We start from the raw sequence: 144,179 nt of genomic DNA on the forward strand, positions 1-144,179 counted from the left end.
GACTTAAACTTGAATTATTTAAATAAAATAATTCTGTACATTTACATAAATTATGTGAATTTTAAATAAAATGCTACAACGTAGGTAGATTTTTGCAAATAACATTTAAATGCCCATTCCGAATAAAACAAAATGCTAGGCGAAAATACAACTTTAACGCCTCTTCAAAAAAGTCTAATACAACTTTTGCACAAAATAATCTGGGGATATAACAATATTTGATCTTTTCAAAATTCAGTGTTCCGACGCACCACACGGTATAAATAGTGGTTAGTGCGGGAACAGGTAGTAATTTCTTCCCTTCTCTCTAAGAAAATAAGCATACGCATTATTGAGTCTATTAGAATGTAATTTCACGCATGTAGCTAAAAGTTTAGGGATCACCCTATATAATAAGAGTATATAACAAATTTTTACCGCTATTGCCATCATAATTTGAGGAATATTTTCTATATGCGTGTCCCGACCAATAAACGAAATTTATCTTTGTCATCCGATCAAATTGTTCTGTACAAGTCGGTGCCGCCACGATGAATAGCAAAACGACGTTAAAAATACGAATAAAACAGGTATTGGGGCAAAGTAGTAGATGAAAAAAATGTACCTGTGACATGACATGCATCACGAAAAGGACAAAGATCACGATATGTGATTCGAGCGTTAATATAAATATGCATATATATTACAGAATTTTAAAACATGCATAACTAGGACACGGTAGAATAACGCAAGCGTTTTTATTTTTCTATACATTGTATGTCGATATTGACATACGTCAGTGGTTTATAAGTTTGTGTTGTAGAGTAGTAGATTGTATGGGAGGGGTGAAGTTCATCACCGCGATCTTATGTATTATAAGATTGTGTCCCCCTTTCTTGAGTTATAACTTCTAATACAGTCTCAAGGCTTTGACAAAAGCCAGTATCTGAGACGGTTTTACATGGTTCCCCATCTCCGATATCAGTCGTACCAAAGTTTATGGCACGAATGGTTGTCGTCGCGGCGCACTCAGTGATGAGATGTTTGGTTTGGTTTTCCCCCCACAGTGTTTCCCCTAAATCTGCTTTCGCCATTGTTTCTTAGCTTCAATCTACTTCAAACTACTTCGATCTACAATCTATAGGTGTTTATTGAGGGGACAGTGTCCTGTTAAAGACCCCGTAACAAGCCGAAGATTGTTTTTACCTAGAGCAAGGAAATTCTTTGATTTTTCTCGGTCGTAAGTCCTGAAACATTTCTTCGAGTGTCTTACACCGTTGGGGGAACGCCATCGCTGACGCCTTTTTTTTCTATGATATTATATTATTTGCAAATATAATTTTTCGAACATTGATGCTTGCAAAATATACATATAAATTTTGTGAATGCAAATAATAATATATTACTATTAGTAGATATTGAATGTTTTTTGTTAAATTAGATCGATTTTCAAACCCCAAAATTTAAAATATATTTTACATTTTACCCATTATCTTATGTACCTATTCATTATTTGTATGTTGTAAAACATTTGCTGAATTTGCATGGTTCTTAGTTTATTTGCCAATTTATTACTATAAATAGGTATAATATATTGTATTTAATAACTGTATATTATATATATTTCATGTAAGCTATATCATTTTTAAAATAGAAACCAAAAATACGAGGAATAATTGTTTTCCATGTATTCTACAACATATTTATTAATCCGTGGTATCTAACTAGCGTGACGTCATAAATCTCGCTCCAAGGCTGTTCTATTAGGGACGGCATTGGTCTGATATTTAGAAATGTCAAAGGCTGATGACATTTTCCTTTTGTCAATTATGACATTTGATTTTTGTCAGAAGAGGAAGAACTGTCACTTGTTTTATTATATTTTCCTTTTCTATTTCACGAAAGTAAAATGAGTTACCTATCTGATTCGTTCAGGCACTCATTTTAAAGAATATCAGTAACTTTTTGGACAGAGGAATTTTATATTTACCATGTTGGTAAAAAATAACGGTCAAAATTCAAAGTTATTCATTTTATAGACTATATCTCTTATTTTCCATCCAGTCGTTCCAGAAACGATTTCCACGCAAAAATCACAGCATCAGATTTTTAGCGATTTGATCCTAAGGAAAAAGACGTCCAACGTTACCAACGCTGGTTCCAACGTTGAAACCAACCTTTGGTACAAATCTCGATAATATTGCAATTGACAAGTGTGTCTCCTACACGATGTGGTAAATGTTCATGTGTCCAACGTTGGAAGGTGTTTGCCACATCGTGCTAAACGGACTTAAAATACAAAACAGAATAGATTTGCGCTTTAACTAATAACGTATCTGAAAACTTCTTACATTTTTCGATTTAAATATTAATTATTGTCAATTACATTTTGTGCTACAATTCATTTTGTAAATTCAATTTGAGATACCTATTTATTTTATAATATGAAAAGATTGATTGAGGGAATATAATTATTTAAAACCTATTAAACTTATCCAAGACTGTGTTTTAAAATTTTAAAATAAAAATATATAATTACATTTATGTATAATTAACACACCCATAGCACAAGCGACTGTTTTCCGTTTTTGGTACGACCATTGTTTTAAAAGGTATTGTACTTGTGCAGAAACCTAACAAGCATTTGCGAAATATGAATTAAACGTGGAGGATATGATTTGAGGTCATACCAAAATTATATTTCCATTATGTGCGACCTTTTATAATTAGAGACCTTATTATACAGTGTTCAGCAATAGTGCGTCGGGCATCTATCATCTATACACCTATAATAAAATCTTAGAAATTTTGTTTTAACTGTGAATGGATCGCGATAATTTTTTTGAAATGGAACACCCTGTATATTATTGCATTTTAGCTCCCTTTTTGATCACTTTACATAATCCTAACATATTATTAAATATGTTCTGATAGTTTTAGAGATAATATGTATTAATAAATAAAATTACAAATTATTTTAAAAAAATTACTAAAAATACCAGAAATATCCTGAAATCAAAACTATACTAGGTATTTACCAAAGATAATAATAATAATAGCTCGCGTATATAGCGTTTAACGCCTTGGGAGTAGCAAGGTACAGCTTGCTATACTGGAGCCGTTCGGTTTACCAAAGATATTCTTTGGTATTTACTATAGTTGGTCTGTACTTACTTTGCTAAAAATATCGTAATCTTAAACCATACATGGTGTCCAAAATTCTATGCCAAACATTCTAAAATAAAAAATATTTTTTCTTCGTTTTTTAAATGGAACACCCTGTATATTATTTCTTTGTTAGATGGAGAATTAAAAAATATACATATTAAAGTATTTCAAATTTTTTTGGCGGATATTCGTAATGTTATATTACATATGGGTTTTTCAACAATAATTTTTCATCAAAGCAACCTAATGATTTTTGTCTGGTATTTTACGTTTGAAAGAGCCATATGCAATATAACGCGAATATTTGCGAAATCGCTAAAAAATTAAAATACTTTAGATACAAAAAAAGGAATAATATATATAACAGGGTGTTATTAAATTATTTTATATTTTAGAATTTGCCATAGAATTTTGAGCACCCTGTACGGTTTAAGATTACGATATTTACAGAAAAGTAAGCACAGACCAAATATAGTAAATATTTAGTATAGTTTTGATTTCAGGACATTTCGTGTATTTTTAATATTTTTTTAAAAGGGTAAAATAATATTTTTTTTATTTACCTATTAATCTTTCGGAAACTATCAAAACATATTTGATATTTTAAAAATTATATAAAGTGATCAGAAAGGAAGCCAAATATGCAATAATATACAGGGATTTAAAAAAAATCATCCCAATCCACTCACTTTTTTGAGCCATCCTGTAGAAGTTAAACTATTTCCTAAAATACATCCTAATACCAAGCTAATACATACTTCAGATTTGCACAAAATTTCTATGTTTTTCATTGTGTGTGCTACAGTTGCCCGAGGCACTATTCCCGGACCCTGTATAAAATGTATTCACATTATTAAATAATAATATACTGTGTGATAAAATATGGTAGTAAAATGCTCTAGAAGACATTATTTAGAACAAAAATTGAAAAAAATTGAGAAAAAAATAGGTATTTAGAATACGTTATCCTAATCCAAAAAAAACGTCTAAATAATATGTTATTTTCTTTGTTTATGCCACTTTATCAAAATTACCTTAGTGAACTTAGTTTATTAAACCATTTTTACTCATATGTTTCCGGATTCACTCCTTAATAAGAAATTTGCACTAACCTAAAGAAAACAAAAGAGATACTATTAAATAATATTCAATTTTGAATTAAACAAAATATATAAAATTTTCTATAATTAATTAAGTTTTACTGTTACTCAAAATGCAAAATATAGTACCGTATGATCGAAAAAAAACGGCGTATAGCGATGTCATTTTATATGTAAAATTATATGGGGATAATGTCATCGATGTTCTTTTTTAAGCCAACTGGACGCCGTTTTTTTTCGACTATACAGTATATTGTTTTATTAGGAGTAAAAATGATAACACCGAAATTATATACAGGCGAGGCACAAAAAGTCATTTTACTCCGAATAGAACATGCTGATTGTTTTTTCAAATGTGACAAATAATTTCAATTCAATCACGTCGCAAAAATTAATACTTTTGTGACGTTTGAAAAAAAAAACATTATTTATTACCTTATATTATCTAGAAGAAATGCTCCATCCTGTAGCTTAGATACCATTCTTCTCATGTATAACCCCATATACAAATAACTCCCCCTACAAGGCAAAATATAAAATAAATTAACATGGAGATTACATCAAAAGTAGAAATTTTAGTCATCGATAATTTTTGGCGGGGATTAAAAAAAATCGAGTAGTTTAAATTCAATCAAACGAGATTGCGTAAGCGGCATCGGCATTCCGTTCCCGCCGCATCGATATTTTCGATCGATGCTGTCCGCTGCGCGCAGAAATTCTATCGCATTGCCATGAAAAACAAATACAACGCGTCGCCGTAAATGCCAAAAAATCAACAAGAGAATATAATCAAAATAACGTAATTAAATAAATATTTTGATAAACTTACCCGTTTAATAGACATTATAGGAAGATAATTTTATATGAAAAGTCACTACCTACAAGTTATTTCCGCAAGAATATCGAGAAAAAAGTCGAAATATTTTTTGACAGGACTCTTGCCTGGCTGCTTGTTCTCCACTGGCGAAATGGTTGCTAAATTGTAGTGTGCTGCGATTGATGACAACCAATTAATGGGGAATACGGGGAAATATACCGAACTTATGATCTTAGAACAGACACATGTTACTGACAATTTCTATTATTGAAAGATATTTTAAAGAAAGTGGTATTATCATATAAATAAATAAATAAATATATGATCATTGAGTATTAGTATCGTAAATAAATGTTTTAAAATAGAAAATAAAGTTTATAAGATATAAAATTAATATCAATTAGTTGACGTTTGGTAGTATTTGTCAAGATAATATTATTCTGGGAATGAGAATTACTGTTAAAACATTTATATAAGAATTTCAAAATTCGATCGTAGAAAAAATGTTGTGTGCAACATGTGCAAAAAGCATATTTGTTTCACTCAGCATGATTGCAGATCGAGACTTCGTCTCAAGCTGCTCAAACTCATGCGTCGTAGAACAAATATGTCCTTTTTGCACTAGTTTCACAAATAACCAGTTTTGCTTAAATTTTTGCACTGGATCTTTTCTGGGTTTGCTTTCTTGTAAATTTAATATACTTTCTATGTTGCCATATTATCCAAAAATTATCTTTTTAATGATTAGGTTAATTTTGCACAATTTTGCCTCACCTATTTTATATCAAGCACAACTTTAGGGGACAACAAAAAATTGGATAAAGAACGCAGTAATAAGCTCTTAAGGCGGAACTTTATTACAAATAGAGTAGTGTAGTAATAGTAAGTGTCAATATGTTTAAGAATAGACTTGATGTGGAAATGAAGAGCTAGAACAACCTTTTTATTCACTACATCTGATCGTAAACTGTGATGTTAATTTTGAATTGTATTTTTTTTATTTGAATGTAGGCAGTGCAATATTTATTTTTTTTTTCAACTGTGATAGATAAATGTGATTATGCGATTTGCGATTCAATAGTCTTATCGGGTATTACCCGCCTACTGTTGATTTTTGTAATAACGTTACTACAATTTTTGTAGTAACGTCAATATTTGGATGGAAATTGGTGTCTGGAAGTTTTTTGACATGAAAAATTTTATTTTGATGTCAATATGACTCCTACTAGTAGAGGGCGCCACCTACATATTTTTTAACTGGTTTGAAGAGTAATAACTTTTCGTCCGTATCTGTATAAAACTACTGAGTAAAAAAATATACATTTACGACGTTTTCTACGTGAAAAAGGTCTCTTGGTAAAAATCGCTACGAGTAATGGTTTTCGAGATATTTGGAATCGAAATTATCAATACCTATCTTCATTAACATAAATTAAACATGTTGACTAAATAGTTATTAGACTGAAATCATAAATTTGAAATGTTTTGTGCGAAAAAGTTCAAAAGAAGCTGTTTTATCGTCATTTTTTGCAGAAAAATTTATGATTAATATAAAAAAATAAAAATTTCCCAAATTTATTATTTCAGTGAAATAACTATCTACTCAACGTGTTTATTTTTCGTCAATAATGACATATATTGACTATTTACATTCTAAATATCTTGAGAACGATTGCTCGCAGCGATTTTTACCAAGAGACATTTTCTACGTAAAAAGTCAAGGAAATGTAGATTTATTTTTTAACTGAGTAGCTCTATACAGGTATGGACGAAAAGTTATTACTCTTCAAAACACTTAAAAGATATGTAGGTGGCGCCCCCTACAAATGGGAGTCATATTGACATCAAAATCAAATTTCTCATGGCAAAAAACTTCCAGACACCAATTTTCATCCAAATATTCACGTTACTTCAGAAATTATTTGGAAAAAATCTAAATAAAAATGAAACTTCTACACCCTGTATCTCCGAAACTAAGCCATTTTGGGACATACCTTTATACGAACTTTTTTACTTATTTTTATCTGCAGAATATGCTGCCGAAATTTCCGGAATACAGTTCGGACCATCCTGTATACTACTACCTGTGCTACTAGTGGGTAAATTGAGTAAATGAATTTGTAAATATAGTTTGATTTTTTCTGTTTCGAAGATATAAAATTAATCGGACCTGTTTAAAAAAAAATTATTAAGAAACTATTTCAGAGGGGTTACTAAAAATGTTTTTTATACCTACTACTGGGTAAATTAATTTGTTGATATAGTTTGACTTTAGTTTCGGAGATGTAGAATTAATCGGACTTTTTAAAAAAAAATAATTTTTATTAAGAAACTATTTGAGACACGGGTTACTAAAAATGTTTTGTATACCTACTACTGGGTAAATGGAAAACTGGAAAAATTAAAAAAAAAAATGATTTTTTGCCTAAATTTTTAGAACCCCTAGATCTCCTGTAAAGTTAATCTGCCTCCTGTGTGCCATATTAAGAATTAATAATTAAATAAAATTAAAAAATTTCCAAAAAAATCAAATTTTGTTTCGCGTAAAAAACCTCACATAGTACGTGTTTCTTGAGCCGAAATATACTACCCCTAAAAATATTTGAACTTATTTAAGACTCACTCTGGATAATGCTGTAAATAAATAAATATACAGGGTGGCGCACACCTCATTCGCCTCGGTTGATTATACAGAAACGGAAAGATGTAGAAACAAAATATGTTATGGGTATATGTGGGAAGGCAATGTGCATAATTTAAAATTATTTTGAAATGTACAGGGTGTGTCGGAACTAAGATCCATACCAAAGTTATATTTTTTCTTACGAAACACCCGGTATTTTATTTCATTTTTGGATTCTTGGACATAAAATAAGGTATTTATTATAAGGGTTTAATATGTTTAAAAGTTTTGGTTTTTGAGATATTTAAAGATATTTAAATATACATGCTATAATAAAAAAGTTTGTCAACACCTTGTACATTACTTTTCAGAATTAATTCTTGCGCCTGACTTTCAAGCCAGAGAAATAAACTTTACTAAAAAATTTGATTATTTCCCTAAATGTATACAGGGGTACCAACAATTGCTGGTCTATTTTAAATATTTATTTTACATAAAAACTTTGTTATTTCAAACGCAACACTATGTATTTTTTTAAATAAGTTGAAGCAAATTTCAATGCTCTTTCAAACTATATTAGGGTTTTCTATACCTATCTGGCTCAGATTTTAAATAAAAAGCGATTTTTCAATAAAATTGTAATCAAGATGGCTGGTGTCGCCATGGCAATTTTCTAGTGACACTTAGTAGTTATTTTCAAATCGACATTAGTTTATGGGCTTTATTTAAATTTATAACAGGTTGTTTTTATTTAATTTACCTACAATAAGGTTAAAAAGTAAGTATTATATATTATTTTATCAAGAAAAATATGAATTAGTATCTGCTGGCGGAAGGAATGGATATGTTACTAGTGATTTTATTCTGTGAGGATAATTGCTTGTTGGCCTGAAGAGTTTATGCTCAGATATTCAAATAAGAATTTTCTCGACAAGCGTTCCTTTGAAAAACTACTTTTCGTATTTCGCAGAGCTGATGGTGGTATATGAAAAATATATTAGGCAGAAACCTGTCATTGGAAGTGAATAAAATGAATTTGCCTTAATTGGTTCTTAGATATAGAAAATCCAATATATCTCAGTCATCGTAATATAAATCAAAAAGAACTACTTCTTTATTTTCGTTGATAAAATAATAAATATAGTAAACGCCACGAATGTTTGGGAGTGATTCATCGGTCGCTACCGTGTGAACTAATCTGTTCAAGGTCACATAAAACTTAATTCCAGTGCCGTGGTGTTTCAAGTTATATAATAATCAATATATAATCTGTTGTAATTTGTTGTTTTAACTGTCAAAGTCTTGTCAAAACATATATTTGGTTATAAATATAAAATGGAATGCCCCATTGATCGCACTGCAAGCACACCAATGAACTGACTGCCCAAAAACGAATCAATCAAAGAAACGCGATATAGTGTCGTCTTTGCCAATCACGCTAACATTTAAGAATAAGTAGGAGGAGCGCAGGCAGATGATTAGACCGGGCCTTTCAAACCTACGTCTGCGGTAAAAATTTACGTTTTTAATGTAAAAATGATAGCGCGCGTGTCGATTCTAACTTCATCAAGCGATGAATCACTCCCAAACATTCGTGGCGTTTACTATACTTACTTATTAAACTATTGTAGGTAAATTAAATAAAAGTAAACTGTTATAAATTTAAATAAAATACATAAACTAATGTCGATTTTGAAAATAGCTACTGTCACTAGCAAATTGCCATGGCGACACCAGCCATCTTGATCTTGATTGCCATTTTATTGAAAAATCGCTTTTTATTCAAAATCTGAGCCAGATAGGTATAGGAAACCCTAATATAGTTTGAAAGAGCATTTAAATCTGCTTCGCCTTATTTTAAAAAATACATAGTGTTGTATTTGAAATAAAGAAGTTTTTATGTAAAATACATATTTAAAATAGACCAGCAATTTTTGATACCCCTGTATACATTTAAAGAAGCAATAACTTTTTTTTGTAAAGTTTATTTCTCTGTCTTCAAAGTCAGCACACGAATTAATTCTGAAAAGCAATGTACAGGGTGTTTGGTTTGGTTGTGACAATATTTTTTATTATAGCATGCATATTTAAATATCTTTAAATATCTCAAAAACCAAAGGATTTAAACATATTAAACCCTTATGCTAAATGCCTTATTTTATGCCCAAGAATCCAAAAACGAAATAAAATACCGGGTGTGTTCCATAAGAAAAAATATATAACTGTGGTATGGATCTTAGTTCTGACACACCCTGTACATTTGAAAATAATTTTAAATTATGCACATTGCCTTTCTACATAGACCCTTAAAAACTTTTGTTTCTACATCTTTCCGTTTTCGTATAATCGACCGAGGTGAATGTGGTGCGCCACCCTGTATATAAGATAATGCTGTAAATAAATAAACATGCTGTATAGAAATATTAGCATACTTTATATTTTATTTGTTCGAACAAATATTGCCAAGCAATATCTTGATATCAATATGAATAATGAAACCGTATTAATATTTATTTACAGAAAGGGTGAATTTTTGATGATCCAACATAACCATCTATAACCACGGGAAATTACAATGCCTGAGTAATAATATAACATTATATCATATTGATTTAACTCCCTAACTCCCTTTGAAGGCATGGTAACGTTTACTTACAACAAACATCGAACCGCTAGTCATTCGATATTTAGCTAGTTTTTTTCCACATGAAAATTACATATTTTCTTGAATAATGTATAAATTGAAGAATAATCAATTTTTATTAATACTAATAATGTAATATAATAATTGCTATTAACAAAAATTGCTAAACGTTAGAGGAACAGCGTGCCGGAATTATTGTTCAAGTATTTAAATATTTCTCTCATAAAAATTAATGGCAATGTTTGAATACTGAAGTTGTAGAGAACTCAATTTTTGAAGACTTCTGTATAAGCAAACAGCGGCGAACTTCAATTGATGCGGGTGATATGCGTCGCATCCCCTCAAAATTTTGTAATACGTTTTTATTTAAAAAAAAAGTCACTGATATCTTCTATAATAAATTAAAATTTTGAGTAAATTTATTCAAATAATTAAATTCAATTTCAATTATTTAATGTGTATATTGGTCAAGATTTATAGATAAGACTAAAACCTATACGCTAACCGCTAAAAGCGGAAATATCTCGACAGAGCGATGATGCGACTGTCCTCTATTACATCTTGAACATAGCCGAACGCCACATAGTAACCACCGTAAAATTACAAGGCCGGACAGCTGTGACGTAAAAATCTTGTGACGTCATCAACTGGAGGCGTGACTCTATTTAGCAGCGTTGATAATTACTCGATAAAAGGTCAAATTGTGGATTTTTTTTTCACTCAGTAGATATATTTGGAAGTTTTAAAATGCAATGAAAATAATAAATTTATAACTTTTATCTGTGTTCAATATTAAAGTTATTAACTTAGCTGGAAGTCAGTACAATATTTGTGTTCGACATTTATATGAAGGCATAAAGAAACTTAGGATTCAGTCATTAATGTCCTTAAAATCTACTTGTTTTGGTTTTATAAAAATCGATACTTCTTATGATTTTATGATGACAATACCTTGTCTAAAGAAATACCACGCGATACAAGTACCATCGAATCAGATTGGTTTAACATCGACATGACTATTTCTGAACAAGATATCGAAAGTGTGAAAGAAGAAAGGCCTGTTATTGCTTATTTAGGAGGATATTGCTGTTATATTGTCTTAAAGGAAATTAAATGCGATACATGTAAGAATAATTTAACATTTTCAGACAACACTGATATTAAAAAAAAATACACTTATAAAAAACCTTACTAAAGGCAGTCTTGGGTTTCCAAAAGATGAAATAACTAATATAGTTTTATTTGAATATATAATTTTTAACAAAGTTTTGCAAAGCCATGAGGAGTTTCTCAAAATTCACATTAAAAAAATATTTTTATCAAAAATACCTTTGCATTACATTAAAAATAATAACACCATTATTAAAGTTTCCGCAATGTACTATTTATAATGCTAAGTTATTGTAAAAATTGTCATAAATTCTATTAGAAATACACGTCTGAAAAACTACTGTTGTAAAAAAAATTATAGACTTGGAAAAGGAAATAAAAGAAACTTAGACACACTTACAGCATAAATAAATACAATGACGATGGATAATGTGAGATGGGATATCAATCTAATGTTTTTTAAATTTTATGTTTAATTATTATTTATTAAAAATTCGGTGCAATTAAAGTTTATATCCATTATATACTATAAAGTGTATCAAATGCAATCAAAGTTTAGGCCTCCAGTTGATGACGTCACGAATAAGCTGTCCGGCCTTGTTATTACGGTGGTTACGCTTTCGGTCACTATTTTAGTCAGTGGGTAATGCGGTCTTTTAAACACATCTCGTTCGCAGTATAAACTAAAAAACATAGTCTCGCGTCGCCATGACCGATTCTAAGTGCGGCTGTAAAATAGAAAAATAACTTTGCAATAATCCTTCAGTTCTATGGTGTATTCAGAAAAATTAAAAACTATTGTAGAAAGACCTCCAAAGCATATTTTGAATATTAATACTAAATTAAAATCGTGTATTTTTCATTTTAGTGAAAATGTGTATAAAAGTAAAAAAGAACCCTTGTCAAAGAATGTGGTTGTAAAAGGCACTCTTTCGTTGGTCTTGTCTAATATTTTATCCAACAGATAACGTTTACACCTTGGTTTTTTTTGCCTGAATTTAGTTCTTTTTTAAATTGATTTACATACCCCTCCCATACCCCCTTACCAACCCCCCACCCCCACCAAAAACTAATGGCCAGATTCTCGGGTGCCACAGTATTTTTGTGCCAAATTTGGTCAAAATCGGATCAGTGGTTTCTGTTACAACAAGTTATCGTGTTACAGACGGACAGACAAACTCCATGAAAATATTTTGTAGGTATATATGTGTAGTATTTTAGGTCATTTATGACCCAAATAACTCATTTTGAGTGAAATTAAAAAAACTTTTTTTTGCCGATCTTAATAGCCTACCATACCTATTACATACGTATAGCCGCCCATAATAAAATATGTTAATAAAAAGTTGGTAGGCAGTTCTTTTAGTTTCAAAGTAAAGGAATCTTTCCAATTTTGGTCCGCGGTTATTTCCCCCATCCGCCACCTGGGGTCGCGTCCGATGGGAGTTTGGAGTTCTCCACAACGATTTTCTCAAAAACGGACTACGGAAACACGGAATATCTCAAAAACTGCGACTTTGACTGATTTTGATGTTATTACAAATTTTGTTGGAAATATTATTCCTAATCTTAAATTGAAAACCGCGTTTCGCTAGCTACTGTAATTTAGGAGATACGATTTTTTTAAATTTTTAACCCCCTCCCATACCCCCTTACCAACCCCCCACCCCCACCAAAAACTAATGGCCAGATTCTCGGGTGCCACAGTATTTTTGTGCCAAATTTGGTTAAAATCGGTTTAGCGGTTTTTGAGTTATCGTGTTACAGACGGACAGACAGACAGACAGACACCATGAAAATATTTTGTATTTAGGTCATTCATGACCCAAATAACTCATTTTGAGTGAAATTAAAAAAAAAATTTGCCGATCTTAATAGCCTGCCATACCTGTTGGTATGGTCGGCTAAAAATATTGTGTTGGTAAAATGTTAATTGCAATTACTTATTACATCCCCTTGACACCACACTATGCCGCTGTAACTAAGTTTTTCGTACGAGAAAAAAAAATCAGTGTCAGAGTTAGCTTGAAAATAAAGGTTGCTGTTATGTGGTGATGCCGAGAAGCTGAAAGTAGTCTGCTGAAAGCATATAGTTTTATATATTATACCACAGTATACTAGTTGAAGCCTGGCGCATCCGCCACGTACGACATCAAGAAAAAAAAATACTTTTTTTTTAATTAAATGAAAAACAAAAAATCCGGCGACGACAGTTTTTAGAAGAGCCAATTAGCATCTTTTAGTAAAAAAAGCAAGTTTCTAGAGCAAATCGGTACATCAGTAGAGACGACACAGATAAACATTAGCATTTTAATATATAGATAAAAGCCTTGTATATATAAGAATATATAAACAGGGATAAAAGTAACATAGAAATAAATGTACGATTGACGAAATCTATCAGCGTACTGTTTCGGACCAGTCGACGAACCGCATGAACGCGAAGTACAAAAACATTATATTTAAACTTAAATATTAATTTAACTACATATGATAATAAAAATAAATAGTAGAGTGTGATGTGAGAATCATAAAACGTTTCTATTTATATCCTATTTCATAACAACGACAAGATATTATTTGCATTATTTGTTTAATACATATTTTAATAAATAAAAACACAATTTTAAAAGATTCAGAAATGAATAAAGAGCTATTCAAAATTGTTTCAAAAAGGCGCTAGAAAAATGTCAAATATGTAGTTGGATCATATATAAACTATCTAAGTATATGATTATTACAATACAACTGAGATCTTTATACATAGATCAAACAGTCCTAGCAGCTTACGCCGGTTAAATGATAAAAAAGAAGAAGATATTTAACCCTGTGATTTAACCTAACCCCCCTATTTTTAACCTCTTATTTTTACTTTTTACATATTTTTTTTACCGATTATAACAATAATGTTTAATTCTAAAACAATTAAAACGGATGTAACATCACTACACATATACAACAATTTATTATTATCAGGTAAATAATAAATTACGAATACCCTCGAAGAGTTTAGAAATCCAACTTTTTACTGTTAAACGAATGTTCTTTTAGGAATTGGCGGATTTTTACATATATTTGAATTGAATACACATAATTTACTATGCAGAAGAAATATATTTGAAGGTCATAAAATTTATGGTATAATTACTTCTGCAAACAGGCGGGAAAGCATAATATATGGAGGAAAGAATATAGCAATCATATCAAATCTAGAAAACCTTAAAGAGTTAATAATAAAGCAGTCACACTTATTATCAGATTGGATTTTAGATGCAAAATGGATTGATAATGATAGAAATATTGCTACTATTTTTATGCATAATAAAGTTACAGTTTGGTCAGAAAACTTTGTTAAATTGTGGACAGCAAAATGTGAAGAAAAGTGTATATTGTACAGCGCAAAGATATGTCATGATTATACAGAGAACATGTTAATTCTTTCTGGAACAGTGTTCAGTGACATCTTGCTTTGGAAACCACATGTTTTAAATTCAAATGGAGAATCTCCAGTATTAACTCGACTGAAACATCATAATGTAAGCTTTAATATTTTTTATGTGGTCTTTATTATCCAAATGCACATTTTTAGGGTGTAATATTTAATATAGACTACAACCAGAAGACCGGTTGTATTTGTTCTGCTTCAGATGACAGGTCAGCTATATTATGGAAAATATTGAATAAAGAGTGTTTGGAAGAAATAAATCAGCATAACTCGGAAAATCTAAGAATTAACATTTCATGTCAAGTTTATGGGCACTTATCCAGGGTATTTCGATGTTGTATTCTTGAAGATGGCTTTGTCACAGCTGGTGAGGATTCTTCACTAATAATATGGGATTTTAAAGGTGGTTTATTAAGGAAAATTGATAATCATCAGGGAAGTGTATGGTCATTGGCATATAATCACAGCAAAAATATATTATGCTCTGGTGGTAATAATGGTGCAATTTCAAAATTCAATATATCAGCCACACAAAAAACAACAGTTATATCTTTACTACAGAATGAAAACCCTAAACATGTTGGTTTGTTATTTAGTCAAAATATTATTAGTATAACAGAGAAAGCAGTATTTAACGTCTATAATAAGAAACTTGAAAAAATTAATGAAATTGCTATACATAAAGACCTTCAGAATTACAACATTATGGCTGTATCAAGCTGTCGAAAAATGGTTGCTTTAGCAGGATTTTCTGGCCAAATTTATATATATCAAGAAATAAACAATGTACTTAAAGAGCTCACTAAATGTATTCTAAAAAATTGTGAAAGAATCTATTCATTTCATTGGCTCAACTGCAGAACTTTTTTAATTTGCCAAAATGAAGGAAAAATGTCTCTATGTGTTATTTATAAGAAGAGAGTATGTATCATACAAAGATTTGTTTTGCCTTATAGCAAAGAAAGATGGTCAACATGTGCGATATCTTTTAATGAGCATATTGTAATTGGCGATAGAAAAGGGAATATTTATAACTATGTTGTTGGACAGGAAACTCCATTAAATTCATGTAAAAAAGCACACAGTAATTTAGGTGTATCATATTTATGTTCACGTAATAATAATATACTATCATTAGGAAAAGATGGTGTTTTAAAAAAATACATATTTTACAATGGTCTCCTTACTTGTATAGAATCAACCAAAACAAAGCTATCTTGGTTGGCATATTTAGAAGAAAATTATTTAATTGCATTCTCTGCCAATAACTTTATTATTTCCGATTATCAGTTTCAAAGAGTATTGTTTGAATACTTTTGTGGAGGTGGTCATAGGTCTTGGAGTTTCCTTAATTCCCAAGGAAATTTTATGTTTGCTTTCATAAAGCAAAAATCACTAAATTTAATTGAAGCAAATCTAGATGATTACACACCGAAAGATATTATTCAGGGGTATCACGTAAAAGAGATTAATTCTATACAAAGCATTGTGATTTCAAAGCAACTTTTTCTTATTTCTGGAGGAGAAGACACAGTTCTTCGTATCAGTGTTTTAGATAATAACTCAAATATAAAATTATTGTATAATTCAAAAGTGCATTTATCAAGTATTCGTGTTATTAGTGTATGTAACCTGATAAATAAAATCAATGAATATATGATATTTTCTGCCGGTGGTAGGGCTCAGATAATCTCTTGGCATCTTTCTATAGAATTTAATGACCATAACTTCCCTATAGTAACATGCTCAGAAAAAGGTAATTTTTATGAGCCACTGAGAGAAGATGAAGCTGAAAACAGAATAATGGACTTGGCTATTATTATAATTAATAATGAAATATTCTTGTTTTCTGGTTGTTCGGATGGTTATATTAAAATATATTTAGTTGATGATAATCTTACTATGACTTACAAAACAACTCTGACTTACAAACATACTTGTATAACAAAACTTCTAAATGTTTCTATAAATAAATTAAATGTTCTAGTAAGTATGGCTACTGATGGACATGTAGTATTTTGGAATACATTTGAAATAATTAATGAAAAAAAAATAAACCCAATTTCAGGGTTTAAAATTCATCAATCAGGAATTAGTAGTACCAGTTATAGAATTATAAATAATAACAAGCTGTTACTAATGACATGCGGTGATGATAATTCGGTAGTTTTTACTTTATTTGAGATCATTCCAATTAATAACAAACTGGAAATAAAATTACTGGACAATTTTGTTGAAGACGGTATTCACTGTGCTCAAATAACAGGAGCATATATAAATAATAACATATTTTTGACTAGTTCAATAGATCAAAGGGTAGTTTTAGGTACTTTGTGTGTATCGAATAATAAAATTACTGTTAAACACCTTAACAAATACAATTCTGCAATAGCTGATCAACAAGGTTTAGATTGTTTAGAGGATGAAAATAGTTTAAATATATTTGTATATGGGAATGGAGTGGAATATATGAAAGTAAATCTAGAAAATTTGTGAGGAGCTTTAACTGTTGTATAGGAAAGAACTGTGATATTTTTATATTCAGAGATAAATAAAATATTTGCAAAGAATTTTAAATATTATTTATTAATCCTAAAATATCTATAACTAAATATACATGTACTCTTAAAAATAAATAAACATATTAGTAAAATGCTTTTCAATTATAAAATGGATTATATGTTATCCAATGAGCTCTATCTTGTTCCTTTTCTGACTTATGTGTAGTGAATAAGGACTTGTAGACATCTGTAGCTTTCTTATCATTTGCTATGCTATAACTAGAAGCCATCTTCTTTATTTCTTCAGGTTTTATTGCTTTCCCTGATGCTATGACATTACCAATTTTGGATAACGACATAGAATTAGAAGGTCCTGTTTTTAGCCTCTTAGAAAGATCATCAGCCTTCGACATAAATGATCTCTTTGTTCCTTTTATGGTCTTATCTTCACATTCTACTAAGCCTGAAGTACCTGGTTCGACTTTAATTTTTTTCTTTTCTTTATTTTTCTTGTTTTTTGCTTGTCTAACTTCCATTCTTTGTTTCATTAAAATCATGTCTTCATCTGTTGTCCCGTTCATAATAACAATATCATCATCTTCAAAAGGTTTATTACACTTGTGGCAATTTTTTGTTCCTATTTCCTTATAAGCTCTTTCAGAAAACACACATCCGCAGCCCCACACCGCAACAAATCGAAATTTTCCATTCATTTCCAAGCCCAAAACGGGACAGATGTATGGCGAAGCACGATGATCAACCGAACCTTCTTTTTTGTCATCTTCATTTTTATATTCGGGATTTTTTGTAAGGTTTGCATCTTGAACGTCTTTCAAAGTTTTGATATGCCTGAATTCCTCTGGCAAACTTCTTCTATCCAGTAGAGCTTCAATTAAGGCCATTTTACTGTACAGTTTTCCCAGATGACACACAACAATTGGTTCCTGTAGAACTTGCTGAGTTATTGCGCAACACTTCCATAAAGCTGTTAATTCGGCGTCTTTATCTTTTTGTTCGGGCTTCTTTTTAACTTTCACCAATTCATCTCGTCGTGGTATGGTTCCACCGTCACAACCCATTACAGAATTTTATAAAAGTGGTATGTTTTTGTATTACAGAAGAAGGAAGATTGTGAACTGAGTATAATGATTTACTGAATCAAAAACAGTAACGCGTAATCGCGAGCTAATCAACACTGAACAATGTTAAAAATATTAAAAATCAACAATTTCAGAAATATACGACTGACAACTGACGTTTGACAGATGGTCGACTACCGACTACGACAAACAGGGAGAATGGGAAGTGGGAGAAGCTCTCGGCATTTAAAGGGCTTGCGAACAATATCACTAGGCGTGGCTTAAGCCGGCACCAATATGGCGGCTTTAGCAGGACCGGATTACAGAAACTTCGTTGGAAAATTTAATTTTATACAATATAATGATCTCAACTTTTTTAGATAAAAAATTAATTAACCAAGTTAACTACAAAACCTACATTTTTTTTTCATTTCGACACATAGAAATATTCGGGAAAATGAAAATGCTGTGTAAAATGAGTGGAACTATATAGGATTGAAAATATTTTGGTAAAAATGAATTTTTAGTTGAAAGTTGTTTAAAGATGTTTCAACAAAACTAAAATTAAAACTTTCTTTACTATGGTGTATCTAACACTAATAACCTTAATATTTTTTAATTAAAAAAAACGGAAAATAAACATATACATATATATATATATATATATATATATAGTTTGAAAAATTGCTGGCTAGTTTTAAAACTAGCCAAGTATCCATTTTAGCCGTAACATATATACCAATTTGGTCATTGAAATTTGGTCATTAAAATTGAAAATAAAATTCTTTGATGTATTTTATTTACAAAATTTTTATCAAATAAAAACTACGGTATTATCGAGAAAAAAACGGTGTCAGCGATGGCTACGAGATGAAGATCGCTATGATTTTATGTGTAAAATTATATGGGGAATTATGTCGCATCGATGTTCATTTCCAAGCCAACTGGATGCTGTTTTTTTTTCGATCATACGGTATATTAAATATCTGATTTTTATGGTCCCCAAAAATCTCATCCGTCGAGAAGTTTGGGTGTTTGTGAACAGGAGAAACTGGCAAGCTACATCTGGCAGTGTTGATATGCTCGAAACACTTTTCTGATAGCTGTTTTGATAGAACTTTCTCTATATGTTGTCAGACTAAAGTCCGATGCTATTCCCACACTTAATAATAATATAAATAAAAAATAATGTATTTTTTTATTATATAGTTTACATCTTTTATTTCACATTATTCATTATAACAATAAGTAATAAAATATTTATTGCCAACCATCATATAATAATTAACATAAACGACGCCAGATTACTTTTTTTGGTGTAATCTATTATTATTTGTACTTAGCTACATAATAGGCAGCTAAGTAGTTTACTACTTAATAAAATTTGTTTTTATATAGGTATGTATGTATATATTGATATCAAACCAATAACATTTTACAACTTGCAATTTAAACTTCCTTTGTATTGTCTTTTTGTAGTCAAATTATTTTTTTAAACTTCGATCCTTCTTAGTTCAGGATTATTTAATTTTCTTTTGTCTTTTTTTATTTTTTTATAACTGTATAATGTTTTTCTTTAAGTTTTACCTGTCTATTTACCTTATTACAGGTATTATATTATACAAATTTCGTATTTTTTTATAATTTTCAGGGGAATTTCAAATTGCCCATACAAATTGCTTTTGTAAGAAAAGGCGACTTTTATTTACCTGTTTGTATACATATCCCAGGTTTTATTCTCTATTTATATTTCTAAAGAACTAAAGTATTTGTTAATTTATCTAGAAATTATGTTGTTAATTTTAATTTTCGAATAACATGATAAAAATAAGGTTTTCTGTTATTACAGGATAACGCTTAATCCAAAAGTTGATGTATCAAGTTCATAGTCATTTCATCCTCTCATTACGGAAGCTGTACCGAATACCTCGGAGGAAGAAGGTCTTTTAATCTTAGCTTTTAATACATGTTTACCTCACACGAGGACAATAAGACGTTGGCACCAAACCGTAAATGGATTGCCCCGATTTACTAGCGACACATTTGAAGCATTAAAATTAAAATCTACTGCTTCAGAGAGCGAAATAATGTGTGGTCTGGTCATGGATGAAATGGCCATAAGACATGTGAAGAATGGGTTCCTAGTCAGGGAAAATACTATGGCTATGTAGATATGGGTACTGGTTAGGTAGAGACCACAATAACCAGTAATGCATTAGTTTTTCTTCTCGACTGTATTAATGGAAGTTGGAAAATTCCAGTAGAATATATAACCCAGTGGAATTTTCCACACTATTTTAAGCTTGTTTCATGTAGACGCGAATCGCGAATTACGGAAAGCGATTCGCCAAAAGATATTCGTAAAATTTGGACCTATTTCACACAGTCGCGAATTTTTAGGGACATTTCATTTTTGTTCCACTGAAAGTTAATAAAATGACATATAAACCCGTTCTCGTCTACGTTTTAATAAGTAAATGGCAATTTTGCGCCTTCTGTTCCAATCCCACAATCGTAATCGATATTCATAATCATTAAACAAATTTAAACTCGTACTGTATGCTATAAAATATAAAATAAAGATGGTAAACACGAATAAAAAACAAATTAAGTTATCTCAGGTTAAGATTTTTTTTGATAACTTTCAAAAAAGTAATCTGGCGTCGTTTATGTTAATTATTATATGATGGTTGGCAATAAATATTTTATTACTTATTGTTATAATGAATAATGTGAAATAAAAGATGTAAACTATATAATAAAAAAATACATTATTTTTTATTTATATTATTATTAAGTGTGGGAATAGCATCGGACTTTAGTCTGACAACATATAGAGAAAGTTCTATCAAAACAGCTATCAGAAAAGTGTTTCGAGCATATCAACACTGCCAGATGTAGCTTGCCAGTTTCTCCTCTTCACAAACACCCAAACTTCTCGACGGATGGGATTTTTGGGGACCATAAAAATCAGATATTTAATATACCGTATGATCGAAAAAAAAAACAGCATCCAGTTGGCTTGGAAATGAACATCGATGCGACATAATTCCCCATATAATTTTACACATAAAATCATAGCGATCTTCATCTCGTAGCCATCGCTGACACCGTTTTTTTCTCGATAATACCGTAGTTTTTATTTGATAAAAATTTTGTAGATTAAATACATCAAAGAATTTTATTTTCAATTTTAACTACCAAATTTCAATGACCAAATTGGTATATATGTTACGGCTAAAATGGATACTTGGCTAATTTTAAAACTAGCCAGCTATTTTGCAAACTAACTAAAAGCGCTGTTATTTTGAAGGAATCCGGCGCCTATTCTTGCAAAATAGCAGACAACCGCAGCTAGTTTATATTTTATCTGGTTAGTATGCAAACTATTTACAAAATCTGGTTAGGATGGGGATTTTACCTCAGTTTACTAAAATAGCTGCTAGTTTACATACTTACTAGATAGTTTACAAAATTTATTTTAATTGTTTTTGTTTGTTAATGTACAGTGTTAGGATGTATAGGAAAATATGATGATAAAATAATAAATTTAATTTTTATTTAAAAAATTTAACAAATTTTAAACACAAACTGTATAGTACATAACGAAATATATATACCGCAAAGCCGTATAGTACATAACTACTGAAAAGGTAGGTTCAAACAGTCAAAGAAATTAAATAAGATAAAATGAGAATAGTTGAAAATAATATAAGAGATAAGTTGGTTGTATCGAACATGGTAGTTGCGTTTAACCAATACGTCGAATATATAGTTTTAAAACTAACCAGCTAGTTTGTAAAATAGCCCTTGGCTGCCTGCTATTTTGCAAGAATAGGCGGATTCCTTCAAAATAACAGCGCTTTTAGTTAGTTTGAAAAATTGCTGGCTAGTTTTAAAACTAGCCAAGTATCCATTTTGGCCGTAACATATATACTAGGTATATATACATACTAAATTTAAAATGCTCTGATATAAAATTTTATTAAAATAATAAATGTTTTTCAATAAATACAGGTAGTTAAAATTTTATAGGTAGTAAATTTACTTTGTTGATTTTGTAAATTTATATATTTAAGAATTAAAGCACTAACTTTATATACTAAGGGTCGGCTTTTCTGGTCTTGGGTGCCGGTTTTCATGTGTACGAAGAGTACGGCCAACACGCTTAGTAAAATAAGATGTACTGAATAAAGACAGAAGGCGAGTATTTTCCCAAGCATGGAATCTAGCGTCAGATTAAGTAGTAATGTAATAAATACTTCGTATTTTTGCTTACTCCGACTTACTAGATTGCCATAACGATTCACTACTCCCACACTACTCCTATACATGTAAACGCCGACCCAAAGGTTCGCTTGCCAGCGGGGTATATTTATATATTTATATATATATATATATATATATATATATATATATATATATATATATATATATATATATATATATATATATATATATATGTAGCATACACCATAATTGGAAATGGTTGAAAAATCTAAGGTGGACAGACGCTAAAAAAGAATGTAAATAAATATTTAAATACGAAATCTTAGTAGGTATACAGGTAGAAAAATAAACCGTAGTTAAAACAAAAACTTTTAACTAACAAAATAGCCTTATTCCTGTAAAATAAGTACCATATACAACCGAGAAAAAAAACGGCCTCAGTTGTGGCTATGAAAGGTGGATCACTCCATTTTATACGAAAAATTATATGGGGTTTGGTTTGGTTTGAAAATGACGATCGATGATATTGATCGTCGTTTTCAAGCCAACTGGACGCCGTTTTTTTTATCCTTCGGTATATGTAGTTGAATATAATAGAGACTGATTAAAGAAAGATTTTTTTACAAAAATAGAAATCGAGACATGTTTTAATTATTTAATTGCCTCTAACAAAGTATTAAATAACTAAGCAATTATATATTATACCAATTACAATATACAGAGAAATGCTTAACATTTAATTACTAAACGCACAACTACTTATATGAAAAATACGAAAATAATTTAATCAGGTCCTGTATAATAAAACCGTTTCTCGATAGCTTATGTCGCCTCTATGGAGTTGGTTCCTCTCCTTCTAACCTCAACTGTCAACTACTGGCAGCGCTACTATCTTCTTCCTTTTTGGATCTCTATGGTCGCGAGTTATTAAATTATAAGCCAGTTTTTGTATTCCTCTTATCATATATAATTGAATATTATATATGATAAGATGATATATAATATGTTAGCGAAGTTAAAGCCCCGTTCTCAGAACTGCGACTGTCGCCAGCGACACGACAAAAGAACCAATCAGATTTGTACAAAATTCAAACAGCTGTCAATTTTAAATTTAGTACAGCTCCCATTGGTCGTTTGAAGTGTCAATCAGTGTCGCTGTCGACACGACGCAGTTCTGAGAACGGGGCTTAAGCCCCGTTCTCAGAACAGCGACACGTCAAGATAACCAATGAGATTTGTACAAAATTCAAACAGCTGTCAATTTTAAATTTAGTACAGCTCCCATTGGTTGTTTGAAATGTCAAACTGTGTCGCCCGCGACACGACGTTGTTCTGAGAACGGGGCTTTAAGCGACATAAGGCGATACTAGTGAATGCACGGATAACCGTCTGAGAACTCTGTCGTGCTGTTGTTCCATAACACTGCTCGGTATACCCACTGCTCATTCACGGCGGTTACAAGCCGGATGAGATTGGATCTGGGATCATATGTCCGGGATATCCCGTGAGTAAGAGTTAATGGGCGCGTTCAAGGACGGTCAGCGGCTGAGTGGCTGAGTAAGCGGTTTCCCTAAACGGTCTCTTTTTACACGCAAAAACAGTCAGCCGCTGAGTAAAATACTCAGCGGTCGGTCAGCCGCTGTGTTCCCTGAACGCGCACAATATTAGACATTTGCCAAGTCGATAAGTAATTGACCATGATGTGGCCGAGGACTGCAGTTCGGATTCCACGTAAACAAAGTAGGCTACGTCCGGAATAGCCCTGGAAGCAAAAAGGTGACCCATAATCAAAATAGAAGAAATTGAAACAATAGAAGGCAACCTAAAAAATATTTTAAATATCTCAAATAAAAATATTTGAAAATACACATTAATTTAATAATGGGAAGCGAACATTCGCAAATACCCGGAATAGATATTGAAGAGAAAGTTATTGAAGTTTCTGATTTTTGGTCTCAGTATTGTGCATGTATAGATAATAATGTGAACATAACATTATTTATCGGGGACTTATTTGCTAATGAACCTTTTTGGAGTGCTAATTCTGCTCTAGAAAAATTTAGCAAAGTAATTAACTTTTTTTATATAGTTTATCCTTAGATTAAGAATAATTTATCCGAGTGTAATAGATTTACATAATTGCTGTCCTCCATTCGCGAATTTCAAGTTCCAGAGCTTACGGCCTGGGCTACTTGAGAACGGTTCTGAAAGGAGCTGTGCGTGATAGCCTGGTGCCTCCATATGGCGCGGAACAGTTCTGTACTTTATGACTTAATTGAATGGAGTGAGAGTATCACGTTCTTGAACAGTTCAGAGCTGCACAACTGCGTGAATAGAGGACAGTAAATGTAATCTTTGTTTTTAGAACTTAATGCTATATCGCCATCCTTGCATAATCAAATACATTTCATCATGGCACAAAGGTACAAAATATTATTTAGCTGTAGAAGAGGTACGGCCATTATCCCACGTTATATCAAAAATGAATACCATGGAAATATGTCTTGGATTACATTCAGTACTTAAGGCGTTATGTTTTCTTCACGAAAAAGCTATGGTGTCTCATAACAATATATGTTACACTTCAATTTTTATCAATAGAGAAGGCGGATGGAAACTAGGAGGAATGGAGTATCTCTGTCGATACAAGGATTTATCTGCAGAGTTTTTAATTAAATCTAGAAGTTATAGATATAGTAAAGCGATAGATACTAATGAAGACAAGCACATTAAACATTCCAAAACCCCTAAGGATTTTTTAGATGTATATGCATTTTGTATTCTAGTGAGGGATGTATTTAAAAATAGAGAGGAAGACAAATTAGGTGGATAAAATACAAAAAAAGTGTATGCTTTTTAATTTAGATAATTATTTTAGGTGATATATACAATGTTACAGTATTCAAAGAATTCTGCAAAAATATAGTACAAAATTCTGATATATCCCAAAGACCATCCTTAAAAAATTTATTAGAACATGAGTTTTTCAAACAGAAATTTATAAATATTCATTCATATTTGATTGAACTGCCGTTAAAATCTGAACAGGAGAAAACTGAATTTTTTACCACTTTAAAACAGGAATTAGAGACATTTGATGAAAATGTCATAGCATGCCAGCTAGGAGATCTATTGGTATCTAGAATGGTACTTATTAATGAGACTGCAAGAAAACATTTTTTACCATTTTTATTAGTTCCTAGAAAAGGTAACCAGTAAGACCATCATGTTATGTAACAATGTACCTATGTAGTATCTACTTAACCATTTTTTTTTTATTTCAGAAAATTCTGATGCATTGTTTTCTGAGGATACATTTCGACAACATATTTCACCTAAATTATTAAAAATATTTTCAGTTAGAGATGCCCAAATACGTTTAACCCTCTTAGAATATCTGCCACATTTCTTCAACTGCTTTTCTAAACATGATTTGCAAATGTATATTCTACCAGAGGTAAGCTGTTCCATTAATTTTAAGTAAGTGGATTTTATGTACTTTTATAACTTTTCAGTTGTTACTTGGAATAAAAGATACAAATGATGATCTTGTCTCCAGAACGCTACATATTTTAGCAGATCTTGTTCCCATTCTGGGTGCTGAAACAGTTATAGGTGGTAAGAGGGCAAACCTGTTTAAAGACAATCGTCCTAAGACTCATGAACTTCCAACTTTAAGAAAAAATTCAAGAAACTTTAAACAAGAAAATATTGTATCTGAAATTATAAACTCTAATGTTGATCAACTTAGTTTAACTAGTTCTATGGTTGAGTTGATGCAAAGCCAAAATGAATTGCCAGAAAGACCACGACCTGATGGTGAAGAGGGGGAATCATCAGCTGAAGATATTGAACAATCTATAGAGGAAGAGAATGATAATTGGGAAGATTGGGATAATCCAGAAGAAGTTAATGAGACTAATTCTGATAAAGGAAACGCAGATAGTGATATTTCTGGAACTGAAATTAACTTGGAACCAATGGATAGTCATCTACCTTTGAGAGTGTCCAAACCAAAGAAACTACTAGATATAAATGAATTAGATATAAAAAATCAAACTACCAAGTCTGAAGAACAAAATGACATGGACTTTTTCCAAGATATGGAACCTGTAATCCAAACAAATAATAAATATTTATTGGAAGATATAGAAGAGAAAGATTTATCTGTTGATAGTAAATTGTGTGCAAATGATAATGGAAATGAAGATGGTTGGGGAGATGGTTGGGAATAGTGCTATATTTAGTCTTAATTATTATATTCAAAATGTACCTTTTTAATATATTTTATTCATAAATTTTAAACATAAACTTAACTTTATTTCAAACACTTTTTCATTCTATCTGTTTTATTTCCTATTCTACACATTCCTAGGATATTATAGGATCCATGCTGTCCGCTCCATCTGAAAGCGTTGTAGAGGTGCGTTCACACCGGCTGCGCCACGCCGCGCCGCGGAAGACATTCGCAAAACATTTTTTAACACGTATTTTTGAACTGTATTTTTTAAGCACGCACAAAAGTATATGTTAAAAAAATGATTTGAGGGGAGCGGCGCAGCCGGTGTGAACGCACCTTAAGACATTCTAGAGCTATCCCGCACATTCATATGATTGCAAAAAAACGGCGTCAGCAAAGGCCTTCAAATGGATATTGCTGTAGAGTAATATGTAAAATTATATGGGGAATGTCATCGATTGTTATTTCCAAGCCAATGGACGCTTATTTATACAAGGTCGCTGATATGTATGGAAACGGTCGATTATTGAGTAAAATACTCGAGGTACCACAAAAAGTTAAATATAAAAGTTATACGGTTTTTAAATGTCTATTGGCGAGTAATAAATTTAAGTATACAAGGTCGGTCATAAAGTCGTTGCACATCAAAGTTTCATTTTTTTGAAATGGAACCCCCTCTATATTATCACAAATTTCAATTCTTCCTTCAATTCTTAGCAAAAACAGAAATACACACAATGTGCCTTAAACCAACCTTTTACGAGTTATTGACTTTTGAATTTGATTTAATTAATTTCGATGTGTTCGGTTTCATTTAACGATGCCATTCTGCGGAAACTGTGATACTTAGTAATATTTGATATTAGTTTTCAAGTTAGCATTTATAGATGTATAAAATTAAATTATATCAAGTCTGGAAATTACAAAATTTTCGTTTAACATTTCAAAACTAAAAATCGATATCTGGAAATCTCGGAAACGGTTGGATTTATTGAACGAAGAATTAAAATACCCAATAATAAATAGGAGGTTCCGTTTAAAAAATTAATCTTTGAGGTGCCACGATTTTATGGCCGATCCTGTACACTTAAGTTTATTACAAGATGTTAGGCATTTAAAAACCCTATAACTTTGGTATTTCATTTTTTGCGGGACCTCGTATACTTTGCCCAATAATCGACCGTTTCCATACATATCAGCGACCCTGTATATTTATATGTACTAAGAATTTTTTTTTTCAATTTAATTTAATAAATATTAATTATATAATGTAAAAAATATATTCTAAATACAATCAAATATTTTTTAACTTCCTCCAGATCCATAAGTTTGATCCCACTTAACATATTGTAATAAATCATTTGGCGAGACACTAGGTTTAACTCTATTGAGAGATTTCTCAAAATCAGACATTGTTAAAGCTCTGACTTCTGAAGCCTCAATATTTTGTATATCATTAAAATCTATAGACCTTATAGGCTCCAAAGATGCTTCAGAACAAAGGTTTTTTATATCTGCCCCAGAGTAACCTTCAGAAAGTTGAGCAATTTTCTCAAAATCCTCTTTAATTAATAAATGTTTTTCATTTGAAAATAACTTTAAGAGGAGTTCATGTCGTGCCTACAATTATAAAATAGTAGGTAAATAATATTGTAGTGTTTTTACCCTTACCGTATAATCTGGAAGAGGTATGTACAGTCTTTTCACGAAACGTCTTCTAGCAGCTTCATCTAATTCTTGTGGCCTATTTGTGGCACCAATTATCAACAACCTTTCATCGGCATCAATGCTGGCACCATCTAATTGGACCAAAAATTCAGTTTTGATCCTTCTTGAACTCTCATGTTCAGTTTCATTTCTTTGTGTAAGTAGGGAATCTACTTCATCAATAAAAACAACCTACAATTAAAAAAAAATGAAATTTTATATTGAGCAAAATTTTACACTGTATTCCGGAAACTTCGGGAGCATATTCTATAGATAAAATTAAGTAAAAAAGTTCCTATAAATGTATGCCCTAAAATGCTTAGTTTTAGAGATATAAATAAATAAATAAATAAAATAAAAACTCCTTTATTTTTAACTCGGCGAAATTCAGCAGTTAGCTATGTAGTTATATAGGGTGTAGAAGTTTCATTTTTATTATGATTTTTTTCCAAATAACTTCTGAAGTAACCTCAATATTTGGATGAAAATTGGAGTCTGGGAGTTTTTTGGCATGAGAAATTTGATTTTGATGTCAATATGGCTCCCATTTGTAGGGGGCGCCACCTACATATCTTTTAACTGTTTTTAACTGTAAATTGTTTAACGACCGTACCTGTATAAAACTACTGAATGAAAAAATATACATACCCTTGATTTTTTACATAAAAAATGTCTTAGTAAAAACCGCGACGGGCAAACGTTCTCAAGATATTTAGAATGGAAATAGTCAATACATGTTATTATTGACAAAAAATAAACATGTTGAGTAGATAGTTATTTGACTGAAAGGATAAATTTGGGAACTTTTTATTTTTTTAATCATAAATTTTTCTTCGAAAAACTTATAATAAGACGGTTTCTGTTGAACTTTTTTGTTGAAAACTGTTTAAATTTATGATTTCAGTTTAATAACTAATTAGTCGTTGGTAGGTATTGACATAATGTTTAATTTATGTCTTGTTGGTAGGTATTCATAATTTCGATTTTAAATTTTAAAATTTAGCAAGAGACCTTTATTACATAATACACGTCGTAAATATATATTTTCTTACTCGGTAATTTTATACAGGTATGTACGAAAAGTTATTATTCTTCAAACCAGTTAAAAAATATGTAGGTGGCGCGTTAAAAAATACGTAGGTGGAACACCCTGTATATTTAATGAAAACATTTACTCACTGAGGGTTGATGAACTCTAGCAACAGCAAACAAGGCTCTAACCATTTTCTCTCCATCCCCTATCCATTTTGATGTTAAAGAGGAAGCACTAATACTAAAAAATGTTGATTTACTTTGAGAGGCAACACATTTGCCTAAAAATTAATAATATTTACTCTCAAACCTGGATTTGCAGGAAAAAATAACACACCTATCAAAGTTTTGCCTGTTCCCGGTGGCCCAAACAATAAAATGCCTTTAGGTGGTCTCCTCAAACCAGTAAATATATCAGGTCTTAGCATAGGCCAAACAACTGCTTCCTTAATTGCTGTTTTTGCAAATTCCAATCCAGCAATGTCATTCCAAGATATATTAGGACTTTGATCCATAATTTCAGACATGATAAGCTCAACCATCTTAGGATCAATATTTTTTAATTTTTCGTGAACTACTGGAACATCTTCATTCTTTTGATCAAACTCTTCATTACTGAAATATAATTGGTAATTTTTTCAAGTGTATTGAGCATCTAATATCTATATGTATATACTTAATGCTTAAATTAATGTTTTCAACAATTTTTTATATACTTACCTATTGCTTCTAGACAGTAATGGAGAAATAAATCTATCTCTTACACTTCTTCTCATACCAAGTTTCCTTTTCTGCCCACCAACTAAGTTCTCATCTGAAACATTAGTACTTCCACCAAATCCCACCTTAGAGTGTTGAATATCAAGTTCCTCCCTTGCAGATTTAAATGAATTTAATACATCTCTCTTCTTTTCAATATGTTCTTGTTTTACAGTATAACTACTCGATGTTTTTCCAACTTGCTTATCTATTTTACTTGATAAAATATGTATATTAGCTTGTTTATCCTGATTTGTACTAAACAACTTTCCAAATTGCTGTAATTGCTGTTTACTAATCTTCTCTGATTCACTACAATACACTTTTCCACTATCTGAACATTTCAAATCTTCTAAATATGTATCTAAGTTAATTTTGGGTAACTCCCTTGTAATTTTGAATTGACGTTTTATATTAATATTAGGGTATGATTTCTTCATTAAATTATTATATAAATTTTCATTTTCCTGGTATACACAATCTGTGTATTTCCTGACCTTGTGGTCATATAATTCACAAAAAATATTATTCTCTAAACTAAAACATGTAATATTATAATCGGTCATATTTTTGTAACAATTACTTTGAAAATGGTTTCAAATGCAAAGTTTATATTCAAATTTGTTATGATCTACAACAGTTAGGTAGTAATTGAGACGAATTATAATTCAATTACCGGCTACTACGTTCTTGTTTTAATAGATCAAAATTCAACAAATATAATTAGAAATTATTTTAATTGTGAGAGGCTCCCTTGTGGGACGCCTATGTACGATGACGGCGGAAACAATACCTACCTGTGAAAAGACAAATTCGGGTAATTTGAACTTATTTTTCCACACATTTGACACTGTCCTACCATATTGAAAATTCGCAGATTCAAAAGTACGTTAAACAAAAACAAAAACTACTGAAAAACACTGAAAAGTTCACTTCGGACTTGATTCCGACTTCAAACACATCGTAAGCTAAACGTAGTACGCTATAACGGACCAAGGGCCGTCGCGAGGGGTGGTGGGACGGACGGCTCATTTCATTCTGGAAGATTAGCAGCGACGTTGCCAATAGTTCTAGACGTTTCAGCACATTAAACAGTAAACATGTCGTTTAATAGTAACGCATATATCCTCTGGTTAATAATAAATTATTACGCATGCTTCTTTAAATATAAACTATTAATTTAATTAAGAAATTGAGATTTACTGATATCCGGTGAAGGTTTTAAAGTCACCTTTTCTGCAAATCAAACTAAGTAGATAGGCGCAAATTTGAGATGTGGCAATGTCGCCTTCTCTGTCTCAGTTGGTTTTTACAGTACGTAGTCAACCTCCGATTGTTTGATCGGGTTAAAATGCACAATGTGATATCTATGGGGACAAGGCTCTCGTCTAGCAACACGAAGGTAGCTGGTTCGAGTCGTGCCGCCGACACGACTTTTTTATTTAATAAATAATTATTTTGACCTTGAAGCCCTGAGCCGCACTCGGCCCGCTATAGATGGCAGCAAAAATTTTGTTCGCTTTTTTATTACATTGACTGATCGTTCTGTAGTTATTCTGTGGTGGCTCATCAACATCTTTGAAAACAAAAAATAAATATGATTGTTCCATAATGCATAGCAAGAGGGTCGAAGTTCCATAGTCGAAGCCGTGGTCGAAGTTTAGGGCTGGGCTGAAAGGGCAATTGGCCATATCTGCATTGAATCTGTATTTGGGTGTTCTCAGAAACAAAGAACTTTTCCATAGAAGAATAGTGTAAATTCAAAGTAGAAATTTTGGGCTGTACTGATCATTCTGATCCGGAGGAAATCGGATATCGCGTAAGTCCAAAGATAGGCCACTACGTGGCTGAAGACCGCGGTTCAGATTCCTCGTAAAAAAAGTATGATTGAACTTAAAATTTTAAAATAGGCGCTGACTCAGCTGACTGGATAGCCTACAAGGAAAATACCTAAAAATAATAAAAGTAATAAAACAAGATTTAATAATAAATTATCCATTATAAGTGGCGAGTTTATGAACTGTATACTGGCTATAATAGCTTAGCGTAAAAATACTAGAAATTAATTAAATTTATAAATTTATACTTATAACTTATAATTATTAGTAACAAGATAACACACTGTATACAATTTATTTTAATATACAATATTTAAATAAATTAACAACATATATAAAATTAATTATATAAGCTATGATGACTTCACTGCATCCTTTAATTTCTTTTCTATATACTTAACTCGGTTAACAATTTTATCTCCAACTTTAAATTCCGTATACGGTATAATAATAACTTTGTATCCCATCACATTTAATAACCTTTGTGAAAATACATTTATGCCTGTAGGTTCAACTTTTCCTTTAGTCATATCGTGGTAATCATAAGCTAAAACTGCAATCCTAAAAGCAACAATAAAATGCATCAAAATTAAAAAAAAGATTGGCACAAAATTTTGTATAACCCAGGCGCGTGGCAAACGCCCCCGCAGACTCCGCGTGGCGGGGGGGCCCGGGTAAATTGGGGGCCCCCACACCTCATCCTTCAAAAACAATTATGAAACAAACCGAAAACTGAAATTACATTTAGCCACACTATCCACTCAGCAATAATTAGACTGATATAAAACAATTATTTTACACTACATTATTCTCTACAGGTATAATAATAATAATTATTGTACGGGATAATTTGGAATTTCGTTTAGTTGTAAATATGTTTAGGCGACACAACACACAGCGATTATCATGTTTTCACGGAGTTTATGATTAAAAGTATCATATCGGTAGATTTTTTCCATAAGCACACTTATTTTAAATGACTCTGTGAGCAATATTAGCGAGATAAGAAATTTTTTTGGCACGGTTCAGAATCTTTATATACTTTTCAGTGAAAGTCTACCCCGTTGGCAAAGCCTAAACTGCGAAATAAAAAATAGTAAAACAGTTGGTTTAATTTTAAAAAAATTATGTCCAAATAGATGGTCGTCAAGAGCCAAAAGCATACTATCGATAAAAACTAATTTGTTGTCCGTCGTCAAGCGTCTATCGAATTTAACATTAATGCTGAAAAAACGTACTGATAGAGATGAGGCCAAGATATTACAAGATAAAATAGAAAATTCCGAATTTATTTTCTTACTAATTTCCAAGGTACAATATTGGAAAATACTAACTTGCTTTCAAAATGCTTACAAAAAAATGATATTGACATAGGACTGGCCACAGATCTAATCAGGAGTTCTTGTTAAAATAGAAAATCTTAGGGACACTTTTGAAAGTGTGTATGAGCAGGGCCGTTCCTGGCGAGCATGCAGTGCGTGCACGCACGTAGGCGCAACATTTTGGGGGCGCAAAATCAAAGGGTCAATCAGTACTTTGTAACAAAAAACCGATACGCTTTCTTGCCAATAAACAAATACTTAAACCATTAATATGGTTTAAGTATAAAAAAGTAAAGTAAAATTAAGTAAAAAAAGTATGCTTTACGTCTTTTTTGCGTTGCCCGCACCGAATAAACAAGTCTAGGGCAATCTGTCGGCAACACATTGATCTCGCATCTATTTATTTTTCATTTTATTCGTTTTATGGAAAGCACTGTTCATTAAAATGTTGTATCCTATCTTATAGGGCTTGTCTCTCTCTACAATTTCCTTTCTCACAATGTACCGTTTGTGTCGGGGAAGGGATTATATTTTCATAGTTGTCGATTTTCGAAAGAAATCAGTACATGTATATTATTTCGTATATATTTTTCATTTTATTGATTTTATGGAAAGCACTGAAAGCACAAAATGTTGTATCCTATGTTATAGGGCTTGCTTCTCTCTACAATTTCCTGTCTCACAATGTACCGTTTGTGTCCGGGAAGGGTTCATAGTTTCATAGTTGTCGATTTTCGAAAGAAATCAGTACACTGTATATTATTTCGTATATTTTTTATTTTATTGATTTTATGGAAAGCACTGTTCATTAAAATGTTGTATCCTATGTTATAGGGCTTGTTTCTCTCTACAATTTCCTGTCTCACAATGTATTGTTTGTGTCGGGGAAGGGATAATAGTTTCATAGTTGTCGATTTTCGAAAGAAATCAGTACACATATATTATTTCGTATATTTTTCATTTTATTGATACTATATGGAAAGCACTGTTTATTAAAATGTTGTATCCTATGTTATAGGGCTTGTTTCTCTCTACAATTTCCTGTCTCACAATGTACCGTTTGTGTCCGGGAAGGGATCATAGTTTCATAGTTGTCGATTTTCGAAAGAAATCGGTACATGTATATTATTTCGTATATTTTTCATTTTATTGATTTTATGCAAAGCACTGTTCATTAAAATGTTGTATCCTATATTATAAGGCTTGTTTCTCTCTACAATTTCCTGTCTCACAATGTACCGTTTGTGTCCGGGAAGGGTTCATAGTTTCATAGTTGCCGATTTTCGAATGAAATCAGTACATGTGTATTAGTTCCGAATTTTAGTTTAATGTTTTTATGTATTTCATATTAAATGGGTCAGTTTTTCTTTAGGGTACTATTTTTGTTACTAAGTATTTGTTGTTTTGTTTGTTTTATTTATTTAATAAATGTTTTTATACTTTAATTAGAATAGTTTTTTTTACATTTCCAATTACATATTGCTCGTTTGTCGTAGAATATAAATTCTTTAAAATTTTGAGATTAAGATTAAAATATATAATTGATTTAAATATAAAAAGGGCGCAGCAAAGAATGCTGCACGTACGCGCCAGATACCCCAGGAACGGGCCTGTGTATGAGCTATCAATTTCAATTGAAATCTTGGAATATTGAGCCTCAGTTAAAAAACAAAAGAGTTCGTAGAATCAAACCTATTTCTGATGAAATAGTAGCTGATGAGCCCATTGAAAATCCTAAAAGTCGTTTAAAAGTCACAATTTTTTATGCTTGTTTGGATATAATAATAACTCAGTATAGAATCAGGTATGACGCATTTCAAAATATTTATTCTAAATTTGAAATTTTAAACGCACAAACATTGTTAAAATCCCAGGAATCTGATATCTTAGCTAATGCCAAAGTATTAGTAGACAAATATCCTAACGACCTAACACAAAATCTAGCATCGGAGCTAATTCAAGCAAAAAATTTACTTTATGAAAAAATCAAAAATTTTCAGTCAGAGAGTTTTCTGATTTTATTTTTGAAAAAACCTAATTACTAATTAGCAGTATACCTGAGATTTGCACTGTATTCCAGTTGTTTCTGGTTCTCCCTATAATATCCGCTGAACCAGAAAAAACTTTTTCTAAGCTGAAAATAATAAAAAGTTTTGCGAGGTCTATAGCAAAAGAGGTAGATTTGGACAGCCTCGTAAACAAGTTATTTTTGTTAAGGTCGAGGAAAAAGGAATAGACTTTCTAATATACCATAGGGTACTTCATAAATATTTAAAATTTCTTTTTCACATTTGCGTTCTAGTTATTAGCAGTTAAATGTTGAGTTTTTTTTTTAATAAAACTTTGATTAATTAGAAACATAAATGTTTGTTTTCTAGTTTAAGTATTTTAAGAGTACTATAATAATAAATAAATAAATGTTGAAACAATTATCAAAATATAAAAAAATATCACATTGTGGCTCTTGTTAAAAATATGTTTCAAGCAGATATCACGATAATGATGTATTTGAAGGAATTTTTGAGTATACTTAGGGGGGCCCCTAACAAAGATTGCAGGGGGGCCCGCGAGAATTTGCCACGCTACTGGTAAAACATACTTGGAGAATTCCGAAATAGGGTTTGATGTTAATGGTTGTGGATTACATGTACTATCTAATAAACATTCTGCATCTAAAAATTATGACAATTTACTTTTTGATAATCCACGATATAACTATTTTTCTTATTTCTTACCTATATAGAATCCCAAACCTGTGTTAACTCTGCTTCTTAGGTTGTTTTCTGAAATTAAATTTTTCAATGTTTCCACAACTGAATTGATCATATTAGATTTTTCCTTGGATGACACCAATGTTGTACTTCGAATTTCATGTTTTGGAGGAATTTTTGGACCATTATAATTATCTACTAGATAATGCGCTGCTCCGTCTATATTTAACAACTTTAATTTTACAGAAGTGGATAATTCTCCTGAAATTTTATCACAAAAAATACACTTAAAAAAATGAGAATTTTATACTGATTAAAAATATTTTAATTTTACAATTTTGTCTTATAAAAAAAACCCAGGTGTCCTATTTAGAATAATATAGAGAAACATAGACAACCTATAACATTTTTTGAACTTTAAATGTGGGAATACTGGGCCACACTGTAGTGTAATAATATCGTCAGTGAAACGTGATAACCTGTTAACTCCATTTTTTACGTTAATAAGTTTTTTTATACCATTAGAAAGAGAAAACAATAGTCTATAAGTAGGGAAAGCAAATACATTTTTTCCCATTAAAGAAAATTTGCTATTTTAACTCAATAATATCTGCTAACTCCCAGTGATCCTAAATAGCCACCGAAATACTGTTATCTCCGTAATTTCCGTTAGGATCACGCTAAAGCAAACACACGGATTCTTACTCGTATGTTTCTTTAGTACAGTACGGCAATGTAAGGAGGGGCCCGTGTGGATTTTTTTTGCGTATATTTTCGCCTGACGTTTTGGTCAATTTTTCCCTATTATATACAGGATGAGTCTTAAATAAGTGCAAATATTTTTAGGGGTAGTATATTTCGACCCAAGAAACACGATTATGAGGTTCTTTTCGCAATTTTTTTGGGGGGAATTTGGAATTTTTTTAAAAAAAAATTTGGAAATTTTTTTAATTTTTAGTTTAAAAACATATTTTGTTTGTAATATGGCAACATAGGTAGTAGATTAAATTTACAAGAAAGAAAATCCAATGATTCTCAAAATTATAGCCAAAAATTGGAAATTTTAAAAGTGAAATAACTGGGTTGTTTCGGATTTATTTGAAAAAAAAACGGTGAAGAGAAAATATTATGTTTCTTTTATCGAGATTTACCAGCCCTGAAAATATTTGCACTTATTTAAGACTCACCCTGTATAGAAATCAGGGAACTACCCTAATGCAAGGTAAACCAAAGCAATGCAAATGCCATAATGCAGTGTAAAAGCAAATATTGTTAAGAATAAATAATAAACTATAAAGGGAGCCCGCGAAGGCTGGGGCCCCCCTAACGAACGCATGCACTTATAGGGTTTTCTGCCGACTCGTCCCGTCGCGTCGTTTATCGACGAGCGGGCCGAGGTTGCCATATTTCAACAGTAAAGCTCTTGCTGCGAGTAATAAACAAATTAACAACCTGTATATATAATATGGCCAGTTCGATCCTGCGTCGATCCGTTCAGTAAATACGAGGTATCCGTAAAGGGTAAGGGGAAAAACGAAATTCTCTATATACGAGCAATTCATCATCGGCGTATATAAATAGCATCGTGCTATAAATAGTTTAAATAACCATTACTTACTTGTACAAGAATTTCCATAATACCTAATCAGTTTTATTTTTTTCAACGTTTTTTCACGTAAATGATAATAATTTTTATAAAAATTAAAAAAATAAGGAGAAAAGTAATAAAAATTTAATAAAATCACACACTATTTTCAAGCTCGTTGTATAAAAATTAAGATAAGCATGGAAGGATTCTACCATATCTTCTAAGAATTATTATAAGTTTAATTTTTAAATTATTTTCATATTCATTAAGTCCAAAATGCTGCTACTTCAGTTCTTTAAAAATGCATTAAAAATTTATTCGTTTGTGGACTTGTATGTTTTGCTTCTAGACCGACAATATTATAAATATATGGTTATGAATATCATATTTTTTTTATTTAATTGATTATCTGTTTGGGTAATATTCAATTCCATTTTCAAAATTTCAAACAATAAAGGTTGCTATCTCCAGAAGTATATTTTTATTTCTTAATTCTGCAAGACGAATATCTGCTATCTCCCTATTATGTCTGAAAAAATGATGTAAAACGAAATATTGAGTTTTATTGTTCCCCAGCAAATAAAATTCTTATCTCTTTTGATAATGAGTAATATGATTATTTACGCATGAAAATACTTCCTACATAATATGTACATATTTTTTTGTACCGTTTTTTTGCTCTCCTGTAAAATTAGGAATAATGGAGTTTAAATTATTCCTTACCAAGTTTACTTATAAATTCTTCACTTAACACAGATTGGAAATGTTCCTTATTAGCTTTGTTTAAAAGAACCAAGGACCAAACAATGTCCAACCAAATCAATGGTTTACCAGCTTCTTCTTGGGTAAGTTGTGGAATAAGGAGCTACAAGAAAAAACATATCTAAATGTCTTTCCTTACACACACATTCTTAAAGTGATTTTGTTAATGGTAAAATCATTAATATCAGCATCAACACTGAATTTTTAGTTTTATATACCTATTTAATGTACCTTAAATAAAGCTTCATGATTAGAAGGAGTGTAATTCAGAACACCTAAGGTCATAAACAAACTAAACATATCCTGTGGCCTGCAGGAACTTTGGTTATTTACCACCCATTCACTGATTGCATCAAGTAAGGCTAAAAAACCTTGTCATAAAGATATATTCTTATAATAAGTGCAATGATCTCACCTGGCGATTTATATTTCAACAAACCAATACTGGTTAGAATTGAACCAACCACTGCACTTTTACTAATTTGTTCTTGAAGGGCTGTGATTATATTAGAGCCAACTCTTTCAAATAAGTTTTCATCATAATAATTTAAAACTGATATGCTATAAAATAAATCGGCACATTGTTTGATATTAAGAATATCCTGGCTTGCCGTAACATTATAAGCAATAGTTCTAAGTAACAATGGCGATCTACGTCTCCTGGCAGACAGAGTTGATAAAACCTATAATAAAATAACTAAACTACCTTTGAACTAATATCTCTAACGTCAACTTATTAAGATGGCTCAGTATTAATAAATCCTGTGCAAATATAAACTAACCTTTATCATTTGGGGTATTGTTATGCTGGCCACAATTTTAGCAGCCTCTTCATCTGCCGTAATATTTAAAATTGTTGACAAATCTTCACTTGCATCAGTATCTAAATTTTTAGTACTTCTACTTATTATAGAATTCTTTGTTAATATTTTACATAATCTTAGAAACCTGGGGTCTGTCTCAAAATCTCGCAATTGAATTTGACCAGTTGACGTCCAATTTGATAAAACAGACACAACCTATATCAATTTAAAAAATAAGAACAATTTTAATTTCAAGAACGAGCAATCCAAGGTAGATACAATTGCTTACCTTGAGGGCATGATGTCTTGACACACCTGTTCCTTGGGAGAGTGAAAGAAGTTCATCAACTGAAGTAGCTGATTTTATTTTTTTATCTATAATGGGAGTGTCAATTCCAATACTGGTGTTTGCAAGGTTTATCGAGGCAAATGCAACTTTTACTATGTTATTACGATTCTTCGGGGTACTCCGCTGAGTAACGGCAGAACTATTTTCTTTTTCCGGAAAATTTTCAGAGTTGGAATTTTTAACTTCGGCAACAGTTGACGATGCGAATGTATTATGTCTGGTAAGGCAAGATATTCTAGCAATTCCATTATTCGGCTGTATTAATATTCGTTGATATAATTTCAACATTTTTTTTCTCAAAAATTAGATTATTAGATAAATAACCTAAAACTCGAACATCATTTTTATTCTACTTTTATTATTTATTGGCTAAAGCTGCTTACGCTACTTTAAAGTTTAATGTCTCTTTTTTGCTGCTAGGGCTAATCTGGACAGGGTCTACTTTATTTATGTGGAATCCGAACCGCGGTCCTTAGGCAGTAATTTAATAGTTTCCTCGCCTTTGTTTACTGCATATATAATATGGTGTACCGACTATGGCTACCGACGTATTTGTCAACCATAGACATATAAAAGAAAACATAGCGGGTATTTTTTATATATATAGGTAGACAACTCTTAATCGGGCAAAGGAAATAAATAAATCATTGAAGGGTAAAGGTGTGGATCCGGTGGCTGACCTTGAAGCCTATATTTGCTGTATTTGATCAACAATATTACGCAAGCGCACATCGTCGATGTTGCCAAGTTGCAGTTTATTTTCGAATTATTTGCAGTTGAAATTTTTTTTTAGTGTTAATCAATAATAATAGAAATTCTATAATTAATTTTATAATTTCAGATTTATCTTGATATCCAAAATTAAGGTAAGCAAGATAATGAAGATTGTGAACTTTGATTATTAATTTACTTTGATTGTTTGTATCATAATTTCTTAAAAATATCAAGTTAGTGGATTAATAGCAATTTTAGACATATATTTTATCGAAAAGTGTGTTGATAAGACTAAAATATAAGCTTTATGTTTTATCTTTTTCTCTTTAGAAAGGAGATGGTTTGTGTCGTAGAATACATTACAGTATTTGGTAATTACCCAGTATTTTAATATCGTGTACTTTGATATTCTTTTCTTAATTTACTGCAATTTCTTGTTCCCTATAATGCCAAATCTTGACAATATGGTCAAGGTTGAGTTATGATCTTATTAGTTTTATACCTGTGTTTATACAAGACCAAATTGAGACTTAGTTAGTTTGTGATTTATATTAAGATCTGTCTCATTTTCTTATAATACTTGTTATGTCTTAATCTTAATATTATATTATACTTTTTCTGGAAAATAAATGTTAAAATATCATAATTTTGCATATCCTATTCCATCCTTCCATTAGGAAAAATATGGTTTATAAATCATATATGCTAAGAAAATCACATAAATTAGGTGTAAGAATAGAGAAATCTTAAGGTAGCAGAAAAATTAATGCAATATATGTATAAGCAGAATTAAACAAGAGGTCTAACTGTTAATGTTGCTGAAGCTGATTCTACAATTTTAATTACGGAGGCTAAAAGGCCTTTTAAGGCGTCCGTAGTTTTGATGGAATGTTAAAAAAAAACTATTATGAACATGACATGGAGCTACAACATTTAAAAATTAAAAAAAAAAGAAAAAACTTGGACACATTCTTTTTAATTTCACGAATTTTTAATAAAGCCCTTTTTAAACGTAGTATAATAATCTAGAGCAATTAGATTAATTATAGGAATCTAGAGTTTTATTTCTATTTAATTTTATTGACTATAAAAATACATAATAAGAGTTCACGTGTTGTGCGAAATATTAAAATAATAATATAATATATCGAGTACTATGATGGAAAAAAGCGTCAGCGATGACTATGAAATGAAGATCGCTGTCATTTTACCTGGGAAATGTCCTCAATCGTCATTTCCCAGCCAACTGGACGCCGTTTTTTCGATCACACGGTATATATTGACAAAAAAAAACAGAAAAGTACATATTTGTTTTCTACTAAAAATAATTCCAAAATAACTTGTAAACTGGCAACATCGAACATGTGCGCATGCGTAGTGTCAGTGACTATATGCAGCAAAAACTCGTTTCAAGGTCAGCCACCGGATCCACACCATTACCCATTAAAGTGCTGGCTAAAGCCTTTAAAGAGAAGTGGCCATATTTTAAAATAAGAAGATCATATATATTTTATATATGGTTACTTAACTATCATATATGAAGCATATGCTCATCGTATGTATGTATATCATATACATATGTAAATTCATAGAATAGATAACTTGAATTAATATTATAGAACCAGTTATACACGGGCCATTATAAAATTCGAGTATTGTACGTAATGGAATTTGGAACTGGAACTCGTTTTAAATTAAATATATTCTTCAGATATTCATTCCGTATTCTTATTGGTTTCGTATAATATACATAAATCACATTATTGACTAAAAATATATTATGATGATGATTAGTAGTGATATTGCGTAGATAAGCTATTTATTTACTAGGCCTACACCTAAGATACAGAGTATTTTCTGGTATTTTGTGTTAATAAAGTATGTCTGATTGTTAATATTGGTAATTATCTACAATAGTAACTTATTAGTCGATATGGGTGATATTTTTATTACTTTATTAGACGAAACATGCACTATTTTGGAATCTTATAAAGGAAGAGATAAGGTAAGGCAAAATTAAACAAAATGTAATCTACTATTAAGATTTCTAATGTATAAAATGTGTTGTAGGTGTTAAGAGTACTATGTTATTTAGCAAAATTATTAGGAGAACTTCAAAGCGATCCTGTATTAGCAAAGAAGTTCTCTATATTTGGTTCACAAATGTCTGCTACCAGAGCGACTTTGCGTTTACTTAGCGACCTTCCTGCATTACAAAATAATTTACAGTATGGATTTGGTAGAGATGTATGGTAGCAAATATCAAAACCAATATTTTTCGTTATGAAAAAACATATTTTAGGAACCTGATAAGTACATGGCCAACTTAGGAGTAGTATCAAATTTAATTGATCAACTCTTTTTGCCTATGGAAAAGATGTCGTGGCTCTCTAAACATAAGCTTTTAACAGGTATCGATACAAATAAATGGGATAATGCTAGTTCCCTATGTTGGGCTTTATCAACATATTTAACTATTTTGAAGTAAGTACCGTTTTATTCTGTTCCTACTAACAATTGTTGGAAAAAATTATTTACTGGATCTGATCAACTTAAATCAATTGATTTGGTTTGGTTTAAACTTAAGTGAATTGAATTGTTTTATTTTTATAATTTATATTGCCTTGGTATTTTATCTTGAATATTTCCTATGTAAGATATAAAAAGGTATTTGTTTGAGTGGTTTAAATTTCTAAGAATATAGGGCAATCCAGTATCAGTGTTCCAAAAAAGCTCCATATCTGATTTTCATCATGAGTTTTTCACTCTATTCTTTTCTACAAATTACCTGGGTAAAAAAATATTTTTAATGGATATACAGGGTCTACAACAGTTTTGTATGTTATCTGTGTACAGGGTGATACAAGTATATTATTGCATTAACGTTGTAGTTTTTAACTAGAAGAACCTTCATCAATAGCACTCCTACTTATTATAGAATAGGACACAATCGATACCGGGTGCGTCTCAAAGGTGGCTCACCCCTATAACTTTTTATTTTTTCAGATAAAATAACGACACTTGGTACCTTAGTATATGACATAAATCAGCATTAATTGACATGTTCAATTGTTTTTAGTCACTTCCTGTTTCACCGGAAATGACTAAAACTTTTGATTTTTAAATGGCACTTTCGGTATTTTTTTAATTATTTGATACAAAACGACATTCTGAATAGAATGACATATTATATGTGAACTTTTGACATTCTCGCTTAATAAAAAATTGTATTTTAAATTTCAATCTAGAGTTATGTTAAAAACACTAATTCTTAATCAAGGATAGCCTTGGAAAAATAGATTGGATCGTTTAATGTTTTTAGTGTCTTGTGTCCTGGCCAGTATTTTTAATCATATGTCAACTTTTTCAAATGGAACGAGGGTGGCTCATCAGTATATTTGCAAAAAGAATTTTTTTACGAATAATTTGATACCTACCGCACACTTGGTATATTTCGAGTAAAATTTTCGTTACGAACCGCAAGTTATAATTTCAAATAAACCCTTTGAATAAGAAGACTAAGGAAGGAGCATAATGCTATCCATGTATTAATGCATGGTGTACGGAAAAAGCACTCTAGGGTGGGGATCCTTGACAGTTCTGTTTGACGATTCATTTGACACATTTAAATTTGATTTGAAATTTTGTGGATTTGTCAGTCTTTACGGAGCTTATTTTATGTTATTTATTATTTATTCTACTACTGATAGTTGTATAAAGGTAATAAATCTAGATGGAAATTGTGGCAGAACTTAAATTAACAGTGACACTATCGCGATTTATCGAAAAAGACACTTATCGAAAAATAGTTGGTTGTGTAGCGTGCGGTAGATCTCAGCAAAAATCGAGTGAAATAATGGAACAACTTTTCGCTAGTAAGTGACTATATAATATACATACGTGTAGTAAACCGATTATTTATGAAATTCACTTAAATTAACTAATTATATATTTTTTCTTGCATTTTTGCTTTTATTTACTACTTGTCAAAGATTAGATGTCAAAAAATTTAGATACGTCAATTTGACTTACCTGCTTCAGTAGCGTATCGGATGTTTATGGTTATAAATAATTATTATAACTTATCTATTTTTATTTGAATTTTATATTTTTATAACAATTTTAATAACTACCAACATTTATTCACAACGTAAAATAAAAAAAAATATTGGGTCTACCCCACGTCTACCCTATATCATAGTTTTACATTTTTTAAATAAAATTAGAACGGCACTAATAAACCGGAATTTAAGTCGGCCATTTTTGAGGCCCATCGCGGTGGACCTAAGATTTTTGATATGCTCCTTCCTTAGTCTTCTTATTCAAAGAATAAACCATATGCGAAAAAGTCATAAGTTGACATATGATATGTCATTCTATTCAGAGTGTTATTTTCTATAGAACAAATTAAAAAAATACCGAGGGTGCCATTTAAAAATCAAAAGTTATAGTAATTTCCGATGAAACAGGAAGTGACCAAAAACAGTTGAATACGTTAATCAATCCTAATTTATGTCATATACTAACATACCAAATCTCGTTTTTTAACTGAAAAAATAAAAAAGTTATTGGGGGAGCCACATTTGAGACGCACCCGGTATATAAGGTCGCGGTGATTAACCCCCCTCCCATACATTCTACATGCTATTATAGAATATTTCATGTAATCTTAGAAATCTGCAGTGGGATTCTGTAAGCTCCGTGCAAGAAATTTCTTGTCTAGCCTATGCTATTTGTATAGGATTGATGAGTCACTAGACAGGAAATATGTTTACAGAATCGGGCCTCTGGTCTGTCCCGAAATTTTGAATTTGGCCACTTGACGTCCAATTTGACAAAACATACACAACCATGAACACAATCTATATCAATTTAAAAAATAAGATCGATTTTAATTCCAAAACCCCCTTGTATTGACGTTACGCTACGCCGCTGCAAACTTCCTATCTAAGAATTTTACAGTTTCAATAAAATCAATAACTGCACTAGTAAAAACTAAAATACTTAAAATATATGACAAAGCCAAAATTTTAATATTATTTCAATGCGATCAACATGAACCGTAACCGGGACTGCGTGAAAGGGTAGGCTCGTCAGGGTCGGCAAGGTAGGCGGCGACCAAGGATACTATAGACACAAGAATAGAGGATACATTAAAATACGCAACCAACCGTCCAATCAGATGAAAGAGGTACGTACCCTATCGTTGGGTATTGTGCAATCACGTGATGCTCATGTCGTATGACGGTTAAATCTTTGGTTAGAATTTTTGTTGTTGTTTTTACCTGTTTTTACTTTATTTTTCTATTCACATCAGATTTATATTTTGTAATTGCCTATCAGACAATACGTATTTAGAAAAATAATAAGAATTAGGATCGTGTTTTTTTTAAATCCTGGATATTAATTGGAACCCTTGATAACATTACTGCTTTTGATATAAAAAGTGCATTTTTGATTATTTACTTGGGCTAGAATATTAAAATATCGGTTGGATTGTACGACATAAAGAGATGTAGGTATGATTATTTATATATATGTATGTATTTATAAAGCTTACTATCTGTTTTATGCATTTTCAGTTTTTTTGATCAGACATTTCATTTTATTTGTGAAATGCCCACATAAAAAGCTTCCCATGATTCAACATTAGTGTGTTTGCTGCATAATGGATCATTCCTGCTGAATTTTTAGATCATTTGAAGACTACATGGAAAAAACCAGATAATATGTTACATTTTCATAGAAATTGATAGCGAGACAATTTTATAGGCAAGTGTTAGCATTATTCGAGGCACCATCAAAGAAAGCAATAATAATATGCTTAGTCCCAGAGATATTACAGCTTAGTTATTTTGCCCTACAGGAGAAAAACCAGAGTAGTTCACTCGTAATTGCATTTTCTCGGCTCCAGTTAAAATGAACAAAGCTGGTTTTTCCTGTGGTCTTCATTTGAAATAACGTAAATAAATGTTTATACATATGTATGTGATGATTAAATTGGTGTTAAGGAAATAAAAATATTTTTTGATATTAATATATACCTATATATGTATATTTATTTTGAAATAAATTACACTTTTAACAGTTTAATGGAATTTTTTAAAGCCAGTTATAATATTTATATTTTAAAAACTTGAAATCATGTGGATGTAATCACGCATTAAACCACAGACTAACTTATATAAGTCAAAAAGTAGATTTTAGTGTTAACTTTATATAACTTGTAAGTAAAATAATAAATAAAACAAATATGAAAAAACCAACAATTCTAATGTATATATTACACAATACAATAGGTATCTGATACCCTCACTTAACGTAGAATAATATTCTACCCAACTCAATACTATGTCCAACATGAGTTTCAAATATATCGGGCCCTAATCGTTCCTGAAAATAATATTTTTTTACATTGTTATACCATATTCTAAACTATTTAATATTTCAGTCACTTAAAAAGTTAATTTGTATTGAATAATTGTCTACCATTAAAGCAAATTTATTTATTTATTTATTTATTATTTATTTATTAATACCAGTTAATTTACAATGTAGAAATACATGATAAACCGCAGAGAGACAGAGCTCTGTACGCGGACCGGTTTAACTTAAAAAATTAACAACTAAAAACTAAAAAACTAAAAAACAAAAATAAATATAAATACAAACAAAAATAAAGATCAATTACTTATAACTTAAGCTACAGGCGATCAGTATTCCGCTTTAGCCAAAACCTGATAGTTCTCTTCAAATTTTTCTTTTCCACTGTTAAATTTTTCAATTCAGTTGGTAAGAGATTGAAAATTTTTATCGCTTTAATGTAACTGTCTTTATCACTTATTCTTTTGCTATTTTTTGGTATAATTATGTTTTTGTTTCTTGTAATACTTTTGGAGTTTATATATTTGTTTTTTAAGATCTCATAGTGAAAAGTTATTGCTTCTAAGTTATAAATTTGTTCAATACTTAATGGATTTTTGTCTATTACAAAAGAGTTGTTGTTGATTACTTTCAGTATTCTTCTCTGTAATGTATTTAATAGCGTAAAATAGTTATCATAAGCACCACCCCATGCTATAATACCATAACTAATAACACTTTGAAAGAAGGCATAATAAATTGTTCTAAGCATTTCAACATCCATGTATTTTCTTAGTTTATAGAAAACAAAAATTAAATATTTAGTCTTGCTAATCAGATATTCAATTTGTTTATCCCATTTTACATTAGAGTCAAAAATAATACCCAAATATTTACAACAATCAACTCTTTTTACATATATGTCTTTAATTTTTATTTCAACTAATTTAGGAACACTATCTGAGTAATTTCCAAAAGTCATGAAAACAGTCTTATCAATATTTAAAGACAGTTTATTAAGTGCAAGCCAATTTGCAACCTTATCTAGTAGTTCATTCATTTTTTTAATACTTTGCTCCCAAGTGTCCTCAGTAGCAATGATTGCAGTATCATCTGCATACGATATTATACAACCATCCTGTATGCCAATTAATAAATCATTTACATATAAAATAAACATCAATGGCCCAAGGATAGTTCCTTGAGGCACTCCAATAGTTACATCTTTATTCTCGCTTATATAATCATTAATTTTAACTCTCTGCTTTCTATGCTCAAGATAACTTTTCATTAGTTCATTGGCCTTGCCTCTAATTCCCATACATGAAAGCTTATCCAATAATATACCATGATCTACCGTGTCAAAGGCTTTTGCCAGATCTAAAAAAGTTATTAATACTGGTTTGCTTTTGTCTAATTTGTTATAAATGATGTTAGTTATATGATTTAAAGCGTCTGCAGTTCCTATTCTTTTAATAAAACCAAATTGTTTTTTAGATAAAATATTACAATTTATAATAAATTTATAAATTCTTGAATGAACAATTTTTTCAAAAATTTTTGCAATATTCGAGATTAAAGAGATAGGTCTGTAGTTAGATACCATAGATTTACTTGAACTTTTATGTATGGGAACTATATCAGCTAATTTAAGTGCTACCGGCCAAGTCGATTTCTCGATGCATAAGTTGAATATGTAACTTAGTGGCTCTACTATAAAATCAGCAATGGTTTTTAATACTTTAGTATTGATCATATCGACTCCACCATTTTTGAATTCAAATTTAGTAATTATATTATAAATCTCTATAGGACTGGTAGGTTCTATGAATATAGTTTTCTTATTTAATTTTGGCATTCTCAATGACTGATCCAGTGGCTTTACTATTTTATTACTCAATTTTCTTCCAACTGAGCTAAAATAATTATTAATTGTATTTACTATCTGTAAGTTGTCAGTAAGTTTTTGGTTGTTCTCGTTTATTAAATAGTCAATCTTTGTTTCTTTTTTGGTTTTCTTTGATATTTTAGCATTTACAAAATCCCACAGTTTTCTTGTGTTATTAGCGTTGTTTCTAATTTGATTCTTATCAAAATTTATTTTAGCATGTTTAATAATTATACTTAGCCTATTCGTAAATTGTTTGTACTTTAATTTTAATTCATCATTGCTTCTATCTTTAATCCACTCATGGTACAGTTTATCTTTCTTATTACATAATTGTATAATATCATTAGTAATCCAGTTCTTTCTATGTCTCGTTTTCTTATTGTTCACAATCATTGAATTACTAATACAATTTTTAATGCTCGAGATTAGAAAATTAATAGCAACATCTGGATCATTCATATTGTACACTTCATTCCAGTTAGTGTTACATGCATTGTTCAATAATATGTTGTAGTTTATATTAAAATTTTTAGTTTGTTTTATTTCTTGAAATAGTTTATTCTTTTTTATTTTAACAAGTAGAGTATAGTGATCCGTTATAGTATTTTTAATTGTATAAGTTTTTACATTTAAGTTATCAATTTTATAAAAAATATTATCAATGCAAGTCCCACTAATATTTTCTGTATTCGATGGTCTAGTGGTGTTCTGGAAACCTGGTACAAACCCCATTTCAAGAAAATTATTTAAAAATTCTTGCGAGTAAATATCACATTTTAGCAAATCAATGTTGAAATCACGAACCACAAAGTGATTTCTATATTTTTTAACTTCATTTAAATATGATTTTAAATTATAAATAAATTCAGCTTTGGTTATACTATGAGATCTATATAAAGCCGATATTTCAATGTTGTTACCATTATTCATTTTGATAGAAGTGTTTATTATATTTAATTTATTAACCTCGATAATTTCAGTTTCCTCTATGATATCACTTTTATATAGATAACAACACCGTCAGCCCTATTCAACTTACTTTCATTGTAATACATTCTATAGCCTGCCAAATTATAAAAATTATTATTTACAATGTTCCAAGATTCAGTACAACAAAATATAAAAAGGTTTGATATACAAGCTTGCAACAAAAATTTCTAGGCTTTCAAAATTAGCATCTATGCTCCTAATATTTATATTTAGTACTATATTATCATTACTATTTACATTTCTATTGAAAGCTTCCACATCATTACAGCTTTCTTCACTATGTATCAAATCTTTCTGTATGTCATCAAGAAAATCCAAATTAAGAGCCATTATTATTTCTTGCAATATTTGTTGCCTTCTTACTTATGATAGTACTTGTGTTGTTGAGTGGATTATATGGATAGTCTGTTTTAGCGATGCATTTACCAAGAAGTGCTTTGTAAGATGGGCAGATATTCCTATTTCCAGCTGCATGGTTGATCGGCCCATTTTGATTATATCTATTATTAAAGTCTATACAATTAGAACATTTAGTGTCGTCCTTTTGTTGACAGTTTTTGCTCGAATGATTCTGAGCACAATAACCACATATTTCATTATTTCTACATTTCTTACTACTATGACCATACTTTGAACACTTGTAACATATGTTTAAGTTGAAATCATCAAACACAGGACATCTATTCGTTCCAACATAAAGTTTCTTAGTATCCATGATTTTAGCATAAGAATATGAACTTACTTCAACTATAATAGTCCATATTTTATTGTCTTCATTTAAGTATTTATACACAATGTCAAATTTATCAGCTTCATCTTTCAGATCATTACGTATTAAGATATCTTCCTTTATATTTTCTATGTTTTCATTTCCCAAATCATAATCAATATTTATCACTTTGATCATCCGAGATGGCGGACGAGGATGACGTATCTCATCCCGTCCCGCCTAATATTAAGTTAAAAAGTTATAGCTATCAGTGTTGTGCTAAAAAAGCTTGTAGCTCCATTAATTGCATATTGTGTGGAAAGGTCTATCATGTTAGTTGTCTTTTGAGAGACTATGATAAATTTAAAATAATAGATAAAAGCACTATTATATGTTGTGGTAATGATGACATAACCTCAAATACCAATATAGATTTAGACTCCGAATGTGATATGGGTTTGCTAAAACTGCTTCTCAAAAAAGTAATACAAAACAAGAATAAACTAGCTTTAGAAAATGAAAATCTCAGAAGAATGATACTAAAAGGTAATAATAATCCTTCTAATGATCTAACTAGTCATGTCACCAATGAAGTTTCTGTTACTAAAAGTGACTCAATTATCAATTTGCTCAAAGACAAAATTAATGATAAAGATCAACTAATAGAAGAAATTACAGATAAAAATAATGTCTTAAAACAAAACATAATTTTGCAAAATGAAAACCTAACTTTGATTAAAGAGAAACTAGTTAATTTAGAAAAACAAAAAATCAAATTGAGATGAAATCATTTGCACAAGCTACGAAAGTAACCTATAACAAATTTGAAAATATCGAGATTGTACCAGCTATTATCGTCCAGTGTAACAAAAAGAACAAATAAACAATGTGCACAATAAAACTAAACAGTTATTAACAACAAACAAAAATATCCAATATAATAAAATAACAAGAACTAAGGATAAAATTATCATCAAATGTAATAGATCTATGGATATTACTGAAACTAAAGAACTACTAGGGTCAATTTCTAATGATGAAATTTCTGTCGAGGTTGAAAAAAAGAATAACCCAAGAATCAACCCAATCATTTGGACTAGTATTTTTAATGGGCATATTCTGTGTATGGATATAGGTACTTCCTCCAGATTTTGGGTTCAACCAATTTATTCTTAAAACCTGAAACATCTACGTATAAAAAATAGACAGGTTACTAATTATAATAAAATTTACCCTTAGAATTATACTTCTTTAACAAATAATTTCCATTGGTATACTTTTCCATGACAAGTAATCAACTTCCTAACATTTTTTAATTGATGTAATACTTCCTCACGATGCGAAAAGAAAATCTTTTCTTTAGCACACAAAGGACAAACGATATGTTGGCTTACTTTCAGATTAGTTACTTTTCCATAGATATCCTCATGTCAATTCAAAGACGATGCATGAAAATGATCATCACATGAAACATCACAAACTAAAAACCTAATAAACAAGTTTATATCGAATATAGAAATAAGTTTAGTGTTCTTACCTATTGTCGTCCAAATCCACGTTAATAGATAATTAATTTTTTGGATTTTTATCTTTTATTTTTAAATATATCTTTCGAACTACTGGTTTTAGTAATTATTAAATTAAACGAACTAAAAAGTCAAAAATAATAAAACAATTCTCTTGTCAATTGTCAATTTTCTCCAGGCACCGAACATTATCGATAAGGCACGATCTACGACGATTACTCCTTTGATCTGATTGGACGGTTCAATGACGGTTGGTTGCGTATTTTAATGTATCCTCAAGAATAGATATCAATTCTGTGCTATGAATTGATATCTATTCTGTGCTATAGAGATAAGGATAGTTCGATTCCTATCTTCCTGCACTGTCAGTTTTTTACGTCATCTACTGACCGAGTTGAAGTTGGCGCTAAAGATTTTAGACAGCGACAGTTATTTTTGCATTTGACAGACGAGCGCACAGTGCGTTGGAAGATAAATTTAGCGGGACAAAAGTATTTGGTTAGAAATAGCCAAAAAATGTGTACCGATAAGAATAAATAGTAGACATTCCAAATGATACAAAAATGCATGAATATTCTTTGTATTTCGATACATTTTTATCAACCAAATTTGGTAGTTTTCTGCTCAGCAAGGCAGAGATCATACGAAAACAAAATATTTACAAGTGCTTATACATTTAATTAGAAAGCCAAATTATGTTGAAGATTGCCAAAGGTATGTACTTTTCTACTGTACGTATATTATTTGTTAAAATCCTTCGTACTTTTGTTCTGCAGATATCAAACTTTCTCTTTTTTTTCAAATATCGATATTGTCAAGGTGTATTACTGGTTGCATAACTGCATACTGCTAAAAAATCGCAACATGCATTGAGGAACCTGGCGCATTCGCCCAGAAAGTAAAGAAAATTATAGAATTCTTTAGAAAAATCTAGAAACAACCGCCAGGGGGTATATAAGGCCTGCGCTTTGACAGTTGGACAAGTTTGAAGTTTGCAGTCTGAAGAAAGTCTGAAATTTGAAAATGCCGCGAAATACCGTTAGAGTAATAGTAGTTGCATAAGTTGTGTTGTAAATAGTATAAGTTGTGTGTACAGAGTGAAACAAATAAATTCGTTAAGTATTTTATCGTGAGTTCAAATAGTGGACCCACGGAATCCGTAACAATTGGTGTCGGAAATGCGATTCAAGAGGATTTTAAGAAGAAATTAAGTGGATTGGGGTATATAAGGCCTGCGCTTTGACAGTTGGACAAGTTTGAAGTTTGCAGTCTGAAGAAAGTCTGAAATTTGAAAATACCGCGAAATACCGTTAGAGTAATAGTAGTTGCATAAGTTGTGTTGTAAATAGTATAAGTTGTGTGTACAGAGTGAAACAAATAAATTCGTTAAGTATTTATCGTGAGTTTAAATAGTGGACCCACGGAATCCGTAACAATATATAAAAACAAAACAACTCCATCAAAAGGCACTGAGTTTAAAAAATTGACTTAGATACTTACTATATATGAATTTACAATTACAGAGTGTTAAAATTAAAATTAAAATATCTATCTTATTTATTATTTTCAAAATAAAATATATTTTTTTAAATTAAATTATAAAGGGTGTCACAAGATTACAAATTAATTTAAAAAAAACTGCTAAATAGTTTTTTGATATCATAATTTTATGTATTTAGCAATAGTTTACAGTACCGGTTTTTGTGTGTCGATGTACGAATAATATCATAGTTTTATTATCTTTTATTTATTTATTAATAAATTAAGTTGTTAATAAATAAATAAATTTAACCATATAGTTGCTATATATTAGACCATTTGCTACGTTCTTAGATTTTAAGTCCCAAATATTGCTCTTGAGATTTTGACCCGCTAGAATAACCATCCGCCGCACTGTGGAGCGGTGGTCAGCGCGTGACGTAGCATTCCACGGCGACTCGACAGCGGCGATTTGACGCGATCGAACAGTCCTTTAGAATATATACAGTCCTTGGGCGGCGACTACCCTAAAATTTTGGGAGAATTTAAGCGGTTTATTACATTACATTATTTACTATTAATGTTGCCAATACATAAAATACTGTTAATACACCGTAGTGTGTTGTAATAATCAATATTAATTTAATATTTGTTTAGTCTTGTATATTAAAATAATCACTACCGCTGGCGTACAAAAACAAAATAATTTTGACCGTTATAGCATATACATATATGCACACGCCCTTGTTCGGCGATTTCTATATCGCCTGTTATCAGAGTCGATGCACGACGTACGGCAGTCTTCTGTCCCTGTCTAATTCATCGTGCCGTAGCGACGCGACGTTAGTCGGAGGGTATATTATATCGTATTAAGGCGGGGCATAGGCGAAATCTCCGGTCGGTTTCGCATGAAGTCGTGGACAGGATCGGTAGGCTCGGAAGTTAAGGGGATATTCTGGATATTTCATAAGGGGATATATCACATTTCGTTAAGGGGATATTTCATGATTTATTATACGTAACATTTAAAACTTTTATATGAAAATTAAAAAAAAAACGTTTAAAACAAATTGGAAATCTTATTCAAAATGATATAAGCGGTTGTATTTCAGAACACGCCACAAAAATAAAAGAATCCGAAATAAAAGAGCGCGTTATTTTATTCAGTGCAAGACGATACAACAGATATTACAGAAAAGTCTCAGTGTGCTAATTCAATTCGATATGTTAATAAATGTTATTTTATGAAATATTAGATAACATTGTTATACATTTAGAAATAAGGTTTGCAGATAGGTATTCGTATGTCTCAATTATTTTTATTTACCCTAATAAATCCGAAATTTAAAGAATCCTATAAACATTTTCCAACGCATTTAATATCTGATTTAACAAACTTGTTATATTGATACATTTCCAACGCATTTAATATTGATTTAACAAACAGAAATGTTATTGAACAATATAAATTAATGAATAAATTGCAGGTATTAATAATAATAGATATGATAATTTCGATTATAAAATAATTTGAGGAGAATAATCCTGGAAATATATTTCCAGAGGCTTTCAAATTGTTTGTTTTGATTGTTACTACACCATTTACAAGTACTTGGGTTTAGAGACATTTTTCATGTTTGAAATACATTAAAATTTATAGTAGAGATTCCATGAAAAATGAACGTTTATCACCACATGCCTTACTTTCAATCTAAAAAGATCTTTTCACAGCTCTTCAACAATCTGATGAATTTACTGATATAATATTAAATAACTTTTCTTTATCAAAAGACCGACTCATTAATTTAATATATAAAACATAGTTATTCTTTCTCTCAATACTACCAATTTTTAAGTTTACGTAAATAAATAAAAATAAAATCAAATTCTATGATGTACCCCATAGCTTTGCCCATAGTAACTCCATAGTAATAGATAAAAAAAACATATACTTGTACATTATGTCATTACGTTGAATGTTGTCATTTTTGCTTTAGTTTTGTCCTAAATATTCTTGAGCTATGTTTTCAACCCAGAGATAATATACAAATATTTACGAACTGGGTTAGGGTATTGTTGTAGGGAGGGGGGCAAATAGAACGCAACTAAAATTTTGTCGCCTACCCAGTCATACGGATCACGAGCCGCCACTGGTGAAATACAGCCCAAGCAGCATTTGGACGTCGGGACAACGTTGTGTCACGCGACCAAACGTCGGTGCGCAACGTCGGCACAACCTCGTGCCAACCCTAGTCTGCACTAAGTCTGCACTAGTTTGGAGAATAATTTTTGGGTCGAAACGACGTTGGATACCTACGTTGGCTAGCAGCCTAATTTAGTACAAACTGCAACGTTGTTTAAAATCCTAATTCACAGAAATACAAAACTATAATAATATGGCGTCTAAGTCGCGTTTTATCCTAAATTGGGATAATTATAGTAAAAATATTATTTTTATGATTTAGTTAGAGACATATGCCAGATGGCAGTAAAGGAAAACAAAACAAAAGGATTTAAGTGTGGAGGATGTTTGAAGATCATAATTATTGAAACACTTTAACCGACTCTGTAACTCGTTACCCAAGGCAAAAAAGTTAAACCCAAACAACTTTATTGATAAATGCATTGTTTCTACTTTGAAAAATACTAATGGGCATTAAAATTAAAGAAGTTTTAAAAAATTTCTTGAAATTTTTTTTAGTAAAATGAGAATAATTTATTCGCAGTCGAAAAAAAAATTGTTTCCGCGCGTTGTTTAGGGTCAAATATTTAAAGTTAATGTATTCAAAAAGCAGGAAGATGGACTAGTTCGAGTAGTCGCATACCTGGACTAATAAAGTCGCAGTTCAGTCTTAACAGGTTGTATACTAGTCGCAAGATTGCCTAATTTCATATCCTAATTTAGTCATCCTAGAGTCTAGCTTGTGCCGCCCTCTATATTCTAAATAAACGAGGGAGTTGATAAAGTATCGGTAATATGTCGATGTATATTTAAATTTAGATTTACATGTGCCTTTCTTACGTCCCATTTTAATTAAGTTTTTTTATAAAAACAAAAACAGCACTGAACTGTCTGACTGAACAGAACAGTGAAGTGAAATTTTAAGATTTAAGGTTATGGTTCAATACAGTTGCAAAAAGGTAGTGGCTCGACGTCCTACCATCGTAAGAATAAGGAAATCTAAACAACGTTGGAATTAGTAAAACAGACGACGTTTACATAAGGTTGGAATAAGTAGACAACGTTTATTCGACGTCGCAAAAGCTTTTACTTTGTTGTAGTACTAGTTCAACGTCGGCACAACGTTACAACAACGTTTACATTTATTTTAATACCCAAGGTACGGAGCTAACTATTTTTTGTAACTAATCCAACGTTGTGTTTAGTAAACATGTGGTCGCAAGTCGTGAAAATGCTACTTGGGAGAGCCGAAAAGTTCTGACTTCTGTCGCACCGAGCGTTGCTGTCAAAATTTAAAAAATCGACTGAATATTAAAAAAAATCAAATTTAAAGGAAAATAAATTTCTTTTTAGCCTCCTATATCTGTGAGAATCTCTTTATAATGTAACTACTGTTAATGTTAATAGGGAACCTGATGTGGATTTTTCAAAAATCACCCTCCACCCTCTGTTATAGTCATTAGTTACATTTTCAATAATTTCCTTTTTTTTAGGACCATGAGGTATTTATTCTTACTGGAGATGCACAAAGACTGTTTTTCAAAAGAAAAAAAGTAGGGTTTGGTATATTTTTTCTCCATTTAAGGTTATAATAAATCGCATTTTTAGTATATCAGGAGAACAACTACGAAACATTAAGAAATATCATTTGTGGAACTTAATACGGTTGTGTATGGATTTTGTACACGCTGTAAATACTCTACCGCCAGGATTTCTTTGGTCGTCTAGATTAAAACCTTGGCATATTGGTATTATAGGTACAAGTTCTTCTGTTTTGGGTATATATTTAATGATTTACAAAAGGTGGTTGAAATAATTTGTAAATATTTTATACTTTGTTAATGTATGTACATCTGTTTTATTGAATAAACTATTTTTCTACATTATGTTAAAATAGTGTTTTTTTATGGTTAATTTCCATTTATTGTTAGTTTCCAATTGCCAAAGAAATACGATGTTTTTATGATTGGATTATCAAAAAAATTATGTGAAATTTCTTCAGAAAAAAGTTGTTTAGAATTGTTTGTTTATCATACACAACATTTTTTTTAATTACTGTGAAAATCGTTCACGATGATGAAAATACCTACATATTCTTATTGAACGTTCTTTGAAAGTTGTTGACGGTTAAAGTTCAACTTCAAATCCTATATGATAACTTCCAGAATTTTTTATATTTTATCACGACACAATGCAAAAACGTAAAATTAATTTTAGTAAAGGTTTTTTAAAAATAGTTTGTTTCCTATATTTAATCTCAAGTGACACTCGAAATTTTTTGTCACCTGAGTAATCACTAACACAATCATCTTTTTAACATAATTTTTATCTTACATATATTTCTACCATAACCTAATAAGAATTTTACAACGTTAATTAGAATCAAAGATTACAATAATTAGGAATCATCCTCATTCTATATAGTTACCTATTTATTTTTAAACACGCCTTTTTTGTATTTCGCCTGACGCCCAATACTTATAGTTTTAGTGTAGGGTTTCCATAAAGGCTTTTGGAAATTCCGGACAAGTGAACTCACAATCACTTTAAGTAAATTAAATAAATCAATATGATTTTTTTATAATTCTTAAGTTAACAATCTTGTATAGTATTTCCGAAGTCAATTGGAAGTAGTGAGGCCCTTAAAGCGCTTTCACACACCGGCAAAATCGAAATCGGTACTGGAGTCGGTGCTGAAATCGATTGCAAAAAAATTGGGACACCCTTCACATACAGGGTGTCTCAGAAATAAGTGCAAGTATTTTAAGGGGCGGTAGATCTCGATAAAAGAAACATATTTTCTCTTTATCGTTTTTCAAATAAGTCCAAAATAACGGAGTTATTTTACTTTGAAAATTTCAAAAAAAAAAGAACTGCTGGATCTTTTCTGGATTTTCTTTCTTGTAAATTTAATCTACTACTTACTTTGCTATATTATCAAGAAATTATGTTTTTTAACTAAAAACTAAAAAAAAATTCAAAAAATTCCGAATTTTGAAAAAAAAATTTCGAGAAAAAAACCTCATAGGCGTGTTTCTGGGGTTCAACTATATTACCAGTTAAAATACTTGCACTTGTTTCTGGGACACCCTGTATACTCCGATTCGGTAAAATAGTCGTAGACCGGGAAATTTAATACAATTAAATGCAACTGTCGGAAGGTGTGCAAAGCTGGCGCCGGCTCCGATTTTGCCGGTGTGTGTGCAAGCGCTCTTAAGCTTCTTGTCTAGCCGACGCGTCTTCTGTGCCGAAATTAAGAGTGCCTATCTATTCCAATTGACTTCAGACAAACTATAATTGTATCAATTAAAGTTATATTAATAATTGTAAGTGATCGTAACTAAAGGAGTCAGAGGAGGGTCATCAATATTTTACCGGTGAACGCCTTCTCGTTGTTAAGACGGTGCCGCGAATGATTCGAAATATTATTTTATAGCATCAGAATAAAAATATCCAAGCTTGCGCACGTCCAACGCACGGACCAACGAAATTGGATATCGCCTCACTTAACAATTGGACACTACTCAACTTCACAATAAATCTATTTGCAATCATGACTAGAATTTCGCTTCATATAGGTATATACTGGTTGCGTCTCAAAAGTGGCTCACCCTATAGCTTTTTTATTTTTTCATATAAAAAAACGAGATTTTGTGTATGTTAGTATATGACATAAATTAGGATTAATTAACGTATTCAATTGTTTTTGGTCACTTCCTGTTTCACTGGAAACGACTACAACTTTTGATTCTTAAATGGGCTCCTCGGTATTTTTTTTTACTTTATTCAATAGAAAATGACATTCTGAATAGAGTGACATATCGTATGTCAACTTTTGTGTAATTTAAAATTCAATCTAGAGTGTGATGGCTATGTTAAAAACACTAATTTTTAATCAAGGAGCCTTGGAAAAATAGATTTGGCCGTCTAATGTTTTTATTGTCTTGTCCTGACCACTGGCCAGTTAGAAAATGCTCAAATCGTATTTTTAATATCTCAATTTTTTCAAATAGAACGAGGGTGGCTCATTAGCATACTTGGAAAAAGCGTTTTTTACGAATAATTTGATACCACACACTTGGTATTTCGAGTTAAATTTTCGTTGCGAACCGCAAGTTATGATTTCAAATAAATCATATATGAAAATGTCAAAAGTTGACATGTAATATGTCATTCTATTCAGAGTGCTATTTTCTATCGAATAAAGTAAAAAATAGCGACGGTGCCATTTAAAAATGAAAAGTTGTAGTCATTTCCGGTGAAACACGAAGTTACCGAAAACAATTGAATACGTCAATCAATTCTAATTTATGTCCTATACTAACAAACCAAATCTCGTTTTTTTAACTAAAAAAATAAAAAAATTATAGGGGTGAGCCACTTTTGAGACGCACCCGGTATAGCTCCTATTTTACCAAAAAGTAATAAAAATCAGACCTTGCGCGCTCGCATTATCGTAAATTATTATTATAGCGAGAAAAAAAACCAAAGATTATATCCTAAAAAGTGACTTAACAAAAAAATTTGGCCTGTTGTGTGATTTGCTCATCCAACTCGGACAACGGCACTCTCTGTAATAGATACTACATGAAGACAAAATTGTATGTAATAAATAAAAACAGATCATATTTTGCTAACCTTTTTTTTATTAAGCGAATATTATTTTTAAAATGGGCATAATGTTAAAATTCGAATAAAATAGTGGATCTTAAAAGACGTGAAATGAGAAATGATTTTGCATGGTGATTTAAAAAATCAGTATATATAAAACTCACATATCAATAAAAAACATTTGAGATATGTCACAATGTATAAAACATCCGAATAGCAAGACAGATAAAATAGTATAATAGACTTTAAAAATGTAGAATAGTATGACATACTGAATGAAAAAAAAATATATAAAGAGATGTTAGTTTGTATGTTCAAATTTAGGGACAATCATGTCAAAACTTTAATAAGTAAAATAAAATTTTGTATTCATATACAGGGTTGTTCACCACATATGACACGGAGTATTGTAGCTAAACGATTATATTTTTACAAATTTCAAGATATGGGTTCGATGAAGGACTATTAGGGGTACAATTTAAAAATAATTTTACAAGATACAGAGTGTCCCAAATAAGTAAAAAATATCAAAGTTGTATTTTTTTAAATGGAACACCCTGTATATTATTACATTTTTAGTTTCTACGATTAAAATAAAGGTAAATTTGATTAAGGTTTATTATACTTAAACCTTACCGTTTTTGAAATAGTTTCAATTTTGTGAAATTGCAGTAAAAATTTTAAGGCTTCATTTCTCCAAGGGTATCAATGTTTTTAATACTAAATATTTACTGAAGTTTATTTATTGATCAGTTATTGTGTTGAAATAATAAAAATAATACTACCTTATACAGAGTGTCTTAAAATTTATTTTAAATAATTATTAGCTTCAAACGGCAATAACTTCTTTAATTTAAATGGAACGCCCTGTATATTTTAGGAGAATCAGATGCACAATTTAATTGTCTATCAAATTGTATTATACCGTTTTTTACCTATCCCTCCAAGTTTTCGTAGAAAATGCATTTTCTTATAATTTAGACCTCATTTATCAATATACCCATGAAATATTGACATTTTAGATTGTTTTTAAAGCAACAAATGTACAAAATGTACAGGCTAGTAATATTATCGTTTTGCTAAAAACCATTTGTATGCAAGCCCATTTGTATGCAAAAAGAAAACTATTTAAATCTTTATTAAAGAGTATACCATTAATTAAATATAACACCATTATTTCCGCCTATATACTAATTAAACATACTTAATTGTGTTCGTTAATAAATTATTATAAATAAATGTGGATTTGAGTCAGAAATCAATATAATAATAAGTTATCAAAATTAAAGTCTCTGTTATAAATAAGCATTTATTAAAAAATGAAATATCATTTTTAAGGTGTTACTTTTTATCACACTGTCTAATACCCATACAAAATTCAGTTTTTTAGTATTTGGAGCAATTATTATTAATCAACGCAAACAGTCGGTTAATGTAGTTTGAATACTGGAATCATATTAATTGGTCCTCTTTAACAAATATTTAAACAGTTTTTTTTAATTTTTTAATGAAATAAACGAATTATATCGACAATATTAGTATCTGTACTCTTTAAAAATTTGGTACATCTTTAAAAATAATCTAAAATGTCAATATTCCATGGGTATATTGATAAATAAGTTCTAAATTACAAGAAAATGCATTTTCTACGGAAACTTAAAGAGATAGGTAAAAATGGTATAATATAATTTGATAGACAATTAAATTGTGCATCTGATTCTCGTAAAATATACAGGGTGTTCCATTTAAATTAAACAAGTTATTGCCGTTTGAAGCTAATAATTATTTAAAATAAATTTTTAGACACTCTGTATAAGGTAGTATTATTTTTATTATTTCAACACAATAACTGATCAATAAATAAACTTCAGTAAATATTTAGTATTAAAAACTTTGATACCCTTGGAGAAATGAAGCCTTAAAAATTTTTACTGCAATTTCACAAAATTGAAAATATTTCAAAAACGGTAAGGTTTAAGTATAATAAACCTTAATCAAATTTACCTTTATTTTAATCGTAGAAACTAAAAATGTAATAATATACAGGGTGTTCAATTTAAAAAAATACAACTTTGATATTTTTTACTTATTTGGGACACTCTGTATCTTGTAAAATTATTTTTAAATTGTACCTCTAATAGTCCTTCATCGAACCCAAAACTTACAATTTGTAAAAATCTCATCGTTTAGCTACAATACTCCGTGTCGTATGTGGTGAACAACCTTGTATAGAGTTAGTATTCATATTTATACAGGGTGTCCCACAATTAGTGCGACAAACTGTAAGGGGTTGTAGAGGGCATCAAAACAAGTAATTTGAGTATAGGAACCCATGTCCGGAAATATGCCGTTTTGGCAGGAGGTGGAGTGAAACACAATTGTGGGACACCCTGTATAGGTCAATGACTAAAGAATAGAAGGACGAATAACACCCGCAACCAAATTGTTACCGTACCACCAAACAGTGCCACGGCACATATTTTTCTTAACATAGCCGCTTGAAGAGACACAAACTATTAAAAATCGCTAAAGTTGTCGCTGATGACTCATTCGTTACAACCAAAAAAATGGCGTCTTAACATCACAAATTCTGCTGCAGCCTGTATATGGGCATGTTCTCGTATTCTTTACTCACTGATATAGAGATTTGGACATACACAAGATATAGAAAATACTACATACACAAAAAACTACATAAATATAAAACCAGTTAAAACATGCACAAACTATTTGTTAGTAAAACAGTAAAAACTGTCCATGCTGGAATAAAACTTTAGAAATATTTAAAGATAGAAAATTTAATGAATCTAAATAGAATACAATTCATTGAGATTATATAAATACTTGTTATCAAATGAATAATATAATTTAAACAATTATCAAAAAAAAGATAAAAGAGGTTTTAATATCCGAAATATTAATTTTTGGAAAATACATTAAAGAAATATAATATATATATATATATGAAATTTCTTTTGATAATATCAAAAAATAACAGCCCACCTTGTGAGTGTTTCCTTCTTAAGTAAAAAACAGGATTAATAAACAAATAACATTATATACAGGATATCAAAAAAACTGGTGGTAAATAGTGTCAGATATAAGGGCCCAATTTTACTATTTTTCTTTTGGTAAAAATATAATCCACTGCGAATAAGAAAGTAAAACTGTTTTGACTTGGCTATATTATGTTCAAGCAACAAATAAAATCAAATTTGATGGGATTTTTTGACTCACAGTGTACTAGGAACACCACACACTATTGCAATAAAAAATCATACTAACTTTCTAAGTTAGTATTCTTCTGATAATCTTTGTTTTTTTAAGATACCCTGTATATGCGTAAACTTAGCTACAAAAGGTAACAATAAACGAGTTATAAAAAATTCACTTAAATCTTAGATCTCCTCTTGAAAACGCCATTGATAAATATAATAAAAATAATAAATATCAAACGACTTAAAAACTACAAAACAGGTTATCTTAGTGAAAGAACAACTTACACTAAAAATAGTTTTTTTCTCTCTTTAAAACCAGTAAAACTGGAAATGTGCATACGATCGAAATGATTTATTGTCTGACATATTTTCGTATTTTTTTTTTGGTGTCGAGAAGTATATACCTTCAAAGGTATTTATGTAAAATTTTAAAAATGCACAATGTATATGTATCATATAACCAGAATTATGTATATAGACTATAAAGAAAAAAACTCTTACCATATAAAAATATTAACGAAACTTATATCTATGTTTTTAAGCCTTTCCCCAACTTCCTAAAATAATTACATACGTTAAAATGTGAAAAAAATCTGTTAAAATAGATGACACGGTACTACAAGATTTTTTAAAATATAAAAAATGTACAATCTTTAAAAAAAACTGTAAACCTTGGATGTAAATCAATAAAAATATATAACATCTAAGTCAAAAGCAAAAAGAAAAATAAAGACCAGTTATGAACAAGGGAAAAAAATAAATGTGTAAAATAAATTCTCCCTAAAAATATATTCCTATAAAAAATCAGTGAAAAAACATATTTTTGATCAGTGAGCTTTTCAAACAAGACACTTTAGTATAATTTGGTTCTTTTAGGTACTTTATTTTGATCATTTTATCAACATCAATTACAAAATATTGAATGGTAAAAATAAAAGACCACGCCTGATTCCGCTGTAACATGAAGTTAATGAATATAGAAATGTTTTACAATATGATATTCCATGTTATAGCTCTAATATTGCTACTTTGATGAAATTTACTAAGCACTTTGATGAAATACAGCTCTGTCTTGACGAAGCCTGAGTCTCACTGCTAGTAGTCGACAAAGTCAGGAAAACAAAAACCCTACAGTATGGTTGTGTATTTGGTTGTCTCACAACCAAATACACACAACATTTTCGTTCGAACCTTACTATGTTTATATCTAGCATAATAATGGAGAAAATTATTTGAAATTCGTTAAAACCATAATATAAACAGCTTCCAAACAAAAAACGAGTATTTAAGAAAATATTTCTTTTAATATTTGACGATGTTAATTAACTTATAAACAGGGGTTACTGTCAAGAATTTCTGAGATAGAGGAAGTTTCGAACTGTTACTTCTAACAATTTTGTGTTGTCGACTTCATGTTAGAGCGGCAGCAGGAATGGCGTGGTTAAAAGTACTATTCGTCAATGAATTATTTACACTCCACAAAAAATCCGAAGTTGGAGATCGACTTAAAACTACGCGCGTAGCTTATTAAAAATTCCCGAATATTACCAACTTGAAAAAAACTATAATACCATCAAATTATTTCGTTCAAACATCAAGGAATTTAAGTCCGCTACAGCAAAACAAAATTTTCTATTGTAACGAGGAAGAAAGTTAAGACTAACAAGATTTATTTATATAAATCTTTGGCCAACTTTTGTACTACTTAATACAAGAAAAATGGAAAAATACTAATACCCCTAAAGGGAACAACAAAGCCAAATAACTTTAACAATCCCTCTGCTTACAGCCGATTAAACATTATACTAATTATTATTTCTTATTTAAAAAGGAATTAAGAACATTCGTTGTCTCTCTACAGAGTACAAAAATTATTACACAAAAGCTGTGAATACTTTTTTTAAGAACTTCTTCTGATGAAAAACTGAAGAACTGAAAATCTTCTGATGAAAATGACGTAAGGGATTTTTATGAATTAACAATAAAAAGTATATTTAATTTCAAAAATAAAAATATCGCGGGAACACAACACGATATTTATAAAATGGTCTAATATTTATTTATATCAAATAACAAAAAAGAAAATATGAAGAATTTTAGAAATTTTCAGACGTTAGAGTGTTATATCTATTATGGTTACAGTACTTTGAGATTTTAAGTACCTTTTGCCAAAAATAGACATCATTTATCAAGAATAAACGCTGATAATGCCCAACAAATCATAATATAATAACAACATATAAGAACCATTTTATAGTATTTTAAAATGTACTCGTTTTTTGAAACTTTGTATTTAGGATATTTATATTTTATTTGAAAACATTTTTGTGTAATAATTTTTTGTTAACAACGAAAGTTCTATACCCTTATTACTTAAGAAAAGAACGAATAACAATGGCATTGGAAAATTGCACTTGTGAATATCTTGCGATTCAAAAAGGAGTTAAAAACTTACGTTAGGCGTGGTGGATCCCAGACCCATAACCTGATTATTCTTGGAATTGCGGCTCATCGGGTTGTGATGACGTAGTTCCGAGCCGTGCTGGAACGACCAGCAAGAGTGACAGAAGTACCGGAAACAGGTAAATTCGCGGCAAAAGTAGGGACCCTGCTGAACGCCGCAGAACGTGCAAAGGGAATCTTCCAAGTATGGGTCTACTTGCACCTAGGATAAAATAAAATTTTGCTTGTACTAGAAAAGGGTTGATAATTAAATCAATTATGATTCTAATTCGTTTTCTCTAAATTAGCAATTTTCCTTAAGCTGAAATAGTATTTCTATGTTATTGTTAAATACCATTTTAGTATTGTTGTTTAGGAATAACAGTTGAGAGCAGTTATTCTCACATCCAATAAATAACAGGTATGAAAATAACAGCGAACTGACTATAATGACACGCGAAGGGGTTTTGGAATCGCCCTATACCGGGTGCGTCTCAAAAGTGGTTCGCCCTTATAACTTTTTTATTTTTTCAGATAAAAAAACGAGATTTTGTATGTTAGTATATGACATAAATTAGGATTGACTGGCGTATTCACACACAATTTTTAAGTGGCACTCTCCTTATTTTGTTACTTTATTCGATAGAAAATGACACTCTGAATAGAATAACATCATATATCAACTTTTGACATTTTCGCTTAAAACAAAATCGTATTTTAAATTTCAATCTAGAGTGTCAGAGCTGTGTTAAAAACACTAAGTTTTAATCAAGGAGCCTTGGAAAAATAAGTTTGATCGTCTAATGTTTTTAGTGTCTTGAATTGGCCAGTTAAAGGTGCCCAAATCGCATTTTTAATCATATCTTCATTTTTCAAACGGAACGAGGGTGACTCATTAGCCATATTTGTAAAAAGCATTTTTTACGAATAATGTACCACACTCTTGGTATTTAGAGTCAAATTGTCGTTATGAATCGCATGTTGCAATTTCAAATAAACCATATTCGAAAATGTTAAGAGTTGACATATGATAATATGTTATTCTATTCAGAGTGTCATTTTCTATTGAACAAAGTAACAAAATATGGAGGGTGCCATTTAAAAATCAAAAGACGTACTCATTTCCGGTGAAACAGCAAGTGACCAAAAACAATTGAATACGTCAATCAATCCTAATTTATGTCATATACTAACATACGGGCCATACCAAATCTCGATTTTTTATCTGAAAAAATAAAAAAGTTATAGGGGTGCGTCACTTATGAGACGCACCTGGTATTTTTTATCGATGTTTTAAGTGATCTTAAGTAAGCGCGGTGATATTATTTTTTGTCTTCTAGTGTAGCAACAAATTAAAAAAAAAAAGATATTTTAAGAACCGTTAATTCGATTTGAGATTCGGAATGTCTACTTTTAATATTCGACTTTGACAAAACACATAAGGGAAAAATAACTACCCTCACCCCTACATCAATACTCGCAGACATGCTTTACAAATTACAAATTCAACGATAATTGATTTTTTTTCCTAAAAAAGGGTCTAGAATTTAGCACATTTTTTGGATCTTGTAAAAAAATGCACCTCAATTTTTTTAATGAGAAATGTGATGAGTGGTAAATTAATATTTAATTATACAAAATAACAAATACAATAGTACCGGGTGGCCAACTAAGAATGGACACATTGGCTGTATCTCAGAAACTACTTATCGTATAACTTTGGGTAAAAAATGATAATCAGTAAATCGACCAAGAGAAATCGCTGGAAATTATCTTCAATTTCGAAATATGTCCGCTAGGGGGCTAGGGAACCCTGTTTACTGATAGCCAATCAGAAAACAGGATTTTTTCTCAAAAATATGCAGGTGAACAGGATTTTAAATATAATTGTAATCATCCAGAAATTTGTCATTTTTTTATATAGAGGATTTTGCTCTATATCAAAAAAATGTCATAAAATAAAATGGTGGGGGAAGATTAAACTTGCTATTATTAAAATAAGGATAACTGGGTTAGCCGATTTAAACAAACTAGGGCATGTTTAAAAGAGATTTTCTTGCTTAATGATCTTCAGTATAAATTTTGTTTCCATACATTTTTTCGTGGTAGGTAGAGGGCGCTGTTTGACATCATAACAGATATTGCGCTTTTGCATAAAAACTTTAAATATGAGGCTATATTTCTCTTTGCACAGTTAGTAGTAGCGCAAACCACAACTTTCTATCTTCTCTCTAACGGGAGATATTAAGAAAATAAATCACATTAGGCTGTCGCCGAGGATTATAAGGTCTAAAAATTATAGTAGTAGGCTAGGAAACAAAAAGAGGTAAATTAGTAACGTCAAAATATCAAAACATATATTTTAATTTCATTTTAATACCATTTAATTGTTATTTATCCATGTTCGTTGTTGATTTGACCCCATAAATTAAGACGATAATGTTACATAAACACGTTTAAAAATTTATGACGTCATTTTTTTTAAGAAAACGCCCGAAATTCAGATGCATGAAAACTGAACTTAAACGTTTTGATATTTTGACGCAACCAATTTACATCTTTTTGTTTCCTAGCCTACTACTATAATTTTTAGACCATATAATCCTAAGCGGCAGCCTAACATGATTTGTTTAGGTTGTATCTCCGGTTAGAGAGAAGATAGAAAGTTGCGGTTTGCGCTGATATTTTGGAAATTTTGTGCTCTATTTAACTGTGCAAAGAGAAATGTAGCCTCCTATTTAATTTTTTTTATGCAAAAGCGCCCTCTAGCTACAACAAAGAAAATTATTTAAACAAAATTTACACTGAAGATCATTAAGGAAGAAAAGCTCTTTTAAACGAGCCCTAGTTTGTTTAAATCGGCTAACCTAAACCAGAGTTATCCTTATTTTAATAAAAGCAAGTTTAATCTTCCCCACCACTTTATTTTACGAGATAGAGCAAAATACTCTATATCAGAAAAATTACAAATTTCTCGATGATTACAATAGTAATTTTTAAAATACCTGTTCACCTGCATATTTTTGAGACGAACCCTGTTTTCTGATTGTCTATCCCAGAAATGCCCCCTAGCGGACATTTTTCGAACTTGAAAATAACTTCCAGCAATTTCTCTTGGTCGATTTAATTATTAGAGTTTTTTTCCCAAAGTTATACGATAAGTAGTTTCTGAGATACAGCCGGCGTCCATTTTTAGTTGGCCACCTGGTACAAAGTTTTAAATTTATTTGATAAAAAAACATAAAGTGACGGTCTGTATGTACCAATATTTCGTTTGATCATCGTAGTCATCCTGTATAGTGCAGGAAGTTACAAAAAGTTAAAAAAATCTAAAAATGGCTCATACCCGAATAAACATTTCTTCTTACCTTTTTAGTAAATTTGGCCGTCTTAATTTCAATAAATGCCGCTGATACCGCCCTCAAATAAGATCTAGGATTGTTAAAAGTCACCCTTCCTGAACCGATAGGGTATTTGTATTTGTCAGTGTCGATGCCTGCAAGATCCCCAAATTGTTAAGTTAGAAAAAAAACTAACACAATTATATCATAGCCTATTCATTAGCCACCCAATCGACTTACGATCATTTACATGGAACTCTGTTACCTATCTAGATATTCGCTTATCTTATGTAACAAGTCGAATTCGGAGAGAGCTCCAATGAAGCTCGTCAAAGACTATTGCTTTGACTGCCAGCGTGTGTATGAAGAGGCGCAGCAGGTGAAGCAGCCATACTAAAAAAAAATTGGCCAAGTGCGAGTCGGTCTCGCGCACGAAGGGTTCCGTACCATTCATTATCTATACATTAGACACTATATTATTATAAACTTTTTTTCCGATTTAGCTGAAATTTTGAATGCGCGTATAAGTAATTAAAAAAAAATGAAGAAACATATTACTAAAAATTGTATTAATCAATAATAAATATATAAAAAGTAAAAATAAATATGTAAAAATATGTAAAAATTAAAAAAAAAACGATTAAAAAAAGTCGCTTTGACTAGGATTCGAACTTGCCTTACTACGGCTCCAACGTCATAGCAGCGTAAAGTCCTAACGCTTTAACCACGCGGCCACCGAGGACTTGAAAGATTCTATGTAAAATTCTTACTTAAAAGATAATGTTTAGTGAAAGTACTTTTTTATTTATAAACATTTATTTAATTCTGTTTTTAGTATTTGTTCTTATAACGGCAACATAGATACATTATCTGTAAAAATTTCAACTGTCTAGCTATACTTAACGGTTCATAAGACAGACCTTTGTGACAGACGGACGGACGGATAGCGAAGTCTTAGTAACAGGGTTCCCGTTTTTACCCTTTGGGTACGGAACCCTAACTAGCGCAGTCGACTGGCTGTCTAATGAATAGGCTGCGGTTATATTACCTGCATAAACAACACCTTCAAATAAGTCATTCATTATGTTGGCAAGGCCTTGGGCGTTTAGCATACCGTGTAGGGCGCCCACAAAAACGGTTTTGCTTGGATCCAGCTTTTGAGAGGTGGATTTGGTGTAATTGGAATCGCTCAAATACCACGGTATAACTTGTACCTAAAAAAATCAATACTCCGACTTACAAAGATGTTGATTACGTCAGAATATTTTAAATGTGATAGAGTGAGACAATTTAATAATTTATTGTCTTAGAAACTGCACTAAACAAAGATAGGCGAATTCTTCAAGTTGGATATTTGCAGCGTTGGCGAACGAATAAGGACACGAAGTTTCATCAAAATGGAAAAGATTATTGGATGGATTTGCTATCGTCATACGTTCATTGGAATATTCAGTATGATGCATTAGTCATCTATTCTGAATCTGACTATACGTTTTCCATTAGTACCAATACTAACTAGCATCTTTTCCAGAGTTCTTAGGTTAGGGAAAATAGTTAAATATATAAAAATAGTTATTTGTGCAGCGTGTAATCGTTTCAGGTTCAGGTAAAAATGATGAAAAATATGGAACAACTTTTCCCTAATAAGTAACTACATAATATACAGTGCTCCAATATTACGTGGACATAGAACTACGTATTATTGGATTAAAAATATGTAAGTTCATTGGACATAATTTATCACTATACAAAAGTGCTTCGTTTGTACGTTAGATGGCATCAAACTTAAAAAAAAAAACGCATTTTTAAGGTATTTTGAAAACCCTTATTCCAACTTGAACGAGATTTGCGGTTCCTTTGTTTTGTTAGGCGTTTTAACATTTGACTTTCATAAAAAAAATTATAACGAGTACAGGAAAGACAAAGACACCTACATACATTTTAGTAGAAATATTTTCCAATTTCCAACAAACGACTGATTTTTTTAGCGAATGTTATCCTATGAACGCCATGCCGCATACTTTTTGAGAAATTTCGAAAATGTTTTTCCGAAACTGACTTACAAAAAATATTTCCTGTCAGATCAAAGTAATTTTTTAATAAGTTCTATAAAAAAATCTGTATTTCTGTAAGAAATATATTCTAAATTTTAAGAGAGATTTCCGAGTTGAGGTTTTATGACACCATGTATAATAAAAACCTTATGACTAATTCATACTTACATCTTTGGATTTCATCCTTTTGGAACCAATCTTGTAATACAGATTACCATTATTTCCATAATGGTTGGTACAAGCTTGCAATAAAGCTTTAACACATTTGTCTGATTCGAATATTATGTAAACATACCCCTAAAAGATTCCAATAAATTTCAAAACAAGTTAAAAATAGTTTATTAACGAATATTATGATTTATTACTACAAATCGAGTGGGCAGTGTTTAATTACTGTCGAGAAATTAAATACATTTAGAGACAGTAATGACACCTTTCCTCTGAAGTTTGTATACTATTTACTATTTTATTTACAACCATAATCATTACAGTCCAGGAGGCAGTGATATTTTTGTACTTATTTTCCCAGTGGGTTAGGCATATACAAGTATGTTGGGATAGTGACATTAAATGACAATTTGAGTCTGGTTAAAATTTTCGGATGGATTCACTAGATAAAAATAAAAAAGTCCACTTATTTTTCCTAGTCATAAATAGTTGACATTTTTTTTATTAAAGCGAATCATTTTATTAATGGAAATAACAGTCTACCATATCCCATATGGAGGAAAGTCAGTCTGGCTGAAAATTTGCGGATGCAAAAATTAATACCCTTATTTTCATGCTTGAAATTTAACGTATCATTCCATACTATCATAAACTAAAAAAAACAAGTCTGGCTGATTTGCAAAATTGGCAAGTGAGTCAAAATGGCGAATAAGAGCAAAAATTACAAAATTTTTGCCTTTATTTTTCCGGATTTGATAATTTTTCACATGATAAATAATAATATAGTTTCATAGAAAATACACGTCCGGCTGTCATTTACAATCACGAAAACGCCGCCAGACTCACGGCCGGCGCATTCTCACGACTCGTGTACTTGGCAAGTATTTTTTATTGGCATACAGGGTCTGGCGATAATGTGGCTTAGTTCCTATAATAAATAACTTAGAAATTCTGTATAGATGCCCGACGCATCATGTATACTCTGTATATCAATTACAAATGTTTGCCAAGTACAAGTCGTGAGAACGCGCCACGTGCCATCACAAGTCAGGTAATTGAATGAGGAGAGGAAGTGGCACTGTATAATTAAACATGCCGAATTTTGCGCGCCTGACGGGCGTAGGACGAGTCTGGCAAGACTTTCGGGATGTTCTACATTAGCCAGACTATATTTGCAGCTGTAATTATAATATAAAGTATCATCTGTCAATTTTTTTAGGACTGCGAGAATAAGGGCAATGGTTTCAATAATTTTTATCCAATTTTTCACCTACCAAACATGTTACCCATTCTCATAGATTAGCCAGACTATTTTTTTCTTAACTGCAATAACATCTCTCACTAATAGAGGTATTTTTACCGCTGGAAAAAAAAGTTTAAAATATTTATACTTTCTAATGCATTTTTTTGCCTCAGCCTACCAGACCCCCCTACATATACAGGGTGTTTCAAAAAACATGTGCCATATCTCGTGGGGAGATTCCTCACGTAAAAATAAGATTTATTTTTCATATCAACATAGGTCCGATTCTGCTTTGCTTCGTAGCTACAGGGTGTTAAAGTCTTAATATTTTTTTGATTTATTATAATTTTCCTCCAAGTACTAACCAAACGCGTTACGAATGAAATTTTGATGGTAAAAGTAACTATAAATGCCCCATATTTTAAGGCTAAAAAAGTGTCGACATATTCACCAGGGACGTGCATATGGGTTATCACTGGGATATTTTTCTAAAAATGGCATGTACGCCACTGACTTTTTTTTATTGTTAGCAAAATAGTGTAAGCAGTTTAATGCCTATTAAAAGTTGTCTCTTGATATTTTGACGGTTTCGGCCTCCTTGGTGAGATAGACGCAATTTTATTAATTTGTTTTGTTCTAAGTCTAATCACAACCTTTAAAAATTTTTAATAATATTAACTTGCGAAAGTTTTAAATAAGTACTTATTGATTCCTCATCAAAAAATATGAAAAAAAAGTTCCTATAAACATGGGTATGGAAATGCATAGTTTTAGAGTTACAGGTTGCTAAAATTTTTTAAAATGAGTTTTTTGTAATTATCTTAAATACCATTATTTTTTTATTCGAAATTGCTGTATATTGCTGATTAAAAGTAATAATAACTAATAGTAATAATATTTACTAATAAATTAGGTAAAATATATAATTAATTAATTGTATTTTTATTTTAATTTTATTAATTGTGATTAATAAAATTGCATGTATCTCATCAAGGAGGCCGAATTGGACAAAATATCAAGAGCAAACTTTTAATTAGCATTAAACGGCCAACACAATTTTGACATCAAAAGAAAAAAGTCAGTGGCGCACATGCTTTTTTTTTTGAAAAATATTCCAGTGATAACCCATTTGCACGTCCCTGATGAATTTATTCACACTTTTTTAGCATTAAAATATGTAACAATCTTATAGTAACTTAACTTAAACTTTTGCCCCCAAAAATTTCAGTCAAATCGCAAAAAGCGCTTGGAAGAAAGTTATAATAATTTGAAAGATTATTAAGATTTTAACACCCTGTAGCTACAAAACAAAGCAGAATCGGACCTATGTTGATATTAAAAATAAGTCTTATTTTTCCGTGAGGTATCTCCCCACGAGAGATGACACATGTTTTTTGAAACACTCTGTATATGAAATTTGCTTAGAATAACATACCGAATAATTCTATCGGTCATTGTTGACTGGGAAAATAAGTACCGAAAATCGTCACTGCCTGCTGGACTGGAAAAATTAGATCCAATATTTTATTTTGAAAATGAAAAAATGGGAGTAAAAGCAAAAATTTTACATTTTCTGTTGTGTGCTAACTCTCAAAATTAGTAAAACATATACTCTTTCAGCAATGAAGAGTTTTAGATCGGTATTTCCATGTCTAGGAGTTAATCGCTATGGCGATCTTGTAATTCTTCAAGAGAAATATGTGAAGTGCTTATTATAAAACCACTTAATTTATACTTCTCTCTTTGTTCAGTACATCTTATAAATAAAACTGAACACGACTATATTCTGTACTCTTCGCACACGCAAAAATCAACACCCAAAGTCAGAGCTTGCCGACCGTGGATAACTTTTGCTAATTTTCAATTTCTCGGTCGTTCCTTGAAATTTGTGTAAAAAACAAATTGGTACAAGAAAGTGATGAAAACAAAGACTCTTTAAATTAGCAGATTATTTTAACCAGAATTTAGAGAAGTTAAGAAACAGTTTTTTAAAATAAATTAAAAAAAAAAAGAATTTTATGATGTAAAAAGGGCCCCACACGAAACGATATCTGAGAGATTTGAACTGTACAGTCTCAACGTGTAGTGAGACAAAGTCTCAAAAGGGATGAGATCTGGCGATCTTTCAATATGCTGAATATTTCTAAATGCACAGACCACAGATTTGATAGGAACTGTAGTAGACTATAGACTGTCAAAATTATCTATTATAAAATCTGAAGTTCATGTTCATCTTCTCACACTACACGTTCAGATTCTGAACGTGTAGTGTGAAAAGATAGCTATCGATTTGGTATTCAGATCTGAATTGTGCGATTTGGCATGCAGATCAAATCGATGAGTGTAGGGTTCCCGTTAAGTGTAAAATTACTTTGGGTTGTGATGAAAGTCGTCCCTTTCTTGGCCACTCCACTTTAATAGGTCCGAATTGTCTAAATGCCTGAATCAAACACTGCTCTGATATGTCCCAAGGTACACCACCCAAGAACACCTTGCTGGAGTACCCAGTTGGTTTTTCGTTTCGCAGAGGCAGTACGCCACTCCAGGTGCACACTGCATCGTAAACAGCTGAAAAATAATTAAATCCAAAATATTATTTTTCAGAATTAAAATTCAGTATGTGATTGCTTGTTGAAACTAACGTTTTTTTTTCATATACATTTTTTTGATGTGATATCTTCCTATAAAGGTATTTGATTGTATAGAGGCTCAAAATCACATCGACTTATTTCTATTATTGATATGTTTTAAAATTGACTGATAAAGTAAAAACTGCTACTAAAAAGTGGACCACGCTGTATATGTTGGTAAGTGAGAAAAATATTTTTTTTTGGTATAAAATATTTCTGCTTTGATATATTAATCACTATTACTTACATGCGGCGAAACGATGAAAGCGAACAGCTCTGTCTAAGTAGAAGGCTTCTGGTACTGAGTTGAGAACTGAAGTATTATTAGACCACTTATTTACTATCTAAAAAAAATGAAAAGAAATAAAAATAATTTACGTAATATATTACATATTAGCCATGTATAAACTTGGTGCATTCTCTGCCGGTGCTGCCACCATAGTAGAATATCATAAACAATCGGAATATACAAATACACGGGTTTAAATAGCGAGTATACGAAAAAAAGTTTATATAATTATTCTAAAAGTGTTAAGTATAATTTGCGAAAATTCTAAAAAAAAATACAAAAGTAAATATTTTGATATCTTCAGTAGGTCTAACTATATAAGGTCTAATATTATAATTTATTATTGAAGCTGATAAAACTTTTTAGATGAGTTCAACTACGGTAGCGAGCATAGTTTTACGCACCGATTTTGCTACTGAGGACATAATTGGGCTATTTTGAAGGTACATAATTATAATTTTCGAAGATATTCATAAAAAAATTAAGCACTAATTAATTAAAAAAAAGAGTTTACCATTAATATTGCAAATATATTTTACCCCCATCTATTTAATTTTTTTAATTATGTAATGGGCACTTTGTTTACTCACTTGTTTCGTCGAACTGCTTGAAAAAACTTCTGATCTCTGCCGTATAGAGCGCGGTCAATTTTTTTTGAACTTAACTAAAATGTACCAAGCCTATAAAAATATATAAACAAGGATAATAACTATAGTGCCCTGAAGCAACTGTTTTACATTTTGTCTGTATATAACTTATACCACTGTTTCACATTTTGTAACTCTATAGGCTTGGTGCATTTCAGTTGATTTTTAAAATTTCGACAGCAGCGCTCGGTACGGCAGAAATCAGAACTTTTCAGCTCTATATTTCATGCAGTCCGTTCGTGTTGATCGTATTGAAATAATATTAAAATCGTGGTTTTGTTATACCTATATTTAAGTATTTTAGTTTTTACTAGCGAAGGTTATTGAAACTATAAACTATATTCTCAGATATGAAGTTTGTCTGATGTAAAGCTGTTTTGGTTACTAAAAATTAAGTAAAAAAGAACCCAAATGGGCGACGCGTTATGTTTTGCCAGTTTTAAGCAGAGAAATAGAAGGGATAGAGAATGAGCTTCAACATGCGCAGAAGGTCTAATCAAGTTGGGCGCCATATTCCAGGTCTTCGTGTCATTTTGTATATAGGTGGTAATCTATAAGTAATCAAATATCAATTTGCTGTTCTCAACCATACGGGGGGCAATTTAAATTTACTGAAATTCTATCATTTATTATGGTTAGTTAACGTTAATATGATTTATTTAATTATCAGTTTCAAAACTGCGTACAATATTGGTATATAATACACTAAATATACGAATATTCTGACAAAAGACGCTACGGACAGATGACCTTTTCGGCGTTAAACACTCGAAATGATATTAAATAAGTATTTACAATATTTCATGTTTACTTGCACTGAATTACGCGTTTCAATTTAAAATTTTTGCAAATTTGGTAAAAATTGTTCTAAACAACTTTTTGTTCAAGTTGTATATTCATAAAAAACATTTGGTTCATAATTATTTTTGATTATTACCTACCTTGTATTTTTAATATAAACCTAGAAAAAATATGTTTTTGTTTTATTTTTTTTATTCGTCCCTTCAAATTGTGTTTCAAAAACAGTTACATAACATGTCCTGTAACAAATATTTTCATAATACATAAACATCATTGATTTTATTAAGGGTATTATTATTAGTATTTATCCTGGTTTTTGTCGACAATAAAAACTCAATCTTGTAATAGAACATCAATTTTATATTTCGTAAAATTATTTTGATACAAATTCAATTTGTCAAAATTCAAGTCATTAATATATTGATAAACAACCCAAATTATTCCTAAATATTTTATTATAAAAAAAACTGTTACCGGTAAGTTTGTAAAACACATTATGGTTTGTCGTAATACTAGAAAAAATCATTTATTTTTTGCACAAAAGAAGCTTGTCGATCCTTATTTGTCCATAACAAAATTCTGTATGTACAACATACATATACCTAATTTATTATTAAGAAAATTAGATTATATGATCTCAGAATTTTAAGAAATTTTTTTTAAGATAAAATAGTTTCTTCTCAACTGTAATATTGTCAACTTTGGCCTGTATTTTATCTATTTAAAAACATGGGATTGACAATCCCCTTACTAAAATACATACTGGAAGGTACCGATTAAGTTTTATTGCATCAAATACCTTTGCTATAAATCCTGGCTCACAATTTAAGGCCATTGCAAAATGCTTTTGAACTTCATCATAGATTTTACAAGAATAAAAGTGTAATATTGAAACAAAGTAACCTTGTAAGCTTCATGACTAATAGTCTCATTTTTAACACTCTTTAAATATCATCTCGTTAACAATTATGAATATTATATGATTTTTCTCAGTGATTTGTGGCACAGATACAAATTAATATATGCCCCATAACAGTTTTTAAATAAGAAACTTCTGCCTACAGATTTAATTTTCTTATTGGCATAATACCCTTTCTTCCTGTATAAATCTTGCCATTTTTTCAGTCCAATGTTCCTTGTTTTTACAGTTGTAGGAATACTAAAAATGTTGACTATAGAACTCGATACTATGTTTGAAAAAGCCTTCATACCTGTAACTGTGCATAAATCTAATTAACTGAATTCTCCTCCTCTTGACACTCTGAACACGGCTGCTGCTAATGTTAGAAATATTTAGCACAAAACTACAACTACCTACAACAAACTTTACAATAAAAATGTTAAATTTTCGCTGTTCGATTAAAATACCCTATCTTGTTTTCTTTTCCTCGAAATAATCTTCTTGTCAAGTAAGGACCAATCTTATTTGACATATTTCTGGTACACTTGAACTTGTGCTTTCATGGACACTATAAGAGTGCACTGTTTTACAGAAGCACGAACATTGATTCCAAGTATCTTCTTCCTCCACACGTAATAAAAACATCCTCCTTAAATGGCCACATCATACACTTATTTTGACCATTCCCAATTACAATCACGATTTTTACAAATCGCCTTTAGGAAAACTAAAAATAAACAGTTTTGGATCATCTGAAAACACGATTATGTTGTATAAACTTACACATGAAAACTAATCATTTTTCCCGGCGTATTAGCTTTCTTAGAATGACTATGACAATATACAACAAGCCTTTTTGAATTAGTGTTTAGAATAATTGAGATAATAATAAATTTTAAATAGATAACAACACAAACGAAAAAAAAACAAAACAAACAGATGCCAATTAAAGAGGGGAAGTGACAGCGAGACCTGGAAGATGTCTGCCATCTTGCCGTCGACAAAAATTTGGATGCGCACTCGTCGAAGCTCATTCTCCCACTTCCATATCTCTGGTTTTAAGTGACAATAAAATAGCCGAAAAAATGTCAACACGAAAAGGTGAGCATAATTTAAGCGTGGTTTTTGGTCCAATAACACTCACGACAACTATTTCTCAACATTTTACAGGTTTTCAGCTTTATCACACCGATCTGATTAAAAGCAAAAAAGGATTCAGGAAGTTCGACGAAACACGTGAGCAAACAAAGTGCCAATTACATAATCAAAAAATTAAATCGGCATCTACTACGAGGATAAAATATAATTATTTAATCAATATAAATAGTATTCTTCTTTTAAATCGACTAGTGCTTGATTTTTTTATGGACGTGTTCTAAAACTACACTTAAGGCTTGTTTTCTTTGAACATTCCGCTTGCGTTGCGGTGAGCTGACAGTCCGTCGACAGAGTATTTGAACGAGAGTGGTTCATTTCGTTTTTTATTTTTAAATATCTTCTGAGCTGAAATTTTATGATACCCTGTATAATAAAACACATTATTATAATTGCTGTCCTCCATTCGCGAATTTCAAGTTCCAGAGCTTTACGCATTGGGCTACTCGAGAACGGTTCTGAAAGGAGCTGTGCGCGATAGCCTGGTGCCTCCATATGGCGCGGAACAGTTCTGAACTTTATGACTCAATTGAATGGAGGGAGAGTATCGCGTTCTTGAACAGTTCAGAGCTGCACAACTGCGTGAATGGAGGACAGTAAATGACTAATGCATACTTATATACTACATAATTTTTAATTCTTTTTAGAATTTTCACAAATTGCAGTTACTAATACTTTTCAAATAATATTATAACAAATTTTTCGTGTATTCGCTATATAAACCCGTGTATTTGTTTAGTCAGCTGTTTATGGTATTCTCCGATGGTGGCAGCACAGGCGGAGAATGCACCAAGCCTATTATAAAATTATTTGGTCATACGGTATATTACCTGGGGCGCGAAAGGATTTCCGTATGGAAATAAAGAATTGTAAACGGCGGGAGAGGTTTGCTGCAGGTATCTGAGAGCTTGCAAATTCTGAATGTTAGAGAGGTCCCAGTCAAGGGAATTGTTAGCGGCTCCGTTTAGCGGGTTCCTGGATGCGGTGTCGTTTATATTCAACGAACCCTGCAGTTAATAAAAGCACAAATGGATCAGAAGAAAGTACCTAATTAGAATGAAGTTAATTGATATGCATAAAGTTTGCCACAAATGATTTTTTTATTATCGCGGTATTGAAAAGAAGATTATGTGGAATCTCTTCAGAATTATTCTAGACGAACAAATAATACCGTGTGGTGCATCGGAATGCAAGACATAGAAAATCCCACGTTAATTTTGAAAATGTCAAATATTATCTTCCCAGATGATTTGATGCAAATGTTGTATTAGACTTTTTTCAAGAGGCGTTAAAGTCGTACTTTTACTTAGAATTTCGTTTCATTTGGAATAGTCATTTATTACAGTCAAGTTATTTGCAAAAATCTACCTTCAAATTAGTAAAATTTATAATACGGCTCGGAGAAAGCTACAATTAAAATACCAATGCGATTGTGTCATTGTCAAATCCGATGTCACATTTTGTTTACGAAAATTTGAAGGTACCAAACAGGTACTAACCACCAAACAGGCAAACTAATATATAAAATCCTTAAGTGACTGACTGACTGATTAATCACGATCCTGCTCAAACCACTCAACGTAAGAAGCTCAATTTTGGCATACAAGTTGATTCTAGGGTGTAGAGGTTCGATAAGAAGGGATTTTTCGAAATTCTAGTTCTAAGGGGGTGAAATCACCTCTCAAATATTACAATATTCTTTATTTAAAAAACGGTCAAGTTTCTGAAAAAATGCTTAAACACGTATATTTTATTTTGTTTTTTTACATATTTTAAGATTTTTTAAAAATGTATACAGGATGTTTCAAAAAATCTGGTCATTGATAATCACGATCCTCCTTAAAGCGCTTGATGTAAAAAGTTGATTTTTGGTAAACGGATTGACTGTAGGGTGTAGAGGTTCGATAAGCAGGGATTTCTCGAATCTCAACTTCCAAGAGGGTGAAAACGCCCCTCAAATGTTAAGTATTTGTTATTTAAAAGTTAGTCTTTCGGGAAAACACTTGGACACTCATAATTTATTTTGTTTTTTACGTATTTTGAATTTTTTTAAAAAATCATACAGGGTGACCCAAAAAGTTGGGTAATTGATTAATCACGAACCACGATTCTGCATAAACTGCTTGACGTAAAAAGCTCATTTTTGGCAAACAGATTTTAAACAGAAGTTATACAGATTGTTAACTGGACGGTTACTTATTGGGGAACAGAATGGCAACACTGTCTAAGCTAAGCTGCCCGTCGCGTCGTCTCTCGACGAGCGGGCCGGGGTTGCCATATTTCCACCATAAAGCTCTTGCCGCGAGTAATAAACAAATTAACAACCTGTATAATAATATCGCCATATTGTTTTTTCTCATGCTGACATAAATGTGAGAAAATTTTATCTAGTTTGTATGTGAATGGAAATTCTTGCTTTGCTTTATCATCACCATTACAAATGATTAATTCGACGCGAACGAAGTCGCTAGTTTTGTATAAAATAATTATGAATCTCTCAACTTCTGTATGGCATTTTGCTAGAAATAGTGTTCAAGTTGTGTTAGATTTGTTCACGGTTCAGTGTCCGGAAAGCCTATGCCGAATAAGTGAACAGTTTAAAGAATAAACCGGAGGTTTGAAACTAAAGGCATTAAGGTATTAAGTACATGGAAGAGTGAAGACAAAAATAATTGAACAGGAAGAAAAGAACAATGAATATTCTTCACCTTGAAGAAAAGAAAGACACTGACTTACGTTTATCGCGGATATAGTAGGAAAAGACCACAGGATCTCTCGCCGGACTTCTTCCTGCGGAGCACACTCAAAAACCGTCTTTATAGGCATATTAAATACAGAAATTTTTAGATGGACTGAAAACGACACCTCTGTTGAATGCTAAAGATTCTCCCCTTAACAGTTTTGTATTGTGAGGCGCGAATTTCACAATAATTTAGGGTATTGTTTGGCTGTGAATGGGGAATTATGTAAACATTTTATTAATTAGTAGGTTTAGTTTAATAAAGTTCCTTGTGTTACCAGTGGCGGACTAAGCCTGTCGGGGGCCCGGGGCGGCGAAGCTAAATGTGGCCCCCGGTCTTTTTAGATAATGATATACTTCTAATGCACATTTTATAAAAATTGAATGACGTATGTATAATGGCTGACAAAATTCAAGTATTTATACAGAGTGTCCCAGGCTGAGCCTGCGTTTGAAGTTTCTAGAGAACTACAACATCTAGATATGAGATTTTGTGCATATCATTGTTTCACAATGAGATCTATCGATTAAAAATCTTTTCAATATGGCGGCACTTTCGGAAGTACCGGAAGTTGACAGCAACTTTCTTATTTTGTCCCCATTTTTTATTACATACTTAAATTCTCTGTAAAATTTCATGAATTTTGATATTAAATACTCTATACCTAACGTTAACCGTTTTTGAGAAAAAAAAAATGTTTATAATTTTTGGAGGAAAAAAACTGCCTGTCAAAAATATGTATATAGCCTAAACGTCAAATTTAGTGATTGCCACAGCCACTGTACCATAAAGAGAAGTCATGTGGCTATCTATGTCAAAAATTAAATTGTTCGAATGTCATATAATAAAATGGCCGCAGCTGTCATGGAATTGAGCGATTAAAAAATTATCATAAATCATTCTTTTTTTCAAATGGAAATCAACTTTTTTTATTTTACTCGTGAAAATGCTTTCGTTTTTAAAATGTGTTACTTTTTGACTATACATGTTCCTGTACCTAAAATAAATCGTTTTAACAGAATCAGTATAGTACTGATTCTGTTTCTGTCCAGCGTACTTGATTTGATAATTGTTGACATATATTTTATATTGAAATGCTTTGTCTTGTGCAAGTTGTAAAATGTTCATGTTATAATAGGATTATATTCAATGACTAAATGTTTTACTCCTGAAGAAGTTAATAAAAATTAACGAAATATCGAGTTTAAAAACAAATTAGTTTAAATTGAATCTACAGACCGCTACCCGATATTGTTCCACAGTAAATTTAGAAGTACGGTCGAGATTACCACTATCATATATTTATATAAATACACTTTTTAAGCAGCAGTAGTTATAATATAGGAAATCCAAATAATTCATTTTCTGACAGATGGAAATAAATTTTCTGACTGTTTGACACTTAATGTCAAAGGAAGCGAGATAAAATCAAGAAAAATATACGTTTTCAAACTAAATCTTAAATAACTTAAAAACGATTTATTTTAGGTATAGGAATATGTCTATAGTTAAAACGTAACGAATTGGAAAACCTTTTTACTAGTGAAATAAAAAAAGCGGGTTTCTATTTGAAAAAAAAAATTTATGATAATTTTTTAATCGCTCAATTCCATGACAGCTACCGCCATTATTATATGACATTTGAACAATTTAATCTTTGAAATAGATATACTCTGTTTTTTTTCTCAGGTAAGATTTCGACAGACGATAACAGAAGAAAAGCAGATGACGTCCCATACCAATCTATTTATTTTACTAAAAAAAGTTTCTAATAATTTTTAAGTTATCTATGGATGGGTTTAAATATAAATCCGTCATGCGTCGTGTCTTGTTGTTTTTAACCAGTTTTATTGAACGATGAACGACAAACGGACGCCGATGCGTATGAACTCGCCTTTAGATTTTTGTCATTTTTGACGCTTGTCAAAGTCTTGCCAAATTATAGGTTATAATTTTGTGTCAACTTATGTTAAATACCCTGCGTTTTGGAAGATGATGCATTTTGATTCGTATTATTAAGTGTGTTTTGTGTCTTTTGAAGTCAAGTGGAGGAAAAATCGAGTGAAAATTAACTGTAGACCCAGAGCACAGTTTATGGTTAATACTCGCTGCCCAGGCAGAAAGTCTTATACACCAATGAAGTTGCCATCGATAAAGTTTGTATACCATTTCGTCGTAGATAAGTGCATCTCATATATGGCAAAAGGATCAAACTAAACACATACTAAAAACTGGAGTAGCTGTAAAATATCGACATCACACGATAGGTAAATAATGGATTTTAGTACTGCAGAAAAATAATGTCAAAAGGTACTGGTTTAAAAAAATTAAGATTAAAGTTAATGAATCAACCTTTAAGGTATAAAATTTGGCAGGTGTTATTATTAATAAAATAGTTTGTTTTATTTACCTATGTTGTTTTATTTATTCCTGTGGAATATTACAAATTTGTATTTGTACATAAGTTATATTGATAAATATAATCATAAATGAGGGTAGTTTCATAAAGCTTGAAAGTAAATAATAGTTCTTTTTTTATATTTTTTTGGTATGTAGTGTCTTGTTCTTGTTTGTTTTGTATTAACACATACCGTTTTTATTAAATAAAATAACTCGATTACATTTTTTCAGTTTTATACAGTTTTTTTCACAATATTTTGAAGTAATCACTTGTCATCTTGTCAATCAAATTTTAAATATATCCTGCTATGCGTTCCAGTTGTACCAACTTATTTCTTTGTAAAATAAAATAAACTACTTTGAAATTAAAATGACAGACACATCTATCACTGTCAAGGATCTTCTCGTTGGACAGACTATAGACACATGTCTTTTCTTTATGTCACAGGGGCTGTGATAATCACTAAATTTGACTTTTAGGCTGTACACATTTTTTTAACAAATGCTTCCAGGGAAATTTTCTTTCTTAAAAATGCTTCCAGGGAAATGCCGCGACAAAATATCGCGATTTTGTAAGTCCTCCAAGATCCGAGGGGCCCCTTCGTTGTCTCAGGCCCGTGGCCCCCGTTATACTAAAGACTTCTCTGCTCATCATCAGTAATTAAGCTAGAATACGAGTTATGGTGTGCATTGGTTGTAATTTAAAATGTTTATTCAGTAAAAATAAATAATGAAACCATTGAAAAATAACTTAAAAGTTAAAATAAATAAATTCAGTCTCAAAATATATAAAAAATAATAATTATTCGATATTTTAAACAAAGAAAATTACCCCTTGATTTAATTTCCTAAATAGAAAATGCCATTGACAATTACTCGGGCCTGATCATTGATAATTAAGTAAATATCTGCTTCCATTTATACTGTTTATATGTTGAATAAAAAATGACTTATTAAGATTCGGAGGCCCCCTAAAAGACGGGGCCCGGGGCGGACCGCCCCTTCCGCCCCCCCCCTAGTCCGCCACTGTGTGTTACAAATATTTCGATTATCCCTTGAATTATTGTGGATGTATGTGGTATGATCAAGGCCTTCGAGTAATAAACAGCAAACAACTCATACACCGCGAATAATATCACAGATTAGGTATCCTATAATTATACAGATAAAAATCTTGTCCCTAATTCGTAGTACGAAAATTGTTTTTTATGACGATGTGCAAACGAGTCAAATTCCCTGTGCGCAAAAGTAAACTCGTGTAAAATAACAATAAACAGCGTAATAGAGAGATATCGCTAAACCGAATAGCGTGCATGGACGTTAATAAGGCCAGGTGTTATTTCCTTTACGTGAGGTGGTATTAACTCTCTTCATTTATAGTTATCGGATCGGAAAGAATTCTGATCGCGTCGCGTCCGCTATTTAAACTTAACCTAACTTTGAATATAAAACTTTGAAATTGTTTTGTTTACTAGGTATTTTAAAACTTAAGGGCTAAAGTGCTTATTTCCAGTGCTTTATTGTTCAACGTCTGCCAATGGGTTTTGGACAACAAGCAACAAATTCTCTTAGAAGGGCTAAGTCGTCATCTGCTGTAAACCTAAGACTCTTTATAGGTTCTTTAGTATTGGAAGAGGTGGAATCCATATTTTGGGCCATATTTATTTAATTAAAACTAATCTCAGCTACTTAAATATCAAAATTATCTAATAAAACTAAAGCAATAATTCAAAACAATTCAAACATAACCTAAAAGAAAAGATCTCGCCGGCCGGCTCCGGTTGTCAAATACCCGCACATGCCCATTTAAGCAATTTTTAAACGTTATCAGAGGTTATTTAGAAAGAGCGCTTGATGTAATTGATCCGCAAATTAGCTCAGGCGGTAACGTTATTAGCGGGTGTTGCGTTGACTCGCGCATATCGTAACCATGATAAGGTACGCGTTAATACTGGATGACGCTATTCGGTTTTCCGATATCTCTCGAATAACTGTGCCGGTCAGGCGCTGTGCACATTTTGAGAGGCCATAAGTGGGCGTGCTATGTGCGCAAACTAGTCACCTCACTAGTGCCCGATTCCGAAAATTGGAACCACGAAAAACAATAAAGAAAAAACAAAGATTATAATCTGTATAATCTGTGATAATATTCTCAGTTCAACTAATTCTTTTGTAGATGATCATTCCAATTAAAAAAAAATTAACCACTTTTTCAAACCACAGAAATTCTTGTACACAAAAAAAATATGACATCGAATTTGACAATGACAAAATCATATTTTTGCTGGTATTTTAATTGTAGCTTTCTCTGGACCATATTATAAAATTTTTAGTAATTTGAAGGTAGTTTTTTTGCAAATAACTTTTAAATGACTATTCCAAATGAAACGAAATTCTAGACAAAAGTACAACTTTAACGTCTCTTAAAAAAAGTCTAATACAATTTTTGCATAAAATCATCTGGGGAGATATTTGACCTTTTCAAAATTTACATGGGATTTTCTATGTCCCGCGTTCCGGTGCACCACACGGTATATTGGGTTGAGGATTCTCTTTTCTATACAGAATTTTTTCTCTACAAACAAGTTAAATACGCAACTTACATTACACTCTATACATTTTTGATATTTTTAAGATTATTTATAGGACAGTAAGGAAAAATATTATACAGGGTGGTCCGAATTGTATTCCGGAAACTTCGGCAGCATATTCTGCAGATAAAAATAAGTAAAAAAGTTCGTATAAATGTATGTCCTAAAATGCTTAGTTTTGGAGATACAGGGTGTAGAAGTTTCATTTTTATTTCGATTTTTTCCAAATAATCTCTAAAAAAACGTCAATATTTGGATGAAAATTGGTGGATGGGTGTTTTTTGACATGAGAAATTTGATTTTGATGTCAATATGACTTCCATTTGTAGGTGGCGCCACCTACATGTGTTTTAACTGTTTTGAAGAGTAATAACTTTTCGTCGGTACCTGTATAAAACTACTGAGTAAAAAAATATACATTTGCGACTTTTTTACATAAAAAGGTGTCTTGGTAAAAATCGCTACGAGTAATGGTTCTCGAGATATTTGGAATCGAAATTATCAATACCTGTCATCATTGACATAAATTAAACATGTTGACTAAATAGTAATTAGACTGAAATCATAAATTTGAAATTTTTTTGTGTCAAAAGTTCAAAAGAAATTGTTTAATCATCATTTTTTCGCAGAAAAACTTATGCTTAATTTAAAAAAAATAAAATTTAGTATTTCAGTCAAATAACTATACTCAACGTGTGCTTATTTTTTGTCAATAATGACATGTATTGACTATTTCCATTCTAAATATCTTGAGAACGGTTGCTCGTAGCGATTTTTACCAAGAGACATTTTTTACATAAAAAGTCATGAACATGTATATTTTTTAGTCAGTGGTTTTATACAGGTACTTTCGAAAAGTTATTACTCTTCAAAACAGTTAAAACACATGTAGGTGGCGCCCCCTACAAATAGGAGTAATTTTGACAACAAAATCAAATTTCTCGTGTCACAATACTCCCAGATACCAATTTTCATCCAAATATTGACGTTACTTCAGAAATTATTTTGAAAAAATCGAAATAAAAATGAAACTTCTGCACCCTGTATCTCCGAAACTAAGCATTTTAGGACATACATTTATATGAACTTTTTTACTTATTTATATCTGCAGAATATGCTATCGAAGTTTCCGGAATACAATTCGGACCACCCTGTATTTAGATAATATCGTAGTTAACCTTACAGTTGGGGGGTTGGAACCTTTGGTGTTAAAACAGCAAAATAAAACTAATTCACCACAATACACCAAAACACTTTTATTTTTTGCACCGAACGCGTCGTTTTTAGGCTACTTTAGTTATTTAATTAGGCAACATAGTAGAATTAAAATAATTAAATTAAAATGTAATATAACCAAAACTAGTTAAAGTATACAGCTGGGTTAGAGAAATGAATTCATACGCTGTTTGTAGTTGATTTTTTAAGACACATAACTAACAAGTAAAACGAATTAAAATCTGGTTAATAATAATAAGTAGGTATCATTAATAAAGCATGGACTTGTATGGCATAAGTCATAATATCAGTCAGTAAATAATAAATTTAACATACCAGTAGTTCTGCTAATTCTGGACTGTTAATACTGGCTGGGTAGTCCGATTCTGGCGAATTTGAATTGCTTCTGTTCAAGAAGTGCTGATCAATAATGGCTGGGCTGTTACTGCCACAGGAGTCGCTAGAAACAAAGTTTATACTAAAGCCCGGTTGACAAGGTACAAGGGTACTTGAAGTACAATTAGACACGGCCATATAAGTATACTTAATAGCTGGAAAGAAATTCAAGTAAGTTGGCAGCCAGCTTACTTACAAGTTTGTATATTTATCATAGTTACGATTTTCTTTAAACGAAACAACTATAATAGAATTATTATCTTTTAAATGACTTTACTGAAGAAACCAGAAGGTTTAAGTATAGGAACATGATATATCGTTGAAAAGCAATTTTATTTTTGTTTCGATTGTTTAATACTATACATAGGCTTGCATTTAAAATAATAATGATTTGAACGATTTTATAACAAATAGAAATAAATAATTTTTTTGATCTCCCTGTTATTCAATCAACTGATTTAGACAGATCGAATATGATAATAATGACTTTCCTTACTCTCTAAAACAAATTTCAACTTTCAATATGCCGAATTTATGATTTAACCAATGCTTATTGAAGATCATGTTTTTGTCAATTTTACACATGTTTTATTTTTTATCTCGAAAACTATTAGAGATTGATCAGTATATGAGAAAAATCAGTTATTATACAGGGTATCTCAGAAATAAGTGCAAATATTTTAAGGGGCGATAGATCTAAACAAAAGAAACATTTTTTCTCTTTAACATTTTTCAAATAAGTCGAAAATAACCGAGTTATTTACTTTGAAATTTACATTTAATTTTGAGAACCACTGGATATTTTCTGGATTTTCTTTCATGTAAATTTAATCTACTACCTATGTTGCCATATTATCAAGAAATTATATTTTTTTAACTTAAAAAATTTCCAAATTTTTTTTCAAAAAATTCCAAGTTCTCAATTTTTTTCGCAAAAAAACCTCATAGGCGTGTTTCTGAGGCCGAAATATACTACCAGTTAAAATACTTGCACTTATTTCTGGGACACCCGGTATACAGAGTGGTCCGAACTGTATTCCGGAAACTTCGGCAGCATATTCTACAGACAAAAATAAGTAAAAAATTTCGTATAAATGTATGTCCTAAAATGCTTACTTTCAGAGATACAGGGTGTAGAAATTTCATATTTATTTCGATTTTTTCTAAATCGTTTCTGAAGTAACGTCAATATTTGGATGAAAATTGGTGTCTGGCAGTTTTTTGACATGAGAAATTTGATTTTGGTGTCAATATGACTCCTACTAGTAGAGGACGCCACCTACATGTATTTTAACTGTATTGAAGTTTTTGAAGCTTTGTCCTTACCTGTATAAAACTACAGAGCGAAAAAATATACATCTCTGTGACTTTTTACGTAAAAAATATCTCTTTGTAAAAATCGCTACGAGCAACCGTTCTTAAGATATTTAGAATGGAAATAGACAATACATGTCATTATTGACGAAAAATAATCACGTTGAGTAGACAGTTATTTCACTGAAATAATGAATTTGGGAAATAATTTTTTTAAATTAATCATAAATTTTTCTGCAAAAAATAATGATAAAACAGTTTCTGTTGAACTTTTGGCACAAAAACATTTCAAATTTATGATTTCAGTCTAATAACTATTTAGTCAACATGTTTAATTTATGTCAATGATGACAGGTATTGATAAATTCGATTCCAAATATCTCGAAAGCCTTTTTCACGTAAAAAACGTCGTAAATGTATATTTTTTTATTACTCAGGGTGGCTGCAACGACGTCCCGTAATCCTGCTGTTAAAACATAACAGCTGGTTTTCATATATAGAAATCAATTGTTTTGTTTTAACCGCAGGATTACGGGAAGTCGTTGCAGCCACCCTCAGTAATTTTATACAGGTACGGACGAAAAGTTATTACTCTTCAAACCAGTTAAAAAATATGTAAGTGGCACCCCATGGTACAAAGAATACAAGGTATGATATTGCGCAGGTTGGTCATTACGTCACAGGTGATAAACGGCACCATTGGTCGGCAAGCTCCGCGCGCCAATTTCAAATTGGCAAACAGATGACATAATAAATGTGAAAATAATTTTTCAAATGTCAAGCTCCATGATTAGACATAACTTTTGGGGTTATGTCCTAATTCTTCCCTATTTTAGGTCTTTTTTTAATTAGTGGCAATTGAAAAATATGGATATTTTTTTGTTTAGCATGACGTCACAGGTGGTATGCGCAAACTTAACGAAATTGGAGCCGCTATCGATCATACCTTGTTTTCTTTATACTATGAGTGGCACCCTCTACTAGTAGAAGTCATATTGACATCAAAATCAAATTTCTCATGTCAAAAAACTCTCCCAGACACCAATTTTCATCCAAATAATGACGTCGAAATTTCGAAATTATTTAGAAATGATCGAAATAAAAATGAAATTTCTACACCCTGCATCTCAGCAGTGTAGCATTTTCAGCTCTGTAGCATGTTAGTACATAGATTTATACGAACTTTTTTACTTACTTTTATCTGGCAGAATATGTTGCCGAAGTTTCCCGAATACAGTTCGGACCACCCTGTATATACATATATTACAGATACTATTAGAGATAGGTCAGTATATTAGAAAAATCAGATATGAAAGTAGTTTCGAAGAATGTAATAATACACCGGTGTTTTAAAATAACAAAGATGCTACCACTTTTAATATGAACCGGCAACACTGTCACACGGAAAATATTTCAGATATAGATGGAGCAGGTGCCTTTATGCAAAAACCATCATCGGTTCTCCATAAACGTCTAACGCACCATGGCCATGAATCACCCTGTATATTAGGACGTCTATGTTTATTTATTTGTTCGATAATGTAATGTTTAATTTATTTGTGTTTTCTTATAAAAACACAAGAGAAATTATTAAGTTACTTACCTTAGGGATGTGCTTCTAAATGTTCTGGACAAGTAAGTCGGGGTGGCAGGACTGGAACCCGCGCTTCCCAATGACAAGTTTCGCTGCAAACTTTTGACGCAGCTAGGAGCGTAGTAACCGCCTTGGGATTTCGAATCGTCGAAGTTGATCTAGAAAAAGAAACATAAATTCGTTTAAACAGCCCTATAGCGACTTGAACTAATGGGGACTTATGCATTGTTATGCTTGTTTTAAAATTTACTGAAATCGGCGAATGGCCAACAGTCGTTTCTGTTTATATTTATGTGATATATCGCTAAATGTCTGTATTTGTATCAGAATAAGGCCAAGTAAACATATAAGAATAACTGGACTAACTAAAAAATATGAATAATTTGCAATTTTATAACTTGGATATCAAATTTCCAAAAAATTTGGTATAAAAATTGTAATATTTGAAGAACTATGACTTTTAGCTACTTTGCAATTTTATGTGAATCTATAAAAAAAAATATGTAAATATTCGCTAATGTACAATTTTTAGATACACTAAGTATAACGTGTTTTATAAACCATATCAATTTTAAAAATCATGAAATAAAAAAATTGAATTGTAATTGTAAACAAAGTCTAAGTCTAAATAAACTATGTAAAGAAAATATTTTTGAAAAAAAAAATCGTAATTCATCAAATTAAGAAACGACCTAAATTTTTAATACCTAATTATAGGATAGGAATATCGTAGTTATTTAAATATCTGTTCTAAAAAATAGTAGGTGTACAAAATTCAGATATACCATCTACCGGGTGTTTTTTTGCAAAAGTGGCTCACCCCCTATAACTTTTTTATTCTTTCAGATATGTTATAGTATATGACATAAATCAGGATTGATTGACGTAATCAATTATTTTCGGTCACTTCCTTTTTCACCGAAAATGATTACAACTTTTGATTTTAATTTTAATGGTACCTTCGGAATTGTTTTTATTTTATTTGATAGAAAATGACATTCTCAATAGAATGATATTTTGACTTTTTTGGTACCAAAAAATAAAAAAAGTTATAAGGGTGAGTCACTTTTGAAAAACACTCGGTATATACCGGGATCGTCTCGAAAGTGGCTCACCCCCTATAACTTTTTTATTTTTTCAGATAAAAAAATGAGATTTGGTATGTCAGTATCTGACATAAATTAGGATAGATTGATGTATTCAATTGTTTTTGGTCACTTCCTGTTTGACCGGAAATGACAACTTTTGATTTTTAAATGGCACCCTCGGTATATTTCTACTTTATTCGATAAAAAATGCCACTCTGAATAGAGTGACATATCATATGCAAACTTTTGAAATTTTTGCTTTAAAAAAAATCGTCATTTTAAATTTCAATCTGGAGTGGCTGTGTTTTAAAAGCAGGGTTGGAAAAATCATGATTTTTTTAAAAAAATCAAAAAATCTGATTTTTTTGATTTTAATTCAAAACAATATTTAAATCGGATTTCCAAATGACTAGGACTTACTTCCAATTAAAGTCCTATCCTAAATGGCTAAATATATACCCCGATACCGAGAACATTAGCAATTCTACGGGGTGTGTGATTTTTCCACATCGGTCGGATTTTTTTAAACGTCTCAAAAGTACATTAATTTTTGTCATTTTAACGCCTAGACATAAAAGTAAAGCACCGTTACGCCTAAACACAAAAGTACAAAAATATTTTATTATTAAACTGATATTAAGTATCAAATTCAAAGAGTGTTCACAAATTGTGGCTCCGATTACTGTTTATATTATTTGCAATGTTTGAAATTGATTAAAAAATTATTTGTAATGTTTAAAAAAAATAGTATGTTCTATTCGAAGTAAAAATGTACTTTTGTGCCTCCCTGTAACGTCGGAATAGCTTTACGATGGTCTTTCAAAGGTACAGCATTGTCAAAAAAAATATAATTTTTACTCCTAATAAAACAATACACTATTTTTCGGAAAAATTCTTAAGTCGAGAATGAAATTAGTATGTATTGTCAAAGTGTAAAGTACTTACTGCAGATCAAAATGTCGGTAGGAATTTGGAAACATACAACGGTTTCAAAAAAAAATATAAAACAACATATTTTCTGACAACGATTATAGATTCTCGGGAATGAGGATATAGTCTCTATATTAGAAGAACCCACAGTTCTGCACTAGACTTTGCGAATGATATATATTCGAACAGCATAAATTTGTTACTTATACATAAATTTTAAAATAAATCCTTGCGTTTGGCGCTCTAATGGATTCACACGAAATTAGTTCAAAAATCGGTCCAACAATTAAATTGATGAATAGATATTTTTATGTAGTTTTATAACGTTTACAATTATTTTTGGATTTATTTTCTGTTATATCTGTTATAGAAATATTTTTTATAGTTTTCTAGGACACATTTTTATAACTTTTACAGTTATTTTTTGTTTTATTATAAAGTTTCAATAAATATTTTTTTTATTTAAATCAAACGATTAAAATTAAAAAAATCGCTTGATTTAAATCATTTGATTTAAATCATGCCAACCCTGTTTAAAAGCATTACTTTTTTAAATGGAACGCCTTAGAAAAATATATTTCATCGTCTAATGTTTTTCGTATCTTGTCCTAGCCGGTCAAAAGATGCTCAAATCGTTTTTTAATCAATTTTCAATTTTTTCAAATGAAACACGGGTGGCTCATTAGCATATTTGGAAAAAGCATTCTTTTTACGAATAATTTGGTACCATACACTTGGTATTTCGAGTCAGTTTGTCGTTATGAACCGCATGTTACAATTTCAAATAAACCATAATGCTAAAATGCCAAAAGTTGACATATGTAGAGGAGAATGTAGAATGAGTGAGAGGGGGGGGGGGTTAATCACTGCGAGTCATTACACAGTCTATAACCCATCATACCTCTATATTGTAGAGGGAACAGGGTATTTCCCATCTTCCTCTGAGAACAGATGTTCTTCCTCCAAAGGTACACACCCTTCCACGGTTGGAGAACCAACGACAAGGTCTTGCATCTCCTAGGGGAAGAAGTTGACATATGGTATGTCATACTATTTAGTGTGTCATTTTCTATCCAATAAAGTAGAAATATAACGAGGGTGCTTTTAAGAACGAAAAGTTGTAGTAATTTCGGGTCAAACAGGAAGTGACCAAAAACAATTGAATACGTCAATCAATCCTAATTTATGTCATATATCATACATAACAACATAATAAATCTCATTTTTTTATCTGAAAAAATAAAAAAAAAAATACGGGTAAGCCACTTTTGAGATGCACCTGGTATAAAATGAGCTCCCATGTTTTCTGACCTGAAGGCAAAAAAAATCAGTTTAATATTAATTGGATTCTAAAAATAGATTTGAAATAATAAAAAAGTAAACATTTCTTTCTACTAGATAAACAGGTAATCTTTTAATTTGTCCGAATTTTACAAACAAAAAAAAAGGTGACGACATTTTGGAGTTATTAAAATCATTATTTTTTCATCATCCCTTTTTTCATCAAATATGTATTAAAGTTAAATTACACAGATATAGAAACAGTACTGATACACAACAATCAAGGTCCAGGTTTTTTGAAAAATTATCAGACACATATCACTATTATTTTTTTTGCTTCCAACGATGGAGGGACGAGGGAGATTTACCTCCTGAAACGTTAAGACACCGGTTAAGAGATGTTTGGTGGTTAGGTAAATTTATTTACAAGTAGGAAAGAGCCACTAGGAACTGGGAAGCTGAAGAGGAAATAGCCAAAAATAGCCAAGCAATTTCACGAATTCTCATATTATAGGTAGGTGTGGATATATCCAGATTAAGATACAATATCTATGTTTCTTATCTTTTTAGCTGTGAGGTGTTTTTAGAATCATATTCAGTGGATATACCGGGTGCTTCTCAAAAGTGGCTCACCCCTATAACTTTTTTATTGTTGCAGTTAAAAAAAACGAGATTTGGTATGTTAGTATATGACATAAATTAGGATTGATTGACGTATTCAATTGTTTTTGGTCACTTCCTGTTTCACCGGAAATGACTAAAACTTTTGATTTTCAAATGGCACCATCGGTATTTTTTGACTTTATTCGATAGAAAATGATATTCTGAATAGAATGACATATCATATGTTATCTTTTGACATTTTTGCATATGGTTTATGTGAAATTATAACTTGCGGTTCGCAACGAAAATTTGACTCGAAATACCAAGCGTGTGGTATCAAATTATTCGTAAAAAAATGCTTTTTCCAAATATGCTAATGAGTCACCCTCGTTCCATTTGAAAAAATTGACATATGCTAAAAAATACGATTTGAATATTTTCTAATCGGCGCGGCCTGGGCACGACACTAAAAACATTAGACGATCAAATCTATTTTTCCAAGGCTCCTTGATTAAGAATTAGTGTTTTTAACATAGCCATGGAAAGAATTTACAAATAGATATATTTTTTTTATTTTTTTTTATTTATTTTTTTTTTTTACAATTTTTTTATTAAGCGAGAATGTCAAAAGTTAACATATGATGATATGTCGTTAGATTCAGAATGTCATTTTCTTACGAATAAAGTAAAAAAATACAGAGGGTGCCATTTAAAAATCAAAAGTTGTAGTCATTTCCGGTGAAACAGGAAGTGACCAAAAACAATTGAATACGTCAATCAATCCTAATTTGTGGCATGTACTATCATACCAAATCTCGTTTTTTTATCTGAAAAAATAAAAAAGTTATAGGGGTGAGCCACTTTTGAGACGCACCCGGTATATTGTTAAAATAAAAGACCCAAAATGGCACAGGAAACTTCTATTCAATATAAAAAAAGATGTAAAAACTAAGTTTTTGGCCAGATCCTAACATCACCTATCACTTTAAATTCAATATTGGCTATAAAAAATAAGCGGCGTCAGCGATGGCTATGAAAGGAAGATCGCTGTCATTTTATATGTAAATTTTTATGGGAATACATACGGTATTTACATTAAGATACTACTACTAGGTTCGTAGGTACAATATGATCGAAAAAAAACGGCGTCCGCGATGGGGAATGTAATCGATGTTAATTTACAAGCCAACTGAATGCCATTTTTTCGATCATACGGTAGTTCCATATTAAAATACAATTTCACGATTTCTTATATTTTTCAGTTGGGAGGTGTTTAAAATGATAATTCTTAATGGTGTATATTAACATAGAAGATAAGTAGTGGTGGAGAACAACGAAAAACTTTTATTCGATATAAAAGAAATACCGTATGATCGAAAAAAACCGCGTCAAGGATAGTTCGGGAATGATAATGGATGATAATTTTAGCGAGGTCAATCTTTAGTCGTCATTTTACGTTATTTTACTAAAAATTGAGATAAAATTTGTCAAAAATTCACACTAGTTATTATAGAAATATCAATAAAAGATAAAATATTTCCAGATACACAAGTCTATTTAAAATTTTTTTTTTTGAATTTTAAACTAACTACACAATTTAAAAATAATTTTTACTCAATATAAAAAGTAATTACAACCTTCTTAAGAGCAACTGGTAATAAGCGCCATTAAAAATTAGACAAGAATCCGGGCTAAGTAAATAACGTGCAGAGCTTGACCCAGCCAAAATGATTATCATCGATTGACATACCCGTTTTTTTTTCGACCGTATGGCATATGTTAATAAGACAAAAAATGGTACAGGGCAGGCAAACTAGCCATTCAATATAAAAAACGAAACAGATATAAAAACTATACCAGATATTGACTTCACATATTATTTGTGACTTAAATCAAATTCATTTTTGGTTATAAAATATAAGAAAGAATAATTTGACAATGGTTTTTATTATTTATATATTAAAATACAAGATAAGTGGTGCAGAAAAACGAAAAATTTTTGTTTGATATACACAATATCGCCGGATTGTCTTTACACGAGGAAACTTTTTTCTATTATGAACATTATGAGAAAATCGCATTTTTAATAAAAAAAAATTACTTATTCTAAAAATGTTATTTCCGTTTATACTTTTCCAAATTTTCATGCCGTTCATGCATGAAAATATGGTTGGATATTCCATAAAATTATAAAGTTCCAAAAATCAAAATGCGTTTCTATGGTAATATAAATTCGTTCGCATTCTTTGATTTGCTTTGATAGATGATAGAAGGTTAGATTGAAAAAAACGGCGTCCAGTTGGCTTGGAAATGAACATCGATGACATTCCCCATATAATTTTACATATAAAATGACAGCGATCTTCATTTCATAGCCATCGCTGACGCCGTTTTTTTTCATACGGTATTAATTTTGATTAACGTCATTGCTTTTTTCCTAATTTAGTTCAAGAAGCACAACATTTATAATCACCTTTTCCGTAGCATTGAACCAATTAAATTTTGTGCTTCTTTAATACACAATCTGGTCGAAAAAAAATGGCGTCAGCGAAGGCTATGAAATGAAGGTCGCTGTCAATTTATACAGGGTGGTCCGCACTGTATTCCGGAAACTTCGGCAACATGTTCTTTAGATAAAACTAAGTAAAAAAGTTCGTATAAATGTATGTCTTAAAATGCTTACTTTCAGAGATACAGGGTGCAGAAGTTTCATTTTTATTTCAATTTTTTCTAAATAATTTTTGAAGTAACGTCAATATTTGGATGAAAATTGGTGTCAGGGACTTTTTTGACATGAGAAATTTGATTTTGGTATCAACATGACTCCTACTAGTAGAGGGCGCAACCTACATGTGTTTTAACTGTTTTGAAGCGTAATAAATTTTTGTCCGTACCTGTACAAAACTACCAAGCGAAAAAATATACATCTCTGTGACTTTTTACGTAAAAAATATATCTTTGTAAAAATCGCTACGAGCAACCGTTCTTAAGATATTTAGAATGGAAATAGACAATACATGTCATTACTGAGGAAAAATAAACACGTTGAGTAGATAGTTATTTAAATGAAATAATAAATTTAGGAAATTTTTATTTTTTATGATTAATTTATCACAAATTTTTGTGCAAAAAATGAGGATAAAACAGTTTCTGTTGAACATAAAAACATTTCAAATTTATGATTTCACTGTAGTAAATATGTTAATTTTATGTCAATGATGACAGGTATTGATAATTTCGATTCCAAATATCTCGAAAACCATTACTCGTAGCGATTTTTACCAAGAGACCTTTTTCACCTAAAAAACGTCGTAAATGTATATTTTTTTACTCAGAAGTTTTATACAGGTACGGACGAAAAGTTATTACTCTTCAAACCAGTTAGAAATATGTAGGTGGCGCCCTCTACTAGTAGGAGTCATATTGACATCAAAATCAAATTTCTCATGTCAAAAAACCTCCAGATACCAATTTTCATCCGAATATTGACGTTACTGTATCTCTGAAACTAAGCATTTTAGGACATACATTTACACGAACTTTTTTAATTATTTTTATCTGCAGAATATGCTGCCGAAGTTTCCGGAATACAGTTCGGACCACCCTGTATGTAAAATTATATCGGGAATGTCATCGATGTTCATTTCCAAGACGACTTTACGCCGTTTTTTTTTCGATCATACGGTTAATATACTGAACCGAACCAAACCAAGCAACAAAAAATATTTTGTTAATCAAAATAAATAACCATCTATCAAAGAATGAAAAATCATGAAAACCTAAAAAATGATATAAACAAGGATATTACCATAGAAACACCTTTTGTGTTTTGGGATACTAGTAGTACTAGTATCCCAAATACTAGTAAACTACTAGTAGGGGAATTCTACCAACATTTTCCTATTATTTTTTAATTTTTCTCTGGTATGGAAATTTGGAGAAGTATAAACGGAACTAACCATTTAAGAACAAGCAAAAAACATTCAACAATATTTTTTTCAAGCAAAATAAACCGGGGGCATACTGTAAAAAAACAGTGCTTGACTTTTCACAGGCCACTTAAACTGGTTTTATAAAATAAAAAAGGTAAGTACCTAATTATTTTAGAATATTTTTAGATGAGCCGGTTTAAAGTAAAATATAAAAATCAACCTCATAAAATTAAAATCACAATCAAATAGGGATATATTCCAGTTACTAGTTCTTCTATTCAAGTACCTTGCATTTTAATGTTTGCATTTTTCATCTTTTCTCTTGTGATCTAGATGTTAAAATATGAGACAAATTAAGAATACTTTGTGCTAAATATATGTATATGTATGTATAAAAAATCACTTATTAAATTAATTATTAATAGAATTCATGCTCTTTTTTACCTATTCTTGGTAATAAAACAAAAAAAAAATGTCACGGATCATCTACATTTAATTATAATAAAACAAAACCGTACCTGCATATTGTGGGGACTAGCTGGTGGGGTACACAATCCTTCTGAGGGGTTCAAATTGAGAAGTCCTCTGGGCGAATTCAATCCAAGCAAATCCGATATGTCATTCATTGTCTCACCTACCATTTAATCGAATCTATGTATATCTTTCTCGACACAGTTATACAATAAAATAATATGTATTCGTACAATATACTCTTTCTTAAATGTAAGAAAAACTATCCGTTAAACTATTAAAAGTTCAAGTCAAAACAGTACTCCGCAAAATCACCAACAATATGGCATCCCAGAATTAAGATTTCGGTTCTCCCGGCCTACTCGGACGACAAAAACGATATTTTCATAGCGTTTTTTAGGCCATTACTTGTCAATAAAAAGAAATATTTACAATGTTTGATGGTCAGGCAAGGGAGTTGAGGTAGGGATCTCAGCTGATAACAGATTTTTTGCGAGCTATATAAATTCCGATGTAAAAGAAACAAAATGCGTCTAATTTATTTGTATACAGAATGTTTTGGAAAAGAATAGAAAATCTATTTATTTACTTAAATGAAAAATACCGGTTTAAATATGTACTTACTTTTATTGGGGGGCATGGTGGAGTTATTGTCGAAATTCAAAAGAGAGTTGATAGAATGTTTTTGGAGAATATTCAGCGATAATTCATAAGAATTAGCATCACTTGGTAAAACCTGGAAAACATGATATTTATTCAATCTTTCAATAGCAATAATCAGCAATATACGTATTACATAATTATAGAAATTTTGTCTAATAAAATATCGAATTTCTTAGTAGAGTCAAAGGTAGAGTTAATTTAACTATTTCCGAATGCCTATAATTAACAAAATATGTTTAAAGTTATAAAAAGATCTTCATCAGATGTAGTAAAATTAAATTAGGTACCTATGTAATATCACAATGCTTTAAACTGTGGTAATATCCTTGTTTATATAAGGGTAATACCGAGTGTTATACTAAAGTTTACAGAATTAAAAATATCTGTAAACTTCGTTACCGACGGCAAAGAGTTAATACATTATTTTTATAACTACACGGCTAGCACTAAATTTCTGAAAGGTACCTATACATTAAAATATAAAAAAGAAATTGCATTGTCTGCAATTTTATAGACAAATCAAATCATTTTTGATACTGCAACATAGGTATCTATTATCTTTTTATGGTACCGTCATGTAGCTCTATGTTTGTTTTGTCTAAATATATTAACAGTTTTAGAGTTCAAATTAATAAAGAAATCATTCATTCGAAAAACCGGGACATCTTTTTAGGATAAAACAGCATCAACAAGTTCTTGGAATATTGATAGGTGGACCTACCTGTGCTTTATTTAATAGATAAATTAACCAAACAGTTTGGTATCATTAATTTTTTAATAATAAAACATGCTCGAGAAGAAAGGAGATTCAAATAATGCATATTAAAAAAGATACATACACTTACATGCAGTAGGTACAAATTACAATAACACCTAAAATAAAATTGTAAATTTATTATAACAAATTAAAAAAAAAAACAAGAAACTTTTGCAGGATATTTTTATAATCACTACAATAGTGTAGATGCTGTAAATAAACATATTTTTTTAATATTTTCGTAAGTAATGTTACTTTAAGAAAACATTCTTAAAAGTACTAAAAGTTACAATTAGGTAGAAAAAATGTAAAATTTTAAAAAACTATTGCTCTAATTCCTAAGTTATTAATACAAAAACTAAAAATCTTAACATTTTCTTTTCTCAAAACTTTTAAAGTATCTTTTTTTCAACTTACCTCGACACGACTCTGTAAAACAGCCATGGAAAGACACTCTAATGTTAATTAAGAAAACTGTAGAATTCACAATAACATTTTAATGTACGAATTTCCGGAAAAATAGAAAAAAATTTACTTTTAATAACTTTATCGTCGCCGTCGGACACCAAAAACAAAAAAGATAAGAGATTTCAAATTTCAAGATGGCAACATGCCATGTCTAGTGGGCTTTGATTCCTTATTGGCGAAATGATAAGATGGAAGGGATGAAATGTTTTGATGATTAACCGGCGAAGACAGTGTCGCACAATTATTAAATTTTTAAAATAAAAAGCATATTGCATAAAACGTGCTAAATATTATTTTTTTGTAAAAATGCAGGAAAAAAAAAGTTTAAGCTTTTTTGAAGAATGGACATATTTTTCCATAATGTGTGACCTAAAGATACAGACCTAAAATACTGTACGGATCGAAAAAAAAACAGCGTTCCAGTTGGCTTGGAAATGACGATTGATGACATAATATATGTTCCATATAATTTTACATGTAAAATGACAGCGATCTTCATTTCATAGCCATCGCTGACGTAGTTTATTTTTTATCATATTATATAATAACTTATACAAATCTTTAAATTAACATGTAGATATATACTGGGTCTCAAAAATAGTGTCTCTAACTTCAGTGGGTGATAGGCATTACAGGTATGTAATCCGATGATAGATCATGCAAAAAGTTGAGGACCGGATATACAATATGATCGAAAAAAAAACGGCGTCAGCGATGGCGATGAAATAAAGGTCGCTGTCATTTTATGTGTAAAATTATACAGATTATGGGGAATGTCATCGATCGTTATTTCCATGCCAACAGGACGCCGTTTTTTGGTCATACGGTATTTTTGGGACAGTAGAAAATGAAGTGTTAAACAAGCACTATAAAAATATTTGTATATTTATTTACTTAAAAAAATTACATGTTTCTTTTTTTCTAATATTTCTGTTCTAGTAGCACAGTTTTTATCAATCTTTATTTATTTATTTGGTTGTGTTTTCTACGTAAATAATGATGTACTACCTAAAGATATAGTTAGATTTGAATCAAATAAATGCATGAAGTAACTTCCACATGTTTTCTTTCCATGCTTTTCAGCATGTTTAATAAAGGTTGGTTGTTTTTGGAGGTGGAGTTTTAATGGTTAAGTATATTAACCTTTATTCAAAGCAATTAACCAATCATTAGATCCTATATACTATACTATTAGGGCTTACCTTAAAGGGCAGCCCTTTTTAGGGTTGCTCATAGAAAAGGGGTTTACAATTTCATATGCTTATAAAAATTCTAGAGTGCTTTACCTCTCTGTAAAAACTTAATTTTTGTTTTTATAACTGGAATAATAATAATTGTTTTTAAACATACATCAACAGCATTAAAATTTATCAATGTTTTCGGTCCATAAACATAAGATTTACTTGCTTATACATCAGTAGAACAATACAAGGTACAACGGATCATAGCATGGTATTTGCAGGTAGTACCTAGTCATTGTTATACAAGACCCGAGAGGTGGTAATGGATATTAAATACCTAGGGCTAATTATGTTTATTATTTGTTTAAAACGTTTTGAATGAAAAAAGATGACTTTTTGCAGCTGGGTATGTATTGTGATTGTGCCTTTCTCTCTTGTGTGTTTCTTATAAAGCGGCCCATACTATCAAACAAATTGCGCAACACTGGCTGTTGTGCAACAAGTTGCCAATGTATGGCCCTGTTTGTTTAAATGTTTACCAAGTGTCTGCATGATACCATCATGCAGTCGTGCAACGCAACGTTGCGTATTGCTTTGTTGCGCAATGTAACCGCCTACGTAGATACCATTTGTTTGTTTTTTGCTGCGTGTACGTCCGAGCATGTATGACCAACAAAACCTACGGACACGCATCCAATAGTAACCACGGGCTAAGTTTTTTGTCTTTTAACCTTAATATACATTATTTGCCTACTTAGCAAAAAAACATACAAAAGTAAATCATAAGTAAAAAGCAGGCAATATCGTTAAACATTACTTGGATTTGAACAGCTCCTTATTGTAGTTTAATATTTTGTTGTGTGTAGGTAGGTATGGTATGATCTAAAAAAAACGGCGTCTAGTTGGCTTGGAAAAGCTATTTGATGACCATTCCCAATAAAATTTTATATACAGTTTGATAACGAGTTTATTTCCAAGCCATCCCTGACGTTTTTTGTAGTATTTTAATTATTTTTGGGATCTCTATATCATAATTTAAATGAGTTGTATGAATTTGAAAAACAATTATCTTTGTTTTAGATATATGTATTGTATATTTATAAAAAATAATGCCACAGAAAGAGTTAGTCTGTGTCGTCTATGATAATGCTCAATTAAATTATAAAATATTTTCTAGTAAAAAAATATCCTACGTCTATGTCTAACAGAAGAAATACACAACTTTTTTTCTGTTTGACCTTGAAAAAAATTGTGAGTAGGGGAGAGGTCTGATAATGGAACCGAATGGAGCTTGGAGATTGGAGACCCAGCAAAGTGCAACAAAGCTTAACAAAGTTAAAAATGTATTTCTTTTACACCCTTTATTATTTTTACATTCTAAAAGAATAATGTTTTAATTTTAGGTTTACTTACCAATCGAACCACAGTTATAAAAAGATTATAAAGAAAGTAGATATCAAATATCAATCTGATTCTAGGGATGCCCAAAAATAATCTATTTTTCGGATAACGGGTAATTTTATTCTAATAATCGGTTAATTTTTCTCATCCAATTAAACCTATAATAAATAATAACCGCATTTTAAGACTCAATTTAAGAGCATGTGTCCTTTAACATACCTATTAATTCCCAATAGAAAATAGAAAATACCTATAGTACCCATGATACAAAGAATGTATACCATGTATAGTACCATTAGGTGCCTTTGATGAAAATTTGATTTTGAACGAGCCATATACATATAGTTCCCCCATACCAAACCCATACCCTCGAATCCCGAATAAGCTTATCTACCCTTGATTATGAATTATAGACAATGGTTCTATGAAATGGTTAAAAATATCGAAACACTTTAAATAAAAAAACGGTTCAATATTTAATTGTGCGCATTTAAACAAAAAATACCATTATCTCATTTAAAAAAAAATTGTGTGTGCACTATGTGCACATATTTGAAGTAAAACTTCTTATTAACTATTTAATTGAGGGATTTTAAGGACATGTTTTCTTTCCCTTTTTTAATCCGCATGAATCAAAGATCGCTTTAGAAACAGCATAATATGCAGATATATGGGGGAGGGGAGGTCTGATGAACACCCCCGCCCTGCCCCCAAATTGAGTATAAAATATAGTAATAAATAGACTATTGATAATTTTCATTCCAACTACATATCTTGAGAACGGTTGGTAGTAGCGATTTTTACCAAGATGAGACACGGCGGAAATGTATATATTTCCTTGAAGTTTTTTGTTTAAATTAATTGTGATATTTTAAGCTTAAACATTTTTACTAGCAGCCCTTGCAGTCGAACATTGTTAGAAACCAGTAGAACCTCTTTTAGTGCGAAGTGTACAGGATAGCTTAATAGCCGTTGCAAAAAAATCATCGCAACCTTATTAGAATATTTTGAACGAGAAAGCGGTAGTAATGACCCTTTATGCCCCTTAAGTGTTGTTAAGAAGGTCATGAGTTTTGTTGATGTAAATAATATAATAATAATAGCTCCCGTATATAGCGTTCAACGCCTTGGGAGTAGCAAGGTACAGCTTGTCATACTAGAGCCGTTCGGTATACAAGGAAGATAATGTGGCCAGCGCTACGCTTCAACCGCCTATTATTACCTCAGGATTGTGAATCCCAAGTACTCATTTAAGGCTGAGTCGACCTAGGTACCCAAACTATTTTTATTTTAATAAAAATAGTCGGTTGATGCAATGCCGGGTGTGGGATTCGAACCCACTACCTTCAGATTGGTAGACGAGAGCCTGTACCTCTACGCCAACGGGCACCGGGAAATAATAACTGTTTATACATATTTATAATTTATTTAATTTTGTATATTAATTTTTGTTTCTTAAAATATTTAGAAAATATGCAAAAGTGGGCAACGCTGCGCCGGTGAAGCTTAATCACGTGACTAAAAGTATATTTGATATGAACTATATGCATTCATCTTCTTTATCGGAAGAAATTAGTGTAAAAGATGAGTCAACACAAATCATGAATAGTTGTTAAGTCAAAGAAATCAAGTTAAACTCTTAATTAAAAATAGGAATTTTTTGACTTGCTGTTACCTTAGATCTTATCAACTAAAACGTGGATAAAGCTATGCCATATGTATATTACACACGACTTTGTTTACGGGACTTTCGCATGCATTTTTCCATTTATTTCTTTCTAGAACAAGATTATCGTATATACAGTACGTCTGTCCGTTCTGTAGCTACGGGGTATCCGTGAGAGGGGAAACGATATTCTCTCGATGTTTTTCGTAAAAAAATAGACGACGCGTCCCATCAATAAAAATTCGACAAATTTGCAAGTATGTAGCCAATAAAATAAGTTGGCGGAGCGATTTGCGGTGACGTACTCGTTAAGTCGACGTATAAAATATATTGCTGTTTATTTAAATATTTTTTGTCCGCATTCCTTTCATAGACACAGATCCAGCAGACGTACTGTACCTAGCCTTCTCTCTGAATACGCTACTGAGCATGCGTAGAACGATTTTAGACGTGATTGCTAACTTGGAGCGTTTTTTTCGCTGCGTTGACAACAATTACTGAAAATACAGACCATTAAAATTGTTTAATCAAGATATAACTGATACGTGTGTTTATTATTTTGAAAATATTTGTCATTTTGAAAACTGCAACTATGTTTTTAATTTCATTGTCATTTTTGTATTCAGCACCCCAAAAATTAACAAAAAAAAACACTTTTCATAAAGGATACAGCATATAATGCAAATTTTGTTGTCTAGTGTAATCAATGTCAAAGGCAGATAATCAGAATCGAATGTCGCTGATGTACTTTCAACAAAAATGAAGCGAATTTACTTATCCACGAAGTTTATAAGATCTAAGGCTGTTACAGACAACGTAATTTAAAAAAAAAAACAGGAAAATAAAACTATTTTTATATTTTTATTGTATTTAACAGATTTATTTTATAACTTAGAAAATGCACATTAAATTATTATTACAACAAGGTGTATATTTTACATCACAACTATCTGTGTACATTAGTGCTTGCTCCCTGCAAATGCAACTGTGGTTTTTATATCCTTAGTTTGCTTCTATTTACTTCAGATTGATATAGTGCCATTTGTCAACTGAAATAGAATAAAATTTTCTATATTAATAGAAATGCAATTAAATAAAATCGGTAAGGCCCTAAGTCTGTCTGGTGACAGAATATGTGAGTTTGACAGACGACATCTGACGCAAGATAAAAAAAAATAAACTAATATTGAATATAAGTGACAGATAAGTTTGTCATTAATGTCATACATTCAGTCGCCCAACTGATAGTCGGTAGAAAAATGTCGATAGAAAAACTTATTTTAATCATATAAGATTTTAAGAATTTGTTTAAAATGACTGTAATTTCCGACGCAATGGTACACACCGTATTGATTATAATACGAGGTATCTTTTATCTTATACATACAAATGGGCATTGAAGATGCAATATAGTGTACTATTAACTTCTCGTATTTTGATCAAAAAAAATTCGAAACATATTCGCTATCATGTAAAACAAAATGAACGTGTTCAAGAATTTAGTTGATTCAACTTGAACATGTTCAAGTTTTAGCTTTAACACAATGAACTTTTGGGTATTAGATGTATTTTGATCACTGTTTCACTACATTGTCATGCATAGAGTTCGCAAACGCGCAAATTTCACGCTACTCTTCGAGTTTGAAAGAGGTCGGAAAGTCAGGTTACGCACAGCCGACATTTCTTTTAGGGAAACTGCTAATCGGGTAAATCTTCTAGATGTTGTTGAATGCGGTTCCTTGGTTCCAAGAAGGCGGAAATAGAAGTGCGAGAGGTACTGGAGGATGAAGAGAGACCACAGAACGAAAAAACCAGCACTTATGGCTACTAGCCCTCAGGAATCGATTTTCAACAAGGCCAGTTGCGAACCAGCAGTGGTTTGATGTTGTAGGCCTTGCAATATAGATGAGGATCATTTATCGCCGAATAAGATCTTTCGGGCTGTTTTTATACCTTTTTTGAGCTGTTGAAATACTCTATCCCCAGAGCATCGACGGCAGCGATTGGAATGGAATTAAGTTGTAGCCTTGTATTTGAATTTTTAAAGTAGCTCAACCTAAGACGTTTATGGATGTAAAGCACCAGATGGCGGGGCGTATTTCACAGTCTTTTACTACAGAAAAATATTTTTTGTTACTCTGAACTTTGAAGCGACCAATAAAAACAGAGAAAATAAAAATCGATAATTTTTGGGACTGTGCCAATTGGCTACTAATCGACCAGATACTTTTTATCTATTAGATATGGTATAAAAGCTGGTAATTATACAATTCGACCATTGTAAATACCCGACTAAAGGTTACGACTAAAGGCTAAACTACTATTTTTTCTTTCTGAATGCATATTTTTAAAGTATTTTATATTCTTTGTCCGCTTGATCTATTATACTGGTCGCACGTATCGAAGTTCTGTTTCTTCTAGTTTTAAAAAATGTTCTTATTTCTTTGTAGTTGTAGTGGTTGTAGTGTAAAATTAGATTAATCTTATTAAGTTTAATTATAATGTTTAGTGTAGAATGCCAGAAATAGTTTAGTAGTGTTTTTATAGTTTATTATTTTGTAGTTAAGTAGTAGGTGAAGGGATAATTTGGTTATTTTTTCTTTTTTGTTTGATTAATTAGTAAGTTTGATCATTTTTTCAGTGTAGAATACCAGAAGTAGTTGTGTAGTGTTTTTATAAGAGATTATATTCGTTTATTTTGTAGAAGAGTAGTAGGTGAAGGTATTTGGGCATTTTTTCTTTTTGTTTTTCTTCTAATTGTAGTACCTAATTCTATTAAGTATTGTGATAGATACACTATTCCTTCAACTTCGTTCCTTCACACCTTCCTTCAACTTCGTTGAAAAGTGCGTTATCATATAATTTTGGTTTTCTGGTAGTAGAATATACGAAAAAAAAATCTGATCAAATTTATTTTAAATTAAATTAATCGAGTCTTATTAAACAAATTAATCTAGTCAAATAAAAATAATAGTTAGTTTCTAAATACTATATAGGATGAGTTTCCTACGATGTTCTCTATGGGTATCTCGGAAACTACTGGAGATAGAGAGTCGGTTAAATGGGGAAAGAATTGCAGTTTTGTGGGATCATAAATATGCGCCTTTCGGATTTTTCGGAGAAGGCTTACTAGATATTTCGAAAAACACAAATTTTGGCTATTTTAAAACTTGTCTCTAATTCCATTATAATCTACCGTATGATCGAATAAAAACGGCGTCAACGATGGCTATGAAATGAAGATCGTTGTCATTTTATATGTAAAATTATATGGGAAATATCATCGATCGTCATTTCATAGCCATCGCTGACGCCGTTTTTATTCGATCATATGGTATTTTAGACAAAAAGTTTTCAGATAAAAATTGTAGATAATCACATACCTAATGAGTTTGTGTTTTCTGTTTTTTTTCTAAAGCCTGTCATTTTTGACATATGACACAAACTTATGTTTTTTTAAATGGAAATCCTAGTTGACCATGACTTAATAAAAAAAACGCCATTCTTTAAGCTTTTCAGCGATATAGGTATAATATGTTTTTTTTTCGAAAAATTACAAGTTATAGCCAATTCTTTTCTTTCTTGGCTAATTCCATACCAATAATACCATGCCAATTAGTTGGCATCAAAAATGTAAAAAGTTTTATGTTTTCAAAAAAAATATCGTAAAATTCGTAAAGCACTCAATTTAGAACAAAATAATCTAAGAATGAAATGATTCTTTTATAAACCTGCATTAAATCAAATTAAAATAGGTATGTAACTTTTTTTTTAAATATTCATTAACAGCAATTAGCATTATCATAAATTATAAATAATGTACCAACATATCGAAATAATAATTTCTTTGTTAATATGGTTTAGAATTCTGCAAAAATAATCCACAATTTACAATAAAATAAAAGTTTCGTTTAAATTTCTTAATCAGCTGATCATTATTAAAGTTCGCAGAAACCCGGGGCTATATTATTATATTACTCTGAGGAAAATAACGAAAATAATCGATATTTTTGACTCCGCCCCGAAAGGTTCACGATTTGTCCTCCTAGTTGGCAGCACATTTTGTCTAGTCGGTTGAACAACTTTAAGAATATATAAACAAGGGTTGTAGTAAACGTGGTAAAAGATTTGAATGGAATATGGAATGGAACCCACTTGTGTTCAACGATGAATCCAGACTTTGCATAGGGATGCATGATAGCCGTTCCAGAGTAAGGAGGAGATGCGGAATAAAATGGATAGAGGAATGTGGACAGATATAACATTCCTTCAAGACGCACTAACCTGGTATACAGACGGGTCAAAGACGGCTGACGGAACAGGAGCCGGAGTATTTTGGGAAAGACCAAGGGCCAGCTTATCCTTTTACTTCAACACTCAATCGTATTCCAGGCAGATATCTTCGTTATTCTACAATGCGCGGGACAAAAACAACAGAAGAGCTTACTCAGGTAAGATCATCAATATATGCTCAGACAGTCAGGCGGCACTTGGTGTGCTTATGAGCCCAAAGGTATCCTTAAGACTCGTCTGGGAATGCCTGGGTGAGCTGGGAGCTCTGACACGAAAAAACAGAATTAAATTATTCTGGTTGCCGGGCCACAACGGCATCCGAGGCAACGAGAAAGCCGATGAACTAACTAGACTTGGTCCAGAGCCAGTACTAGGAATACCCAAATGTATGGCTCGTAGTGCAGTAAAACTCTGGATCAGGGGAGCCACCAGTAGCTGATGAACTAACAGGCATAGTAAGGCCTTTATCCAAGGACCTAAAACCATCTTGTCAACCTATCCTAAAACCGCAAAGAAACTGCTAGTGCTTAGCAGGAATAAAGTGCGGATTACAACAGGTCTTTTGACAGGACATATTGCTGTCAAGTGTTACCTGAACAAGCTCAACCTACATCAAGGAAGTCTTTTTTCTACAAGTTCAGGTGGCCTGGGATACCATACCTCACCGAAGAGATTAACCACCTTATCCAAAGGATGCCGCGACGACTTCACGAGTGTACAGAAAACAGACGAGCATCAACACATTATGAACATTAGGGTAGAATATACATATCAGTATTTATGTGGCGTTTCGGGTTTAAATTCTAGTTATTAACTACTTAGTGGTAGGTCAAACCAAACTAAACATGTTGTCAAACTAGTCAAACTATAGTAAAAATTAAAACACTCCATAGAGGTTGCATTTTCAATGTCACTTAGTATATTTATTGTTTATATTTTTAATTGTGTGAGGCATGTATCATAATTCCAAGAATTTTATTATCGCATTTTTCAAAATACTATCTCAAATTTCTCTGACGATTATAAAAATCACTTACGTATTTTTCTTTTATTTTAAAACAAAATCCTATATCAATTTTTTTATTATCCAGTTAATCCATATAATACCAGATTATATTTTTAACGCATTAGTTTAACTTATATTATATATCACTATAAAAAATTTAACATATGTATGTTCGAAAAAAAAACAGCGCCAAGTTACTTCAGAAATGAAAATCGATGATATACACAGTATGTTTGTATGATAAAAATGCAAAATTATCATGGATAGGAATTTTTAAGGTAACTTGACGCCGTTTTATGTCGATCAGACTGATCAAAAAGGTTTATGATCAAGTGGGCTATATAAATGTTAACTTTTAACAATTTCTATTATCTTTTAAACTGCTTAATTGTTAGCACATAAACCTTACCTGATCACAAAATTTTTTGATAGCGCTGTATTATACAATATACTCCCTCTTAACCAATCACCTAAGTTCATGATAATGCTCTTTCATAGTAGACATGTAGAATGTTTAGGAAGGGGGTTAATCACCGCGACCTTACCTATTTGTGTGCTCCCCTTTCTTGAGTTATAACATGTTATAACTCATCATACAGTCTCAGAGCTTTGACAAAAGCCAGTATCTGAGCCAATTCTCCATCTTCGACATTAGCCATACCAAAGTTTATGGCACGAACGGTTGTCGTCTCGGCGCACTGTGATAAGGTGTTCATGTGTTTCCCCATTTTCCTCACAGTATCTGCATTCGCCGTTCGTTGAGGAGACAGTGTTCTGTTAGGAACCCCGTAACAATCCGAAGATTTGTTTTGTTTTGTTCTTACTTAAATAAAGGAAAATCTTTGACTATTTTCGGTCGTAAGTTCTGAGGAACTTTTTCGAGTGTCTTAGACCGTTGGAGGATTCCCATTCATAGTAGACATAGTTGTCACAACAAATATTTCTAACTTGTTCATTTAAATTACTAAATTCATTATGCTTTTGTTGGTGTCATTAGGACGTGAATTTATGCAATACATATATGCAAGCAAGGAACAAATTGGATAAATTCTATTCAGGTTTTTCCTCTAGTAATTTAGGCAGCCTATTAGACAGCCAGTCGACTTCCCTAATTTTTGAATACCCTCGGTTCACCTGCCACAAATGTTCTAATAGACACGCAGGCAGTTAGAGCAAGAGCCTCGATATTTTTTATAAACGGAGCTTCAATGGAGTTCAGATTCCGATTTCTTACATTATATAAGATAAGCGAATATTGCCATGTAAATGATCGTAAGTCAACTGGCTGTCTAAGGAATAAACTGTGGTAATACATAACTAAATACAGGCTGTATCAAAAAGTTTGTAACAAACTAGGATTTTATTATTAATGAGTTATTGGAAAAAGTTTATGTGTGTGCGAAATTAGTTCAGCATATGCCGTAGCAAAAAAACTCATTATAACATTATGTCACGCAACAATTGTCATGTTGTCAAATTACAAAAATCCATGTTACATATGCAAAAAATGGGGTGAGGTGGCGTTTTTCATTGTCACCTAACCCCACTTCTCATATATGTAAAAAGAATTTTAGTGATTTGCGTCCGTTTTTCGCATATCAGGATTATTTTTTTTTGATATTTAAGTAATTCAATTTTAAGCAAATTTTTTTTAAATTTCAAAATGAAAGCAATTCCCCAGCGTACCACTGCTATATTTACCGCAACTTCTGACGGGTTGAAAGCTTCTTGCTTTCAACAAATGACATCCAAAAAATGACAGAAAATGCAATTTGTCTGTGAATTAAAATGACAGACAAACTGTCACTGTGAGAGATCTTGCTCTACGGTCAATTTTCTTAATCTGTTTGCGCATTGGTTTAACAGTGATCAGTTCAGAAGGAGTATACTGTATGCAACAAAAAACTACTAACCGAAAAAAATGCCAGAAAGCATGCAACTTTTTAAAGATGGCACCTGCAACCGGAATTACTGGCAGTATTTTCCAAAAAATATATTTTTTCAACTGAAAAATATTTTAAAATGATCAATATCTCTTTGAAACAATCAAGAACAAATTTTAAGATTCAAAATTATGAACTTATTTCTAGTCAATGAGTAAAATGACTAAGGAAGAAGTACCTGTATCAATAAAATTGTGTGAAATTGACCTGAGTATCCTAGTTACTTATAACAAGTAGTAAATAAATGCAAAAATAAAAACATAATTATATACTAATTGATTGGTTTACTACTCCTAACATACATTATTTCTTATCGATAAAAAGTTGTCCCATTGCTTTTCATGTTTTTTTTATCTGAAATCGCGCTGAAGAAGTAATTAATTTTGAGGATTTATTGTAGATATACTTCCCAATTTCCCAACTTGTATACTTTGTAAAAAAAATATAATATAAATAAGAGAAAACATAAAACAAACTTATGTAAGCCCAACAAATCTGCAAAAACTCAAATTAAATTCAAATATGCAAAAGAAAACCTCAGGTAGAACTGACAAAAGATTCCACCTTCCTTAGCCAAGTTTCTTCCAATAACTAAAATAAGTACTTACCAATTGGGTCTAGAGGCTGAGGGTCAGAATATTCAGGTGTTTTGTTAATAATATTTTTCGCTTCGATTGTAGGTATTTTGAATGGATTTCCATCTAGAGTGGTATTTGAACTAAAAAAAAAATGAAAATTATTAACAATGTAACAATGTAACGTGTCATTTATGTTTATTTTCTAACCCATAAATAAAATATACTTTACGGCAAGTTACCTTAGAAATGCCGATCAATGAGACTTTAGGATGTAGAATTATATGATGTATGTCATTGATTGCCAACTTGACGACAGCATATCTAAGGTAAATTGAGGCCGTTTTTCGGTCATACGCTATATAACAAATTAGAGTTTATTCAAACATCGTGTAGTAGGTTTTTTATACAGATTTATTACAATAAATTCAGAAACATACCAAGATATTCCGTTGGCATCAGCTTCTTTATTGATAAGCAATTTCCAAAATTTATGTACCTGAAACAAAATCACATTATTCTTATCTGATTATTCGTTTTCCACTGATACTACATTATTATTATAAGATGCTATAGTCTGTACAGCAAAAGAATATATGTCATTAGTGACAGTTTCAAGACATTCTCTGGTTGGATAAACTATACAGCAGAGGCCCGATTCTGTAAACATATTTCCTGTCTAGTGACTCATAAATCGTATACAAATAACATAGGCTATACAGGAAATTTCTTGCTACGGAGCTTACAGGTTTGTTCCAACCCGCCGCAGAACTGTCACCGAACGATCACGCTCGTGCGCAGTAATTCAAATGTGTTCCAACAGAGATTTGATGGTTATCGGACGATCCTATTTGCGTACCAACCTACCTTGGGATCGTTTAGTTACGATCTCAGAACGGTAATTTCGGTACATGGTCCAAATTGAGAACTGTTTGGGTTGACTTGCGCATTAAAGCATATTGGCAGGGATTATCGATTTTTAACAGCTGATTTTGGTCCGGCGTCCGGCTGATGCTTCTGTCTTGGTTATTTTTTACGAATTCGAATATGTGTGCGTTATACTTTTGCTTGTGAGTTTGAAATTTTAATTAAGTTTTTATTTATAAAATAATGTTCAAAGATTCTACCACTGCAATGAAATAACAGGAAACTACGCACAACAGGATCATAAAAGAGAGGATAGGTAAGTGAGTTAGTGAGTATGCAGTTGAAACAACACTTACAAACAATTACTGGATTCTGATTCTCCATTTCAAGAATAATAATAATTATTATTGCAAATTGCAAACAAAAATAATAGGGTTATGTTATGAAATTCTAAACATAAACCAAAAATCGATCGATACGCACGCTTGACTTTTTTGACAGTCCCGAAAACAGTAGACAAAAGGTCTGTTCCCAGAAGAATCCCTGACTAGTCAGCACGTTTCTTATTGGTTAAAATGCCTAGAAACCTGATTGTTAGTCTGGTTTCTACACATTTCAACCAATAAGAAACGCGCTGACTAGTCAGGGATTCTTCTGGGAACAGAGCCAAAGCGTTCCAACGTTGATACTTTTTGCACCGTCACGAAACTATTCGAAGTCCGCGCATGCTAACAAAGTGCAAGAAAACCTAATTTCGAAACGATCCCGAAATGCTGGGTGGAACAAACCTAGAATCCCACTGCAAGCGACAACGACGATGTCAAATTCTGGTCTTACCTCATCAACAATTTTATGCGCAAAAGAGGCAGATTTTGCTTCACCGTTGAATGCGAACTGATTTTCAGGTTTGCCATCTGGTATTTTGTATATTTTGAACCATTCGACAGAGGCTTTTAATAAACCAGGAAACAGTTTTTCTACGTCGGCAATGTCGTTCACGGAATCAGCTGCTGGATCGTTCACATCGATTGCAACTAATTTCCAGTCTGTTTCGCCTGCAATTAAAAAATAAATTTTAAATATTTGGTATATATCACAAAATAAACAAACATGATTTTAATCTCTAGAGACTTTTAGTATAAACATTTATGTAAATGGTTAATAAAATATTTTGGTTATTTTTTGTAACTTGTATCACAGCTTATTCACTGCCAGCTGGTCATCTACGTTATAGTCTGTCCAACAATTAAGGCAAGATTTCGAGATTCAAAAAATGACAGAAAATATAATTTGCCTGTAAATTAAAATGACAGACAAAACTGTCAGTGTCGGAGATCCTTTGGTTGGACCAAAATTCTGTAAACTTTGGTTAGACAGTCTATTGTTTTGAAGTACCTGGACTTGATCTGCCGCTCCTGTTCTACACATGCAGGTTGGCAGAGCATGGAATGATCAGAATCCGATTGTTACGTAAGATTAGCGAAGATCTAGGTAGGTACACAGAGATCCATGTAAGTGACTGGCACCTATTGAACTGCTCATACAGGAACGATATGATAGATACTATGGGATGAATAAGGATCTAGCGAGGACATACCGGACGTGAGGTTAATACCTGACATTCAACTATGGTTGAACAGATCATACGGAGAAGTGGATTACTTCATGAGTCAAGCATTGTCTGGCCATGGGTGTTTTAGAAAATATGTGTATGATCGTTGTAGAGTTGTTCAGCATACACTGTTTGCGTGCGAACGATGGCAGGTCTTTAAAGAGCAATACCGTATGGAAGTCGGCAAGGACATCGACTTACCCACATTTACGGTATACTTAGTTGAAGGGGAAGAACATTGGACGCTAATGTATCGGAGAGTCCGAAGTATCATAAAGTGTAAAGACAGAGAAGAAAGACAAAGAGCATGATAAGATAAATCTACACACCCTTTGCAGTGAAGCGAGAGAGGATTCCGGTGTAAAGCGGTAGTTGGAGGAGGGTTTTTTTTATCTGGTAGGAATCCGGCACTTTTCTGAAACTTTAGTTTCGGAGATATAAATTTAATCGGACCTTTTAAAAAAATTATTTTTTTTTCAGAAACTATTTGAGACAGAGTTTACCAAAAATGCTTTTTATAACTACTACTGGGTAAATGAATTTCTAGTATAGTATGACTTTTTTTGAAACTTTAGTTTCGGAGATATAAATTTAATCGGACCTTTTAAAAAAATTATTTTTTTTTCAGAAACAATTTGAGACAGAGTTTACCAAAAATGCTTTTTATAAATACTACTGGGTAAATGAATTTCTAGTATAGTATGACTTTTTTTGAAACTTTGGGTGTCTTATGCAAGATTTTTTCCCTCAACAAAAAAAATATTGACTGGCTGTCTAATGAATAGGCTATTCATAAATTCATAACATAACAAAGATTGTCTACTTTATTGCTGGATACATCAGTAGCCAGTATGCGAGGTGGAATACTACAGTATCCATTTAACATTTTGTCTCCTTCCTACTTTCATTGATGTTTTTTCTTTAAACAAAAGGAACCTGGTAAAATATTATAATTTGAATAATTACGGTGATCAATATACTGCAGTATAAAAAGTCTATTTACAAAACTTAAACCTAAATCAATGATCATAAAAGGGTGTCTTTAGATTATTTTTTATTACTTCTATTTTTAAATATTGCTCACAATCTTATACTAAAATCCATATGGTTTTAGTTCTCATAGTTGAATATCAATATTTTTTTGACATTATCATATGTAAAAATAAAAGTTTATAATAGATTACCGTTTAAAACAATTCATTTGATATGATTGATTTTATTGTCATTTCTAATGATGTGTTAAAAACACTAATCTATAATCAAGGAGCTTTTGAAAAATAAATTTGATCATCTAATGCTTTTCATGGCTGACTTGTCCTGGCTGATTAAAAGATACCCAAATCGTATTTTTAATAATTGTTATTTCACGTTTTTCAAATGGAACAAGGGTGGCTCATTTGCATATTTGGAAAAAGCATTTCTTTACGAATAGTTTGGTTACAGTTGGGGGTTGGAGCCTTTGATGTTACACAGCAAAATCATCATAAAACACCAAAACACTTTTACTTTTACACTGAACGCGCGTTTCGCTAGGTTGGGTTCGGTTAACATCATCAGGAGATAATTAAAACTCAGTTTTAATCATCTGCTGATGATGCGTAAAAGTAATAGTGTTTTGTGGTGATTTAGTGTTTTATTTTGAATAATTTGGTACCACACACTTGGTATTTCGAGTCAAATTGTCGTTATGAAGCGCATGTTACAATTTCAATTAAACCATATGCAAAAATGACAAAAGTTGACATATGAAACGTCATTCTATTCAGAGTGTCCTTTTCTATCAAATAAATTAAAAAATACCGAGGGTGTCATTTAAAAATCAAAAGTTGTAGCCATTTCCGGCGAAACCAAAAATTTTCTTTCTTGTTCAAAACGCTTTACACACTCATTCTTTATTTTAGTTAATTCTATAATCCAATTTTTTACTTGGAGAGTTAATGAATTCGATTTATTGTGTGGCAGGTGAAAATAATAAATTTAAAACTAAAAAATCTTATACCTAACCAGTAATATCGGCTTTTATGAAAAAAAGTAACTACTTTTGCGGCATATTTTTTGCACTACATTTGCGGCATATTTTTTTAAATAGGACCCAACCGGATGTAGTGAAAATCCGGACATAATGAGGACATTACAGAGGACATTAGAGGAAAATCCGGAACCCTAAAAATAGGTGAAATGAAAGTCTAAAATAGAAAACCTCATATGGAGCTATTTTGGGATACTGAGGCACCCTATACAGAGTGGTCCGAACTGTATTCCGAACACTTCGGTAGCATATTCTGCACATAGAAATAAGTAAAAAGTTCTTATAAATGTACATATGTCCTAAAATGCTTAGTTTCGGAGATACAGGGTGTAGAAGTTTCATTTTTATTTCGATTTTTTCCAAATAATTTCTGAAGTAACATCAATACATATTTAGATGAAAATTGGTGTCTGGAGTTTTTTGACACGAGAAAATTGATTTTGATGTCCATATGACTCCTATTTGTAGGGGGCGCCAACTACATGTGTTTTAACTGTTTTGAAGAGTAATAACTTCCGTTCTCAATGGAAATAATCAATACATATTATTATTGACAAAAAATAAACATGTCGAGTAGATAGTTATTTGACTAAAATGATAAATTGGGGAACTTCTTATTTTTTTAAATTAAACAAAAATTTTTCTCCGAAAAAATGATAATAAAACAGTTTCTGTTCAACATTTGGTACAAAAACTTTTCAAATTTATGATTTCAGTTTAATAACTATTTAATCAACATGTTTAATTTATGTCAATGCGATGACAGGTATTGATAATTTCAATTCCAAATATTTCAAGTATCATTACTCGTAGCGATTTTTCCCAAAAACCTTATTTACGTAAAAAATGTCGTAAATGTATATTTTTTGACTAAGCAGCTTTATACAGGTTCGGACTAAAAGTTATTACTCTTCAAACCAGTTAAAAAATATGTAGGTGGCGCCTTCTACAAGTAGGAGTAATATTGACATTAAATTCAAATTACTCATGTCAAAAAACTCCCAGACACCAATTTTCATCCAAATATTTACGTCACTTCATAAATTATTTCGAAAAAATTGAAATAAATATGAAACTTCTACACCCGGTATGTCCGAAACTAAGCATTTTAGGACATACCTTTCTACAAACTTTTTTACGACGACCACCCTGTATACATAGTTTATAACCTGCTGTGACAGAACAATATTTGTCCCTACTTTAAATAAAATAAAATAAAGAATTATTATAAAATAAACAATTATTATTCATAGTTTGACTCCAATATAATTTTATTTGATCGTAAAGCAGATACATGCCCCCTACTATTTTCAAAATAAAAATAAATTAACTACAATGGTTGTTAATTGTAATAACCTTTACATTTAATTTTCACTGCCGATAACATCAAAGGTCAATATTTTGTCATTTATCACACACAAAATACGCCAATAATGACGTTTTTAAATAAATTTGATAAAAAAAACTAAAATATTTTAAAGATATATTATTAGAACGTGGTTTGGACTTAGTTATTATAAGTGCATACATTGACCTGTATAAGAGAGAACAATAATTAAATAATTATAGTCATAGACATTTTATAAAAGTACTTGATGTTTAAGATTTACTATCATTTCCTATTAAAGTGAAAGTATAGTACCTAGGTATAAATATTATAGTAGTTTCCTTTCTATGATTAATAACTAGAAATTCAATATTATTTTTCAAGGTTACTAAAATAATGCTCTATGTTATTAATAATTTTTTCTTAGATATGATAAAAAAAGATTATTTTATTCTAAATATGTACTAAATTAGAAAATGTAGACAAACTTCCTTATGAGTATGTAAATTGTATAAATAGTTGTAAAAAAATTAATAACTTTTTATAGGCTTGTTGCATGAGTAATTTTATTTTAGATATAAAATAAAATTAATAGTTATTAAATATAAACTAAAATGTATTCCAAACTTCCTGATTATTACATGAGATAAATACCTAGTTTTTATGAAAAATCAATATGAAAATTATAGTGTTTATGAAGTTGACATGACATGAATAGCATCCCTAATAAAAAGTTAGTAATTCAAGGACTCTAGAAACATGACAAACCCTAATATTATTTTCTCAATTATTCTAACATGCACGCTTGAAATGCCAGGGCTACTACATATTTCAATTATTGTAGTATTGACCTACAAGATAACCTTAAAACATCTGAAATATTGATAGAAAATTTCTTGTAACATTACCTCTGTATGTACATACTAAAAATATTGTATGATTTGAAAATAAAACTGTCTGAGATGGCCTGGAAATTGGCAATGAAAATCACAGTTATTTGTATGTAAATATGAGGAATGTCATGGATTGTCATTTCACAGGCAACGGGACATATTTTTTTTATCATACGGTACTTAACAAGCAAATTCATTAAACAACATATTATGTTGTCAATATTAAAATATAGACAATGGTGAAATGCTTGCAAATTAAAAATAAAAATTATCTTACCTTCATCAATAAGAGCAAGGGTTCCCAATATTTTAACAGGGATAACTTCACCTCTTTTAGCTATCCTATACCCAATTTCAAGAACATCGATTGGATCATTGTCTCCCTTACATCCTGTTGCATCATCTAAATGTTCCGGGTTTTCCCAGGTTTGAGGTAAGGCACCATAGTTCCATATGTAACCATGATGTGGAAAACAATTTGCCACAAATCGTGGTTTGCCTTTTTTAACATCTTGTTTAATAGGGTTCAGATATTCTTTGAGGGAAATCTAAAAATATTACAGATATTGCTTCATAAGGCTGTTGATTTATGTGACTGTATTAATAAAATAATGTATACTTACTTCCATTTTTGCGTTGGTCCATCTGGGTACCTCAACAATCATGTTAAAGATTTTCTTGTCTGCATCAACAACCAAAGGGATGTCATGTAAAGGGGATATTGGTCCATTTTGGGTTTCTATATAAAAATAAGGATAAAGATTGAATAACATACATACTAGACTATTAAATTGTGATGATAGAACTGTTAAATAGTGTTAAGTTCAAGGTAACTTAAGTAAGTTACTAGGTTAAGTAGCTTGAACTCTGATAAGAAAATCAACTTACGTAGGTAAACTCTGTAATCAGCTGAGTAAGGAGACCCCCGTTCAATAACAGAGTATGCCATGGTTGAAAATTTGTTAATCACTGTAGAAACTACCGAAACTGACAAGGAAACCCGGCGAAATGACAAATTTTTGTCTAGGCGATTTATTAACATGTGTAATGTTTTTCCTGGTTGCATTGTGCACCATCTATGTACGCCGCGGAATACTAAAATGTAGACTTCGATTTGTTAGCGGAATGGCGAGATAATCGAACTTTGGACAGTCCGATTAGTTCGAGGAATAAACATTTGGAAGCGTTGCCGACAATTTTTAGTTTAAAATAATATATTTTTGTTTACTTATTTGTACAATAACATTTTATTGTATTTTTTCTCTTCTTAAATAAAATATACATAAATTTAATTAAAACTTAAAATTAAATTTACAAAAAATATCTTATGATCGAGAAAAAAAAACCGGCGTCACAGTAGCCTTTAAAAATTGTTTTAATGGCAAAATAATGCTGGCGTTAGACGAAATGTGGACATGGAAGATATCTTCTTTTTATCTGTATTATTTTCTAGTTACTTTAGTAAGTAATATCACAAACTAACTTATTTAAAACCGCTAAAAATTTTAAAATGCTTTAAATACAAAAAATGTTCAATCCACCGCAGCATAGAAATATACGGGGCATTTCAATAAAAAAGCCAAGAAAACCTATTTTATAATTTAGAAAGTTTGATATAGAATTTTGAACACCCTGTATGGTTTAAGATTATGATATATATAGCAAAGTAAGTACAGGTCAACTATAGTAAATGCCTAGTATAGTATTTTTAATAATTTAAAAAAAGGCTGACCAAAATATTTTTTTACTTATCTATTTATTATTATTTCTGAAACTACCAAAACATATTTTATAATATCTTATACAGGGTAAGTCTTAAATAAGTGCAAATATTTTCAGGGGTGGTATATTCGATCCCAGGAACACTTCTATGTGGTTTTCTTCGCAAAAAAAGATGTTGAAAAGCGTGCATTTTCTTTTAAATTTCCCTGTATATTTTTCGAAAACTTTTTAGAACTGCCTGTTCACCGCAAATTTTCCCACGGTATAATTTCTTTGATCTCTGATATTACAGGGTATTACCACAGAATATCCAGCTACGCAACAGAAGCCTCGTTACATGTAAAAAATCGTAGGTCTCAAAAGGAGACAGACTTTTAAAACCTGTCTCCAAATCAGATATTTTGATGCGGTAGTTTCACTACTACATAACAGAGGGCGATAAATTTAAAAGAAAACAGTTTTCTACAAACGAAATTTAAAAGAATTTTATGCAGTGTTGCCATTGTGTAATTTATATTGTAATACTTCCTGATAAAGCCTACGTTCAAATTTGCTACATCATTTAAACATATTAAAATTGATTAGAGCTCTTTTTTCAAACGTTTAAGTATTTAACTTGCCATGTTAGTTGGAGTTAAATCTTACGAGCTGAATTAAAATCACTTCCTGACGTTTGATTCTAACTGAATCCTAAATTTTGATTGTAATTCGGCGACAATATAATAAGTATTGTTCTACTATTATGACACCACTTCCTGACGTTCAATTGTGTTCATACCGTATGATCGGGAAAAAATGGCGTTAGCGATTGCTATGAAATGAAAACCGCTGTCATTTTATGTGTAAATTTATATGGGAAATGTCATCGATCGTCTTTTCCCAGCCAATTGGACGCCGTTTTTTTTTCGGTATCATACGGTATTTGATATATACTTGCGTATTTTTCATGACATTGCTATATTATGGTACCATGAAGCATATCAAGTGATACCGTAATATAGTACCATATTACGATACATAGCGTTCGATTGGGCTTAAACGGCATATTTATATTACGTATCTTCAGTGACATTCTAATATTATGGTACCATGAAGCATATCAAGAGGTACCATAATAATACCATATACGATACCATTTCCTGGCGTGCGATTGGACTTATACTTGGTATAGTATAAGTATCTTCGGTGACATTTTAATATGATGGTACTATGATGCATATAAAGTGGTACCTTAATATAGTACCATATTACGATACCACTTCCTGACGTTCGATTGAGCTCATATTTGACTATACTTGCGTATTTTTGATGACATTACAATATTATGGTACCATGAAGCGTATCAAGGGGTACCATAATGTAGTACCATATTACGATACCATTTCCTGGCGTTCGATTGGGCCCAAATTTGATATACTTGTGTTTCTTTATAAAGATTTGTTTAATTAAAAATTTTAATTTATTTTACGAATTTTAATTTATTATACTATGTCGGTGACAGCAAATTTTATGCCGAACTAATATATTATTAATTGTACCTGTGTCACTTTTTAAAATCTACTTAGGTCTATATAAATAACATGGCAAACAGAAAAAATTTGTTATTATAGAATTTTTTTAGTCAATTAACATTTTTTGTACTGCATTTTAATAAATCATTTCCATTATTATTAAACGTATATTTCATTACTAACGTTTCAGCATTAATAAATATCACTATCAAACACCCTGTATATTATTAATTTTAAAGGTAATTAAAGTTATTTTCTTCGTTAACATAATAAAGTAGTGTATATTAAAAATGTATTTTGAGAGCATATGTTTTCTAATTTATTTTTTATTTTTATTAATTTATTCTAATTTTAAAAGCCAAACGAATAATTAATATAAGTGTATCTGACAAGAAACGAAGAATAGAAAGAAATTATTATACACCAGAAAAAGAATGGGATGCCAATTAAAGTCTGTTTGAATCTGGCAACTGTGCATATTTTGCCGAGCTTCAAGGCCGTCGACTTGCCGTCGATCTACGTCGATCCAAAACCGAAAGTTGAAAATTTCCAATTATATTCTGATTATGATATTGTCGCGCCATCTGGTATTTTATTTGTGCAATTTTAGCTCTTTCATTTCGAGTATTTTTCTGTTGCGTAGCTAGATATTCTGTGATATTACCATAGTTATGGATTTAATCTATGGTTACGGCACTAAAAGGGATGCAAATACAGAAAAAATTCGGTGGCTCTCAAAATTTTTCCAAAAATAATTTTTTTTTTAATTTTCAAATTTAAAAACTCGGTTATTTTGGATTTATTTGAAAAATGGTAAAGAGAAAATATGTTTCTTTTATCGAGATCTACCATCCCTGAAAATATTTGCACTTATTTAAGACTCACCCTGTATAATATAATATGTAAAGCGATCAGAAAGTTTCTCAAAGTTTGACTCACACTTTTTTGAACCTTCCTCTAGAAGTTAAAATATTTTCCTGAAATTTTATACTTTAAGCTGTGCTTTAGGTTTGCGCTTATATAAAATTCGTTTTTTATTATATGACAAAGTTTTTTATTATATGATCTACAGATGCCCGACGCACTATTGTCGGACCTGTATAAGTAGTAGCAATATTTTTATATTATATGTATAGTACTGTATGATCGAAAAAAATTGGCGTGCAGTTTGCTTGGAAATAAACGTCGATGCATTTCCCATATAAATTTACATATAAAATGACAGCGATCCTCATCTCATAGCCATCGCTGACGCCGTTTTTTAGATCATACGGTATAAAAACAATGGTAGTAGGAACGGATTTAAACCGTGGCAACCCCTATTTGCGGCCACTTTTTGATTGCCACCCTGTTAAAAAATTATTATTCATAAATACAATATGATCGAAAAAAACGGTGTCAGCCATGGCTATGAGATGAAGATCGCTGTTATTTTATATGTAAATTTATATGGGAAGTGTCATCGATCGTCATTTCCCAGCCAACTGGACGCCGTTTTTTTTTTGATCATACGATATATGTAAAAATTAGATTTTTATATGTATCCGCATCCTGTATGTATTTTAGCACTTTGCTCTCAGTATATTAAACTTATAGACCTCGTTGTGAAGAAACATAATGAACGAATCAGCAAAACTAGGCCGAACACACTCATACACTGACGGTTTTAACTGAACAGTCCTGCCCATTCAGTTAAAAAAGGGCAAAATAACCAAAGTGTATCGGGGGCTTAATTCAAGAACTGAAAGGTGCATTAATATTGTTACAAGGAGAGGCGGGTCTATGGTCTATCCTAAAGGGACCTAGACCCCCATTGAGTCCCCTTTGAGATTGTCTTTTCGAGGATTCGAGGTTCTTTCTTCTTTCTCTTCTAGAGTCTAGATCCTCCACTGAATACAAGTGTCATAAAATGAAAAATTAGACACTGAGTAAGCATGCGTTAAAAATTATACTGTTAGTTTTGTTAGTTTTCGCCATAGTTTTCGCAGTAGCATACTCAGATATACCGGGTGCGTCTCAAAAGTGGCTAACCCCTATAATTTTTTTAATTTTTTAGAAAAAAAAGAATATTTGGTATGATAGTATGTGACAGAAATTAGGATTGATTAACGTATTCAATTATTTTCGGTCACTTCCTGTTTCACCGAAAATGACTACAACTTTTGATTTTTAACCGGCACCCTCGGTATTTTTTTACTTTATTCGATAGAAAATGACACTCTGAATAGAATGAACAATCAGAAGGTTCAAAGTGACGTTTCTTCATTATATTACATGAGACAGTGATATTCTCTTAAGAAGCCAGTCCTTGCTCCATTTATTTATTTTCTTTCTTGGTTTCTTATTCAGTCCTAAGGCCAAAGTTCATGGAATTAGTAATTCTTCATCCATGGCGAGTGCACTGTGCATGGCAGCAATGAAAACACAACTGATTGTCTAAATAGATCGTTATTTTTGAACCGAACGGACAACTGAACTGAAACTAAACTGAAAATTGAACTGAACCTCTAAAATGTAGGATATTAGGAGGGGATTTAATCACCGCGACCTTACAGATTTATTGTGTGTTTCCCTTTCTTGAGTTATAACGAGTTATAACTTATCATACAGTCTCAGGGCTTTAACAAAAGCCAGTATCTGAGATGGCTGAGAGGCCAGCCTCTCCATTCTCGACATCAGCCGTACCAAAGTTCATGGCACGAAGGGTGGTCGTCTCGGCGCACTCAGTGATAAGGTGTTTCCCCATTTTCCCCACAGAATCTGCATTCGCCGTTGTTTTTCAGCTTCAGCCTACTACAGGTGTTCGTTGAGGAGACAGTGTCCTGTTAGAAACCCCGTGACAATCCAAAGATTGTTTTTACTTAAATCAAGGAAAATCTTTGATTTTTCTCTGTCGTAAGTTCTAAAGAACTTTTTCGAGTGTCTTAGACCGTTGGAGGACACCCATTTCAGGTTATGGATGGAGTACGTCTTCCAGATTCTTTAGTTCTACTTTCAGTTGGTTTCCGCTTGGAAAACAGAATCTTAGTTCTGGTCCAGTTAGTGGAGTGTTCGCTCCTTTTCTAGCTAGATCGTTTGCTGTTTCATTGCTTTCTATCCTTTGGTGAGAAGGCACCCAGAGTGGGAGGACTTTATTTTCTTTGCCTAATTTGTTGAGCTTCTCTAACTGACCCTAATAAAACCCCAAAGAGGACCCAAATACCTTTACATTTGTAGAACTTTTTATATTTTATTTTGACTAAATTAAATTTTTACTGCTTTTACGTTTACCGATTCGATTGTATTTATTGTAGTTCTTTTAAATTACTTTTTATGGCCACACCATGGTTACGACTATTTTATTCGAGCCATAAATCGTGCCGATTCAATAAAAAACAGTTTAAACGGGAAATCACGTAATGTCCCATCGGAAACAATTAAATTTCTGCGGATTTGTCGGGGAGAATAATGGTCGACATTTATCTGGAAGTTTATCCAGATCGCGCGGGCAATAGTGTGAATTATTACAAAAAGCTAGATCGGAATAAATGAAATGCGCGGCACGGAGCTTATTTAAACACTATTTTAATCCAACTAGAGAGGCTGAAATTAATTACTTAGAGGGATTTTCTATAGGTGATACTGTACCTGTGTTTTTTATTATTAAAAATGACATCGAAATACATTTCGCAGTAACTGTATATAGTCGTTTTCCTTGGGTAAACACCAGGGGTAGATGGGCCATATGGGAAAACGGGAAATTTCCCAGTGGGCCGGTGGGCCAGTCCCGATCACAGCTCAAAAAAAGATTGATTTAGCAAAAATTGAATGGTTAATCTTCTAACTAAAGTTACGTAAGATTCTTAGTGACTGCCTAACTAACTAATCAATTAGATCAATATAATCGTCAGTTGCTGAATATCATCTAAAAATAGTCTCGATCTAAGTGTATACTATAAATATGGTAACGTAGCTTGACAACTAGGGCCTCGGTGCAATACTTTTCGGCTCCTCTGAAAGATAGGCGAATTTGACAGATTACCTCAGAACACATTTATATCCACTGCCTAGGTATTGCCTAGGTTTTTTTCGTTTGAGTCATGGCATTATCGTACAAGATGCCAAATATAGAAACGAGTAAAAGTTACGTGATGAGAATTATACCAAAAATTAAAACACGTATACACGACGAGGTTGTTGCTGTACCAGAAGTATATATCTATATATATATATATATATATATATATATATATATATATATATATATATATATATATATATATATATATATATATATATATATATATATACCTGAAAAGCTAAAAATAATGTATTTCACAAAGGATTGGGCCAGCTGAACTGAATGAATCAGGAAGTCTTAAAGTTTCTCAAAATCGTAGCATATTCAAGATCAAATTACCGTTATCGATAATGGAAATAAAACAGTAGAACTCTGTGAAACTGAGCTATTTTGTAGTAAAAATTCAGATGTCCGATCTGATATTGATCTTTATAAAAATTTTGATCAAGACAATTTCAATATTTTTAAAAAATCCGAGGCAAAAGAGATTTTTTCGCCCGAGCGAAAATCACCCTTACTTATATAGGGTGTCCCAGAAATAAGTGCAAGTATTTTAAAGGGGGTAGATTTGGTCAAAAGAAACAGTTTTTCTCTTTACCGTTTTTCAAGTAAGTCCAAAATAACCGAGTTATTTTACTTTGAAAATTTAAACAAAAAATGCTTTTTTGTTTAAATTTTGAGAACCTCTGGATGTTTTCTGGATTTTCTTTCATGTAAATTTAATCTACTATCTATGTTGCCATATTATCATGAAATTGTGTTTTTTTAACTTAAAAATAAAAAAAAATCCAAAATTTTTTTCAAAAAAATCCAAATTTTTGCAAAAAAGACTCATAGGCGTGTTTCTGAGGCCGAAATATACTATCAGTTAAAATACTTGCACTTATTTCTGGGACGCCCTGTATATTAATAAATAAAATATGTTTCTTCGTTATGGTCATTTTGTTTTTGTGGATTCGGGCCGGTTGCCTGTTATTCCCGGGCCGGTTTCCACTTCCCCATCCACCCCTGGTAAACACTCAACCGTAGTCGAGACAGAAATCTTCGCCATTCTTAATAGAAGAGCTTATTCAGGTAAGCTCATCAATATATGCTAAAGGTATCGTCGAGACTCGTCTGGGAATGCCTGGGTGAACTGGGAGCTCTGGCACGAAGGAACAGAATTACATTATTCTGGGTGCCGGGCCACAGCGGCATCCAAGGCAACGAAAAAGCCGATGAGCTAGCTAGGTAGGGATCATCGGCATCCTATCTTGGTCCAGAGCCAGTACTGGGAATACCCAAATGTATGGCCCGTAGTGCACTAAAACTCTGGGTCAGGGAAAATCACAATGTCCATGGCAGAAACAGACAGGGGCACAGGCACAGCAAGGCTTTTATCCAAGGACCTAGCTCTAAAACCGCAAAAGATCAGGGGAGCCACCAGTAGCTGATGAACTAACAGGCATAGTAAGGCCTTTATCCAAGGACCTAAAACCATCTTATCAACCTATCCTAAAACCACAAAGAAACTGCTAATGCTTAGCAGGAATAAAGTAGGGATTACAACAGGCCTCTTGACAGGACACATGGCTGTCAAGTGTTACCTGAAAAAGCTTAACCTGTATCAAGGGGGTCTTTGCTGCAAACTCTGCGATAAAGATCCTGAAACAGCGGAGCACATAATATGTCATTGCGAGGCTCTGGATCGCAAGCGACATTTTTTATTTGGGAAAGCTACGGTAGAACCGGAGGAATTATGCTCCCACCCTATCAAGGACCTGCATAAGCTAGTGCATGGCACAGGGATAGGAGAATCGGTGCAGATATAGAAGGGGGACAAACACAATAGGCCTCACAGGTAGCAGTGTTTCCGGCAGAGGACGGCCGCTTGTTATGGAAAAAAAACTCTGTATTGTCCGGAAGCAGAAAAGATTTTCGGTACTTATTTCCCAGTCAACAAACACCGATAGAATTATTCGGTATGTTATTCTAAGCAGATATACAGCGTCCAGCAATAGTGAGTCGAGCATCTGTAGCTCCTAGAATAAAAAAACTTGGGAATTTTGTTTAGGTGCAAACCTAGGATGCATTTCAGGAAAATATTTTAACTTCTACATATAGGATGGCTGAAAAGAGTGAGTGGATCGGGATGATTTTTTTTAAACGGAACACCCTGTATATTATTGCATTTTTTGTTTCCTTTCAGACCACTTTATATAATCCTGAGATATGAGTAAATGTATTTCGATAATTTCAGAGATATTAATAATAGCCTTTCTTTTTTTTCTTAAAAAGATATTAAAAATACAGGAACTGTCCTGAAATCAAAACAATCTTAAGTATTTAGTTTAGATGGTATGTACTTTACTTGCTTTGCTATAAATATGGTAATCGTAAATCATACAGGATATTCAAAATTCTACGCCAAACTTTCTAAAATATAAAATACATTTTCTTCGTTTTTTTAATGGAACACCCTATATATTATTTTTTTAGTAAATGGAAAATTATAAAATGAATATTTTTTGTATTTAGAGTATTTTAAAATTTTTAACGCTTTCGCAGTTATTCGCGGTTTTATATTTCATATGGCATTTTCCATAGTAAACTTTTATCAAAGCCACCCAATGATTTTTCTCTCGTATTTTACTGTTGAAAGAGCCATATGAAATAATACCGCGAAGAAAAGTATAATATATAGGTAGATAAGTATAAAAAAAGCTAAAAAATATATATTTTTATTTATTTATTAATAATATCTCTGAAACTATCAAAACTTTATTTAAAAATATCTTAAGATTATGTATAGCGATCAGAAAGGAAACCAAAAATGTAATAATATACATTGTGTTCCATTTAAAAAAATCATTCTGATCCACTCACATTTTTTTGAGTCACCCTGTAGAGGTTAAATTATTTTCCTGAAATACATACTTTAGGTTTGCACAAAGTTTTTTTTATTTTAGAAGCTACAGATGCCCGACGCACTTTTGCCGAACCCTGTACATTTCGCAGTAAGTCCGTCTGCCCAAAAAGACTGGGACGATTTTGACAGACGACAATACAAAAAATGATAAAAAATAATATAATTTATTTTTGAATTAAAATATCGAATAACAACTGTCACTGCCAAGTAGACTCGATTGTGGTGAAAGGGTAATCGAATGCTTTTTAGAACCGAATATTTTGTATTTGGATACTTTTTCGAATCGAAATACATTTCGAATCTTTTCGAATTCGAATACCTTCGTAAAGTTTTTAAAACCCGTTGCTTATTTTAAATACGATTAAGGTATATTATATACAGGGTGTCCCAGGCTGAGCGTACATTAGAAGATTCTAAAAAACTAGAATATCTAGATCGGAGATTTTTTGCACATCATTGTTTCGCAACAAGATCTATCGATTGAACACATTTTTAATATAACGACACTTCCGGAAATACCGGAAGTTGAGAACAACTTTCTTATTTTAAATTGGTACTCCCATTTTTACTGCATACTTAAATTATTTTTAAAATTCTATGAATTTTTACATCAAACACACTGTACTCTAAAAACTCTATACCTAACATTAACCGTTTTTGAAAAAAATAAAATACTTATAATTTTTGTATAGCCTAAACGTCAAATTTTGCCCCCAACCATAGCTTTCTTCGAAAATCTGTGTAACCGTTGGAATGTTGACGGAAATATTCGTTTTTTACTGTTTATTTTTAGGATAGAGTTTTGCCAGTCCCACTAAACCTAATTTATCCAGGTTTTGCATGTTTGCTGACACATTTTTTTTTAGTTCACTCCAGAATAATTGCAGAGGAAAAACTGGATTTATTATAATTATAGAAACCCTCCAAATATTTCTAGGGTGAGTTTTGAAATGGGCTGTCGGAGAAAAATAAACTTCATTGTCCTAGATTTACATATTTTTTATTCTGTATTTTCTTTTAGATCATAATATAACCTGTAAAAAGAAGAATATATTAGACACTCCTTAATAAAAAGGCAATATTTCAAACTTTTTAACCAAAAAAGTATCTGCATTTCTCTGATAAAATTCTCAGCTCTCTTTTCCGTCTTCTGGTTGATATTTGCCTCATTCGCTTGATAAATTAGAGTTGCAGGTGACCTGGAGACGACAGCTTAACCGACTTCTGTAATAGAATAAACTTCCGAGTGACGAATTGTTATGTAGCACTGTTTGGAGCGATTTCTCTGAAATGGAATGTCTGGCATAAACGAGAAGAGCAATATTACTTGCCCATTATTTTCAGACCTTTAAACGACTTAGGTATCTGGAAATAAGTTTATCTTTTAATTTTCACTTAAGATGTGCTATTTTCACTTACTATTTACATACTATGTTATGAATGTGTCAAATTAAATTTATACAGGGTGTTTCAAAACAAATGCGAAAAACTTTAGGGGGTGATTCCTTGTTCAAAATAAAGGGTAGTTTGCTTTATAAACGTTGGGTCAAAAGTCAACCATTAGGGAGATATCGCGGTACAAAGATGGCGGAAAAATAATGTTTTTATTTTTTATCTTGTAAACGAAAAGAGATAGACTAATGAAATTTTATGGAAGCATTACTGTTATGAAAACACACTTTCAGGTAATTTTTTTACTTTTTTAAAATGAGTGGAAGGGGTTGAAATAAACTACCCCTATCATTCTTGTTAACGAAATTTAAAGACAAATCTTATCAAACACATGCAAATGCCTTAAATGGATAGTTTAGTTTGTTTAGAAACTTTTTTACCTCTTGTGTTTTTTTGATAAAACTCACCGATTGGAAATTAAAAAATAAAATGTAAAGCATTACATGTCAGGACAAAAAACATTTTTAGATTAAGAATCTAGTGATAATAACGATAATAATAATCATCTAGATAATAACGTATTGCAGTAGGGTAATGTCAAATAAAATAATATTAGGAACATCCTAAAAAGTAACAGCGGCCGACTAGATTTTTTCCTAAAAAAATTACAGCAGCCCACTAGATTCTTTATCAGAAAATGTTTTTTGTCCAGACATGTAATGCTTTACATTTTATTTTTTAATTTCAAATCGGTGAGGTTTATCAAAAAAATAGACAGACAGACAGACAGACAGACAGACAGACAGACAGACAGACAGACAGACAGACAGACAGACAGACAGACAGACAGACAGACAGACAGACAGACAGACAGACAGACAGACAGACAGACAGACAGACGAACAGACAGACAGACAGACAGACAGACAGACAGACAGACAGACAGACAGACAGACAGACAGACAGACAGACAGACAGACAGACAGACAGACAGACAGACAGACAGACAGACAGACAGACAGACAGACAGACAGACAGACAGACAGAGACAGACAGACAGACAGACAGACAGACAGACAGACAGACAGACAGACAGACAGACAGACGAGACAGACAGACAGACAGACAGACAGACAGACAGACAGACAGACAGACAGACAGACAGACAGACAGACAGACAGACAGACAGACAGACAGACAGACAGACAGACAGACAGACAGACAGACAGACAGACAGACAGACAGACAGACAGACAGACAGACAGACAGACAGACAGACAGACAGACAGACAGACAGACAGACAGACAGACAGACAGACAGACAGACAGACAGACAGACAGACAGACAGACAGACAGACAGACAGACAGACAGACAGACAGACAGACAGACAGACAGACAGACAGACAGACAGACAGACAGACAGACAGACAGACAGACAGACAGACAGACAGACAGACAGACAGACAGACAGACAGACAGACAGACAGACAGACAGACAGACAGACAGACAGACAGACAGACAGACAGACAGACAGACCTTTTTTTGCATGTGTTTGATAAGATTTTTCTTTAAATTTTGTTAACAAGAATGGTAGGGGTAGTTTATTTCAACCCCCTCCACTTATTTTAAAAAAGTGAAAAAATTACCAGAAAGTGTGTTTTCATAACAGTAATGCTTCCATAAAATTTTATTAGTCTATCTCTTTTCGTTTTCAAGATAAAAAATAAAAACATTATTTTTCCGCCATCTTTGTACCGCAATATCTCCCTAATGGTTGACTTTTGACCCAACGTTTATGAAGCAAACTACCTTTTATTTTGAACAAGGAATCATCCACTGAAGTTTTTCGCATTTGTTTTGAAACACCCTGTATATTAAATAAAAGTAGATATGGTTTTCCACACTAAATATGGAAAACTGGATAATCGATATGTCAGTTTTCATTGATGTGGGTTAAATATATGCCAAAGGCAGAGTTATTTATTACATATTTCAGAAAGCCTATTTGTATGAAGATATAAAATGGGTCGATTATATTAGTAAGATGTCGATCATAAAAACATGTCTTTATAGATAGCTATTTAATAAAATTAAATAAGAATTTTTTTCAAAACAGAAACCGAATGATTTAACAAATTAATTTATTTGTAGTAATTTCAATAACAGGAATTTTAAGATAAAAAGGAACATTACATTAAAATTAAACATTTTTCGGAAATTTATGGAAATTATCTAAAAGAAATATTACTGTACTATACAGGGTAACACAGTGTTCTGCAAGCTCCATGTTAAATTTTCTGTTAGAGATATTTTTACTTTTTTTTATAAAATATGCAAGCAAAACATATTTGTTTTATTGTAATTCATGGTTCATTTTGCTACTTAAATACATGAATGGACCACGCAAGTGATGACATCACGTCGGCCATGTTCATTCAATATATCTGTCAAAATTTAGTTACAAACAAACTTAGATTTGCATGTGTTTTGCTATAAGCCGATTTTAAAATACTAGTATATGTGCTTAAGCTTAAAGTTATTTATTAACTCAAAGTAAGAATACTGATGCTGTAGGTATAATTTAATTTAAATAAAAGTAAAACCTCTGACGAGGGGTAGGGGACTCAAAAGACTCAATCTTTTTAAGATGTCGCCCCCTTTTTTTTAAGCAAATTAAATTTGATATAAACATCTTAAAATATTGTGAGTCCCTTACCCCTCGTCAGAGGTTTTACTTTGATATGTAGTCACACTAGGTTGTAGAACGTTTAGTAATTTAAATAATTGTTAAAATGACAGAGAAGAGAATAGATGAATCGCCTCGAATCGTTCGAAACGTGGATATATCAAAGAATGCTTAAAATTTCATGGATAGCCCATATCACAAATACCGAAGTCTACAACAGAATAGCCAGAGAAAGAGAATTGCTCAATATAATAAAAATAAGAAAAAAATCATACTTAGGGCATATATTGAGAAATGAAAAATACCACGTCTTAAAATTGATAGTTAAGTGTAAGGTTGAAGGAAAGAGAGGTCTCGGCAGGAAGAAACTATCTTGGTTGAGAAACATCAGAAACTGGACTCACCTAACTTTTGAAGAACTCATAAGGAAAGCCGAGAATAGTGAAGATTTTGCCAATGTGATCGCCAACCTCCACGAAAGAGACGGCACGTAAAGAAGAAGAAGAAGAAAACGCAAAACTTAGTAAAGTTTTATTGAAAAACGGCAGGCAGACTATAAACAGAAACTACAACTACAGATTATTATTGTTGTCAAGACATACACACATAATGTAGCAAGCAATCCATAAAATTTGAACGAACGAGTCGTAAAAAAGAGTCGTAAGAATTGAATCGGATCACAATGCGACACGTTCGTTTCTACGGCTTGTTCGTTCAAAGAGTCGTGATAATTGATACATTGCTTATAATACGGTTCGTTCAATTGAATCGTGGACAGCACGGATTCATAAAATTTGAACGAACGAGTCGTAAAAAAGTGTCGTAAGAACTGAATCGGAGCACAATGCTCACGTTCTACGGCTCGTTCGTTCAAAGAATCGTGAGAATTGATTCATTGCTTACAATTCCTACTATTCGTTTATAATCAGTTTATTTATCATCAGTTATATCAGTTATCAATTCTGGGTACCCAAACGTTTGTAATAGAGATAATAACAATGATATAAATATAGATGGAAGTAATTATCATCTGTCTAGTAATAACATTTTATGTTTTATTTTACCAATTTTATATATTAGTAATAAAATAAACTATAATTTAATGCCGCCTTCATAATTATGAAGAATGCGTATTTATGTAGTAGGACATCAAAAGACTGGAACAAAAGCCCTAATCAATCATGGATATAAAATGCAAGTGATGTGAAAGTTATTTACAAAAAAAACATCTATTTATAATGTACCCGTAATACGCAAAATGTGTTTGTAGTTTGTTCAAATGAACGAATCGTGCGAGTCGATTGAGAGTCGAATTACATTCATTTCCCCTCCCTTAGAGAAACTATGTTTAAATTTAACAAAATTAGTTCTGATTAAAGGTCCTGATAGCCAATCCTACCGATGTTTTCTTAAAACTTGTAAAAACTGAACAAAAAAAAACGTTCTCTCAATCCAGTCAAAGTGACCAAAAGTAGTGTTGCACAAGAGTCTTGAAAAAGTCTTGCAAGACCAAGACACTTGCAAGAAATTCAAGACAAGACTTTCAAAATTTCTTGTCTTGAATTTCAAGACAAGACAAGACTTTAATATGTAAGTGTAAAATCGCTTATTTCTGGGGCTTACTCAACCGGGTCTCACAATGCAAATTCACCTCAAATATCCATTTAGTTGGTCATTGGCAAGCACTCTCTCATTGTACATGAAAATAACAAAACAAACATTTGCTGATCTGGATAAAATTGAGTTAAATAGTATGACTTATCCGGGGGTACTCCGCCCCCTAGCCACTGATATATTCTATTCAGTATATCCCATTCCATATTTTCCATCTAATTCAAATATCATTCGGTTATATATTGGTTAATCATTTTCAAAAACTAGCTAGTGTCACCTGAAATAGTATAGGGGCTTCCCCCGGACGCAATTCTGCCGCTAAACAGATTCGCATCCCAATCGAATAAACTAATTGGGGTAGCTCACTACCCCAACGCCGCATCGTGTCAATCGAGAAGACAAGGGAGACCTCAAACTCTCAAGACCAACCTCGAAGGCAAGACGTCACACCACAAGAGGTTTTCTTCTGGTCAAACGACCCGTTGCTTTACAGTACTTGCAACGTTTATAGTCAAAAGACTTTCAACCCCCAAATATCAGCTCTATGACAAAACACAACACAACAGCCTGCCGGCCTATCAACTACTGATTCGCCTCCGGCAAGCTAAGCCTCCTCATCACAATTTTACCGGATCGCAAATATTTACATTACTTGCCAATGAATCATACTATTTTCTCTAATCGACTTTAAAATAGAGTGTTTTAGCATTACTAGATACAGTACGTCTGCTGGATCTGTGTCTATGAAAGGAATGCGGACAAAAAACATTTAAATAAACAACGTCGTATTTTATACGTCGACTTGACGAGTACGTCACCGCATATCGCTCCGCCCACTCATTTTATTGGCTACTTGCAAATTTGTCGAATTTTTATTGATGGGACTCGTCGTCTAATTTTTTACGAAAAATATGGAGAGAATATCGTTTCCCCTCTCACGGATACCCCGTAGCTACAGAACGAACAGACGTACTGTAAATAATTAGAGAGTTTCCGAAGGAATGCATATTGTTTATTAGAATAGTGAATAAATAAAAGCATTATTATGACGAACTTATTTTCTAAGTTTTATACAAGAAATTTCAAGAGTCTTGCAAGTTTTCTTGAAAGTTAGAAATTATACATTTTTTCAAGTGATAATATCTACAATGAAGCTGCCTAATAAGCAACGCTAAGTAATAATATCCTCAATGGGTTATACCGGCAAGTTATGCCGGGTTTATACAACATTTACATAGGCGTAATCACAATCATAGTCATAATTATAAAAGTTAAACTATCCACTTCTTATAAACCTGTTATCATGAACTTGGCCTTTATTTATGTTACCCAACTTCACTGATATAAAAATTATGATTATGAAAATGTTCTATAAACGCACATTAAAATTGCGTTGTGATTATGACGATTATACAACTCTATGTATATTTTTCCTATATAGAGGGATGTGATTAATAAGTGATAATCATTTAAGTGATAATCGCTTGGTGGCCATATTGTAATTGTCATTTTTTGAAATATTAATTCAGAAGTCATTTCTGCCAGATCCACAAAATATCCCGTCAATTCTTATTACAAAATGGAAAAATATATGTACATTATTTCGTTGTATAATCTTTTGAATACAACTCGATGTTTCGGGATTACCTTATACTTTTACCTGACACTCAATGCGATACCGGCAACACTACTCCTCCTTCGGAGTCGTATTTACGAGTCGGGTAACGCATTTCGTGTCAGGTAAAAGTATTATTCGGTAATCCCGAAACATCTTGTGGTATTACATTCGATAATTAAGGCTGTGATTATGATTACGACTTACGCAAATGTTGTATAAACCCGGCATTAATATTGACCAGTGTTAATTTTTTTTTACCATAGCCAGTGTTTTAGAGTTAAGATATTGGTATTATAAAAAAAACTGTAATAAAGAATGTAACATTTTTCAAGACAAGAAATTTCAAGAGTCTTGCAAGACAAGACAAGACTTTGCCATTCAAGAAATCTGCAAGACAAGACTTTGAAAATTTCTTGTCTTGAATTTCAAGACAAGACAAGAAATTGATTTTCAAGACAAGAATTCTTGTCTTGTGCAACACTAACCAAAAGTAGACTTATTTTTCACTTTCACTAAAAGTTTGAGTATACCGAACAGTTTTACTGAAAAACTGTTCTTACTTGCATTATTCGGTCAGTACCCCTGAATCATTGAGATTGCTTCAAAGAATGAAATTGATAGGTGTAACCCGCCTTAAATGTAGTCTTAAAAACCCTAACAAACCTGTTGCACCTCGTATATACAAACTCTGGTACCCCGTATATTTATTGCGTCATTCGTTAACTATATATAGCAACAAATTGTACACCCGTTTTCTTTTTTCAATCGTTTTTCCTCTTTCCTCTGCTCAGAAGTGTATAAACTGATTCGATATGATCTAAGTTGATTTTTATTTATTAGGTACATTATACGTTTATTGAATTAGATTTGACATACCGGAAACGATATATGTATGTACATTGCAATGACACCACCATGTTATTTGGAAATCGATAGACAGAGTAAATGACAGAAATTATTTGTGCTGGTTACGATGGTAACGTTATACGGCAATTCCGAAAATTGCCTGGCTGAAATAATCAAGGTGAATCGTTGGAGCGCAAGTAATTTTTCACGGTCGGTGTGGGGACATTTTTCAGTAGGTATATGACGTCAAATATATGGAAATATAATAAATACAACGAAAATAAATTGGTTGCTTTTCATAAGATTATGAAAATTGTTCGAAATGACAAGTAATTCGGTTATTTAAACAAGAAATTTATATTTTCGATTTATTTTCTCTGTTTTTTTTACTAGTTGATAAAAATAGTTTTAAGAAATATAGATATAAATCTATGTTAATGTGATAGATATTTATTATTTAAAAATTATACAGGGTGGTCCAGAAATAAGTGAAAGTATTTTAAGGAGTGGTAGATCTCCATAAAAGAAACTCTTTATCGTTTTTCAAATAAGTCCAAAATAACGGAGTTATTTTACTTTGAAAATTTCCAAAAAAAAAAATATTTTTTGCTGCAATTTTGAGAACCGCTGGATCTTTTCTAGATTTTCATTCTTGTAAATTTAATCTACTACCTATGTTGCCATATTATCAAGAAATTATGTTTTTAACTAAAAATTAACAAAAAATTCCAAAAAATTTTTCAAAAAATTCCGAATTTTTAAATTTATTTTTCGTGAAAAAACCTCATGGGCGTGTTTCTGGGGTTGAATTATACTACCAGTTAAAATACTTGCACTTATTTCTGGGATACCCTGTATATAGAAATCATGAAGCTACCCGTAATGCAAGGTGTACCAAAATGCAATGCAACACCAAATTGCACACCCTGTATATAAGGGGACATCCATTAATTACGTGAGGCGTTTTGGAGGATTTTTTTAACCATCCAGTGAATATATGGAAACCTTCTTAAAATATGCGTTATGCCTGCGTATTTTATAAAAAAAATTGTGTGTGCACTATGCACACATATTTGAAGTAAAAATTTTGAAGCATATTTGAAGTGAAAAATAAAAAAAAATTACGCGTAAAGAATATTTTTTTACGTGTTGTTAACGAATAATTTCTGTAGTTAAAAAATATATTCACGTGTAGAAAATATTTTTTGCGTGTAACAAATAGTTTTTTACATGTAACAAATTTTTTTATACGCGTAAAAAATACGTTTTTACGTTGAACATAAATATAGTTTTATTCGCGTAAAATAAAAAAAAATTAATACTTTTATTCACTTTCCCAAAATTTGTATTAAAATATCGATGTTTATCTTTCCAATAAACACGTGAACTGCTCAGAAATACACGTCGAGTCACTACGTATTTCTAAGCCGTAGGCTGTCCTTACCACTTCTCGTCTCGCGTTTGTGTGTCACGGTCTTGAATTTTTACTCCCAGCGCGCGTAAAGGAATTTCACTTCAAAATTGGATTAATAATATCCAGAAAACAGAAATTCTTACATGAATCTTTTCGGGACACTGTGTCACCCTGTATACTATACAGTTATAGGATAGTAATATTTCTTTTATATATTTCCTCTAAATTTATAAAAATATTTAATTTTAATACCTTTTTCGTTTTATCCTCTAAATTGCTATTATTGAAATTTCATTAGTAACGCATATGAGAACGATGAATAATTTGGTTAAGGGTAAAATCATATATTAAACTTTTAATGGCCCCAATAGGCTTTTATCGATCGAGAATATCACTTGCTATTGAAATTTCCAGAAGGCCCAAAAATTTGTCAATTTAAATGAAAAAAGAAACTCTATAAAATTTTCTTTATGTTTCATAAATTTCACAATTATTGAAAAAAAATTATCTAATATAAGCGGCCCATACATGATCAAACAAATTGCGCAACACAGGCTGTTGCACAACGAGTTGCCAATGTACGGACGTTTGATGCCTTGCGCAATTGTTTGATAAGTTTCAAGAATGTTTGAATTCTTTTGTGCAACAGGCGTTTGCGCAGCGCGTTGTGTAGTGTATGTGTGTGTTTCGCTTCGTTGTGAAATATTTTAGTTCTTTCATCCAAATTCTTTCTTTTCTTTTTTGTTTTTTGGTATCATTGACATCATCTAGGGTATATACGATAATAATTGATGCAATGGCAATTGAGGACATGATTGTTTCTCAAACAATACACAACTTTTAATAAAAAGTTTGATCAAAATTTTACTAAGTGTATGGGTGATGCAGTTGTGCAACGGAACGTTGCGCATCGCTTTGTTGCGCAACTTGTTTGATAGTGTATGGACCGCTTTACATACAACGTTAGTTAAAATTTCTGAATTATACACATTTTTTTATTAGCTTATTAATATAATAAAACTAATTTAAACGCGCGCGGGCATTCTATTAATATTTGGACTACCTTACTATAGTTCATATTAAATAAACTTTTAGTCACGTAATTAAGCTTGACCGGCATAGCGTTGCCCACTTTAACATATTTTCTTTTAATCAAAATATTTTAAGAAACAAAAATAAATTAATTATAAATATATAAACAGTTATTATTTACATAAAAATTCACCTTCTTAACAGCACTCAAGGGACATAAAGGGCCATTATTACCGTTTTCCCGTTCAAAATATTCTAATAAAGTTGCGATGAGTTTTTTACGGCTATTAAGCTATCTAGTACCACTTCGCACTAAAAGAGGTTCTAAAAAGAACAATGTTTGACTGCAAGGTCTGTTAGTAAACATTTTTAAGCTTAAAGTATCACAACACTTTATTTAAACCAAAAATTCATAATACAAAACTAAAAGTGTCAAAACGAATGATTTGTTTCAGCAGAGTTAACACCTGAATCCCCAGCGGGAAATTTAAATTCCAGTTAGTTAGCCCGGCGCCGAATATTCCATGGTTGGCAACAATGAATTTAAAAATCGCGCCCTCGATTACGTAACTAAAAGTTTAATTGATATCAAATATACCTACCTCTTTATACCTAATCCAAACTTTTATATGGTATTGATATTTTGACTATCTTCCTAAGTTCAAATTAGAAAATTTTCTTTATATGTTGCCCGAATATCAAGTTACAGTTTTGCATAACGTGCAACAAGAGATTTACGGCTCTTTTCCTAGCTATCTAGGATTTATTACACTCCATATATGGAAAGTTTGCAAGATAAAATTCGAATAGGTAGATCTATATAGGATAAGGCAGCGTCTTTTAAGATATTACAAATAAGTTTCATTATAGCTAATATTAAAGTTTGAAACAACTTAAGAAAAAAGAAAAGTTGAAAATGTGCTCTAAACATTTAGCAAAAGTAATAAATCATAAAACATCAGAAGCATGGTCTGTCTAGTAAAAGAATATGCTATGATTGAAAATAAAGGGCTTAACAATGACAGTGATAGATTTTTAAATAAAATGGCAATCAAGATGGCTAGTGTCATGGCAAATTGCTAGTGACAGTTAGTAGCTATTTTCAAAATCGACATTAGTTTATGGACTTTATTTAAATTTATAACAGTTTACTTTTTTTAATTTACCTACAATAGTTTAATAAGTATGTATTTATTATTTCATCAAGAAAAATAAAGAAGTAGTTCTTTGGTTTATATTACGATGACTTATAGATATATTGGATTCTCTATAAAAAGTACCAATTAAGGCAAATTCATTTTCTTCACTTCCAACGACAGGTTTCTGCCTAATAGGTTTTTCATATATCAGCTCTGCGAAATAGGAAAAGTAGTTTTTCAAAGGAACGCTTGTCAAGAAAATTCCTATTTGGATATATTTGAGCATAAACCCTTCAGGCCAACAAGCAATTGTCCTCACAAAATAAAATCACTAGTAACATATCCATTCCTTTCGCCAGCAAATACTGCTTCATTTTTCTTGGTAAAATAATAAATACATACTTATTAATCTTATTGTAGGTAAATTAAATAAAAATAACTGTTATAAATTTAAATCAAATCCATAAACTAATGTCGATTTTGAAAATAGCTACTAAGTGTCACTAGAAAATTGCCATGGCGACACCAGCCATCTTGATTACAGTTTTATTGAAAAATCGCATATATTCAAAATCTGAGCCAGATAAGGTATAGGAAGTCAGATAAGGATATAAGCAATCACATTTTTTAGTAAAGTTTATTTTTCTGTCTTGAAATACTTACACAATTTTATGACCCCCTTACAATATTATGAAAAAAACACGATTTTAATATTATTTTAATGCGATGGACATAACCGAGGGGGACATTCCCGGCATTTTTAATTTCTGCAGTTTCTGCAAGTATCGCTGCGGTCGGAATTTTTAAAATGAACTGAAATGCACCAAGTCATAGAATATTATTGTTAAGTTTGTAAATATTTAGTGTTACAAAGTAAATCTAATTTAAAAGTTAGAATTTAGGTAATACGCTGTAAGAAGATCGAATAAGATCTAAATTTGGATAATTTACTTAAGAAGGCGAGAAGATTAAAATTGATTTCCAGGAGAACTAGTAGGCGAAGAAGAAATTAACAAGATTATCCAAATAAAACTTTCCAATCTAGTTTTCGTAATTGACTTTGTGAGTTTTATACAGGTAGCAACAAGCAATTTAGTCAGGTAAAAACTTTGTAATGAAATACCGGGTGCGTCTCAAAAGTGGCTCACCCCTATAACTTTTTTATTTTTTCAGATAAAAAACGAGACTTGGTATGTTACTATATGACATAAATTAGGACTGATTGACATATTCAATTGTTTTTGGTGACTTCCTGTTTCACCGGAAATTACTATAACTTTTGATTTTTAAATGACACACTCAGTAGTTTTTTACTTTATTCGATAGAATATTACATGCTGAATAGAATGACATATTTATCATATGTCAATTTTTGACATTCTCGCTTAATAAAAAATCGTATTTTAAATTTCAATCTAGAGTGCCATGGCTATGTTAAAAACACTGATTCTTAATCAAGGAACCTTGGAAAAATAGATTTGATCGTCTAATGATTTTAGTATCTTGTCCTGGCCCGTTAAAATATGCCCAAATCGTATTTTTAATCATATCTCAATTTTTTCAAATAGAACTAGTTCACACTAGTAGTGGTTCATTATCATATTTGGAAAAAGCATTTTAAATTTAAAGCATCTTTTGTTCTATATTGTACTGCTTTTGTACTTGAAAAAAATTTCATGTAATTTAAGCACTGAACATGCACAAATAATCTTTTAATTAAGAATATCTGTTTATTTAGTACTTAAAATTAAGTACTTAGTATAAAAAATAGAGTACAATATTAACTTTTGCTTAATTTTAAGATATGTATATTGAACGTTGATTGAGTAAATGGAT

General features: G+C 31.4%; 7 protein-coding genes, 1 long non-coding RNA gene and 1 pseudogene across 8 annotated transcripts; 3 read left to right on the top strand and 6 right to left on the bottom strand.

Moving 5' to 3' along the window:
- The first annotated feature begins 14,286 nt into the window (after positions 1–14,286).
- LOC115882705 (WD repeat-containing protein 6) lies at positions 14,287–17,453 on the top strand. Its single transcript, XM_030900928.1, has 3 exons — positions 14,287–14,417; positions 14,493–14,977; positions 15,031–17,453. The coding sequence occupies exons 1-3, from the start codon at positions 14,348–14,350 to the stop codon at positions 17,380–17,382; spliced, it is 2,907 nt and encodes a 968-aa protein (XP_030756788.1). The 5' UTR covers positions 14,287–14,347; the 3' UTR covers positions 17,383–17,453.
- A 1-nt stretch (position 17,454) lies between these two features.
- On the bottom strand, positions 17,455–18,690 carry LOC115882713 (annotated as a pseudogene).
- Positions 18,691–24,385: 5,695 nt separating this feature from the next.
- LOC115882723 (protein-associating with the carboxyl-terminal domain of ezrin) lies at positions 24,386–27,001 on the top strand. Its single transcript, XM_030900951.1, has 5 exons — positions 24,386–24,763; positions 25,062–25,521; positions 25,575–25,904; positions 25,981–26,153; positions 26,212–27,001. The coding sequence occupies exons 1-5, from the start codon at positions 24,578–24,580 to the stop codon at positions 26,929–26,931; spliced, it is 1,869 nt and encodes a 622-aa protein (XP_030756811.1). The 5' UTR covers positions 24,386–24,577; the 3' UTR covers positions 26,932–27,001.
- Positions 27,002–27,557: 556 nt separating this feature from the next.
- Positions 27,558–31,020, bottom strand: LOC115882732 (fidgetin-like protein 1). The gene is made up of 5 exons (XM_030900960.1): positions 30,396–31,020; positions 30,013–30,290; positions 29,823–29,956; positions 28,608–28,835; positions 27,558–28,556 (listed from the first exon to the last, which is right to left on the bottom strand). Exons 1-5 carry the CDS (start codon positions 30,998–31,000, stop codon positions 28,242–28,244), a joined length of 1,560 nt encoding a protein of 519 aa, XP_030756820.1. The 5' UTR covers positions 31,001–31,020; the 3' UTR covers positions 27,558–28,241.
- A 1,530-nt stretch (positions 31,021–32,550) lies between these two features.
- LOC115882742 (FAST kinase domain-containing protein 3, mitochondrial) lies at positions 32,551–40,177 on the bottom strand. The gene is made up of 8 exons (XM_030900971.1): positions 39,748–40,177; positions 39,438–39,674; positions 39,071–39,338; positions 38,887–39,017; positions 38,617–38,758; positions 36,330–36,566; positions 36,194–36,266; positions 32,551–32,833 (listed from the first exon to the last, which is right to left on the bottom strand). Exons 1-8 carry the CDS (start codon positions 40,093–40,095, stop codon positions 32,626–32,628), a joined length of 1,644 nt encoding a protein of 547 aa, XP_030756831.1. The 5' UTR covers positions 40,096–40,177; the 3' UTR covers positions 32,551–32,625.
- A 1,970-nt stretch (positions 40,178–42,147) lies between these two features.
- On the top strand, positions 42,148–57,555 carry LOC115882750 (peroxisomal membrane protein 11C-like). The gene is made up of 5 exons (XM_030900984.1): positions 42,148–42,526; positions 42,592–42,768; positions 42,824–43,005; positions 57,155–57,214; positions 57,270–57,555. Exons 1-5 carry the CDS (start codon positions 42,455–42,457, stop codon positions 57,475–57,477), a joined length of 699 nt encoding a protein of 232 aa, XP_030756844.1. The 5' UTR covers positions 42,148–42,454; the 3' UTR covers positions 57,478–57,555.
- LOC115882755 lies at positions 51,564–52,291 on the bottom strand. Its single transcript, XR_004050243.1, has 3 exons — positions 52,012–52,291; positions 51,708–51,962; positions 51,564–51,653 (listed from the first exon to the last, which is right to left on the bottom strand). It is a non-coding gene; the product is annotated as an uncharacterized LOC115882755 (long non-coding RNA).
- Positions 57,556–64,229: 6,674 nt separating the features above from the next.
- LOC115882761 (cytoplasmic polyadenylation element-binding protein 1) lies at positions 64,230–101,697 on the bottom strand. The gene is made up of 12 exons (XM_030901004.1): positions 101,555–101,697; positions 100,342–100,453; positions 99,765–99,880; positions 91,422–91,570; positions 88,445–88,568; positions 79,992–80,168; positions 75,616–75,712; positions 75,110–75,306; positions 71,496–71,624; positions 70,322–70,487; positions 69,301–69,428; positions 64,230–66,155 (listed from the first exon to the last, which is right to left on the bottom strand). Exons 1-12 carry the CDS (start codon positions 101,579–101,581, stop codon positions 65,934–65,936), a joined length of 1,644 nt encoding a protein of 547 aa, XP_030756864.1. The 5' UTR covers positions 101,582–101,697; the 3' UTR covers positions 64,230–65,933.
- A 5,006-nt stretch (positions 101,698–106,703) lies between these two features.
- LOC115882768 (inorganic pyrophosphatase) lies at positions 106,704–121,547 on the bottom strand. Its single transcript, XM_030901013.1, has 7 exons — positions 121,287–121,547; positions 121,022–121,137; positions 120,676–120,946; positions 115,375–115,592; positions 114,111–114,169; positions 113,704–113,813; positions 106,704–106,902 (listed from the first exon to the last, which is right to left on the bottom strand). The coding sequence occupies exons 1-7, from the start codon at positions 121,462–121,464 to the stop codon at positions 106,871–106,873; spliced, it is 984 nt and encodes a 327-aa protein (XP_030756873.1). The 5' UTR covers positions 121,465–121,547; the 3' UTR covers positions 106,704–106,870.
- Positions 121,548–144,179: the final 22,632 nt, after the last annotated feature.

The sequence above is a fragment of the Sitophilus oryzae genome, unplaced genomic scaffold (assembly GCF_002938485.1).
Source record: "Sitophilus oryzae breed Bouriz unplaced genomic scaffold, Soryzae_2.0 scaffold_1113_pilon_pilon, whole genome shotgun sequence".
Lineage (NCBI taxonomy): Eukaryota > Metazoa > Arthropoda > Insecta > Coleoptera > Curculionidae > Sitophilus > Sitophilus oryzae.

Coding starts and splice junctions, on each gene's coding strand:
- LOC115882705 (XM_030900928.1), top strand. CDS start 14,348: ATGTTTAATTCTAAAACAATTAAAACGGATGTAACATCACTACACATA. Junction 14,418..14,492: donor CAACAATTTATTATTATCAG/GTAAATAATAAA, acceptor ATGTTCTTTTAG/GAATTGGCGGATTTTTACAT. Junction 14,978..15,030: donor CTCGACTGAAACATCATAAT/GTAAGCTTTAAT, acceptor GCACATTTTTAG/GGTGTAATATTTAATATAGA.
- LOC115882723 (XM_030900951.1), top strand. CDS start 24,578: ATGGGAAGCGAACATTCGCAAATACCCGGAATAGATATTGAAGAGAAA. Junction 25,522..25,574: donor TAGAGAGGAAGACAAATTAG/GTGGATAAAATA, acceptor TAATTATTTTAG/GTGATATATACAATGTTACA. Junction 25,905..25,980: donor TTTATTAGTTCCTAGAAAAG/GTAACCAGTAAG, acceptor TTTTTATTTCAG/AAAATTCTGATGCATTGTTT.
- LOC115882732 (XM_030900960.1), bottom strand. CDS start 31,000: ATGACCGATTATAATATTACATGTTTTAGTTTAGAGAATAATATTTTT. Junction 29,957..30,012: donor AACAGGCAAAACTTTGATAG/GTGTGTTATTTT, acceptor ATTAATTTTTAG/GCAAATGTGTTGCCTCTCAA. Junction 28,557..28,607: donor TACCTCTTCCAGATTATACG/GTAAGGGTAAAA, acceptor TTATAATTGTAG/GCACGACATGAACTCCTCTT.
- LOC115882742 (XM_030900971.1), bottom strand. CDS start 40,095: ATGTTGAAATTATATCAACGAATATTAATACAGCCGAATAATGGAATT. Junction 36,567..38,616: donor AGAATTTATAAGTAAACTTG/GTAAGGAATAAT, acceptor ATAAAATTTCAG/GAGAATTATCCACTTCTGTA. Junction 32,834..36,193: donor CCTATTTCGGAATTCTCCAA/GTATGTTTTACC, acceptor TGTTGCTTTTAG/GATTGCAGTTTTAGCTTATG.
- LOC115882750 (XM_030900984.1), top strand. CDS start 42,455: ATGGGTGATATTTTTATTACTTTATTAGACGAAACATGCACTATTTTG. Junction 42,769..42,823: donor AGTATGGATTTGGTAGAGAT/GTATGGTAGCAA, acceptor AACATATTTTAG/GAACCTGATAAGTACATGGC. Junction 43,006..57,154: donor ACATATTTAACTATTTTGAA/GTAAGTACCGTT, acceptor CCTTTTTTTTAG/GACCATGAGGTATTTATTCT.
- LOC115882761 (XM_030901004.1), bottom strand. CDS start 101,581: ATGGCTGTTTTACAGAGTCGTGTCGAG. Junction 80,169..88,444: donor CAGAATTAGCAGAACTACTG/GTATGTTAAATT, acceptor TATTAACTGCAG/GGTTCGTTGAATATAAACGA. Junction 75,307..75,615: donor CTTTCATCGTTTCGCCGCAT/GTAAGTAATAGT, acceptor ATTATTTTTCAG/CTGTTTACGATGCAGTGTGC.
- LOC115882768 (XM_030901013.1), bottom strand. CDS start 121,464: ATGCAACCAGGAAAAACATTACACATGTTAATAAATCGCCTAGACAAA. Junction 120,947..121,021: donor GGACCAACGCAAAAATGGAA/GTAAGTATACAT, acceptor TAATATTTTTAG/ATTTCCCTCAAAGAATATCT. Junction 113,814..114,110: donor GATGCCAACGGAATATCTTG/GTATGTTTCTGA, acceptor TTTTTTTTTTAG/TTCAAATACCACTCTAGATG.